The sequence below is a fragment of the Rhipicephalus sanguineus genome, unplaced genomic scaffold, assembly GCF_013339695.2.
Source record: "Rhipicephalus sanguineus isolate Rsan-2018 unplaced genomic scaffold, BIME_Rsan_1.4 Seq691, whole genome shotgun sequence".
Classification (NCBI taxonomy): Eukaryota; Metazoa; Arthropoda; class Arachnida; order Ixodida; family Ixodidae; genus Rhipicephalus; species Rhipicephalus sanguineus.
This window is the reverse complement of record NW_023615777.1, coordinates 392501-520001: the sequence shown is the minus strand read 5'-3', so window position 1 is coordinate 520001 and position 127501 is coordinate 392501. Positions and strand designations below refer to the sequence as shown.

The following is a 127501-nucleotide window of genomic DNA, read 5'->3' as shown; positions in this document are numbered from 1 at the left end:
CAAAGCTTTTGACCGTGTCAGTCATTCACTTCTTCTTATACCTTCCGGAACATGCCAACGTTGGCTCTATTATGCTGGAAGGCGGTAGACTTTGCTGCAGTGACTGTTCAACTCGTCTAATTATTAATGGACACTTGTCAAGGTCGGTATCCATTTGCTCTTCTGCAAAGCAAGGCTGTCCAATGTCCCCACTGCTGTTTGCACTTTATCTTGAACTGTGAGGCCTGAGCACAATACGATCTAATAGTACTCGCGCCTTCACTATATTGCCACGCCCGCTTCTTCTTTTATTTTGATGTGTTCGAGTTTGACCAGCAAGGACGGTTATCAACGCTCGACGCTGGCCGTGAAGCAGTGTTCGAGAAGCTTCACGATTTTAGTAGATCGTTTTGTTAAGATTGCGTGCCGCACGCGAATGTTCCAGCTTTGTCGAGAGATAACGCCGCCACCAGCGATATTGCTGGAAAGTTCCATAGCGCCTGTATAAAAGCCGACGCGCTTGACCGCTTGTCAGTTGATCGACGGTCGACGCTCTGTCCGCCGCTATCAGTGTGTTGCTGTAGATTGACTTACAGTTTCCCGGCCACAAGTTCGGCCAAATAAACAGTTTCATCTCGAACGTGCTGACTGCTGTCTTCGTCGTCACGACCACGTGACATCTGGTGGAGGTGCTGCTTCATGATCCGGACGCCACCGCGGGGCGCTGACCCAAGCCCAAGCCGAGAAGAAGACGACGCTAAGGACAACCCGGATCCTCGAACCAGCCGCCGGCAGAAGGGACTACAACCAGAGTACGGGCTCCTTCCCGAAAACACCAGGCAGCCGAAGACCGTCACATCGACCGCCGAGACGATGACAGACCCCCTGCCACCTACAACGGTAGTGATGCAACAGCCAAGGGAGCCACCGACTTTCCGTGGATCGTCGTTTGAAGACCCGGAGAGCTGGCTGGAGACGTACGAGCGAGTCGCCGCTTCAACCACTGGGACACTGAAGAGAAGCTGCGCCACGTCTACTTCTACTTAGAAGACGCCGCGAAGACGTGGTTCGAAAACCATGAATCGAGCCTTCAATCCTGGGACCTCTTTCGGACGACGTTCCTTAATACCTTCGCGAGCATCGTCCGCAAGGAAAAGGCCGCTGCTTTGCTGGAGACAAGAGCACAGCTACCGAATGAGACGGTCACCATCTACACGGAAGAGATGACGCGACTTTTCCGCCTGGCTGATGCTGCGATGCCTGAGGAAAAAAAGGTCCGCTTCCTTATGCGGGGAGTGAAACAAGACCTCTTTGCAGGATTGGTGCGGAACCCACCGAAAACTGTCATCGAATTCCTAAAGGAGGCTACAACAATTGAAAAATCCCTCGAGATTAGGACGAAGCAATACAACCGCTCAACCCTGTCGACAGGCTACACAGAAGCGCACTCGCTAGGCACCGACGACCTACGGGAAACCATCAGAGCGATAGTGCGGGAGGAGCTGCGCAAGCTGTTGCCTTCAGCGCAGCCTCAAGTGGATTCGATCGCCGACATGGTCCGCGAGGAAATCCAGCAGTCGCTGGGCACCCCCGATGCAGCGCAGCCGCAGCTGCAAGCAATGAACTATGCTGCAGCAGCCCGACGCAACGCCCCACGTCTGACGCCGCGCCGCCGCAGCAGTTCGGCCGCCAGACCGCCGCCGCCACCACCACCAACGCCCTACCGTCCTCCTGTCGCCCGGCGCTATGCCCCGCGCTATGCCCCAAGGAAGACCGACGTTTGGCGCGCCCCTGACAACCGCCCGCTCTGCTACCACTGCGGGGAGGCCGGCCATACCTACCGCCGCTGCCAGTACCGTCAGATGGGGCTACGCGGATTCGCCGTCAACGCGCCGCGCCCCCAGCCAGGCGAACGGCCTCGCGACATCGACGACTTCCTCACCGGAACACAGTGGCAAGAACGACGACCTTCCCGCTCGCCGTCGCCCGGCCGCTACATGTCACCGCACCGCCGGCAGTACACTGGCCCAAACCGGGGCCGGTCGCCTAGCCCGTATCCGGAAAACTAAGGGCAGCAACCGATGGAGGTGCGGTTGCTGCACGACGAAATGCCGAAGATCCTCCGCGGCCGCCGACGACGACAACGCGAGGAGACCTGCAGAACACGACGCGAAGCAGACGAAGTCCTGCCGATGAAACCTCGCGGACCGAAGTAGACCTGACGACGCAACGGGGAAGCAGCGGAACAAACCGACGTAGCCGTGACCCCACGCCACGACCTAACTGCAACGCGAGACGACGAACTAGCGACCTCGACGTTCTTATCGACGGCCACAGCGTCACAGCTCTCGTCGACACCGGAGCCGACTATTCTGTCTTCAGTGGACCGTTCGCCACCAAGCTGAAGAAAGTAAAGACCGCTTGGAGTGGACCCGAAATCCGGACAGCTGGAGGCCACCTGATAACGCCGATTGGTGTCTGCACGGCGAGAGTCACCATCAATAACCGGACTTATCCTGCGAGCTTTGTAATCCTACAAAATTGCTCTAGGGATGTGATACTTGGAATGGACTTCCTAAGTGACCACGGCGCCGTCATCGACCTGAGATCTGAGTCGATAACGCTAACCTCAGACAAAGCGCTCCCGCCCCACGCGACGCCAGGGAACCATGCATTGAATGTGATAGAAGAGCAGGTGACCGTTCCGCCCCGCTCCAGCGTCATTATTTCCGTCGGCACCGAAAAACCTGCGAACCTTGAAGGCGTCATCGAGGGCGATCAGCAACTACTCCTGAACCGTCAAATTTGCGTCGCAAGAGGTATAGCCGAACTGCGTGACGGTAAAGCAAAGGTAGTGCTGACAAACTTCAGCCACGAATATAGGCACCTCAACATTGGTACGACGGTTGCCTACATTGACGAATGTGTAGCCGCCAGCGATGCTTTCGCCCTCTTCGATGCTGCCGAACCTGCTTCGACGAATAGAGGTCCCGAACCGGATTTTGACGTCAACCCGAGCCTTGCGAAGGTCAAACAAGACCAGCTCAAAACCCTGCTCCTGCAATACAAGGACTGTTTCTCGTCGTCATCGCGGGTACGACAAACGCACCTTGTTAAGCACCGCATTATAACAGAAGAAGATTCTCGACCACTCCGTCAGAGCCCCTACAGAGTTTCGACTCGAGAGCGCGACGCGATAAAGAAACAAGTCGACGAGATGCTACGCGACAACATCATCCAGCCGTCCAAGAGTCCGTGGGCGTCACCCGTGGTGTTAGTGAGGAAGAAGGACGGGACACTGCGCTTCTGCGTTGATTATCGGCGCCTGAACAAAATCACGAAGAAGGACGTGTACCCCCTCCCACGGATAGACGACACCCTGGATCGACTTCACAACGCGACGTACTTTTCATCGATGGACCTCAAGACCGGCTATTGGCAGATCGAAGTAGACGAGAGAGACCGAGAAAAGACGGCTTTTATAACACCCGACGGCCTCTTTGAGTTCAAGGTCATGCCTTTCGGTCTTTGCTCGGCACCTGCGACGTTCCAGCGCATCATGGACACTGTACTGGCCGGATTGAAGTGGCAGACGTGCCTTGTGTATTTGGACGACGTCGTCGTGTTTTCCTCGACCTTCGACGAGCATCTCCGGCGGCTCGAGGCAGTACTTCAAGCAATAAAGGCCTCTGGACTGACCCTGAAGCCAGAAAAGTGCCGATTCGCGTACAACGAGCTCTTGTTTCTGGGCCATGTGATCAGCAAGTCTGGAGTGCGCCCAGACCCGCGGAAAACAGCGGCCATCGCCGACTTCGCGCCTCCCACCGACAAGAAGGCCGTGCGCCGATTTCTCGGCTTATGCGCCTATTACAGACGCTTCGTCAAAAACTTTTCACGCATCGCCGAACCACTGACGCTTCTCACGAAGACTAACGTGGAATTCAGGTGGGAAACGGAGCAAGTGCAAGCATTTGAGGAACTTAAACGACGCCTGCAGACGCCACCCATACTTGCGCATTTCGACGATTGCGCCGACACTGAAATACACACCGACGCTAGCAGCGTAGGACTCGGTGCCGTCCTTGTGCAAAAGACTGACGGGCTTGAAAGGGTTATCAGTTATGCTAGCCGGTCACTATCCAAGGCAGAAGCCAACTATTCCACAACAGAAAGGGAATGCCTTGCCATCATCTGGGCTACGTCAAAGTTTCGCCCCTACCTCTATGGCAGGCCCTTCAAAGTTGTCAGTGACCATCACGCCTTATGCTGGCTAGCTAACTTGAAGGACCCTTCAGGTCGTCTCGCACGATGGAGTTTGAGGCTTCAAGAATTCGACATTACCGTCGTGTACAAGTCCGGACGAAAACACTCTGACGCCGACTGCCTCTCTCGTGCCCCCGTCGACGCGCCGCCGCAAGACGACGACGATGACTGCTTCCTCGGAACTATAAGTGCCGACGACTTCGCCGAAAGGCAACGAGCCGACGCGGAACTGGGGGGCCTTATGGAGTACCTCGAGTGCAAGACCGCCGTTGTTCCGAAGGTATTCAAGCGAGGACTGTCGTCGTTTTTCTTACGGAACGGCGTTCTCCTGAAAAAGAACTTCTCGCCACTTCGAACGGACTACCTTCTTGTCGTGCCCTCATCATTGCGACCAGAAGTCCTCCAGGCCCTACACGACGACCCGACGGCTGGACACCTCGGTGTTTCCCGCACCCTCGCCAGAATACAGGAAAAGTACTACTGGCCACGCCTTGCTGCCGACGTCGCCCACTACGTCAAGACTTGCCGAGATTGCCAGCGACGGAAGACACCCGACTAGGCCAGCGGGACTTATGCAGCCAATCGAACCACCTCACCGGCCGTTCCAGCAAATCGGGATGGACCTACTGGGGCCGTTCCCGACGTCGACTTCCGGCAACAAGTGGATCGTCGTAGCGACTGACTACCTCACCCGCTACGCGGAGACGAAGGCCTTGCCCAAAGGCAGTGCCGCCGAGGTAGCAAAGTTCTTCGTTGAGAACATCCTCCTGCGTCATGGCGCCCCAGAGGTCCTCATCACCGACAGAGGTACGGCGTTTACTGCTGACCTAACTCAGGCAATACTGAGATACAGCCAAACAAGCCACCGCCGGACCACAGCGTACCACCCACAGACCAATGGCCTCACCGAGCGGCTAAACAAGACCATCGCCGACATGCTGGCCATGTATGTCGACGTCGAACACAAGACGTGGGATGCCATCCTTCCGTATGTGACCTTCGCATACAACACGGCCATGCAAGAAACGACGCAAATGACGCCGTACAAGCTGGTCTACGGAAGGAGCCCGGCAACAACGCTCGACGCAATGCTACCAACCGCCACCGACGAAGACGATCTCGACGTTGCCGCCTATTTGCAACGCGCCGAAGAAGCTCGACAGCTCGCCCGCCTGCGCATCAAGAACCAGCAGAGGGTCGACAGCCGTCACTATAATCTTCGACGACGCCACATGGAGTACCAACCCGGTGACCGTGTGTGGGTCTGGACGCCGATACGCCGACGTGGGCTCAGTGAAAAACTTCTTCGGCGATACTTCGGCCCATACAAGGTGCTTCGACGTCACGGCGCTCTTGACTACGAGGTCGTCCCGGACGGCATTACGAACTCCCAGCGACGCCGCGCACGACCTGAAGTCGTCCATGTCGTGCGCCTTAAGCCGTTTTTTGCGCGTTAGCGAACCTGAGAACTCTACTTTTTCCTTTGTTATTGTAATTTATTTGTGCATGCACTTGTTTTTTCCTTTGCATGTTCTGTTGCAAGCATCGGGACGATGCTTTTTCAGAGGGGGGCAATGCCACGCCCGCTTCTTCTTTTATTTTGATGTGTTCGAGTTTGACCAGCAAGGACGGTTATCAACGCTCGACGCTGGCCGTGAAGCAGTGTTCGAGAAGCTTCACGATTTTAGTAGATCGTTTTGTTAAGATTGCGTGCCGCACGCGAATGTTCCAGCTTTGTCGAGAGATAACGCCGCCACCAGCGATATTGCTGGAAAGTTCCATAGCGCCTGTATAAAAGCCGACGCGCTTGACCGCTTGTCAGTTGATCGACGGTCGACGCTCTGTCCGCCGCTATCAGTGTGTTGCTGTAGATTGACTTACAGTTTCCCGGCCACAAGTTCGGCCAAATAAACAGTTTCATCTCGAACGTGCTGACTGCTGTCTTCGTCGTCACGACCACGTGACAATATTAGGCAATGAGGTTAAGGTATTATTAGGTTATGCAGGCGACATAGCTTTCTTTTGCTCAGACCAACGAAGTGTGGAGAATGTTGTTCGTACAATAAGTAAATTCGGCATTGTATCAAGTGCTCGTTTAAACTCATCTAAAAAGTTTAGGATTATGGCTTGGATCATGGGGTAGCACGCCGGACAAGTTCGCAGGAATTATTTCGACTCGTATCCCACCAAAGTACCTCGGCGTGCCTCTGCATGCGTGCAGATTCAGCGCACGCTAAAAGAGCGCGTCCCTAAGTTTGGACAGGCCGAGACTTTTGTTCCACATCGCCTTTCCATCTTTGGGAGAGCCGAAGCTTCCAATACATTTTTTAGCAACAAAGTTTTTTTATGTTTTGCAACTTATTCATTGCGTTCGGTCTTACATACAAGCTTTCATCGGATTTTCGCAACGTCTTCGACTTTTGAACCAATGAGACAGAACATCCTGTTCAGACCAGTAAGGATGGGAGAGCTTGGATTAGTTCATTTACATCTATGGCAAACCATTTCACGCTCCTCTCTTTTTTTTTATGCGACAGTTCCCATCCCATAATTCGATCATTCTTGCAGATTACATTCGTTAATGCCTCCCATGACTTCGCCGTTGGGGCTAAAGAATGCCCAACAAACGCTCAACTATGTCTATGAAGACACGTTTCACCTTTGTGTTATACCGATTCCTATGACAGAGAGATCAGCCATGTATTTTTTTTTTTACTATTTGTTGACGCGTCGTCTACCGCGGCCGAGAACGACTTCCATTTTCATGAAAGGCGGTCTCAAAAAGTGTATCTTGAAGAACGGCGCTGCCGACAGGCTGACCGTGGCGATAGTTCTGACCATCCGCGTTGATTGGCGGAAGATCGCAGACGATGTACGAACCACGTTGCACAAACAGTTCGTTCGTTGGATTGTTACTCGAGGTAATCTGACGTTCTCCTACAGCGGGGAGTCAGCGTCGGTACTGCCCGCTTGCTTGGTGGGTACTTCACTGAGCAAACACATTAGTCCCGATATTCCCGGTTGCGACCTTCATGGGAATCCATTGCTCTACGACTATTGGCCACACAAAGAGCTAGGTCTTTTGAAACGCTCCACGAAAAAGACGTCTTTGATGGGCAAGGTGATGAGGATTAGATGCTTGCAGCCTAAACGATTTGAGGACTCCAGCCTCTGTTCGGTTTATTCGTACCTGCTTGACAGGCTCAAAGCGAGGAACCTCTCCTTGGTTTACCAACTGACCCCTCACTGGTCGACGACCTTTGATGACCAGTACTGCGAAAACATTGACATGGTAGCCCTTCTAGCGCGTTTCGACGAGGACGTGCTTGCGATGGCTACGTACAGCGAGATGGTGTCCGAAACAATATACGCCCGGGCGAGCGAGGCGGAAGCCCCGTCTCTCTTCGGCACCACACTCCGGTCAGCCATGACAGTTGCCTCACTGATAATCTGCGCCGGTCTCCTTGTTCCCATAGGCGGTGCTCCTTTACAGGAAAGAGCTCAATCGGTTACCACCTTTCTGTTGGCCATCCTTCTGGTGGTGTCAACTAGAGCACTGCACGGGCCGATTTTCCCGGCCCGGGCCCGGCCCGGCCCGAAAACGCCATGCTCCGGCCCGCCCGAGCCCGGCCCGGTGTTCTTAAATGTGGCCCGTACCCGGCCCGGGCCCGAAAGGTTTGGGCCCGGCCCGGCCCGGCCCGGCCCGACCCGACCCGTTTCAGCTAGTTATGCCTTGAGCATAAAGGAGGCACTGTCTAACCTTCGGTATTTGTGAAGATACCTGCCACACACAAGATATTTTCTAGAGATTGTTTTGGGAACTTCTTTCAGTGTCACGACTTTCACTGGTACTGTGTATACTTTCGGTTAATTACGCCCGTAACACTCTTGTAAAATAATTGCAGGGCAATATAAAATATAATTGGAGTCATAGCTGGCTGTTTCATGTACGCACGCAGTGCTAACCATGCAATCTTATTTTTGCATTTCAAAGAACGTATACAAAATATACCTTCATAAACTGAAAAAAAAAACATGGCAGACATTTGTAGTTTAAGTTTTACATCAATTGCACACGAGCTAGGGCTGTTGAGTAAAAGTAGCAAGTCTGCAAACTTCATCTATTGCACAATGCAATGAAAAAAAAACCGTGCTCTAGCTGCTTCTGGTAGGAATACACCAGGCTGGGCAGCGTTACATAAATTAAAGCTGTCGTGTTGACTCCTCGGCAGGCAACTGCACCAACGTACACAACGTTTTCGTGTTCAAAACAAGAACGTTCTTTGTCCCACCTTCTTCACCGAGTCACCGCTACCGCAGTGCCATAGATCTGTCAAAGCGAGGCACACCCGTTAGAGAGCGAGCCACCGTCCTCGCTGTTCCCCGGAGATGGCTGTCTCGTCGTCTTCGTGTGACCGCCTTCGATCTTTGAAAATGTTACGGCTTAAAGCGAGACCGGACTAAGGGCTTCCAAAACAACTGTCTATTAGAGCGCCGAAGTGAACCAGCCGGCGGCCTCTTTAGCGATCCCCGTCGACGTGACGTGTCGGGTGTCCGGAGCGTGATTATACAGATGCGTAGGAGACCCGGGCCTAATACGGGCCTGGCTCAGGCCCGAGCCCGACGATCACGGGCCCGAGCCCGGCCCGGGCCCGATCCAACAATCCTTTACCCGGCCCGGCCCGACCCGCGGGCCGGGCCGGGCCGGGCCCGGGCTTTCGGGCCGGCCCGGGCCCGTGCAGTGCTCTAGTGTCAACCCCGCTTCCGAATCCGGGAAGGCGGCCCAGAGTGCAGAAATTCGTTTATTTGATTCACGCTCTAGCGATGGTACCTTTGTCTCAGTACTTTTGGTCACTGGTAACGTCACTGGTAACGGTAGGGCGTTCAGCCTGTGCCTGGACACGCTGGAGGAACAAGAAGCCACCATGGACGCAGGTGCTATGGCACCGTGCATTCCGACCGAGGCGGCCACTTACAACAGCCTCGTGGACTCGGACAAACTTACGACGCTGGGGAAGAAACTGCGCGCATCGCTAATCAAGCACTGGGACCAGCTGGTAAAGGACAGCTTGCGCTCTTGCTTCGACTGCGCTACTAAACGCCGATGGCGTTTGCTACGTAAATTTCTTGCCGTCGTCGTTCATGAAGTTCTCCCACGTCACGGCGTTCTACGGGGACTTCGTGCAACGGCCTGTCGGCATGCTACTTCGCAAGTCATTCCTGCTTAAAGACGCTTTCCGGGCCTTCCTGCAGCGGGTGAGAGAAGAGGACTTACTCTTCTCTCCCCAGTGCAGGCAAGAAATGATTTGCACTCGTGTTTTAAATGCGGAGATTGCTTCTGACGTAAAGAAGCCGCTGTTCGAGTTACGCGGCTTTTTCGAGTTCTACGTAGCGCTGCTCTCGGGTACGGTATGCGTCTTGGTTGTCGAACTGTTGCTGGTTTTCCAAGCTCGTATTTCTTCGTCGCAGGCGGCCTTGGCGCTAGGCGTGCAGTGCCACCGATGTTACATATACCTTACAGGCCAAAGCCTTCACTAAAGGCAGCCATTACATGATAATCTCGTGTTCCTAGCTACCCTGCGGTTCTATGATTGGCATACAAATCTATTGTCCTGCCAATTTTAGATTATGCTGCAAAACTTTTTTTCCCTATACAAAGCTAATATTCATAAACTTGAGAAAGTCTAAAGAGCTGTACGGTTCATTTATAACAATCTTAAACGTAGCTCTGTTACTGAGCTTCAAACAGGTGCTGACCTAATCTCTTTATCCAAAAGAAACCGCTCATCACGACTAAAATTGTACCATATATAATTCCAGGGTAATATAACGTTGACAGTAGTGAACGCATTTTTTTCTTCCGGTTATTCAACACGCCGAAGACACGAACTAACGATCACACATGTTCGTCCCCATAATGACTGTTTTAGGTATTGCTTCTTTCCGCGAACAGCCAGAGATTGAAACAATCTTAGCAGCAATATTTTCAAAGCAGAATCATTGTCAGTGTATTCATTATTGCTGGATAACCGAAGAATTGACAGTTGAATTTTTATGTGCTTCTCGCATATATAAATGATGTTATTTTTTTGTATTGATCTGTCGGTCCCATGCAGACTTTGTAACATCTGCATGTGTGCTCGGCCATCTCGTTTCCTTCTGCTCTAACTTCTGCTCCTTCTGCTACAAACCGAGTATTGTAGGTTGCAGTACCAATAAATAAAATAACTAAATATTTCCTGGGCTCGTCAAATCTACTTCAGCCGTCAGACAAGACAATGTTCAGTTACTTGCAAGGTGCCCATATCACGTCTACAGGAATGGTTATGCAAGCATCCCAATTCCTTCTCCCGGGACCACGTATAAGGTGACAGACTGTTTCAATAAGTGATCGACTTCTTGACACGCTAGCTCTCCACACTGCTGATCGTCGTTGACGACGGGTCCGCCCAAGGAACTCCGGCTGCTGTATACTTTCAGAAGACATGGGTATCACACAAACGGCCATCATTTTCCCACAGCCGAACGTGCCCTCATTTCGCTATGACATTTGTGCGACTATCCTGAGAGAGAGAGAAGCAAGGAAAGACAGGGAGGTTAACCAGAGAGGCACTCGGTAAACGGCTTCTACTGCATTCGCAGTAAGCTGCTTAGTAGAAGCGCGTCAGATGAGAATGATATCCCATTCTTAAGGAGTGGCAAAGATGCCTGGCTCACGAACATATCACGTAATTCGTGGATATAAAAAGCTTCTGAAAGCAAACGAGCGCGTTCGTAGTGGTAATAAGACACAATCGTGAACTTATCAAACAGCGGTTCAAAGCCGAAATCCGTATACAATATGCTGACAAGTGATTATCTTTAGCTTGCTTGCTTATCTTATTCGAATGTTCGCGTATGCGGTCGTCCACGCAGCGACCAGTTTGACCAACAAGGCATCGTCCACAGGAGAGCGGTAACTTGTACCTGCTATGATATTTGACAAACAACTTTCTGTGCTTTCTTTCGCAACTGCTTTGTGCATGTGCAGTTTACCAGGGGCGTAGCCAGGGGGGGGGGGGTGGGGGGGGTGCAAAACCCCCGAAATTTTGCAATTTTGCTTGCGTATATATACACACACACATACAAACGCACGCACGAACATACATAAAGTATGGTTGAACCCCCCCCCCCCCCCCCCCCGAAAAAAATTTCTGGCTACGCCCCTGCAGTTTACCCAGTTTGTCCGGCGTATGATGGGTACTTGTATACCCCTTGAAAGAAACAAAACAATTGGGTGTTAGACAGCGCTGTATTTTTTCCCTCCTTCTTTTGTCCTGTTTTTGCGCTGTTCCACCAGGAAGTATGAACCAACCTCGCCAAATACGCCCGATTTCGCAGCTGACACACTCCTCTCCGTGTGATAATACGGATACCTGCTCAGGTTCTGAAACTGCATCTGAAAATAATCGAGCAATGCCCGGATTAAGAAGGACATGTTGCGACCTTATGGAAGATATCATAACAGACCCTGTCTGTGTGATAAGAATGGAGAGACAAGCGAGGCTCGAGAGAGCTTGAGACGATGGAACAGACAGAGAAGACGAGACTCGGCGATGATGCGGTGACTGGAGCGAGAGATGGACTTATCCGAGTCGACGCACCTTAAAGGGACCGACAACCAATTTTTGTGGTGTCATTTTCTTTAACGCTACGGAACGGTAACGTGGAAAACGCCGTGAAACATTTTCAATCAGATTTTTTCCATCCGCGGCGAATATGAAGTCGTAAAGTCAAGTGAAAGCCCATGCTGCAAACAGTGAGCGCGACAGCCGTTCGTGTTCGACCGTGGAGTTTGCTGCGCATGCGTTCACTCCGCGCGCATGCGCCGCGGCTCGGCATGTTTCACTTGCTACCACGAAGGCAGCGCCGCTTCTCACTGTGCAACTCCTTTTACCTCGTAAGCAGCACGAAATAGAGCGGGGATAGATAATAATGTACATACTCTAATATTCAGGACTAATTATGGCGCGCATGACAGCATCAGACTATGTGTTTATACGTACAGCAAAAAGTGATCGACTCCGTATCCAGCTTCAAGGCTCTTCCGCTAGGCTGCGCGACATGCCGGTTTTTGTTAGTCTTATACACGATTTAAAAATATAAATCCTACTCACAACGCGAAAAGGATGCTGGCATCTGTCACTATATTTCACTTTCTTTTCATTTTTACCAGGTTCTAATCAACGTTGTGACCAGTTGTCGGTCCCTTTAAGGGTCAAGTCGACGAAAGGCGGCCGATGCAAAGGACACTCCGCTATCGTATCTCAAGAGAGATACAAAGCCCCGTCTTAAAGGTAAACATTCGGCAGAAGTCTGCCTACCGCACCACGGGAACCTTGCCCCCCCTCTATTGTCAAGGCTTGCGGCAACTGTCGGCAAGAAAGCGCATATAAGCGCCGTGCACCTCGGGCCATCTCACCCCTGAAGAAGAAGCCGGTCAGGCTTCGAACGTCGGGTTATTTAAAATAAACCTTCTGGTTGGAGTTTTCTCTTTTTGCCTCAGTCTTTCACCCAACCAGGCAGACTTCTGCCGAATGTTTACCTTTAATTCATTACGTCGAGATTTTGGCCAAGAGACCATGCAGCTTGCCAAGCGATTCACCAGGATCGTCGAAAGGATAGCGGTGTTCAAGTCCCACTTGGATTTCAACCGTACGTGCAAAGAGAACGGCGTCATCCCGCACAGCCTACGTCTGAAACGCCCAGTTTCTTCATCTGAAGGCATCCAGATCATCAGGAAAACCGAACAACGTCTGCTCACCGCACGCATACGTGAGTGCAACGCGACCATCAAGAAGAAAGAATTGGACCTTTTCTTCGCCCGACGCCAGCTGGAACACCGCATCCCTGATATAATGCCATCTCTGGAGGATTTTGCGAAGAAATCATGCCACCGAGGCCAAGAAACACAAGGTAGCCCAAGACAAGAAGCTGGGCAGCATACTTCGGGACCGGGAATCGGCGACTATTCCCCAAGCACCTTCGTGACAAACCTCTCATCCCGACATCTCTCAACCCCGGAGTTAGCCGCACTAGCCAAGGGACATGGTTTCAACATCTCGGCCATTCCCCTATCTCGAAGATAGTCGCTGCAGTCGAGGACGGGATTCAACACCTTGAAGCCGGCGCCCGTCAAGAGACCCGTCTCAAGGTAATAGGAGTTCTTTCCAAGATACCGGCTCGGCTAAGCAGCAACCTTCCTGACGAAGAGAGGAAGGCTCTCATAGATTTGAAGAAGGACAAGACCATCGTAGTCCTACCGGCCGACAAAGGTAACAGCACGGTCGTCATGGATCGCGCTGACTATGAGAAGAGGGCAGGAGAACTTCTGAACGGGGAGGCTTACTCCAAGATCAAGAAAGATCCGACTCCTCAAACCCAAACCAATCTGAACAGACTTTTATCGCAAATCTTCACCAATCATCCCGATTTCAAAAACCTCTACCCGAAGTTGATTTGCAGAAACGGATCCGCGCCGAGTTTCTACGGCCTCCCAAAGGTCCATAAATCGGGAATTCCTCTTCGACCCATCGTTGACTTCACCCGCTCCCCCCTACGGGCTCTGTCATCCTATCTTCACAGGGTAATCGTGCCTCTGACCGGGAAGACGGACACATACATCCGCCACTCGGGGCATTTCGTAGAACTGGCGTCCAACGTTGTGCTTGAGGAAACCGATCGCATGGTGTCTTTCGACGTGGTTTCCCTTTTCACCAGCGTGCCCGTGCCCCTCGCACTGACTGTGACGCGCCGGGCCCTCGAAGACGACCCCACCCTGATCGACCGAACTCCACTTTCGGTAGACCAAATATGCCAGCTGTTGGAATTTTGCCTCTCAAGCACTTATTTCTCTTTCAACAACGTGTTTTACAGACAGACCAGTGGGACAGCCATGGGGGCCTCGATATCGGCAACAGTGGCAGCTCTCGTAATGGAGGACATCGAAAAGCGAGCGCTTGCCGTGTGTGACCCCAAGCCCAAGTTGTTTGTTCGCTACGTAGATGATTGCTTCTGCGTGGTGAAATCCGGCGAGGCCAACAACCTGCTCGCCCGTTTGAACTCCGTGGATCCCCACATTCAGTTCACAGCGGAAATGGAGATCCATTCAACCCTCCCGTTCCTGGATGTGTTGGTGAGAAGACAACGTCAGAGCCTCTCTTTCTCTGTCTTCAGGAAGCCAACACACACAGGACGCTACCTCCACTTCAGCTCAAATCACCCCACCTGCCACAAGTTCTCCGTTGTACGAAGCCTCGTGAAAAGGGCCGAAAGAATCTGCTCGTCTCCACGACGGCAGAAGGAAGAAAAAGGAAAATAATCCGGGATCTCGGCGACAACGGCTACACAAAGGCGTTCATTCGCAAGGCCCTGCGCAGGAATAAGGGCGGGGGGGTAGAGAGCCTGCGGCGCCGCCTCAGCGACGCGTGTGCCGATTCCCTACATCGCGGGAACCAGCGAAACATTAGCGCGCATTCTGGGAAAGGCGGGGGTCGGCGTGGCACACAAGCCAACCACCACCATCGGCCGTTTTTTCCCCCTTCCCAAAGACCGCGCGCCCGCGGAGAAAGCGCAGGGCGTCGTGTATAGGATCTCGTGTTCAGACTGCCCCGCCGCGTACGTCGGGGAAACAAAGAACTTCCGCGAAAGGATATGCGGCAGCATAAGAACGATCTGCGTCAGCTGAACAGCGAAAGGAGTGCAGTAGCGGAACACTGCGAAAAATGTGACCACCGCATTAGTCCTGACGATGCGGTGATCCTGGAACAGGAAAGCTGTTGGCGCCGGCGGCTTCTCCTCGAGTCGTGGCATATACAGAATACAGCGGAAAACATCAACCGCACCACGGGAACCTTGCCCCCCCTCTATTGTCAAGGCTTGCGGCAACTGTCGGCAAGAAAGCGCATATAAGCGCCGTGCACCTCGGGCCATCTCACCCCTGAAGAAGAAGCCGGTCAGGCTTCGAAACGTCGGGTTATTTAAAATAAACCTTCTGGTTGGAGTTTTCTCTTTTTGCCTTCAAAGCCCCGTCTTGCTTCGGCAATGTACCATCTGGAACTGCCAGCGGAGCCTGCTGCTGAGGCTCCGCTGGCAGTTCATTTTGTAAAGAACGTTTTGATAGTTCAGAGTAATTTTGAATAGTTATGTAAGTTTTCATGTGGTTTTTGTCATCTAGCGTGCTTGCCTTGCGTGTATGTATGGTCATTAATTTTGGAATTACTGAAACTTCTGAGCCTCTTGTTTGCTACAAGGCTCGTTAATGTACTAGGTGCTGTGCTCGAATTTGCCTTCAATATTCTTAGAACTTAATAAAAGCGGCCTCTGTTTCTTTCTCCCTCATTCCGGCAGGCGGAGACCACTCTCTGTAGACAACAGGTGTTGGGATATACAGGCGCTGAACCAGGGTTTTTCCGATGTGGGGTCAGCTTATAGGAAATCTGATATACCTAAAGCTGGCTAAGAGTCGAGCACACCAATACTCAACATATACGTTCAAAAATATATGGGGGAAGCCAGGCACGTAGCCAGGATTTTTTTTCGGGGGGGGGGGGGGGGGGGCCCAAGGCCTAAATATTCGAAAGAAAGTCTTTTCATGGCAAAAAGAAAAAAAATGCCCGGGAACATAAAAGGCTGGACGAATTTCGGGGGGGGGGGGGCCGGGCCCCCCCCTTGCCTACGTGCCTGGGGGAAGCTCAGGACATCCAGACCTCATCTGCATCCGCCCGCGAAGTTACAGGGTCATGCCCTTGTGTGCTAAAACATGGCGGCTATTACGTGTCTAGGCTCTGCAATCACATCCAACACGTGCGCATTACAAATGCACTGACTTCGATACCTCTTTTTGTTAGTCTGAGGCAAAGGTTGCTTTAGCATGGATTTGCACATCCCTTTGTCGCTCAAATGTGCCACTATAGACCCGATGAGCTAATGAATCAATTATGGAAGTTAGCACAGAGGCCAACAAGTAATTCTGCTCTCTCTCCTTCTTTGAAGCCGCTGGCGTACGTATTCTTGTTTTGCCGTGAAGACGTCGATTCGTCAAAGGAAGCCTTACCGCTTCCGGTGGTTCGTGGTTCCTTCTGGGATGGAGACTGTATAGAGAGCAAGGTGGCGGATGGCGTTGGTGCCCGCTAGCAGCCTGTGAGGTGCGGCCACTTCCCGAAAGCCGTTGTAGCCCGCTGCCCCCTGATGTTCCGGTATGTCAAAGCAATGGAAAAAGGAGCGGGAAAGGAAAATAAAGGAATGTGAAAGACAGTAGGTGGGCAAGGAAAGTGCTCACGTTTATTTATAGAGAGTGCTTTGATTCACAATGGAAAAACTCGGCAGATCCCACGCCTTGTGGGAATCGTTTTCATGCGAACCAATCAGTGAGTAGTTGTTTAAGCTGCATTTTTTGTATTTGAGCGAAACGTTACGAGGTGGATCGACGTGTTCTTCTCAGCATAGTAGCTGTGTGCCCATCGTGGCTTTAGCAGGCACGTTGACTACACTGGCGTTTAAAGGGCAACTTATGGTATTATCAAAACGAAGTGCACAATACGGTGCGATGATGTGAATATCATACGTAACTTTTGTTAGCGTATTCCTCCGGGGTCGAGCAACGCTTGAATATAGCTTGCTGAATCTTTAGCAATACAAATTTTATGTTTATTAGACTTCTATAAAGCGGAGCCAACATTGGACCCACAATGGACGTTAACCCGGCATGACGCCTGCATTATGTATATATAGGATAAATATGTAATGTTTATTGCTTTGCTATAAAATTAGATCGCTGCACAGCAAGCACAACTGACATTGCACCAACATTAGACCTCCATAGGGTCTTTTTCGAAAGCAGTTTCAAGACATGGCGTGGCTCTGCGGTAGAATACTTGATTTCCACGCAGAATGAGTGGGTGAGATTCCTGCTGGAATCCTGATTTTTATTCTTTGTATTCGTCAGGGCAACAGTGCCGGTGCCGGTTTTTCTTAAAGCTCTCGCATTTATATTTCCTATGTCTGTTCTCGCGATGGTGGTGTACTGGTTGCGCGGTGGTGGAGACTGGTTGCGCTGGCTTAGAGCGCGCGGTGGAGGCATCAGTATCCCAAGGGATCACGCTGACCTCCTCTGTTCTCGCTGTTCCTGGGAAGATATAAACTGTCAATCACCTGTGGCACATACCCGCTTACCGCGGCCTGTTGTATACGGGTTTGTGCCACATGTGTGTGGAGGAAAGAGTTGGACGATGTACGCGACTGGATTTGTTATTCATGCCATGGCCAGACAGTCATATTCGTCAAACCCTCTTACCCTCCCATGCCACTTTTGGTCTACACCAAGCTAAGGATGCGGTCGCGAGAGCATCCAGGCGTAGGCGGCTAGATAGATACAAGCAAAGCTGCAAGCAAGAAGCAAAATGAGTCGGCGAAGACCTAAACGGCCGCTCGGCCCCCGGTCCAGATGGACGCACAAACAAACTGCTCAGAAATTTAGATGACAAAGCCATACAAATCATTACGAGCAAAATCAATGATGTATGGACTGAAGGACGGGTACTGGATGAATGGCGAACTGCCAATGTAATACTCATCCCCAAACCCGGAAAATCATTCCATGCAGAGAATTTGAGGCCTACCTCCCTTAATTCGTGCCTCGTGAAGGTCGCCGAACATGCCATTCACAATACAATTGCAGAGCACATTCAAGAAAACAGCCTATTCCGCCACAATCTCATAGGCTTCCGAAAATCACTATCAACGCAAGACGCCATGCTCCTCATCAGGAGCGCCGTCATAGACAATAAATCCAGGGACGTAAAAGGCATCCTGGCGCTCGACCTAACCAAGGCCTTCGACACGGTCAGGCACGAACACATCCACAACGAAATCTCCACTTTAGATATCGGGGTAAATTTGTACAACTATGTAAGATCGTTTTCGGCTGACCGAACGGCCACCATAAGCATCGGAGAAATCAGAAGCCGAAAGCACAAGCTAGGCAACATCGGCACCCCGCAAGGGTCAGTGCTTTGGCCGCTTCTTTTCAACATCGCAATGCACGGTCTGTCCAACCAACTCTCGAAAGTCCAGGGGGTAGGACACGCGAATTACGCGGACCATTTGGTATGCGAGCGGCCCACTGGGCACTCTGGAGCAAAACCTACAGCAAGCGCTGGACACCACAGAAGCCTAATTTTTCCTTAAAAATACGGGACTGAAGCTGCTTCCAGCAAATCAGAGCTCCTTCTGAGCAAACACGGCCCCAGGAAGGGACAGCCCCTCAGCTCACTCCCCGTTCACCTACACACCATGGACGGAGGCAGTATCCCCAGGTGTAACACAATCAAGGTCCTAACTCCTGGGTATGCTCATTGGGGCTAACAGCGGTGGCGACGTTGAGGCACTCAAACGCATAGAAAAGAGTGTCCTCAACTTCACCAGGGTCGTATCACGGGTCTCCAGCAGAAGGGACGGCCTGAATGAGGACAACCTCATGAAAGCATTTAACGTCTTTCTCATCAGCCACGTAACGTACGCCGCCCCTTTCCTCAGCTGGAAGACGGAACTCAACAAAATCGATACACTCATTAGAACAGGCTTGAAAAGGGTCCTGAGCCTCCCCCGAAACACTAGTACGGAACGACTCCTCCAATTGCGCCTCCACAATACAGCTACCGAACTCTTTGAGGCACAGCGGCACGCCCAAATTAATCGGCTTTCGCTCTCAAGGGCGGGCAACGAGATCTTGTAAGAAGCCGGCATTCAGCCCCTCATGGCATGCCTCTGGCGTGCCGCCAGAGAAGCCACAACTTTGCAAAAACGCCACGAATGCGATAACGGTTGATCCGATTGCCAGAAACATACACCCAACCGACCATAACGAAGGACGGAGAAAAGTGAGAGCCAAGGCCATACTCGCCAAGATCATGCGCGACGAAACGCAAGTTCTCTTTGTTGACGCTGCAAGATATTGGAATCGAGGCGCCTACGCCGCCTACGCCGCCTACACCACAGAGACGGCGTCACGCCAAACATGCGGTTTTGTGCAGCAACGATGGCGTTACTCGCTAGTGGCCTATTACTACGGCAAATCCGACGGGCAGGCACGGTACGTATACTTAGAGTGTCGTTCAGTTCATACGTTTTCTGTAGCGTGCAAAGGGTTTCGTAAAGCATCGTTGATGCACGGTAACGGAGAGAAATATAACCTCTAACACCACGGAAAATAATGAGGTAGCGAGCATTTCGCACTTTCCATTGTTTGGGCAAGTATTTTGTTCTCATATACATTTCAGTGCAGTTCATGACCTCATCCGGTGAAAGTGGCACGGGTCGTGCGTCCGCACGTCCTATCTGTTCCTATGCTAAAAAAAAAACGGGTTGACCCTCCTGCTGGCGCCATGATGATGATGATGATGATGATGATAGGTGGTTGTTCTTTTTGAAGTGGGTGGCCGCAGATACTGTGGTCTTGAATAGTCTTGAATAGAGTTACTGTATAGGTAGCATATACAGTAACTCTAGTCTTGAATCGCACAGCGCGCCACCTATAGTTCGTGGGCATTGCGAATACGGAGGACGCGCCTCGCGCCAGTGCGACTCGTAAGCCAGACTTACTCGCTCTATCCCGGGTCGGTCATCTTGTCCTTCTGCGGGTTACAGCTCGTGTGTGGGTGGGTGTGTGCGTGCGAGCGAGCGAGCGAGCGAGAGCTTGTTTGCTTACAACCATGCCGGCCTGTCGCTGACAAATAGTGAAACGATTCTACAATAGGTGCCTCGCTTTGTGGGTACACTTATGATTGTCGTTAATAAATACATGACAGCATTTGGCCACATCTGTAATTCGAAATCTGTCTTTAGAATGACTTCATGCTCTATTATTTGTTGTAAATTATACCTAGCTTACTTGTTTCTTCTTGTATGCAGCTTTTCTTCACCGCTGTTTGTACAAGACACGAGGCCCGAGACCCCGCCAGCTTGTGTGGAAGCCAGCGTAGTTTCTTTGACGGGACCTGGAGTGCATTCATGCAGAACTTGAATTTATGTTACTGCCGCGGCAATCAGCTGCACCTTGTGCGGTCACCTTCTGTCGTATTTTGTTCCACATTCTGTTGCGCTTTATTCATTAATAAAGCCCTTTTTACAAGATCATAGATAATTTATTGCTTCTGATAAGTATGATTATGTGTGCGCCATACACTAAACGTCATTTATGAAGTACGTGTTCATCCTCTGCATGTTCAGATTTATTTGTTCAGTATAAGCAAACCGATGTGAATTCTACATGGAAATTGGATATAAGTGGTAGGTAGAAGAAAAGTAAGGACACAAAGAAGCGCTTGTTTGTGTCCTTACTTTTCTTGTCTGCGTCTCTATTTTTGAGCTGTATTTACAATGAGCCCATTGGTGCCCCGCTGGATATAGCTTTTGGTCATTATCGTGTCCAGAGCTGGACTTTCTGTGGATTTGAGCACCTTCAGGATATTATATTATATGCTGAAGGTGCCCAAAATTCACAGAAAGTCCAGCTCTGGACGTGATAATGACCAAAAGCCTCACCATATCCAGCATATGATGTATACTGGACGTTGGGTCATTCCACGGGCGTTTTCTGGACGTCGCGTAAGATTTTTACTGAATTTGCATAAGTTCAAGCACGTCCGAATATCCGGTCTTGACGCCCGATGGGATTAACTCGGTATGTTCAACTCCTTTACGCCATATAGTCCTGCGGACTTCCGTTGGACGTCCCACAGGATTTCTCGCGCATCCGCCGGATGTACGTGATGTCCAGAAAAGCGGTCCGATAGACGTCCCAGAGTTAATTGCCCATTGGGTATCTATCTATCCATAGGCGGAGAGTACGGGGGGGCTGGGGGGTTCGCCCCCCCCCCCCGGACTGCTTCATGGGGGGGGGCAGAGCCCCCCCCCCCCCCCCCCCCCCGGACGCCGGCCCAGGATATTTTTTAAAAGCTTGGCTTAGGTCCCGCTCCACTGACAACGGAGTGTTGGGCGTCATGTCTGGCAGCTGTTTCACAGCGGGCTGTTTATGAGCGCTTCGTTTTCATTTCAGGCTTTTATAATTCGGATCATGGGCCAGTGACAAGTAAAAAATTCCGAGGGAAAATGCTCTTAAACGGATTTGTATGTGCAGAAAACGTTGTCTTGATGACCAAGTGAAGCAAGCTATGACAAGTTAAAAGGTCTTAAACCGCGTAGCGACTGGTTTTCAGAACACAAAACTGTTACTGCATGAGAATACAAAGCAATCCCGACACAGTCAAAAAAAGTAAAAGAAGTGTATTTTCTTAGTTGTCTACCATAGGCGTGCTCAGGGTTCCCCATGAAGGGGCGGGGGGGGGGCGAAGGTTCATCGCAGTGCCCCCACACCCTACTAAGTCGATGTATGGGGCAGATTTTGCGCCCCGCCCCAATCTTAGGTGACTGGGGGGGGGGGCGCCCCCCCTGCCCCCCCTGTGCGCACGTCTATGTTGTCTACAAATGGGTACCCTTCGACATGCCTGCCTATAAAAGTGCCGAGAAAAAATGGTACGCAATTTTTTATTTATCAGAAAAGGGTTTTACTACCAGTTCGGCGACCGAAGAGTAACTCAAATACTCGTCCAGGAAACAACCTTTGGCGGAAAAATTCGTAACCTCAGCTTGGCACAAGGTGTACTGGTAGCAAATAGCACTTTCTACCTTCCGAGAATTATTTTTGGCCATATTAAATTGATTTCACCGGCATAATTAAAGCTTCCTGTGCCACCATTAGCCTACTCTTTCCTGTCTGGTGCATGTTTTAACAAAGTAAAGCATGTCACTAAAAATTTCGGGAGATCCCAAGCATTGTGGGAATCGATTTTATGCAATACAGTCAGCGAGTAGTAGCGTATGCGGCCTTTTTCGCTTTGAGCCAAGCATTACAAGGTGGATAGACGTGTTTGTGTAAATTGAAAAATAAATCTGGAGTCTCCCGCTACAGAACTTCGTAATGATATCGCGGTGTTGGCACCTAAGAGACTAAATTTACATTAAATTATTTTATCTATCTATCTATCTATCTATCTATCTATCTATCTATCTATCTATCTATCTATCTATCTATCTATCTATCTATCTATCTATCTATCTATCTATCTATCTATCTATCTATCTATCTATCTATCTATCTATCTATCTATCTATCTAGCCGCCTACGTCTGGGTGCTCTCATGATCGCCTCGTTAAACTTGGTGTAGACCAAAATTGACATGGGAGGGTAAGAGGATTTGACGAATAGGACTGCCGGGTCATGACATGAATAACGTGAAAATTCTGTCGCGTACGTCGTCAAACCCTTTCCTCCAGACACGTGTGGCACATACCCGTTTACCACGGGCCGCAGTGTACGGGCAGGCCCGTAGCCAGGGGGAGGGGGGCTAGTCCCCCACCCCCGGAAATTTTGGTGAAGTAGTATGTGTTTTTACCAAAAATAGATAATAAAAATATTTTTTTTCTCAAAAGGTCAAGGTTTTCTACAAGTGCCTCCCGCCCCCCCCCCTCGAAAAAAATTCCTGGCTACGGGCCTGGTACGGGTATGCGCCACAGCAGGCCCGTAACTAGGGGGGGGTTGAGGGGGTTCTGACCCCCCCCGAAATTTTTTTGATGCTTTAACTTTTCGGGTGATACTAAAATATTTACACGCCTTCACAGCGACCACCAGCTGCCAAAGTTACACTGCAACTTTCCTGGCATTGCTTCCCTCTTCTTCCTTTCTTCAAACCTACCCTTTTACCAGAACACCTCAGCGCTCCCTCCCCCGCACCTGCCCTATTTGTACAGCTTTGCACTTCGCCCTCGCGTTCCTTCGTCTTTCACCCCGTAGCAGCTCCTTTATTGATTCCAGATGCTTTCCTTGTGCATTGCCGCTGGAGAAGTTATCCGTCTGTGCGGACCGCACGTGTCGGCTTTGGGTTCCTACGAAAAGCGCGTCTCCTTCTGTGAAGGTAAACAGTTCGACAGCAACGGCAACACCAACACGACGTGCGCAAATTTGCCAGGGAACGAAACCCCTAAGCGGCGCATTCCGAGGACGCAGGCTGCAGGGTAAACTTTTCTCAAACTGTAGTCCTCGCCACCGAAACGAATCATCGAAGATGACATCTACTGAAAGACTGGCATATCCGAGCAACTTCGAACAACCTTAACCACACGCAAGGAAATCTACCTCTTCTGTACACAGAAGGTATATGCGCCTCCCTAAAAAGCGCACAAAGCGAGGATACAGCCGGCACACAATCCGGCACCAGCGGTCAACTTTCACAGGAGAGAAAAAACGCCGCCAAGCTGGGCTGCGCGCGGGAGTACAGAGGCTGACGTCACAGCCTACAAAGTGTATTTTTTGGGGGTCACGGCTATTTAATTAGCGCAGCCCAGAGAGAATTATGCAGGCGCCCAGGGAGCCGTCTGTGAAAAGGTGACTTTTTCACAGGAACGGAGCAACACCTCCTTTCTGGACTGTACCACGGGAGTGCAAATGTCTCGGCAGTGCATTCTTGGGGGTTCACGTATATTAAGGGGAGTATGCAGTGCCCATGGAGTCTTCTGTGAAAAGGTCTTTAAGTAGCGTTAATCCAGTTTGCTGCAGCTGGAGTACAATAATGGGCCTGCATGCACACCAGCTGTAGCGGCGTTCAGAAAACACATGCGCCACGCGGGAGCCGGCGCGTTCATCACACTTCTACATTCCAGCCACTGTAAAGTGGATAAGAGAGGAAGAAAACATCACCCGCCGTTCACGCCAGGCAGTCGAAGTAGTCGCAAACGTCTTTTTGGAGCCACTGGCCACTTCTGTGTGCGTGCACAGGATTGCGGCAGCAAAATGAAAAGACACTCTGCAACAACGAAGCAAAGGAGTCTTGCGTCTTACTTCAAGAAAGTTCGAACCGATGAAGCAGACGGAGAAGAACCGCCTCCTTCGAAGGATAAAATTCGCCCTCCTCAGCACTAGTGGAAAGCCAAGCGCGTCCGAACTTCTGTAGCGACTCAGGAGAATGCACCGGTTTATATGAATCACCTGAGAACGAACACAAGCAGGACACCCATGCGCCGCCGGGAAATGATGGTGGCCGCAGTGCAACTCCAAGTGACCTTTGTTCTACAGTCAACGCTGGGCAAAGTGACGCCTTTACCACTGGGCAATGCCCAAGGAAGGTGAGTGGCATGGCACCTACACATTCTGGTTCGCCTCCCCTCACACGTCTCTGATCTCTTCACTGTCTCTGCTTACGTACGGAACGACCTAACCTGCTGCCATTCCCGTCGCAGACTTCGCGCTGGCGACGCTAGAGTGGCAGCTTGTAACACATACATACCGTTTTTGTACCGCGGTTACATTGTGTTACTTCATCAGGAGCCGTTGGTCGCGGTGTCCCCGGCTTTGGTGGTGCTATTGTCCAAACTTATTTCTTGCTTTAACCAGAATTTGAGGTTGACATACCAATTTCTTTATTTGGGTACAAATAATTGAAAAGTGCCATCGAATTATTACAAGTAAGCGATGTACTAGTTTTATTCACGAAAATAAGCCAGTATAAATCTTAAAAAATGGCAGCCGTTCTACACGCAAACCCCCCCCCCCCCCCGAAAAAATTCCTGGGTACGGCCAAAAATACCAATAGGATTTCCTATTGGTCCAATAGGAAATTGCTAATGGTTCTATAGGACATCTATTGGAGCTGTATTGGTTGTATAAGACTTCTATGGGTACCAATAGACACCAATAGCCACCACCTATTGGTGTCTTATTAGACCAATAGAAATTGTATTGGTCAAATAGGGGCTGCCTTTTGGTGTCTTATTGGACCAATAGGAGTTGTATTGGTCAAATCGGTGCTGCCTATCGGTGACTTATTGGGCCAATAGGAGTTGTATTGGTCAAATAAGTACTATTGGTTTCTTAATGTACTAACAGAAGATGTATAAGGCCAACAGGAGTTTATTGTTCAAACAGCTACCGCCTATTGGTAGCTGTTTATAACATCTTATGACTGATTGAGCGCGTCGGACCCGATCCCGATCAGATTTCTTGATCATGATTGGCTATATTATACGCAAGCTGCAGACGGGATTAATTCACTTTTGATAAGTCTGATCCCGATTGAGCTTAATCGTACACCGTGAGACACCGTGTGCAGTTAGCAACTCACGCGACTAAAAGTTATATAAAAAGGCTGCGTGTCGACCACGGCGGTACGGTGTCTCCGTACATGCCGTGCGGTAAACGGGCACTATAGTAAAACACGCTAAAGAAGAACTTGCGAAGGAATCGACAACACAGACACCACAGAATAATAATAAAGAAACCGCCATGAGATCACAACCGGCATAGAACCAGCCAGGTGACAAACAACAACAAAAAAAAAAAGGTGAGACGGTGCGCGGCGTGGCGACGCTGCATGTGTGAACATTTTTTTTTACACGTTCCTTGGTTAATTAAGATAAGCTTTGGATAATATGTAAAGTTTATAACTATTTATGCTAAGCAATATAAGCAGTGCTGTAAAGATACAGGAGAAAGAATTGTGGATCTGCAAACGCGACCGACCGTGCATTTGGCGCGCACGGCCATCCGCGCTCGGCCGATATGAAGACAAGCCCAGCCTGCGGCCAAGCTAAGCCAAAACGTTGTGTCTGTCGCCATAGCGCGCGCTTTGTGTGATCTCGATGCTTCGCGTAAGCCTGCTTGCACGATGTTTGCTTTAGTGTGCTTCCGCGACGATAACGTGAAGACTGTGTTCAGCGTGCACCAGATGGAGACGTTCTGAACCATAAATGTCTTGGATTTCGACCGATTTCGACTCTACAAAGTGGCACCAAGAATAATGGCAAGACGAGCAACAAGGCACATGTGCTCCGATTGTTTGGTGAGTTGAGTGGGCATGGTAGTTACTCCTATTTAGTATTTATTTGATATCACTTTTTTTTGTATTCAAACTTGGGACGAAGCTGAAAGGTCGGGAAAACAAGTCCCTCGTCCTTTGTCTCCGGTATTTGATGACAGCGAGACCAGCGACGCCTCGATTGCAAGTCCACACGCTCTCAGAAGTTGAATGATTGAGCGCATATATTATTGCAGTTTGTTTTTGTGTTTGTCAGTATGCACAAAAAAACGTAGCATAGATTAGAGGTAAAGGACAGGCGCCCTGCTCGTGAGTGTAGTTGGAGTCTCGCAAGCCCTTTGTAAGTATTTACAACGTGCGTGTTAAGCCGAAAACGCGTTTATCGCCTCATAGTAAAACGCTCTAGTCGATGCTGTTTGTGTGTTTTAGTGCGCGCCAATCGGCTTATCATACTTGTTCGACATAATGTCACAAGAACCACAGAAGGCCACATGATAATTCATTATACAAAATGTGCATAGCATATGTGCTGCACTGGTGCGATTTTTTATTTCATATTTTTTTTTATTTTTACATACTGCAGCCCAATTAGGGCTATCGCAGGAGTGGGTTTATTAATGTTGTTGGCTTAATTGCAAACACAGAGCATGCAGCACGTGTGTTATATCCAACTCATTGCAGCCTGACTGCTGTGTTGGGCTTGCAACGATATGGAATCTAGCTGCCTTTACTACTGTCTTACATATTACCGTTGCCTCATCGTGAATCTACCCTAGCTTAATTTATTTCATGCCATCTTTAAGTTGAGATTTAGTGGCATGCTCTAGGTATGATAGTCGCACCAACATCGTGAAAAAGAGCACGTCACAGACAGTAAGTGATTATTGAGTTTGCTGTAATTTAAGGACGAGTTTGCAGTTCATTCTTGGGTACAGCTCAAAAAACACAGGACGCAAGCGTGTAAACGGGATAAGGTGCTGCTTAATTTTAAAAAAAAAATTTGCCCCTTTCTTTTCCTTCCTTTTTTTGCCGCAAAATTTTGCCGATATACTGTTTTCTTCCACGCAATAAGCCACAGTTGGGTGTGTATATTTCACTCAGTTTTTTGCTATGGTTCAGCTCCTGCAACATTGTGACCATGTGCAGTGAATTAAGGTCTAGATAATTTCTCACTGTGCCGCCTACTTTCTATACATTGCTTCGAAGGTAAACTTTAATTAAACATGTGTTACTGTTTTCTGATTTCATGGCTCTGTTTATTTACAGAATCTTTCAGGCACTTCCTCGAGTGCGGATGAGGCAGTCCAGAAGAAATTGACACAAGACATAGTTGCCTTGGCAAAATAGTCGCCCGCAAGGTCGCCAACATCATCAAGGGCCATAAGAAGCACTTGTAGTTTTGATTATGAGAATATATTTGAACATATGCCTCATTCATCCACTGTGATTATCATTGCAGGGGCGCTGCCACAGTGTGGGCCTTCTGCATGACGAAAGACACCCATAAAACACTTGCGCAAGACTAATTCTAATGGGGCTGAGAAGTGGGCAAATACAAAACTAATACAATGCCAGCAGACAAATACAGAACCAATAGGCCAATATAATTCCAATTGGCTAATAGAGAACCAATACACCAATATAGGTCCATTAGGCTGATATAGAACCAATAGACCAATAGCCAAATACAGTTCCAATAGACCTATAGAACCAATAGACCAATGGGTGTCAATAACCCAATAGGCTATTGGTTTTTTATTGGGAATTTTTGCTAGGGACAGGTTTATATCGACCCAAGAACGGCTAGAACAGACATTGGTCATTTAAATGAGACAGCGTTCAGAAGAACCGACATCGGCAGCGTTGACCCGACGAATGGAAAGAATAAGAATTAGGATTCCAGCAGGAATTGAACCCAAACATTCTGCATGGCAATCAGGTATTCTACCATAGAGCCAAGCCAGGTCTATAAACTGGTTTGGAAAAACAGCCTATGCAGGCGTAATGTCGGTGCAACGTCAATTGTGGTTGTGGCGCTGGCTATCTAATTTTACAAAAAAAGCAATAAACGCTACGCATGTACTCCTACGATACAAGCGTCATATCAGATTAACGTTTGTGGTTCCAGTGTTGGCTCTGCTTTTATAGCAGTCTATAAACAGCACATTTGTATTCCTATGATTCAGCAAGCTAGATTGTAGCATTGCTCGACCCCGGTGGAATACATTAATAAAAGTTAGGTGTGATATTGCATTATTGCACCATAAGGTGCACTTAGTTTCGATAATACTGACGTATGCACTCTAACGTGAGCGCGGACGTTACGTCGCACCATAGTTACCCTTTAAACGCCAGTGTTCTCGATGTACCTGGTAAGCCGACGATGTGCACATAGCTACACTTACAAGAACACGTCGATTCGCCTCGTAATGCTTGGCTCAAAGCCATAAAGTACAGCATAGAGTACTCGCTGACTGCTTCGCATGAAACCGATTCCCATAACGCGTGGGATCTGCCGAATTTCTTACTTCATTATGCTGCTTATTGCTGCGGAGAATCACTCTGCTGGAGACACGACCATGTACTTGGACGATTGTTCGGCGTGCCGCATTCCAGGACCAGCGTCAAGAGTATTTTTTTCTTCGCTCGAAACGAATACAACCAAAAGACAAACTGCATGCATTTTGGGCCTATTTTTTTATGCTTTTTATGCAAGGATTGAAGCTGATCTGATTGCAGAATAATTAGATACTTAATTACACGCTAATTACCATTAATTACTGAAACTTACACAAAAAACACATTCCTTCATTTTATTTCTTGGAATGTAACTCTGGGTGCCTAGGAATCATGCCATGCAAATTTGACGCATTTGCAGCCAGTGCATCAAAATTCGTGACTGAACGGTTAGAAGTTTGAAAGTCACGCCCCCTCTGCAACGAACACTTTTCTTGAACGCCTACTTCAGATCAGAAGCGCACGCCACTGCAGCGAAGCGGTGCGCCTCTTGCAGCCGCCGTCCGGATGAGTTTTTAAGCGCGCAGAAATTCGATATTGTGTTCTCGTCGATTTGTGGCAGCACAGTGAGGTCCTCGGACCATTCGGCTCTGGGTGTCGAAGAAAACGGCCGCATTTTCTTGGCCCAAGAGCTCCGCCAACGACTGCTGTTCAACTTCCCCGTGGCCTTTCCTTACGGAGCCGCTAGCAGACGATTCCGCGACGGCGCCCCCCCCACCCCCCAAAAAAATATATATATATATGGCGGACGCGCCCAGTGCTGCCAGAGCACCAGGCATTATGAATATCCCCTATTAGAAATCTGCCTTTAGGATGACTTGACGTTCTGTTATTTTTTGTAAATAATACCTATCTTGCTTCTTTTGTATGCAGCTTTTCTTCACTGCTGTTTGTACAAGACATTGGGCCTGATACCGCGCCAGCTAGTGCGGAAGCCAGCGCTGTTTCTTTGACGAGACCTGGAGTGCACTCATGCAGAACCCTATTTTTGTTGCTGCCGCAGCAATCAGCTGCACCTTGTGCGGTCACCTACTGTCGTATTTTGTGCCACTGCTTTATTAATTAATAAAACCGCTTTTAGAAGATATGGGATAATTAATATTGCTGCTGATAAGCATTATTATTTGTGCGCCATACACTAAACGTCATTTATGAAGTACGTGTTAATCCTCTGCATGTTCAGATTTATTTGTTCAATAATAAACCGATGTGTTGGACATATGTGGTGTGCTGAAGCCACGGAGAAAGAAGTATTTGAGGAGGAGAATCTCTAGACCGCGGCAGCGCACGAGGGCGGCGCGATAGCGTCACGGCGGAATGCGGTTTATGCCGAAGCACGACAGATGACGCTTTCGGCCTGTTGCCATCTTTTACATGCTCTGCTATGGACGCGACGCATAAAAATCGTGATAGCGCCTCGTACATTGCAAAATTTCTAAGATTTTCGTCTGTAACATCAATCGGTAGATATGACAGGTATTTAAGCTGAAGTTACTAATCGATACAAAAGGAGTAACTGCGCTACCTGACACACATGTAACAACCATAGACACACACAGGCGCATTGAGCCGCTGCCGAGATAATAGAGCAAGGGAAATTTGCGAAGCATACCACATTAGGAAGAAGGGAAATGAATGCGTCAGTGAGTCATCGGTGTTCTTACATAGCACAGAAATGAGATTCATCGATGAGCGCTGTTAAGATGACGTCTTATGGTTGACAGGATTTTTGTGATGACACCTTTCGGAAAAGCGCATGCTGAAGTGTACTTATAGGAGGAATGTGTGTAATAAAATTCAGTTGCAAGTCTGCGCCTGTGTGTGTCCATGGTTGTTACGTGTGTGTCAGGTAGCGCAGTTATCCCTTTTGTATTAAGATGCACCAACTCGCCCACCAACAAGTTCTTCTAAATTACTAATCGATACTGCCACACAGCGCTTGAAACGAACTGCTCGTAGTGGCCCCTGAGCAGACGATGTCTTCAGCCGCATGCACGCGCCCCTCCCCTCGCTCGCATGTTGTGCGCGCGCATGCGTAGGTGGCCTTGGGAGGGAAAGTTCCCTTCGCGATTTGCTGGTTTCTTTCTCTTTAGCGTTCTCAGTGGCTTCCGCTCGTTGCGCCGGCGGCGCCGACTCCTCGATGTTTGCGCGCGCTTTTCACGCCGTGACAAAGGAAAGTGCTTTGCAGATTTCGAACAGTGCTTCTTGGGGATGGGGCGGAAATGTGTCGTGCCGAACTGCAGCAGTGGGTACGCGTCCTGTAAGGAGAAGGTAATTACCCTCAAAGTTCCTAGTGACCCAGTGAGGCTGGAAGCGTGGGCTCGCGTTATACCAAGAAAAGACCGACAGCTGACGCCTCGTGACTACGTTTGCGAGAAGCACTTCTCGGACAGTGACACAGACAGGCGACGCTATTACGGCAAACTTGGTGGCGATGTTCTCCTTGACAAACCGAAACGGCCAGTGTTGTTAGGAGACGCCGTGCCTTCAACCTTTCCGCGCGCTGTCCCAGCTACTTGTCTGCCGTTCTCACAAAAAGACAACGTGAAATTTCGACCGCCTGGGGTTTTGTAACGTGCATCTAAATGTAAGCACACGGGCCTTTAGCATTTCGCCTCCATCTAAATGCGGCCGCCGAAACAACCAAAATCTGAATTGATGGGTAAGTGCCATCAGTCGTTGAAATAAATTATACCTAACTCATTGAGTTCACGTTATCAAAAATTAGAGATCTCGCGTTATACAAAATATATCACGCTGGTAATTTTCCAGTATGTGACGCCATTTTTCTCGTTAATTTACCGAAAACACTTGGAGCGCGCTTGAGCTTCGCCTTTAAGAGTAGAACGCGATAGCGTAATCGAGCCCCGTGCGCATCGCCTTCTCAATTGCTAGCCTCACCGACGCCGACACCGGCATTTCTGCGAAACGAGCTCTTTAACGCTGTCGAGTTAAAATTTGGAGCCGGAGATGACGCACAAAAACATCCATTCTGGCGTGAAGCGCGAACGGCGACGAATGGCCTTGAACCGACGAGCTTCGTTGGAGAGCGCGGTGAGAGGGACGCGCGCATTTTTTTCTTCTCCGCTAGCAGACTCTCACGACAGAGGGCGCGTGAGCGCTGTGCCCGATTCCGTGACTTTATTAGGTCGCCCGAGCGAGCGCAGTTTCGCCTCCTCAAGAATTCTTGTTCCGTGGCTGAAGCAGCCATTTAGTTTCCTGGCCCATGACAGTGTATAGTGTGAGTGAGTGAGTGAGTGAGTGAGTGAGTGAGTGAGTGAGTGAGTGAGTGAGTGAGTGAGTGAGTGAGTGAGTGAGTGAGTGAGTGAGTGAGTGAGTGAGTGAGTGAGTGAGTGAGTGAGTGAGTGAGTGAGCGAGCGAGTGAGCGAGTGAGTGAGACAACAGACGCGAGTACTCAACGTCGAAAATTTCTAAATGCCACACTGAGGACATGGGTGGATGAACAGGCATGTTAGTAATTTTGCTTGACTGTTTGGCGACCTGCACGGCGACTGACATAGGAAAAATAAGAGAAAAACAGGAAATAGCTCCCGCGCGAGCTCTTGTCAGACCCTTTGTTATCTAAATTACTATATGGTACTCGTCAGGCTGCCGACCAAACATGCTGCAAAGACAGTTGTAATAGCTTGTTTGTTTTATATTTCTAAACCATTACAACAAAATTCTGAAAACGTCAAAAAAAAGTTAAGCTTGATCTTGTAAAGTCGTGTTTTAGACAACTTTTAGCGTGACATGAGCAGGGCTACATGACGGTCGAATAGCCGTCTACGGCTACAGAATGTCTTGACCAAGACATCTATTAGCCCTCTAAGCTAGCCGTTCACGACGTTCTTTAGGTGAAATAGCTTTTGTGTTTCATGGGATAGATAGATAGAGATAGAAACGGTCAAAGTGCATTTGTTTCGCTGAGAAATGCTTCGCATTTAATGCTTGGTATATTAACGTAACATATATACAACCACAGTAAAAATTAATTACTGCGAAAAACTAGTGCAATAATCAGATATGCTATTCTGTAGTAATTAATTTGATGAATATTAAAGAACCTGAAGTGACCGAATTTGTGTTGATGTTATTGAGAAAAGAGCCCCTTGCATCAGTTGGCACATGAAGTACAGTATTTTGTTTTCTACATATGCCAAGTTTTCTGAAATGCTTAAAGGAGTACTGACACGATTTTGACACATCGTAAAAGGGACGTTTTTCGTTTCCTTGGTGTGCAGTGTTGAAGGGACCGACAACTGCCCAGAATATGAAATGAGTTGACTCCACTGATGTAAAGATTGTCCGTCGCATTGACTTAAACCAACCCTGTTTTTTTTTTTTCGTGAGAGATGGATTTATATTTTTATTTCTTAATTGAAAGTCGCGAAAAATGACCTGTTGCGGCTCTGGCGACAAAAACATGAATGATCCGATGAAGAGGCCACGTGACCGTTGATTGCTGTACGCGGTCGATTTTTTTGTTAGTATTGAAATATTGTTCGTTTCTTTATATTAAAAGGTATTACTCCATAATAATGTACATATAGGCCTGCGTTAGCAGTATGCATTAAAGTGGCGCTGCCTTCGCGTGACGTAATGATCCCATGATCGTCAGCATGTCTTGAGCAACTTTTCAGCGTGCTCATGCAACCGTGAACGCAGCTTCCAGGTCGCTAAGATTTTGGAGCGACATAGTTTTGCTACCTACACCTCGTCTCAGAAATGACGCGCGCTGGTACTCGGCGCGGCCGCGCATATGCGTAGTGACGTTTACGATGACTTGGCTGGCAACCTTGGACGCATGCGCACACAACGCGGTGCAAATCACTGTAACAGCTTATTTTCAAAAGTAGTTGAAAAGATATAAATAAAGGTGGTTAAGCATAGTTACAGGAACTCCTGCGAAATCAGAACAACGATAGCTTTCACAAATCGCGAGAAGGGCTTTCGGCATGGCTATCAGTTCTCAGCGTTGCTGGAGGAAGGGTGCGTCTGTGTTTAGAGCCTTTAAGATCGAAAAATACTGCCTGTAAAATAACTACGTGCTTTTGGGATTAACTACTGCAGCTACAAACACTGCGAAGGGTGAGCTTTCAGTCGCATATCGTAAAAAAATGGGTCGAGAAAAATATCAGTTGTCGGTCCCTTTAACGCTCTCCACACACCTGAGTCGGACAAAACGTATAAATTATTTGACTTAGATTTTAAAGTTTTCGTCGCTGAGCATCAGCAAGCCAGCCCCACCGCAATGGACATTATCGCAACGAGTCAACACAGTTCCACTAAGTTTGCGAACTCTGGGTCCTGCATGCAGCCCAAAACACAGAAATCACTGTCGGGGCCGTGCACCATGAGAGAAGACGTATCTGCCGTTAGTACATTGCGAGTTAGTCTCCCCGTGACGTTACGCTGCCATGACACGTCACTAAGAAGCCGCCTCCTCGATATCGAAACCGAAAGTTTTTTTGTTTTTTTTTAATGTAGCGCTATTAATGCAATCCCAGGCACCGCAATACTCTTTTTAGGGTTCTCGACACCAGTGCTTTTATTTGGAGCAACAGTCAGAAAATATTTAAATTTCGTGTAAGTATTCCTTTAAAGAAGTCCATCGTGTCTTAACGTCATTCTATATGAAGGTATGCCCATTGAACGAGAAGGGCCGCTCTGAAGAATTTATGCAACCATCGTTGCGGAACACCTTAATCGTGCGTAATGGCTAACGGTGACCTCCCCCCCCCCCCCTTCACTTTCACCACCGGCGCCCCTTCATTCTCCTTCGCCCGCCGAAAGACAGACAGCGCGATGTCTCTGCTTGAGAAGCCATCGACGACAGGGCTCGCACGCCGGGGAAGTTATCGCATGCGCTCTTCGTGCGACGGAGATGGGCGGCTCGTTTCATCTCGGCTTCAGCCGCGTTCATCCCCAGCGCTCGCGCGCTTCTACTAACGCATAGCACATACGATGCGGGGTGATGCTATCGATTCGGACTTTATGCGGAACATGACGGCGGCGGCAAGACCCCGCTGAGTGTCCATAATTGCTATCGCAATAAAAGCACTTTGAAATTTGTGATGTCGCTATTCGGTGAGAAATTTCAGTCATAATTCTGACAATGGTTTTCTATCTGTTAATAAACCTATCGTGGTCAAATTAACAACTAATTAACAACTACAATTCTGACAGTATAGTTTATCAGTCTAAGCTAATTTTATCATTTCACTTTAGTGTCCCATTATGGCCATGCATGCATCAAGCAATAATTTATAAACGAATGCACATTGACAAAGTTGTACAAGAACAACCATTTCATTTCATTGTGAATTACAATTGTTCATACATACATGATGGTGCCCTGTGTACAATAACATCACTTTTTTTTATACACAACAACTTCAACTGAGCAGAAGCGATGATACACCATTGTGAGAAAGTGCCGTAAACATACAGACCTTCCAGGCACAGTAAAGGTGCACGGATCAATGCTCTTCGCAACAGCAGCTTGCATGCAGTGTAAGACGGCCGCAACATGCCGGCGACTTACCCGGAAACAAAAACTGTAAGTCACCTCAAGAAGGTCACGTTTGAGAACAGACAAGGAATGCATTTCCAGGCTAGGAATAGCACTCACTGCAGGCACACCACAAATATCTGTTTGGCTCGTGAATCCTTTTTGGAACTTTCCCTATCAAGGGAGCTGAAACATGTCACAGCTGAACGAAATAAGTTTCACCTCCCCTATGCCTTAGACAAAGCTGTGGCTAAGTCTTCTGTACAAAACATGCACACATACATCACCTAGCATGGCAATCGGTTTTCGACATGAAAACGATCGGCAAATGCTCAGCTACACAGGCTCGAAAAAGCAAAAGCATAATTTAGTCACAAAGAAATGCATGTCACAAGTGGTAGATACTTGCAGCAAAGAAAACACACAACTTGGAAAAAGCCAAAAAGTCATTTTAAATTCGGCTACGACGTGGGATATCAAGCTTTACAACACAAGAAAGGTCGTCAGAAATTAATGCTGCGGTACCATGGCTGTACATGACCATGTGACCATGCCTAATCAAGGCAAAAAGTTATTCGGTTCTAGCAAGACTCAGTGCTTCTGAGATCATGCGTCCGGCGGCAATGAGATTACAGAATACGATTGCCCATTTGTGACTCTGGCAATGACACAGAACACCTAGTGTCATTAAAATACGACGAGGGATCAAAAATACCAGGTTGGTGATGACAGAAAACAAGCACAGCAATCACCACGTCCATGTATCTGCTGGCAGTGATTGACAATAAAAATATCCAACAGGCACTGTGCGGAGCACAATAAAAACCTGATCAGGATACCGAAAAATGACACATTGTTAAACACCATATAGAATACAGAACCATAGAAAGACTAGCGAGACAATCTGGTCAACGATAAGCAACGGGGACAGATGAAAATGGCCAACCTAGATTGAGTGAAGACAGTACGAACTGACCCATTACGGCAAGACAGAAGTTTTGTACGGCACCACAAGCACACCTGAAACCAATCTATGTCACATAAATGTTTGCTGAATTTATCTGAATTAAAATTCTAGCATTTTACATGCCACAACCACACCATGAGGCACACTGGGGTTTATTTCGAGTGTCTTGGGGTACCTACCCATTTCTATATGCAGCCTGGGATCGAAAACTTGAGTTCAGTGTTGGTATGCCATGACCCGCCTTGCTGTGCTAGCTTCATGGACAGAGCATTTGGTGACCTGTGCTGTACAAATTGCATAACCACTGGCACTGCCCCTACGTTTACAACCACTGCAAGTGCTCTCTAAAAGAGAGCCAAATGAGGGCACTGCTTGCCGTCACACTGGCTTTGCAAGCTGAATATCACTAAAAACTTTTAAAAACAATAACAGAGTGCTTTAATGCCAACTGCGCTTGTACGACGTACATCGCTCGCTTAATTTTTCACTGTGCACAAGTGATTACCAAATTAATCAAATTAGCTAACATTAGTGAGAAATCGTCAATGCTAAAGCTGCTGAAAAAATCTTGACCTCTTAATTTTATGTCTTAACCTACTGCTATGAAATAGTGCGATAAACATACTTTGGGAGATTGATATTTGTGGTACCACATTTTGCGCTGTGTGGCACCATGATCAAGGCCGACCTTCACATGGGAGCCAACCAGTATTACGAGCACCGTTTCTTCAAGGACCAGTTCCAGAACACCGTGCAGCCTCCACAACCACCTCTAGTTGCACACAATGCAGTCATCTCAAAGCACAGCGGAAATATGCAGGAATGCCCATCTTACGACTACACCTCGGAGCAGTTCAGAGCAAGATGGAGGCCTGAAGGGATGCGCGATTGTTGAACAGAGAATGTCGAAGGGGCCAACAAGAGGATTTGTGTTCATTGGGCCAGTCTTCCTTAGCATCATTTTCATGTATGCCTCACTAACTGTCCCTCAACCTCAACGGTGGAGAGTCGCTGATCTGGTGAAGACAAGTCCTCTTGTCGGAACGATGGCTCGGGCGACATTCAATATTCAACGACCATGCATCACGCAACTTTTACTGCAGGTAGTTTACATCATATTCTGAATCAGCCCACAAAAATGTTAAGACTATTCCAAGAAATTGTAGCTTCATTATAAATAAAGCTAAATGCATTAAAACGACAAATTTTTATTGCAATTTACAAATGCTTTACGGGTATGTTTGGCTTGCACGGTGCCGGGCCAAGGAGTCCCTTACTTAAGGTTAAAACCCGCCACGGCAGCTAAGATGTCCATAAGCTAGACAATGTGGGTTCGGTTGCTGGCCACGGCAGCCACATTTCAATGGGGGCAAATTGCAGAGAGATCTGTGTGCTTGATACTCAGGTGCACATTAAAGACCCCAGGTGGTCAAAAATTAATCCACTACGATGCGTGCCATAATCATATGGTGGTTTTAGCACGTAATGCCGTAGTAACCGTTATTAATTGTTTTAAGCAGTCTATGTCTTCCGAGATAAATTTCTTCCCCGGCAAAAGAAAAAAGAAGACTGCAACATTTTTGACATGCCACCATGCCAAGGACTTCAGTGGTCTCAAGACATTTGGAAGATTGGCCATTCTCCCAATGCAGCTTTTGGTGAGCATCTTGGCAATAAAATTAGAAGCCTTGGCTCTAAGCACACCCAATCTACTAAATGCACGTTTGACTGCATGTTTTTCCCTCACGCCCATTCTTGATTTTGTAAGTCCACTAATTAAATCTGTGCACAACTACTAGTGCGAGCAATGTCCTTTACTGTTTGCATAAAGCCCTCAGTTATCTTTAAATGCTTGGCGCAACATTCGGTTTGGACAGCCGACATCTGACAACGAAGGTGAACATCGAACACTGCAGTAAAATTGGCAGATAACATCTCCAGCGACCAGGGCTGTTATATAGTGTTTTCAGCCAAGAGTGGAAAAAATTGCAGATGTGATGAGCGAGAGAAGCCTTGTGTGCAGGCCACACTAAACTGTGCCAACAGCAAGTTCATAATTTGATATTACCCGCTTCTTTCTTTTTTTTTTCTTTTTTTCCACAGAGTTGAACAGACAGTGGTATCTTAGAAAATACACAGCCATGCCCATAAACATAGTTATATAATTGCAAGGACAAGTGACCTGTGCAGACAGCTGGACTGACCAAAAAGGAAGGACGATGAGTGCTACACAGTGGAGTGGTGTGTTAAGCAAGGAAAAACTCATAGGCCGACCATTTCTCTCGTCTCAAACCAACGTTATACGACGACAAAAGAAGAAAAATATACAAAGTGAGGAATGACAATACACTGCTCAAGTGTGGAGTGCTGATTACAGCCACGACACTTCATGCAATGTCGACATAGTGCAACCGTACAAAGCCTTCCAAAGGCTAGCAGCTGTGGCAGAGCATATGCCAACCTCTACAGCCAGCCTGCACGTCTTGGACTGCCATAACCTGCCTGCTCCTACAGTGGTCATCGCATACGGCCCATCAACATTAGGCACATTTGCACTCGACTGTTTTCATATACAACTGGCAGTTAACGTAAAAGAGATAGTTTGGCGTGCGCATGTTGAGCCATAAACATAATGCTAAAAATCGAAACTATGTGTGCAGCGCTTTGCAAGAAAACAAAAGGCAGCGAAGAAGTCATTTTTCCTGAAGTGCAGCGTACACGTAAACACTTGCCAACTCGCTCAGTTTCCAATCCTAACCAAAAACAACTGCTTAAGGTATACAGAAGTAAATCTTCACACACAATTTGTAGCAGTAGCTGCGAAGACTAGCAAGGTCGTTACAAGACATCATTATGCTGAACAGCTTGAAAACAAGGCAAAGACTTCAAGAACTTGTCTGATGCTGCACAACAAAAGGGCTCTGCAAGCAAACTAGAGGATTACGTTTGGTTTGCACCAGCTTTGTGGCTAAAATATACCGCATTAAAAATATTTTATTCAAGCCTTCTGCCCTGGCATTCCCACAGACACGTCCTCCCCAAAGATGACACTGAACAAGGTGGCCTGGCAAAGAATGAAACCGGTTGATAGTGACACATCAAGGTACCAGCGAAAGTACTGCAATATCAGAATATGCCCAGTAAAACAGATGAATGAAGCATAAATCCTAAACACCTAATAGCGCATTCCAACTGTGGACAGCAAACTGACTGCACAAGCAAGCATCAGTTGTAAAGGAATGGCTACAAGATTTATATCCTTCCGTAGCACAGCAAAAGCGCTGTACCGAGAAATCCTGCATGTAGTTAACTGCTGTCTGTTGAACTTTAGAGCTGTCACTATTATGCCACAAGACATCCATGACATCTGCCATCACTACGAGAGTGACTACTGCACGAAGGGCAGAGCAGTAAAATTGATCATTGCGGAGCAGTGGCATCACGGTATTACTTCGCATGAAAATATGCTCGTCACTCGGAAATCGTTCGTTAAAAACAATTAAACAGCAGAGAAAGCTGCATAGACTCAACCGCTGCAATTTACCGCGAGGTGACCGACTCTAAACAATGCCCAACTGCCACACTCATTTTCAGGGGCGCTGCATACAGACATTTGTGCACGATGATAAAGTTGCTGCTGAGAGTAAAAAGGGAAGCACAGTTCCCACTTCTCTCGCTATCTTTTTTTTGCTTATTTTCTCACCACTGCCCGCGCAACTACATTTTGGCACACGGCTACCGATTCCATGAGCAAGAACGGCCCAGTTTCACCTGAAAGGCAAAGCACTGCATGAAACAGCTATACAAAAGTTTGCAGTTTTGTCAGCAATATGTGCGATGGTAACCATTCATGAACTAATTCAACGAACATGATGTCTGCAGCGCACAGGCAGACACGAACACAGCTCACTCGATGAGTGCATACGACACAAACAGAAGTGAGCAAGCGCAACATTCTCGCTTCTTTGCGATAATGCCAGCTGTCATGACAAGGGGTGCAAAGGTCCGGGGATGTCGGAGGAGACAGTCACAAGAAGCAACCAACAACCTAGGCTCACTCAACCTTTGCAACCGCCATTTCCATCTTTGCTAATCAGAGCAACGGCCCGACTGCTCCAGGCCTAGCCAGGAATGCTCGCCTTCCTTGCCTGGGTGCACACAAGACGGCACATGCTTTCCCTGGATTCCACAGCGCACTGTGATTGCACTTTGTACGAACCGCAATAACAATGCCGACGCCAAAGTTTGACCCGGAGTGTCCCTGAAATTCCTATCGCAATAAAAAGCTGGTCGACACATTGGTGTAATCATACTGAATGGCATAAGGCACAAAGTGCCATAAGTGAGATGCTCATTACCAAAGATTGGTGCCAAGAAAGATGGCCACTGCTGTCACAGTTTCCTTTTCTTACCACTAATGCAGAACAGCCCGACAAAATTTACAGCGAAGGTTGGCGAAAACAGGGCATACTGGAAACACTGCATGACCAGAGCAAGGCCCAGCTGAGTCACAACACGTACGTTGACCGACGCTCCACAAATACAAATTGTAATTGAAAGCGGGGTCTGCTCGACGAGCTCAGTGGTCGGGAAAGGCACTGTTTGTTTTAAGGGGTTGCAAAAATTACTGTCCTTGCAGTCTAATACAACAGCACAGCGCATACCTGCCAAGTTCCAGAGAAGGTTAATAAAAACGCACAACACACGCAATTTAGACAAAGTGATTACTTTTATTGACACTTATCACAGTGAACCTTCCTGTGTACTTGTACCAACCCTCGCAAAGATGTGGTATTTGTAGTCACCATAAATAATGAGCCGGGTAAGAAACTACACTTTCGAGGAAACGCGATCTTCAATGTCATCGTTACATCATGGTGCTGGGAGAAGGCACGATAAGTCTTGGAACGAGGCGCCTTGGCACCAGAGACTTGCCGTGGATAAATGCAGCACTAGGAGGCAGCTAAATGCACGATATTCAAGCGACAGGTTTCGCGCTGTTGCACCAAAGCATGGAGCAACAACGTGGACATAATACAACAAAAAGCAAAAGCAAAATTTTCACTGTTGTCCAATCAAAGACACCTGAACGTCGTTTCACTGAGGGATGTAGTTGAGCCAGTTTAGAATAGCCACAGTAATGCCAAACCCTAGGTTATTATGCACGATGGTGGTGCTACCATCATGATATGCATTAGGCAACGGCTCCGAGTCTCGGATACAATGAACAACTGTGGCAGCACAATTAGGTTAGAGCGAACGTGGAAGTGGCGTAAGCTCTACCACGCTTCTTAAATTTGCACCTTCGCAGGCACGGCGATCAAAAACCTTCGTGTCACACAACTGCCCAAAGTCCTTCCACTCCTTATTGAGCAGATGCCGATGTTCCCAATTTTGAGTCTTTGTTCACCACTGTGGAACCACTGTGGAAATGCTTCAGGCTCGATGGACTGAGCTAAGTGCAGAAGACATTATGAATTGCTTCCGTAAGGCGCCAAGAAATCCACAGCAGAAAGGCTGCCTTGATGAACGCAAGTCCACATGTCGAAACGTTGGCTCCAGCGACATTCAGTGTTCAGCAATTTCTCATCACTCGAAGGCTCTTTGTTTCGCTGAACTGTGCTCTTGCATGGATTCCATAAGGCGAGGTTTGTGGGCCCAGAAGCAATGGGCGAGGCTGTCGCATCTCTCCACAATCTGACATAACACGTCATTGACAAGCAATTCACCAGATCTACCATCCCCTGGAAAGACTTTGTGGGTGCAGAAAACGATGCCGAGACAGCGGACACACTCACTAACAAAGCCATTGCGCACGAAATACGATTAGAAGGAAAAGACTCCCAGAAAAAATGTTGAGGATACTGACCTGCCACCAGCTGCCATGACAGTTTCAATAGCAGCTAGTTACATGGGCTCCATGAAACTGCATTTTGGCAGCAAGGGCCTGAACATATGGCCACACTAAAGAGGCTAAAAAAGCACCGTAGTAGGGTGCACCCTAGAAAAGTAGACAAAAATAGGCTTTCTAAAGAGACAAATGCTGTTCATAACTGACTCTTCACTTTTATCGATAATATTGCAAGTCCACTTAACTACAAACTTCATATTCAAACTCAATAGGCATGACCATCGGGAAAATTGCAAACGAGCTCGACTGCATAAAATATGACTGCATAATGAAATAATGGCTATAGCTAAATAAACTAAATTCCCCTTGAAAGTCCCATAGAGATACATGTGTTGAAAACCTCGTTATAACGATGTAAAATTGACCTATAAATGGATATAAGGAAATAAAATTGTCGCCAAAAGCAAAAGTTTATGTAATCATGCCTACTAAATAACTTGCTGTGGTTTTCAGTGTGTGAAAGCAGCTGCTCACACTAGTGGCCTCCTCCGTGCTTACTACCACAGACCACATCTTCCTCAATAAGTGGGCATAAGTTCATTTCAGACAAAATTTTACTAGCACTCTTTCATTCATTCCCCGTAGAACAGCACATCGGAACCACCTTCCCAGATCAGCAGCTGGCATCCAGGACAACTTGTGCTTCCAGAACAGTTTAGCTGTATACTGAGGCTTGCAAAAAAAAAATACAAAAATGTGTTCCTGTGTTCCCCACCATCTTTTTTAGCAAGCACTTACCATGTTAGATGTAATTTTGTAACCAGTAACATGATGCTTCTATTTTGTATTATATTTCTCCTGTTGCTAATGCCATTTTAACACTCCCCTCTGTAATGCCTTTGGCCTCAGGGGTATCAATAAATACATAAAAATAACTAAATAAGCAGCCTGAGCACTGTCACGTCATTATGCAAACACAAAACTGCAGCATGGACTTCCATGTGACAAGTGAAGACTTACTGCCCGCCAGAAAACGTAGAACATGACAAACTGTAGCAGACCCAAACTTGTCGCTTGAAAATCGTGTGCATCGTCAACAGCCTGAGCGAGCATTCCACGGTGGCCATATGTGGAATTTGCCTAGCCCACAACAAATGCACGCTTACAGCGAATAAGAGATGTAACGAAGGTATTTCCACATTGCATTGAGCCACCTGTCTACAGTATCAATATGTGCCCCTTTGGAATCGCATTCAGACTCAGCTATGTGGCCACACCGACAGTGTCCTTAGTGCATGTAAGAATCCAAAAGCGATTTGCGAAAGACGGCTGATCTGGAACCCTTGGCAGGTACGACACTGACTGCGTTCTCAACAACCAACCTACATCACAGAGGAGAGTGAGAGGGCACCACACACAGCAACTGGGGCCATGAATTCCTTGCTATAATACACACACAACACACTCGCAGGGAGGAAGGTAACAGAGTGAAGGCTTGGAAGCAAAGCACTTTTGCTCACAGCTAGAAAAAAAAAATGCAGGAGTGGCAAGAATTGATCCCTTACTTAAAAAGTAACCGTAACGATATCAAAATAAATGCCATGCCATTGTGAAATATTACCGCAACAGAATCAGGTCATTTCTTCTTTCTTTTCTTTTTTTCTTGCATGTTTGTGGCAAGCTTGAAGTAACATTAAAAATAAGTGGGGGGGGCTAGAAAGAAGATAAGTGTTGCGGCTGTGACTGCTGAACACAAGGCATAAAATATATAAAAGAAATGCAATTCATGCAAGCGACAGCATTGCACGGGAATAAATTCACGCCTCGACTCGAACCACATGCCACGGAGCATCCCTGCCCTCTTCTTTGGCAGTCCACTTGCTTCCCTTCCACAGGAACACCTGGTGCATAAGACGGCAGCAGGTCACCATCCAGTTTCATCTGACACCACTATGCAAGTGGCTTTGGCAACGGTAACAGACAGTGATCCTGCTGTCAAGAGGAGGGGCCATCGACACGTTGCCTTTTGCATTCAGAAGAGACCACAGTCCTTCAGATTGTTCTTGATGATGACGTCAGTCACAGCGTCAAACACAAACTGGATATTGTTGGTGTCGGTAGCACACGTGAAGTGTGTGTAGATCTCCTTGGTGTCCCGGCGCTTGTTCAGTGACTCAAACTTCATTTGTATGTAGGCGGCCGCTTCTTCGTACGTGTTGCTGCCTGCAAAGGCCAAGGAGACATTACCAGACAAGAAAGCTACACTTCAGCGTGACTAAGCAGTGCTAGTGCCAAACAAAGGAAGCCGAAAGCCGTTTTGTTTTCTTAGAAAGTTGGCGCGGTTAAGCGTGGCGGCACCCACGAGCATAGGTCGGCAAACTCACTCATGAGTTGACTCACTCAGACTCAGATCAAGCTGTGCGTCTGAGTCTGGATGAGTCCGTGCAAGTAATATTCTAGTGAGTTTTAGTCCGAGTGAGTCCCGTTGAGAAAAATTTTCGCCGAGTCTGAGTCCGACTGAGTCCGGTAGAAGAAAACTTTCGTGAACCTGAGTCCAAATAAGCCACAAGCGCAAAGTATATTTCTTGAGTGAGTCTGAGCGAGCTCCACATTTTTTACCGACTTATAGTCCTATCTACTCAACTTTAGTATTAGCATCAGCCTTATGTCAGCTCACATTTATATCACGTCTACTTGCATCTACTCATGCATACTTCAGCGCACTAGCGTTCGTACGCCAGCTCAATATTTATCGATCAGAGGCATCAGTTTTGACATCCCCCCCCCCCACTGCAATCTTTTTCACTGGAACTTCTTGATAAAGATATCAAGCATGAGTCATCTCTGTCAATAAAAATGTCATTACTTGATTACAACTCATAACTCCTATTTGAAGGTATGGGATGAAAAGGCATGAAGTAGAGCACCGATTATATGATATATTGATGTTAAAGGGCATTGAAACAATGGTAGCAAAAGCTAATTATGTATACGCTAACAGACTCATGAGATGACTCACTCAGACTGTAGATCGAGCCGTGAGATTGAGTCTGAGAGAGTAAGAGTAGCATTTTGGTGAGCTTGAGTCACAGTGAGTCCAGTTGAGAAAAATTTTAGTGAGTTCGAGTGAGTCCAACTGAGGAAAATTTTGGTGAGTCAGTCTGAGTGAGCCCCAAGAGCAAAATATACTTCATGAGTGGGTCTGAGTGAACTCCACATTTTTTGCCGACCTATGCCCACGAGCGAGTGAATGAAGTTTAAAGGAAGAGGGGGAAGGACACGCCCGCAGCGGCAAGAACGCCAGCTCGAGGGGCACAGGCCCGCCTGCCCTGTCGCCAAGTTGCAAGAACAGTTGTAAACATGAATTTCTAATATTCCAGGTGGTTTAGTGATTGGATTGGATTGGAAAAACTTTATTTTTTGGACTGGAAAAACTATAGCGCTCGTGTGTCTCTTGCTTGTCCTTGTCTTTTGTGCGCGCTAAAAAAGTTTAAATTATGGATCCATACCAACTTGCCCAGTTATCTGTCTTACTGAAACTATATTAGTTTAGCGATCACTTGCCAATTTTCATAGCAACCTACAAGGAACAAGCAACTATATACAGTGGGCCCAAAAAGAGGCAAGCATCAAGAATGTAGCAAAAGACATTTATTCCATGGGCCAGGACATGAAATTTTGATATTGAAGGCTTTAGTGAGGTGGGAAGCCATCTAATCGCTCCTGTGAAATAATGTTATTGGGTACCATTCATGGCACAACAGTTTTTGCTGGGGTGGTAGCCAAATAAGTGTCGCTGGCTTTGACACCAGCCAATGTGACACTTGCAGACCATGGTATCCTTACGAGGGCTCGTCTGCTAACCAACTGAGAAATTGTAGATGAAGAAAGACCAGCCGAAACCTCGCTGCATTTCAAAAAGGAAGCACTTTCATTCTCTGAAAATCTTTGCTTTAAGCGCATCTGACAACTTTTGAACAATTAGCACATGAAAATAATTGTCATTTCAGCTGGCATTTGCACGAAAAAGGCTAAAGCGCAGTGATACAGCAGACAAAGGGCAGTGCCTTATCTTTAGGTTGGCATTTGCATAATTGAAATTGCCGGAATAGGCCTGGAACAGTGCTTGCCTGTGTACTCTGGAAAGCAGATGGTGAGTGGTGACCGGGTGATCTTCTCCTCGAAGAGGTCCTTCTTGTTGAGGAAGAGGATGATGGACGTCTCCACAAACCACTTGTTGTTGCAGATGGAGTCAAACAGCTTCATGCTCTCAATCATCCGGTTCTAGAAGGGAGGAAAGCCACTTGCTGTTTCATTGTGTCATTTCATATGTAAGCACTAGCGCAGGCTTAACTAAACCTTGCTGTAGGAAGAAGAAAGGAAGCAATCAAATGGAACTCCTCTGTTCATCCAATGCTGTCATTGTGCATACATGACCTTTGAAGAGAGCCATCCACCAAAGGCACTGCATAAAATGTGCGGATTCATACAAAGCACAACCACAGGCAGATGCTGGCAGAAGTAAGGACTGCGTAGAACACTTATAACCACCATGATGTGGCAATGTATCTCGGAGGAGCCCAGAACAGCGCTTTCAGGTGCATCCAGTAGGGGCAGGGGAGGGGGGTGAAAATACAGCAAGGTCAGTGCAGCGCCTCCCTTTTAGATGCGAAGTATCTTATGGCGGAGTTCAATCCAGTGGTGGTGGTGGTGTGCGGCGTGACCACCCTTACTGCGCATGCACATACCCTTTCCACTCGCCCTCTCCACTTCCCTTCTCCACTACCCCTCCCCCTCTCCACGTTCTCTCTCCCTCCCCCTCTCCACTCCTCCTCTGAAACGCGGGCTAGACATGCCGAAATTCTCTCCTGCGCAACGCCGCGATGAGCACCAGCGCATGCGCGTCCCCTCCCCCTCTCCTACGCTGCCCCCCTCTCGCACGCCTGCCGACTGCGTTCCCCGCTCGACCTGTGAGAATTAACGGTCAGGCTAGAGGGAAGACAAGACGCGCGTAGCGTTCCTCTTCGCGTTCCACGACGCGAGGTCGGTAGCATGCCCAAAGAATGCCAACGGAACGCGATCGTGCAAGTGCTCCTGCTTCGCATCGCCTCATGGTCCTCTTTAGCAGGAAATGGTGTAATTTTTTTCTAGCAAGCACAGCTGCCATGGCCATGCGACGGCAACTTTTTCTTCCACCAGGTTGAGATATGAAGTGCGTTTTGTCACACTGACCTCTAGGCAACGTGTGTAGACTTGTGTCACTCACAGACGCAAGTCTGTTGCCACCATCCTCATGAGAATTTCAGCATGCATACAAAAACCATCTTAGTACAAAATAACTTTTAACCCTTTAAAGCTCTTTGTACAAATTTGTGTACACAACTTGCTTTTGCTAGCTGTCTCAACTAGTGGCTAAGGAAGAGCAAAGTACATTGAGATTTGGATGAATTGAACCTTCTGCATAATCATTTCGCTGAAGGCACAACCGTGTTCGATGAGTGACATATCACTTTCCATGAGCCACATCAAAAGTATAATTTTTGTTTGCTTGGAATGAATATAACCGAAAACAAAAGAGCACTATATTTCTAGCCTGAGATTTGATTCTATTAATGCAAAAACAGAACATCATTACTTCAAAATAAATAAATATTTAATTACAATAAATTGCTATAAAACACACAAATCAATGTATTATGACATTATTTTTGTTCCAATAGAACAGGGGTCTCAAACTCGCCTCAGCTAGCGGGCCGCAGTCACGAAATTTACTAGTCCCGCAAGGGCCAGGACAGTGATGAAGGCAAAAGCAGGAGAAGGAAGGGGGGGGGGTGTTGCATCTGAAGGAATGTGTTTCCCATATCTCATATATGGATCACTCCTGAAGGAGATTTGATACGGCGTCAGGATTCAAGAAAAACATATCGATACTAATCTCCAGAGTGACTCAAATCAGGACGCTGACTGTGAAATACTGTACAGTCGAAGCCACTTATAACAATCGCACCATATAACGATCTATCGGTTATTACGACCATATTTGAATGCACTTACGATGTTCCTATGCTAACCATTGAAGCTTCGTCTGCATATAGCGAACATTTTTCAAGGCCTCCTACTTTTACAACGAACACTTTAGACACGGTTGCAGTAAAAATATGGCGCATACGAAGCGAAAAAAAAAAAAGTTAAAACAGGCCTTCAAAAGCGTAAGAGGGGCGTGCGCTCGCGCGTGCCTTGCTCCAGTTTAATGCGACTAAGGTATCCCAGATTGGCGAGCACCGCACGCAGATTTCGGACGCTGCGAGCGAGGTCGCTCACTTTCCAGCCGTTTCTTCAGTGGCAGAATGGCAGTGAGGGATAAAAATATAGAAGGCAGCGTGAAGCCTTGCGGTCTGCTTTCGCGCGGTAACCTTTCCTGACACTGTTCTCCACAGCTACGGCTGCCTATGATGAACCAAACAATGCCTTGGAACACAAAGGCATAAATGCACGAAGTGATAACCGTGATAACTTTTCATCGGATAAAGGTTCACTACGTTCCTAAACTCGTCGACACCACAATGTGCAGCAAAAGGTCGTCCGTCTTTTCAAAATGGCAGAGGCCGGTCGATCGGTGATTGCGACTTCCGTGCAATTGCGGCGATGCCTTTGCGGATAAGCATCAGAAAAGAGCGAAGGCGAGGTGGTGGCCGTCGATGAACGTGCCACTATGACTTATAGCCGACAATCTTATTGCAGTCATCTGCAGATATCGGCTTCGCTGCACATGTGGTGTACACTGTGCGAATTGACGGCGGTCCGAGTGCGCCATGCTGCCATTTGGAAGTTCGTCGCTCGGAAGTTCATCGCCACTGCGTCGTGCAAGACCGCTTTAAAGTGCACGTCACTTTGTAGAAACTAAAGTAGCTCGCTGTAGTTCAGCGGCGCGGGCACCGAGAAACGTCGATGCACTGACAGCAAACGTATCCTGCATGTCTGATTAGGCCACAACCCAAGCTCGCCGCGCATTGTTGTGCAGGGCCGCGAGAACATCGCGGAGACGTAGAGTGCGCGTTGCTTGCAAAATGCTCGTCTTTGCCGCGTTGAGCGAACAGGCTACTCGCCGCACCCGTGCACGGTCCGGAGTGAAGCAGGCACGAAGAACATACAAACGTGCACATACAGTATACAGCGAGCGGCCCAGCAGTCACTCCGTGAGCCGAGGAGATGACGCGCTGCACGCAATAGCCAGGGATGATCGGCTCCACGTGCAGGTACCGCGCGTCGGTGAAACAGTGTCAGTTCATTGCTCCTTCCACTAGATGACATTCATATAGCGTTTTTTCCGAAGCGGTTTCAAGAAATAGCGTGGCTCTGGTAGAACACCTGCTTGCCATGCAGACGGCATGGGTTCAATTCTCACTCGAACCCGAAGATTTTTATTATTTATTTTATTTGAATGTTTCTCGATTTTTCGGTCACGGACAAGATGATTTTTCGTTCACAACTAATGACATCGACGCTGGAATTTCTGTGAAACTAGCTCTTTAACACTATTGCGTTAAAAGGAAGAGAAATTAGGCACTGCGCGTCATGACCTTCCGCAAGTGCTTGTGATCATTAAATCAGCCAACGGCCATATCCTTCCCTTTGGTTGACGTAGTTGGGCCTGTCGATGAGCCAATTTGCAAAGAGAAGAGAATGATTTCTAGCTGTCTTTGAAGCATAAGTGTAACTTCCTTGCCACTGGCAGTGCTATATTTGGCTCACATGCTCACAGGAGTCTTAACTACTGATCGGCAGTGTTTACTGACCATGTTCAAAAAGCATTGCAGGGCATCTTTACAGACATGTTTACTGTAGGGGTGTGCGAATATTCGAAATTTCGAATATTTTTCGAATAGTGTTTGCTATTCGATTCAATTCGCGCTGGAATTTTACTATCCGACTTCCCAAAAACAAATCAGTCACTCCGATTGAAAGTGCCCCTTCAGATTTTCAATATGCTTCACCTCATTACACTCTCGTATTGCGGCAAAGCTGCCTTTCAAGCTCCGTTACGGTCGAACATAGCCAAGACAGTCGTCAGATTAGAAGTGGTCCCGAGATTTTCAATATGCTTCACCTCATCACACCCCCACATTGCAGCAAAGCTGCCTTTCAAGCTCCGCTATGGTCGCAAGTGTATTAACTCAAGAAAACGCTGGTTCCAACATGGAGATGAAAGATGTGGCAGAAGTTGGGGCTCAATTAATGCTGTTTTGGACCTGAAATATGGCCAGGAAGTTCGAAAAATCGGACGCCGAAGCTTGTTAGCATCCAAAATTTCAGATGTTCTTATTCTTATATATATCAACATCTACGAGGCAGATTTGGAACTCCGGACTTGAGGGGAGCACACCCTTGTCCGCCACATCATTTGGGCTTCCACAGAAGTTGAAAGAGGAGGAGAGGCTGAGGAAATGTACATAAATACAATTCGGCCTCTACATTGCCTCATTCTTGATAAGACAACTATGAAACACCACCCCACCAGCGTTTCATCAACCTAGCGAAAAGAAACACTTTCATGTTGCTATCTCATAAGAACATACTTAGGAATCCTATCCAACTTTTTTTTTCTGCAATTTCGCTTTGAAGTATGCGAAAAATATTCTAGAAATATTCAAGAAATATCCGAAAAATATTCAATTCGATTCGCACTCACACTTCAATATTCGAATTCACTTCGCACCCAAATTTGTGCTATTCGCACAGCTCTAGTTTACTGCACTTCAAAGCACTCCAGCCACTGGATACGACTTGCCTTTTTTGTTCATTAGCTGCCTTGTCAGTGACACTGTAAGAACACCCACCATTTCCTCGTCCTCAGCCAGTACGAGGTCGTAGCCGCTCAGGGCCACACAGAAGATGATGGCAGTCACTCCTTCAAAGCAGTGGATCCACTTCTTGCGTTCAGACCGCTGGCCTCCTACATCAAACATCCTGAAATATAGGAGAAAGACACGCATCGTCTTTTCATCTTTGTTGTTCGCACTGTTCTATTTGCAAATTTGAAATACAAACGTGGCGGGTGTTTGGTGCTTGTCCTGGCACTCATACTTTTTAAGAATTGTCCAATACGTCGGGCATCTAAATATAGCCACACATACGAGCTTCAAAAGATGTGTGCTAGTGTGTAAGGAACACAACAGTGTAAGGAACACAACAGTGCAAGAGCACTTGGCTTCCCTTGGGTTATGTCAAACTGCAAGATTATACTGAAACTTGCCATGCCTGGCCACGTTATAGGGAAAAGGTGCATAAAAAGGGCCACTGAAACCTGTTTCATGACCCATTTTCAATACCACATTTTCACACACATAACCCACCCTAGCATATAGCCCGCACCCCAACCTTCAGTGAACTCCAGGGTTCTCACGTATAACCAGCGTGCTAATCTGAAAAATGAGGACTAGGTAATTACAGTTCTGCAAACAGTCACCATATCGTTTTTAAAAGTCTAAACAACAGCTGTGAAGGTGTCAGTCCTGTCATCTGATTCAGTCAATCGTCGCTAGTCTCCCTGCTGCCAACCGAAGCTTTGTCGCCGCTCTCAAGACAAAGAAAGTCTTCGGAACCATCTAAGCTGTTGGTTATGCCAAATTTCTTGAAGCTTTTCTTTTGCATACCATGTTGGCTGTGATCGCCTCCCACACACCTACAATCCCCTGGCACAGCTGTCCAATATGCATCCTGACAGTGTGAAAGCATGAAGACCATCTGCCATATACTGGGCATATAGCTACAGTAGAACCCCGCTGATACGTTTTTGAAGGGACCGTAGGAAATAAACATAAGAGACGGGAAACGCAAGAGCCGAAAAACGGGAAAAACGACAAAATATTTAGTGGTACAGAATTTTATTTAAATGCTTACGTGTGAATAAACCGTGCAACGTTGCCTGGTGCTTTTACTCATGTCCAAGCAGCACGAAAAGTTTTTCGAGCACCTGCAGTCTCACATCCTTTTCATAAATCTAGTGCCTCCACGGCCGACACCTGACAAGCGATCACTTACGGCGATACCTTCGCGAGATTGTCGCCGGCTGCGCCGGCGTCTCCGAGCAATACTGTAGGACCATTGGCATAGTGTCGGACCACCGTGGCTTGTAGTAAACGGTCGAATGCCTTGCGACAGTAGAACTACCCCCGAAAGCGGCTCCACCAACTCCTAAATTTCTTCACTGGTGCACACATTGGTGCACTCAGCCACGGTCCAGTCGACGGATAGAAACGCGGAGCTGGGGACGGCGTCATCTACAGAAATGTAATCAACGTATGTGTTTTTTTTAGCACCAACAGCTGTAGGCATGAGAGAACTAAGCACACGCAAGCACGACCAGAGCGGCGAGTCAAACCGCGAACCGCGCGCACAACCACGTGAACTCCAACCAGCTCGAACTCCTCCGTCAAATAAACGTGATGGCAGAAGTAAATGCCAATCTCGAAGGCCTTGCTTTCGCAAGCAACTACGTCATACAGTCAACGTACGATTTTTCAGACTCCCTAGGGACCGCGAAATCGTCCGAAAAAACGAATTCATGCTTTTTATTCCGCTCAAGCGGTCAAATCGCTACAGCCACGTCCGAAATAGCTTTAATGCCTCCCAGTACACTTATCAGGCATTTTGGTGCGCGCCCAGCCTCTTGATACGGTACCTGCCGCGAACCCCCGGCCGCTTAACTACGTGCCAACCGCCACTTGCAAATTTGCGTCTCGCGATGAGCGCCGCTGATACCAGCAAAGCGCAGAACAGATTACAGCTCTCTCGCATGGAGCGTTTGGAAACGATGACGCGGAACGCAAAGACAGTCAGTCATAAGAGTGGACGACTCGCCCGGCTTTCCCCGATGCGTGTGCGCATGTAAACGATGCGCACACACGTCGCCGAATCTCCGCCGATACGCAGCATTTGCTGCCGTGTCAAGCCGATCGTTTCTAGTTGTGTGCACGTCGCCGACTAAGCTGACGCCGTCACTGTACTGTTGCTGTACCGTACGCACGCATTTATCACGAAAGGGTTCGGGATGCCCACTCCATTCCTGACCGCACACGTGAGCGGCAATGGCTAGCTGGTTTCGTCCGTGAAGGCAACGCATCTGTGCGGCGCACTTTGCGGTCTCGCACAAAGAGGCAGCATGAATGGCGGCGCGGCGCGTTTGGGTTCTCGCCTATTAAATGCGTGCAATACGCATGAAACTGCGCTAAGGCACATGCACTGCCGAGCAGTTAACTGAAGATGCTTATCATAAGGGTTATCAGGGATTAAGCCGTGCTGGCGCGTTTGCCACCTGCCGCCATCACGTCTCCTTGCATTTCCGCTGCTTATCCGTAAGACATCGCCACACAACGCCATGATAGCGGCCCCTTTGAATTTCTGGTCTGCTTCGCCCCATAACACTTCGGCATTGCAGCAAAGCTGACTTTCGGACTCTGCTACTGTCGCAAACAGATCGACTCACGAAAGCGCTGGTTCGAACCTACGAGATGATAGATGTGGCAGAGGTGGGGGGCTTCAATTAATGCCTTTCGGACCTGCAATTTGGGCAGAAAGTCCGAAAAATCGGATGCCAAAGAGTTTCACCGTCCGAAATTTCGGACGTTCTTATACATTGACGTCTATGTGGCTGGTGACGGTGCCGCAAAAGCGTCCGAATTTTCGAGCATGTCCGGAAAATCGGGCGTCCGAAAAATCGGCAGTTGACTGTAGACGCCATATTTGCAATACAGATCTCGAAGGCTATGCTTTTGTTATAAGTAAATGCCAATCTCGAAGGCCTTGCTTTCGCGAGCAATTACATCATAGACGCCATGTTTACAATACAGATCTCGAAGGCCATGCTTTTGTTTGCGTCAATCGAAAGTATCTGTCGCTTGCGCCTCTCATGCGGCTAATGTTATGGTCAAACCAGGCCAAGCTGCGTGAAAAGTCACCATGGCTGCTCTCTTCGGTACTCACTCAGTCGGCCCGGAGTGCACTTCGCAACGTATCGCACGGGAACAGTCCCACAGTTATGATGTAACAGTGGGGTTCCCAATACATTGTACCCTATGGGAGCTGTGCTGGGACTGGCAGAAAACGACGTAACAGGCGGCAAAACGCATCAGGAAGGAATGTAACAGCGGGGTTCTACTGTGCTTCATGTGGGCCTTCAATGGCTTAATGAGACGCACGTCAAATAGAGCATGAAAGTCATGTTGCTAGGTACAGTAAAAGCTCGTTAATTCAACCTGCGCTTAACTTGAACAAATTTATGGTCCCCTTCAAGTTTGAACTAATGAGATTTTACTGTACTATGACAAGGTCTGTGCCACCGTCAGCGAGGCAAGCTTTCGCCGTGTGAGTGCAGTGACCTCGCAAGGAGTCCAGCACCAGCACTGACCGGCATGACAACAAGGCACCTGGACTTCTCTCTCACATTGCTTCAATCCAGTCACCGACAATGTCACTGCTCCTCCACGAATTATCTTCCGCCCGCACAATTCCTGCAGGCAATGGTGCACTTGGTAGCGACTTGTACTTGAATACCAAAAATGAGTGCAGATTGGCATGATCAGCCAAGGCACACATCACTGTGCACCACAGCTTGGGGTTTCCACATTCTCTTGTGCTCAAGTGTTCTTTTATTCACATTACTTGCTTCAGCCAACTAACCAAATCAAAACAATGCTACCACGTGAATCTGCTTTGTCGTGCAGAGTGCAAGTGGGGGAATGAAGGAACTGAAGAAAGAGGAGATTTGAACAAGTGGGTTGTCTGCGACCTCCATCGAAGTCTTGATGGTTACCACAGAGCTCTCCTGGCCAAAGGCATGTGCACCACAGCAAAGGGCACTGCTAAAGCGGCTGTCAATTGTGCGCTGACTACTGCTGTTTCAGCATAGGGCCTGTCAAGCTCGACAGTGGCTCCCCAAATGGGCACATGGAGCCCCACAATATTTTTCAATGTTGAGGAGGGACCCTTCATCAGAAACACATTTTTTGGGCAGATTATTGTGAAAGTTTCAAACCTTACTTATTTTTATGTGCCGATTTCAATGTGTAATTATTTTTTAATAAACCATGTAGTTTCTAAACATCAACTATTTATTCTATTGTTAGGGGCAAGATCTTTTTCTGTACTGAGATTTACGAAGAAAATCAACAGATCACAATAACCTTGAGTGAGAACTGTATACAATAAAACAAGAATGGATGTTCTAAACCCATTTTTAACACATGGTATGGTACACTGAACATTGCCAAGTGAGTCAATGTCAAGGCCTCAAAGTAACAGCAGTATGCACCAAGCAACAGGCATAGGTCAGGCATAGGTCACATGGAGACCTGGTCAAAAACTCTCCACAGCTAAGTTTTAACCACAGTACGTTTAAAACAGATATGCACATTAATGAGGTTTTCCTGTAATTTGTTAGTTGCTCAAATATTCCCTCCTTTTACTGAACGTTTGGCCATGGTTGAACATTCTGCAACACTTGAATAGGCAGTTTTCAAATCAAATGCGCACATAATGAAGAAAATATACAAGTTGCATTCAATAATAAATTTACGATTTCCAACTCAACCACCACACTCACTTGAAGTGCAACTCCTTGAAGACAAAATGTGTCTCGACAATGCCCGTTGTCTTGACCCTCGTTCGTAGCACGTCCTGCTGTGTTGGTGTGTAGCTTGGCTGTGAGATGCGGTCCAATGCATTCAGGTAGCTGTGGGAAAGACAGCAATGTTACTGCAGGCCTATCATGGCATCAAGTTGCACAGAGAAACAAAGAACCTTAAAATTTGGATTTGAATATGGAACACAGTAGAATCCTGATAATTCAAACCACACGCCTTGTCCCAGCAAAGCTCAATATACTACAGTAGACTCTCATTAAACGGAACATCAAGGGACCAAGAAAATGTGTTCCATTTAACGGGAGTTCCGTTTACTGAGAGATGACCAGTGGTGTGGAATACAAGTACGAAACCAATAATATCAGAAATAGTAGTTCCATTTAAGCAGCAGTTCCATTTAAGAGATTTCCGTTTACTGAGAGTCTACTGTATTTCATTCCTGTTTTTTCAACCACTGAATGAAGACAAGCAATGCCTGATCTATTCTTGCTAGTTTTTGATGTGTTGGCTGCCACATCACAGATTATTTTGTTCCTTTATCTTGTTCATTTCTTTTCAGATTTCTTCCTTTACTCTTTTTGCTTTTTTTTTAGCAATCAAAGCAACCTTTGGGTGCTTTGGAGCAGCTTGGAGCAGGAAGAGTTTCCATTCGAAGCAAGAAAACCACGGTTCAGAGCAGTGACCGGCAGCTCACATGCTGTTATCATCTGTGAATGCGATTAATACAGGGGTGCAACAGCCGAAATAGGATTTGGAGCACTTTTTGGAGCAGCAAAATGTTGATTTTGGAGCACGAAAATCCAAATCTGGAGCAGGTTGCGAAAAAAAAACCTTGAATTTTTTAGCCGAAATCCCAAATTTGGAGCCGTATAACAAAGAAGGCTTACTTTTAGAAAAGAAAACAAAAATACGTAAAAGCCATTCAACATCAGCTAATTCGTGAACAGTGCACGTGAACACTGCTATTTCAATAAAAGCAGTGTGCTGAGCCACCCCATAGTGCGAACAATTATTAAGTCAGTGCGAACAATGACTAAGTCCACATTAGCATTTGCAGGACCTGTCAAATAATTCGACAGGCACTGGAAATGCTAATGTGGACCTGCGAACCTGGCAACCTGGAAATTTGGGAGATTCGTAAAGCAGGAGCAAGTGGGGGTAGCGAGAAAAGAAAACTGCCATACGCTTTTGTCTACTGTTTCTCAAGGCCACAGAAATGTCATACACAGGAGCTCCAAATGATTGCCAATAATTTTTTAGACGTCAGCAGTCATACTAGTACTCGCAATTACATGGCACGTGCACGAATGAGTAACTAAGAAACAAAATGTGCTGTGTCCCTGACAGCTAGTACTAATAACCCCTTCTAAATCTCACTATGCTTTTCCGCAGGACAACAGTGTAATGCGGCAAAAGTGGCTTAAAAAGCGTTCAGCACGCAAAAAAAACAAGTATCAGGAAATTCGAGAACTACTGTCCTTTTCTATTGCGATAGAAACTAATGGACATTCTAGATGAGTTTTTGCCATCATCTCTCTTATAAAGTCCAAATGGATAACATATCCCTGTGCATAGTATGTTCTACCGTGAGTAAAACGAGTGCATGCAACGAACATGGCTGAAGCAGATATCAAATGAGCCAGCCCATCTCCATCTCCATCAGTGGGCGGCTCGTATATCCTGCTACGTACTGCGATCTCCGTCGCTCGGAGGGCGCATGCGATAACACCACTCCACTCGGGAAGCCTGCCATCGAAGCACAGAGGAAACGCCCCGCCCGTCTTGAACGAGCATGAAAAGATGCGAGAGGGGGCCAGCTTGGGCTGTCACTTGAGCAGCAATTTTTTAACTCTGTTTCTAAGGGCGCGGTCGCGATCGCTGGCGAGCGCGCTATCTAGGCAGCCATCAGCGGGCGGCTCGTTTATCCTGCTACGTACTGCGCTCTCAATGCGAAGACACTGTGCAGAAAGAGCATCTTTCCCTGGAAACGCCGTATTCTCTTACACCAACGTTTCGTAGAGTTACGCGAGATCGGATACAAAAGTTTCTTGCCAGCCTCACTTCGTACAGGATTACAATTCGTTGCTATCGCGTTCATTGCTTCGTCCTTGCGGTGAAACTGACTTTTTTTCTTTTCTTTTGCGGGGGGTTAGGGTTAGGGTCTGCGTGTCTGTATTGGACGACGATGCCCACACTGCAGATGACCAACGCGGCCTCCATTTCTCGCTCAAATTTGCGCAACTGAGAAAATTTTAAGCTGGTCCGGCATTTCGGCGCAGCGTGGTGCAATTTTAACAAATTTCACGGTTTTGGCTCAGCTTGGTGCAAAAATAAGGAATTGTATCAAATTGGCGCAATTGGTGCAGCTGTTGCATCCCTGTTAATATTGTAACAAGATGAAGAGGATGATGAAGAGGACAGAAAAGAAGACGACGTCAATAGACTCGGCGAGATGGGAGCCATCTTGTCAGCCGCTGAATTTATTCTGTGTATAGAGTGTGAATATATTTGTCCTCATAACAATATGACCCACTAAAAACTGCCTCTTTTAAAAAAATACTGGCCCTTACCATTCATCATCAGATCATGCACTGGCCGCATGATTGGCATTAGAATTCACATGAAAGTGACAGTCTTCAGGAACATTAGAGATATACTAAATCATTTTTAGGGGTGTGCGAAAAGCGAAATTTAATCTCAAATCGAATTCAAATCGAATAGTGCCAAATAGTGGCCAAAAATGTCGAATATCGAATACAAGGTATTTCATTGAAAATTGAAAGAACAACAGTAATGCTGTGCTTCATCGTCATGAGTGCTGCAGGCCCGTCTTTGGCTGCCCGTTCACAGGCAGCGTTTTAACTGCACGCTGGAATGATGGGAGTTTCTGAACGAGTGGTGCATTGCGGCAGTGGCAACTGCACAGCGTGAACAAATTTTCCCATGTCAAGACAACCACCAAGGGTTTCGCAGGCCAAATTCGAGACGTTTCATGGCGCTTGCGGCATACGTGACCGAAATACGCAAGAAGTATCGTAAAAACCGGAATATAGGTCGAATTTTTTTTCAAAAGACAGCCCTAAAAAGTGGACCCCCGTCTTATATACCGATCATCGGCAGAAAAACTTCGCAAGTCTGGCCACTATGAGCAATTGAAGTCAACCGCCTCCATCGCCATCGCAATCATCGGCATCGCTTTGTTTACTACCAGCCTTGTGCCATGGGCGGCTTCATTTTGCACTTTGTTGTTGTCTTGCAAATCTATTTGGGCTCTGAGGTGCTTTTTTTCTCGTTCTCGACCAGTAGCCAACGACAGTTCACCGTAGCGTTAAAAAATGTGATCGAATTCGCGACGGCACAGAGAAATCTGGTCTGATGTGTGTGAAAGGTGTGTTGGGATGCTAGCGCACATGAACGCGAGCGGAAGCCGTGAGTCGCAAACCATAACTGAAAGTTTATCTTTGCACGGGTGTTCTCGCTGCTCCAATCACGCCGGATACTGTTTCTTTGTTGCTTCCTGCGATGCCACGGCACGTATGGCTATGATCAGCAGGCAGATCGAGTGCACCACAGAAGCATTCGCTACTGGTGGACGCTGAAGGATCGCATCACGACATCGCAACGATCAGAAGAAAACTTTGTTTCGGTGCCAGAACGCAGCGTATCTAAAGCTGGAGACGAAGGTTGCTCAGTTTAGCCAGGAGCTGCGCTCGCGTCGAGATTGCTACCGGCTTTCTGCCATGTGGAACTTACGTGTAAATATAAATGGCATTTTCCCTGTGCACCATTTGAAATTGCGTTTGTTTCACGGTAAAGGCACCTTCTGATACTTTGGCTGTTCCATGTACTTTTTTTTTTGATTTTCAGTAGTCAGAAGTGGGGCGCTCGACCTATATTCCGGTTTTTACGGCACGTGCCTTTGTTTCGGAAACGAAGTTGTGAAGAGCTTGATAGTTCTCTCGTGTGTTCTTTTTGCTTACGGAAATGGCATAATCTTCTTCAAAATAAACATGTGGTCGCTTTGAACCAGGACATCGGTGAAAGTTTTAATGAGAGGCGTACTGTACAGGTGTTAGCGTTAGTTTTAGCCACCCTACCCGAACTAAGTTGCACCGTCGACCTCTGTCGCGTTTTATATACCGTATTTACTCGCATAATCCTCGCACTTTTTTTCCCAGAAAACCGATGGAAAGTTGGGGGGTGCGAGAATTACGCGGGGAAAATTTTCCGCGAAAACGTAGAGCGCTAGAAAAAAAAACAAAAAAAAAAACGAAGCGGCCGCAAATCGGGGTTCTCCCGCCAGCAACCAACTACAAGCTATGAAAACTGCTAATACAAGACTTACCTTAACAATAAAACTACAGGTTTAACACAAATCAATGTTTATTTGCAGACACTAAAGCCACTAGCAAATAAAGTGTCTCTTGGCCGAACTACTCGGAGTCAGAGTCAAGACTGCCGTCGACGTCGCTCGTAGCGGCGTCATCAGAGTCGTCGCCAGCTTCAGCATCGTCTCCATCGCCATCGTGAACCACGTCGTCTTCCGTCCCGTCCAAGGCGTTGGAAATTCCAGTTTTTTTGAAACTGCGGACTATGATTTCTGGGGAAATCGTGGCCCATGCCTCCATTACCCACGCACAGAGGAGCTCCACTGACGGCTTTTTTATCTTTCCCCCGGGAGTCATGGCATGGTCGCCTTCAGCCATCCATTCGGCATACAGCCTCCGAACATTATCCTTGAACGGTTTGTTCAAGGATACGTCCAGAGGCTGCAGCATCGATGTTAGACCGCCCGGAATGACGGCGAGATCAGTCCGCAGCTCCTTCAGCTTCGTCCGAACGGAGTCGACAAGGTGACCGCGGAAGCTGTCAACGACCAGCAGCGATGGGTAAAGAAGTGCCCCTGGGCGGCGTCCCCAGACAGTCTTTACCCAATCGACCATAAGGTCAGCGGTCATCCAACCATTTTCCTGTACTCGTACATGAATTCCAGGGGGGAACTTGGCCTTCGGGAGGGTCTTCCGTTTAAAAATAACAAACGGTGGCAGCTTCCGCCCATCCGCTGTTACGGCAAGCATGACGGTGCACCTCTGCTTCTCGGCACCTGTTGTCCTTATGTGCACACTCCGCACACCTTTTTGTTCAGCAGTTGTGCTCGAAGGCATGTCGAAGTTGAGCGGCGTCTGATCCGCGTTTCCAATCTGCGAGAGCAGGAAGTTCTTCTCCTCCCGGATCCTAATCACGAATCGATGAAAATCGACGATCTTGTCCTCATACGCCGAGGGTAGCCGCTGACACAAAGTCGTCCGCCTCCGGAGTGACAATCCACTTCGGCGCATAAATCGTGTGGCCCACCCGTTGCTCGCGCGGAAATCTTGCGCCGGGATGCCCTCCTTCCGGGCAATTATGCGCGCCTGGTTTCGGATCAAGTCGATCGAAACGGCACACCCGTCCGCGCGGAGACCCTTGATGTAGTCAAGCAGTGCCGCCTCAACCTGTGGATACTTTCCAGTCTTAGGCCCACGGAAGGCCTTGTGTGTTTTGTTGGTGGCTTTCAGCTCTTCGTGCTGCCGTCGCCAGTAGTGCACACAAAACTCGTCCACGCCGAAGTGCCTGCCGGCGGCCCTGTTGCCGTTTTCGAGTGCATAATCGATGACCTTTAACTTGAAAGCAGCTGTGTAGCTTCCGTATCGGCCCATTGTGTTGCTGCAGAATAGACGCTACTACACATGCGACACGGAAACGGAACACTAACACTAAACACGGCGCTCGGTACGCGAACTTCACTTGTGGCTTGGCTTGGATTGGATTAGGGCTCCGTGCGCTGGTAGTATGCATGATGCGTAAGAGATGGCGCTAGGCTGCCGCGCGCTATCATCATCATTGGCTGGAAGAAGCAGACGACATTTGATGCTGTGATTTTTCGGGGTGCGATAATTACGCGAGGAAAAAAAAAATCGCATTTTTGTTGGACGATGTGGGGGGTGCGAGAATTACGCGAGTGCGAGGATTATGCGAGTAAATACGGTATTTGTCATGTCGAATTATTTGGAACTTCGAATACTAGCTATTCGAAAGTCGAATATTCGCACACCCCTAATAATTTTCCATTTGCATTCAATAAGTTAACAACACCAAAGTGAGAAACTTCACTCGCAGCGAAGTACCATATGAACATACAAAACAAAACGAATCACCTTTTCATTACAGAAAATGGAAACCAAACACTACAGCAAAAAAAATCTGAAACTCGCTCACAAATATTAAAAATGCGATATTAAAGTGAACATAAACTGGTTGTCAAGCTGGTTAGAGTGAATTCTGACAGAAGCACTGCGCAACAAAGACACCACTCCTCACAGATATAGACAGTCACACATACTGGGAAGAAAGGGGGCACAAGTTCAACTTTGTAACATTTATTATTATTACTTTGCAAGCAGCACATGAGTGAGTGCTTATCCCCGACAATGAAGAGCCCGCAAAATGTTGACTTGGTATACCACTGCATTAGATACCGGCGTTGGCACTTTCATGTCTTAAGAACATAACCTTCAATTTCAAAGGTTTTCAAGGGCTTCAAGGAGTTGTACATATCCTGCCAACAAAACGAATCTAAAAATTGCCCGGACATTATAACTGAACACGTAACTGAAACCACGCTTACAGCACTGGCTACAGCCGACCGTCACGGGGGAAGATACAGTGCCATCGCCATGGTGACAGAGCAGATTTTGCTGCGAGTTCACAGAGCTTCTTTTCTTGCTCGACTACTACCCAAGTGCATCACACTTGTTCTTAGTGAAGTGCAAATGGTTCCCAGCGAAGCGCAAATCCATTTTATTATGAAATCTCATGTCAGAAGCAGTTATTTCACACACTGAAGATAGCTGCAAAGTAGCTGCATCACGTCTTTTTTGCATGCCCAAAAGCTGTCTTTGAGTGGTGAAAACAAAGGGAGATTCTTGCCTGCATGCCAACCAGGAAGTTTCTATGGGCTGAAGTTGGGCAAATAACCGGACATTGAAGACAAGCTCACATACTCTAAGAAACTCCATGTAGACCGAGCTTGTCCAGGTTTACACAGAATCTAGGTGTACATCCAGATTCGAGGCAAGCACACAGCCACAGCCAAATCCTGTCTGGTCAACTTTCTGACTAACAAATGGTCTGGAATTGTCAGCCAGCATGTTTTAATTGCGGTTCACCATCTGTACTGCTTTGGCAAGAATGTGCGTTGCAGACTAAAGTTCTAGCAATCTTTTGCTTTTCACATGGCCCACTAACAACCAAGACTGGATCCTAAGCCGACAACACTCACTATGAGGCTGAGTCGTTTAGCTGGTACTCCCGTGAGCGGGCAAAGCAGTGCTGGACCCCTGGGTCCTGCCAGAGGCGCTTCATCAGGGAGGCCAGCTCCGGTGTGATCTCACACTCTTGTGACGACGTCGCTCCTGCCACCGTGAAGAACTGGCGGGCGTCATCCTGCGGCAGCCATGCGTTCCAAACACTGTGCACACACTTTGGGACAACCCAACAATGTCTCGGCCTTCTTAGTATACACGCTTTTAATAAAATCACTCAAGCAGAGAAGCTAGCGCCAACTAGAATACATGCTACAATAAAATGACAACTCATTTGATTCACCAGTTGCGTTTTGCACTCAACAGCAACACAGCAGACATGGGAGACACTGAACTGGAAGGCTCATTCCCACATGCACCCACCACATCCCTATATGGAACCATGGCACACAATCAGGCCTTGTGCTTCAGATGCAGCCTTTGGTCAAATGGTCATCAAGCAGCAGGCGCTAATGTCGAGACGAACTCAGAATGGCTTGACAGAAGAAAACAACTAAAGCAATGCGTGTAAGGACAAAAAGAATGCAAGCCTACATGGATTCTACACGACTTGAGTGGGCAAGCTTGGAAATATAAATAATGGCGGTTCTAGTTACCTTCCTACAACACAAATCATAATGGCCAGAAGCTCAGAAACTTTACATTTCATATTTTAACAATCTCAGCAACCGATAAAGGGAATATAACACTAAAAATTGATAGCTAGAAAAATCAGTTGGTGTACAGAGGCAGACACAAGTGACCGGTGGGGAGTCAAAAGAACGCCCCGACCTTTGAAATTCCTGGTGCGATTACAAAAGATTAAACTGTAGAATTTTACTTGCCATAACTATGATATGAATGAATGAATGAATGAGTCTTTATTTCCTTTGTCAAAAAAGGAGGGGACGGGACTAAAAGCCACACAGGTGGCTTGACAAGGGTCCCGACTCCCTATTACATGGCAGTGCAGTGGACATTCATAAAAATAAGTGCAATTGAACACTTAAAATACAATAGTTAATCAAAGTGAACATTTATACAATAGTTAAAAGAAGTAGTAGCTACACTTTAGCTAACAAAACAACGAATTATTACACACTCGACGCAAACATGAAACTGAATGGATACATATATCGGTACATTGCAAAAATAAGAAACACATCGTTTAACACATCACAAAAAAAAAAATGAAAATAGAGCGTAAGTTCATTCCTGCGTGCTATGTAATTATGTGGTGATCTTGCCCATACAGTAATGCTTGATATCTTTATTATATAATATATGATTACAATATTATATGATTACAAGGCATGTGACCACAGGATAATTTTGGACACCTGGGATTCTTTATCTAAACATTAGGTACATCGCCGTTTTTGGATTCCACTCCCATCAACAACAGCCAGGAACTAAACCCTCTCATTTAACAGTGCTGAACCACAATATCTTGAGAATAGTGCTCAAACTAAAGTAACTAAGCCTATTCAATCTAACCAACTGCACAATGGAAAAAGCAGTGGTGGTCCATCCAGTTTAGGAGTTGGAACAATTTGTGAGCAGGAAAAAGTCTGTTTTGGAGCAGATTTGCAGCAGAAGGAACTCTGTTTTGGAAAAGAACTGGAGCTGAAAAAATATGCTTTGGAGCTGGTTTCGAGCAGGCAAAAAAAAATTTAGTATCACTTGGAGCAGACCACGTCTAAATTTTTTGTGAATATTCTTGTTAGTGTGCATACAGGAAATGCTGCCGAATGTAAACAAGGAGAAAAGGCCAACAATCGGAGAGCTGACATTAATCAAGTTCTTAGCACGAAAGAGTGTCACATGCTGGCTTCACTGCGCTGTACAAGGTGTGTGTTGCAGTGAAGCATAAGTGACAAGGCGAGCATGGCACACATGGTTTCTGTGAATGACAGGTGTCATAACATCATTCCAGAAAGAAAAAAAATCACCCTAACCAGAAAACCAGCAGTTAAAAAAACAAGACGACGATGAAGGAAAGCTCATTGCAAATGAGAACATACTGTTTGCAAGTGTCTGCCCAGACAGTGCATTCCATCATTGCCACAACTCACTATGGACGATGCTCCATCGTACTCAATAATTATTAGCAGCACGAGCACCGAGTGACATTCTTCTTTTTCACCAAAGCACCTTGGGTTGAGCACTTCTTCCGGTTTTCCAAATATTAAGAAGAAGTCTTCTAAAAAATAAAACTGGTACAAAGGGGGCAGGGTCACTGATCAATCCAAGCTCTTTCTTGCTCCGTCACCCAAGCATAAAGGGGAGGGATGGAGGAGATGTCGAAGGGGAAGGAGAGTGCATGTTTTTTTATTTTTACTTTATCTTTTTTTGCTGCATGGAGTGACTATTGTAATAGGAATCGCACCTTAATATGCTAAAAAGGCAGAAGAGCAGGGGAAGATAAAGCCTGAAGGGACAAAAAATTCGAGAACACGGGGTGTCGCTAAAGCCAACGTTAAAGCCAAGCTAAAGACTATCAATGGCATGCTAAACTTTCAACAATGCAGGCACATGGGACGGCACAGAGACTTTGGTTAGGCTGAGTATAATGACAAAAAGTGCATTGCTGGAATGAAGTGAGTAGAAGGTGTCGGTGGCGTTAGCGAAATGCTCCTGCTGTGTTTGGTGCCACGTTAAGAATATGTTTTGGGCTAGAAACTCTCCGCTGCCGTGTAAACGGGTGGAATAGTGAACTTTGCCATAGTTGGCGCAAGCTGCACTTGAATGTGTGCAGCAAGGTATGGGATTGTAGCAATTTGGCGCAATTGGCGCAGCTGGACCACCACTGGAAAAGGCATTAAACCACTAAAGAAGCACTAGCAGTATGCATCCAAGAGTTACAACTTAAAAAGTGGCTCTGACCACTTTTTGGTTACTGGCCACTGCTACGGATGCTGAGAATCGTCAAGCACTTTCCAAGTACAGTCAAACCAGGAGGTAGAAAAATAGGAGGGGATCTCAAAATAGTTTAATAATTTGATGTTCAAGATATGCTTGTCTGAAGCATTGCATCGGGGATCAGATGCCACTTGTACTTTGATCAGATACACTTTGTTTAAAGTGCAAATACTGCAACATGCAGAAAAGCTTCTGACATTTTTTAACTTCTTGAAGCTTTCTGCAGTATACCTGGTACTGCACAACTTATGGGTCAGTCCACCGTTTTTTTTTTTTTTTTGTGAGCCTGACTGCGACAATTCCACGGCAATTCCCGACTAACTAGAAGCTAGCAGTCTTGCTGTAAAACTAAGCGGACATGCTCCGATTCACCAAACCGCTTTGCAGACAATCCCAATGTGGACAAGCCTCCCCCAAGCTGGACTGGACGTGAATGAATACGTCTCAACAAACACAAATAGAAACACGAAATAGAAAGGAGCATGCAAAAAACGGGCTCAGCAGAATTCAACAAATCAAACAAGGAACATATTACTGCAACGATTAATGTTCCAGCTCACCGCTCGACTGGGGTCCTTGAAGTCAATCTTGAGCTGTCCCATGGCACGGATGATGGCCAGCAGGCTCTGGATGGTGTTGCTGTGCACCACGGGCCGGTAGAGCTTGCATTCGTCTGCCGTGTAGCCAGACTCGTGGATTATCCTGAAACACAGCGCCTGCTGTCACTGCCAGCACAGGACATCACTTGGTGGTCTTTCACAGACGTCTGCATAGCTACACGCCGACGGAGGGTGTGCCTCCACAAAAAAGTGTTGCTAAAATGGTCAACCCAACAGAATAAACGCAGCTTCAAGAAATACAGGGGGACTTGAAAAGAGCCTGACAACTCTTGGGACGAGTCTCAGTTGTCTAAACAAAGACCAAACACAAGCCCTGCCCAGAGATAGCAACGATGGATGATGATTAGTGGGGTTTTGTGGTGCAAGGGCCATGGTGGCCAAAGAGCGCCATGTCCTTGCATGTGGTGTTAGCCATGACGAATGATTATGATGACCGGGTGTATTGTGGCTGCATAGAGGCCTAAAATCACGTGCTGTGTGACAGCGTAAAAGATGTGTATTAGCAATGATAGAGCATCATGGTTGCCGGCAAATATAAAACAAGGCCTACAAATGTAATATGTTTGCGAAACTTCTGGCTACGAGACATCCAACAGGGCTTCGAAAAGTCCTCTAGAGGTTCCGAAATTCATGTGAGGGATCCTGACGGACAGAGATGTAGAAGTTTACAGATGTTGAAAATATCAGCTAAGAGGCAGTGCGTGTATTTCCATTGAGATGAAAATTGCTTAGGGTTTCAAGTTTGATCATGTGGAAAATGCAATGCTCAGGGGAAAACACTGCTGCAGGTGAATCTGATAACCATGCCTTAGTGCCAGCACGGCCGGCAGGAGGCCATAATAAAACTTCTTGAGCAAGTTGGTGCGGTTTACTCAACACAATAAAAGTGCTAATTGAGATGCGTGTTAGCCCTCGGTCTGCAAGTGTTATTCCTCATGTGTGTCTCGACTAGTGCCCTAAAATAGAGTTTAGAGATATGTCACTGTGTGTCATTTGCATGGGAGTCACCATAAGGGCAGTCTCCTCAATTGTGTGAACACCTGTTTGAACATTCGAGTTGTAACATCTAACATGGGAGCAACCAACCGAGCAATGTGGCAAGTGCTTGGATTTTCCAGTTGTAGAAATTCAAAGATAGTGTGTTCAATACCCTACACCTGCTTACAAGGAGGATAACTTTTCTTTTTCTTTCTTTTTCAGTGTGGAGGCTGCTGCATGTTTCAAAAAACTTCAGGTGCACACTTCTAAACTCAATGACGTTTACACTAAGCAAAGAAACTGCTGTTCAGCAGAGCTCGCCACGAGACCAGGTTAATGTAAAAGATATACATGCAGTTGTAGCGTACGACAGTGGAAGGAAGTTGATAGTTGCAATAAAACTTCCGAGGTTTTGGTGTCCATGAAGGCCACTTCTCAGGAATGAAAGTAAGCCTTGCAGTGCAGTTTTATGTAGAAGCCACACCTGCGATTTGATATTTGGTGAAGGAAGGAGTACTAGTTTTAAATCTGTCTTTATGTTAAGTAATATGCGCTCCGTATCACACAGGTGCTCTTACGCTAAGGAGGTCTAATGGAACTTTCCCTAAAGGAGTTTGACGGTCTCCCTTGATAGCAAAGCGAGCACCCTCGTTAACGGTACTTTGTACTTATGAAAAAAAAGTGCAAACACAGAATCCCCATGTTCAGCATAATAACGAACTTGAGCAACATTAAAAGTAGTTTCGTAGCACGATTCACACATCACGTGCGTCAGACCCCATGTGGCTATGTATCTGATCTGCCCAGGAACAGTGCAAAATTGCCTCGGGTTTCCTAGGCACCTTCATTTTCATGATAATGCCTGCTACTGCTGTACATGATCCTTTTTATTCCCATGCTTATAAGCTAGCCTGAAGCCACAGCCTCGTACGTACACTGATCAATGCAAACGCGTGGGCTCAAACGAGACAAGTCCCACGTCCCCATGCACAGCTTTGTCCCGCTTTGGCCGGATATTAAGTTGTCCCTCCATTTGATCTGCTGTTCACTTTCTTGGGCATAATGATGTCCAACGCAAGCGAAGTCAATCTGGAGTGATGGGAATAGCCAAAAGTGTTTCGGGGAAGATCTCAAAGCAGAAATTAATGACTTGTAACAGGTGCGCTCAGCTATCTAGCAAGTAGGTAGAACAAGAAAAATGGAATAAAAGCCATATATTGCTTTTATTATACAAAACGCAAATTTAAACATTGACTGGAAGGAATACGTGCTGGCTTGGCAATAGATATTGCCGCATTAAAATGACAACAGGAGTGGGCTAGAATGCTTCTTGGAAAGCAGCATGCAATTAAGCGCCAAAACACACCCACAAAAAGGCGAACAGAATTTGAAATAAACAGCGCAAAAAACGGACGGCGACGGAAAGGAGACACACAGGAGAAGCGCTGTTCTGTTCTTTTTTCTGGATTTATCTTTCCCGCAAGCACTTATAAGTTGCTTTCTTGTCAATAAAAATTCAGTTGGAAGCAGCGCTTGTCTGGTGTGTCTCCTTTCCGTGGCCGTCCGTTTTTTGCGCTGTTTATTTCAAGTATGCACAACGAACTAGCCCAGTCAGCTACTTCGTTACAAACAGAAAATCTGCCATGTTGACAGGGCTTACTTAGCAGAGACGTGGCTTTCAGACCACAGCTGAGCAATTATTTCAAAGTACTTAAGCGCAAAAGACAATACGAAATTACAGAATGAGGTACTTTGATATTGAGTAAGATCCCAATTTAGTCAACTTTGATATAGCAAAATTATTAATATGGTAACATACTTTATTTATTCATATGGTGAGGTTTTTATGACTATGTCCATAGATAACCATATATTTTAATGTCAATATAAAAAGTATATTTATATGCAATTTCAATAAGAAGCCTCACTGTTGCTGCAGCAAAGGAATACTGAGGCAATAAAGTGAAACCACTGTGCACAGCAATGGCGAAATTATTAAACTAACGCATATGCAAACACACCTTCTAAACTGTGTGCTGCATGACAAAGAAGCAGCCATCACACCAACGGACAATTGTGGTAGTACTAAGCGTAAGGCCCTTTCGCTTATTTTGCAAGCAATCTTGAGGTAAAAAGGAAGTTGCCTCACCAAGCAATCTGGGTAGGCGACCAACAGGATGTCGCCACTTGTTTTGGGATACCACCGAGTCAAAAGAAGCCATGCACAACTTGCTGAAGAAATTGACTAGTGAGACATTTTTACTTTAAACAAAAGTGTTTTACGTAGTTGCATTGCTCTTGCAACAACTTCGGACTTGAGCAGCCAACTGAATTTCTGGAATTCCTCCCACTTACCAGCGGTGCATAAAGTCACATGGGTGCTCCGAGATAAAACTATATGTGGCTTGGAGATTTTGGGAACATGGGGCGGAACTGATTGAATGTGCTTTGGAACTGTTCTGGGATCAGGCACAATGCAAGTATGCAGCAGGTTTGGAACAGGAAAAAGTCAATTTCGAAACAATTAAGGGGAGATGCTACTCAAAATAAGCAAGCTGTTTCCAAAATTACATTTCTTGTTTTTACTTGATTTGTCAAGTTTAGTTTCTCTACTTTCATGACAAAAAAAGTAAAGGTTGTATTTAAACTGAAAATAGGTTAAAATCACTTTTAAAGAGCGCAAGGTGGCCATTAAAAACTGAAGAGAGCTCATTGTCTAGAGTCCCCTGGAAAATGTCACCTGGCTGCTTGCCACTGCATTTCGCACGAGGAGTTCACCAATGCCACATGCTCAAAATAACCATGATTCCCAAGCTCTCATGATGGAAGAAATAATTTTGAAAAGTAAATCTTTCCCACATGGATGGGCTTTCATTTTTACCTTTAAAATGCGTTTTTCTCAAGATGCAATTTTTGGAAACTTCTCGAGTTTGGACATCAAGATTTTGGTACTTCTGATGGCATGTCGGGATGAAATTTTTCCCACATATTCTTCAACATATGTAGAGTGCAATTATCTCCTTTAAAACTTGATATAACTTATGTAGTTATTATGAACTTAAAATAAGCAATTAGTGTGGGCTGAACATTTTAAGACTTCTCATATTATAATTTTTCTTGTTCATTAAAATGTCTTATACACACTTTTTAGTAAGTTTTCTGCATTCTATAGTTAATGTGGAGCAATATGAGCCATTAATGCCTCATAAATATAGAAGTTTTGTGACGGAAAAAGTGTGTCCAAAAAAAGCTACATTCTACACATTGTCGTGGTACAAAACTAAAACTATGCAATTTGCTGTAAACCTGCTTACGTATTTGAAATCAGCATAAGAAAGTACGAGAACAGCAAAAATTTCATTGCCCTAGGCTGCAGATTAAAGAAACTTTTTTCAAGTAGCATCTCCCCTTAAAACACATATTATAAAAGGTAAACTCTTTTACTTTAATGGGACTTTATAATTCTGACATTGAACTTTGTGTGCCATTCTACAAAAATAAACAACCATGAACTACTATTATCAAGAAATATGCTGCAAAGTTTCAGTGTGGTTCTATATGCAAGTAAAGGAGAAAACATTTTTGACAGCAAGTGCTTCGGCAACGCACTGGCAACTCGCAGCGACTTCATGACGATTTGTGACTGGTGACCAAGAAAAGCCTGTCAGTCATAGATGTTCATGCTGGCTAGTGTGTCCTACCAGTCACCACTCCGAAATGCCTCACAATTCATGTTATTCACATCTGCCTGCACACCTCATAGGGAAGTTCACAAGCTCTGCGACTCCAGTCCACCAAACAACAATCGACGGACCCAAAACAGTCTCCTTTCTATTGCCGCCACAAAATATGGTCCATGGCAGGGGCGTAGCCAGGGGGGGGGGGGCTGGGGGGGTTCAAACCCCCCCCCGAAATTTTTCAGTTTTTCTTGCGTATATATACACGCGCACATACAAACGCACGCACGAACATACATAAAGTATGGTTGAACCCCCCCCCCCCGAAAAAAATTTCTGGCTACGCCCCTGGTCCATGGTCATTTAGTGCACATTCAATGGAAAGACGCTCTGTAGCATAAAGCAAGGTTTTATTTGCGAGTACCTTCACTAAGCACACGGACAAACCCGTCGCAAGTGGGCACACACCAGCTAGTTGACCAGCCAGTCAGTGAGCATCTGTAGTGCATAATATCTGCACCATGCTTAGAGGGCACCAATTGTCGTTTGTACAGCTGCATTACAAACTTCTGGGCCCGTTTGCTAGCGTATAAGGCGATCAATTCAACAACGGAAACACCCTTCTTGTAACAAGATGCTGAAGGGCGCTTATAAAATTAGCTTTAGCCGTATTACATTACTGTCTCACAAAGAGAGGTCAGCAAAATATATAGCAGCCCCAGTTGAGTTTAATTGAAATATAACTTCTAATTTTCATTTCAAGTAAAAACTATTTCAAGCTAAAAACTATTTACAGAAATAAAGCTTGATATAAAACAAAGTTTGCATGAGAGAGAGAGAAAAAAAACAGGGATGTTAGCCAGCAGGCGACAGATATGATCTGAATGCACAGCTGTATGAAGGAGCCATGCGTTTGGCTCATGTTTAAGCAGCATTGTGAGTGACACACCTGTATGTGCTTTAGAAGTAATAAAACTTTTTGGTGCAGAGGCTGCCCTATCAAAAACTTGAACGCAGTGTGGTCCACGTTTAACAAGATATCAAGCACCACTTTTTCGTTTTCACACACTTCCATTTTTGGTAAGCACAATTTCATATTCATTCCTCCCGTTAGTGCCTCTGTAAAGATGCAATGCACACAAAAGAAAAAAAAAGCTTACTTCATCTGTTTGACAATGGTGCTCTTTCCGGACTCCCCAGCACCTGCAAAGGAAAGGAGACATCAAAACTGAGCAACCACACTGGCTGTACAATGTAAGTAGTGCTGCACTGGACACCCGGTGCCAAACCTTATCGAAGTTTACAACAAAGGCATTCATGTAACATTACTCTCACAATCACAAAGTCACTGCAGCTGCCCATTTCACTGTCACAAAATTTTGGATAATTTACTGGCTCGTGTAATGAGTACATAGCATTCCCTTGTAATCCTGTGATTGCCCTGTTTTTATGCACCTAAGAATGAGTTATGCAACCTAGAACATTTTATGCAAACTCATTTTGTAGATATCACGAATGAAACAAATGAAAATTTAATACTGTGCATGCAATTTTCTCAGTTTTGCCAAAGCCAAGTGCTGCCTTTCTCCAAAACCTTTTCACACAAGTTGGCCACTCCAGTAACAAACGAAGCCACAATTGTCCAACCCGCAATTGTTGCTCATGTGCATGCATCCTCCTTACACTAACTTATTTCTTGCCAACATTCAGCTATACAACGCTGGGGACATAATAAGACCTGCTATTTGGCTAAATGTCCAAATTTAAAGAAATAAGAGGAAGAGCAGTGAACAGGCACATTTAAGAAGTAATAATGCCAGAAAACCAAAATTACAACCAGTCATGAGCTTCCCAGACTGGTTCTTTCCAGAGAGGTTCCCATGACGTTTCCAGAGATGGAAATGTGTGAAGTGCCACTTGAAACATCAAACTGCAATGCAGTGTCATCAAAAACGTTGCAAGCACGTGCACCAAAGCAAAAATTTTTGCCCCCTCTACGACACTGCCTTGCTGCCCTCATTGCACAAGGAAATGGAGAACAGTCCACGCTGGCAGAGGCAGACAGAGATCATCATTGGAACAGAGAAGACGCATCGGCCTAGTTGGGTATCATCAGCATTCGGGCGGACAACAACCGAGGGATGGACTTGCCAAGCAGATGGACTTGAGTCGTGTGATAGCCCATTCCCCTCAAACAAACCCTTGAAGGATGCAATCAAGGCAGCTTCGTGGGACTCGAAACTGCAAGTGCTGTGCTATCACAAATGCTCTGTAGGGACCCTCCATGTGGCCCTTGTATGGAAATGCATTGATTTGTGATTTGGTCTTTTGTTTAAGTACATTTGTGTGCTGTGGCAGTTACAAGGGGAAAGGAGGGCTGGACAAAGATAAGCCTTGGCAGATAAAATGCAGAGAATCTACATGCAAGTTTTGTGGCAATACTTTGATGATAAGGCTTTAATTGGCTCCTGCAGGTTATGTATTCAATGAACTAAAACTGACATATGTGGCAGTCCAAGGGAAGTAGCGGTCATTAAAATGATTCCTCGATATGGCATTACTAACAGGACTTTTGGCAAAAACAAAACCAAGCTCTGCTACAGTACAATTGTTTAAAACATACAAAATGATGATCAAAACTAAATGTACATGAGCTTTCAGTATCCAGGCTTGAGAAACATTCACAAATGCTGCTTGTGAGCTGCCACCACTATAATCTTGTTTTAGTTTTCTTTACACCATGTGCATGCTCTTCAAAGCATGAAATTTTGGTCTGCCATTTCAATTGTACATTTAACCGAACTATTTATGCATGAACATTTAACTGCCATTGTGCATGAACTTTTGTTGAGCAGGAATGCTACCTTGTAGTTTTTGCAATGACTCTATATGAATATAATTGTTAGGCTCCTAGTACATGAACAGTAAAATGCAGGGTTTAATAAATAAATGGCCAAGAGAATTGACAACTGGGCTAGTTAAACCATGAATTAACTGGCCCTTTGTGTCTGAAAGCTACTCTGTGATCTCCAAAACTTGTAGTAATGGAAAGCTTCAAAAGTTCTTCAAAGGTTGAAAAGTTCAAAACATGAACCTGTGTCATAGTCGAAAAACAGAACAGACACTGGTACGCTGCTATACTGTGCTTTCTCAGGAAAATGTTTCAAGAGTGTCCTTGCTCTGCGAAATTACTCCGGTGCTGCTTACACAGCAAGACATGCGCTTGAACTCTGAACTTGCCATTTATGCGACACTGTGTGTGTCCCAGCAGATGGGCAAGGCGGTTGCAACCAGGGTTGCCAGGTTTGGTTACCTTGCGCGTATTTGGCTACTTTTTTAGGCTGGTGGCGTCAGAAAAAACATCTTGGCTACATTTTGGCTAGTTTCGTGTTGCCTCAATTTGAACCAAATTATCAATATCTTGAGACAATGCAGCTGCTGGTGTTCAAGTGTGCATTGTCAAAACAAGGTGATGAAGGTGTGCTTCCAGCTCCCAAAATTGAATTTGGCGCTTGCACTGCACAAAAGAAAATACTCTTGGATAAGTAGCTGGGACTCAGGGGAAAACTATTGCATGGCGCCTCATTTCGCAGACTCCCTACAGCTGAAGGTGACTTAAAACTAATTGGAAGTCAATAGGACAACAGAAAGCGCTCCGCATCCAAGATGCTATGCACTCATCGACATTAGAAATCAGATATCTGACGAAGTGCTCGTGTCGTTTCTTAGGATTACATATGGACTGCTACTCGAGAATATTAATTGCTTGGATTTGTGATCATGCGAGAAACAATTGCAGAAGTGACTACAATTTATGCTTCAATCGCAGCAACCGACCTTGATCACACTCGTGAAGTACTGATTTTTATTGTCCCTGGCACTTCTAGTCCTTTTAAGAAAAGTCAAGCAAGAGGCATGAAGAGAATGTCGTTTCTGCAACAGCGCAAGAAAGTTCATCATCGTGCACAAAATTATGATTTTGAAGGGTTTTTGTTGCACTTATTTACACGTTGAATTCAGTCGCTTGAATAACAACGGCGCATGTGCCTTTTTCACACGTGTGGCTACTTTTGGCTACTTTTACTGCACTTTGCTCAAGTTGGCAACTTTTTGGCTAGTTTTTCTGATTTCTTGGCTATTTTTTGTCTTTTCTTTTCGAGCTGGCAACCCTGGTTGCAACAGGCAACACTGCAGAGCAAATGGTAGTTAAGAGTGGACATTATGGTGAGCTCAATCTATTCACAGGCGACAAGAGCAAATTACTTGCTCATCACCATCAGCGTCATCTAATAATATTCACTGTCGAGTACGTAGCTACTGACCTTTCGAGATACTACATAGCACTGCCCTGTCTGCTCCCGTGACCATTCAAAATTAAAGTGGTAACATAATTATGGATCTTGAGTGTCTGCTGTTTTCTTTGTCCCCGAAAGACTGCAGAAATGACCTCCTGGCAAATGCTCGGTGCAAAGTATGTGGTTTTTGTTGAAACGTAGCAAGTTACAGCTCTTGGCACAGTTTGGCGCAGCCATCGCATCACTGGCAATGTGTGATCAAGAGCACAGTTCTTTTTATGAAGTGTACTTTCCCGGGGTTTGTGTGCCTGCCAGGTCAGATAGTCGAGTGCAGCGCCATGTCTGGGACTCTGCCAACACAGTCCTGCAAATGAAGTGCTATGTGTGTTATGACTGTGCTAGACAAGGAAACATGGCTACGGTGTGCGACGAAACTTGAGAAGGGTTTATTCAGCACTGTCGTGGCTTCTTAATACGGTGAACCCCACCACTGGGGAATGCGCAGATAGACTAGCTTTACGTTGGTGGGAACACTCAATACACACTAGCATTCTTACAATGGGAGTGATAGCGGAGGTGGGGTGCTAGGATTGAAGCATAGCAATACATAGGACTGCATCTAAGCGTGTAATCACGCGAAAATTAGAAATATCTTTAAACATCTCATTCGTTGATGTGTACCTGTAAGAATTTTTGACACCTTTATGCAAATACATTTAGCCAGTAGCACAGATCTTCCAGATCATTGACCAGTTTGAGAGCCCTGTGTGCAAGTTGGTAATCAATTACAAGGCTTTAAATGTGTGCATCCCAGCAGGTTGCAGTGGCACTGCCAGTGAACTTTCTGGTCGCCCCTGTCCATGACACATGGCGTGGGTGAGCGACATCACACAGGCAGCTACAGTTAAAACTCGATCTACCCCAAACCCAGATTTCACAGTTCCCGATCTAATGTAGAAATTTACATTGCCCGGCTGTTAGCTACGGAGTTCAATGCCATCGTCAACCCGAATTAACAAGACTTACTTAGCACCAAACTCAATTTACTAAGTATTTCCTGAAATAACTTAGTAAAACAGCGGCAATTTCCTTGTAATTTTGGCAGGGACGGTTTTTTTTTTCAGCATGCGCTCCAACGCTATCATGTTAAAATAAAACATCTGGAGCCCAAGTTATGGCCGTAACTTTATTTTCATGAGGCTGCGCACCATGCCCATGCACAGAACAATGGACTCAGCAGTTGGTAGCACTCTTACGTACCGGATGGTTGAAGGGGTGGTGATGGTGATTGCTTTGGTTATTCCATGGTTTATGTTACACATAGCACTGATCGTTTCCTCACAACTTTCTCGCTTGGCCTGCTCGCACAACCACTGCATTCGTTCTCCGTGTCTTCGCATATCGGTACATTGTCATAGGTTCACTTGACCATCCACCTGGCCTGCATTGCCCGGTCATGATGCCCCCTATGTCTATGTGACATGTTGCCGGTAAAAACGCCGTGGTAGCTTTTAGGCTTCGCTACATTACAATTTTACGATTTCGAAGGACCAAGAAATCCCTTTCTCAATTTTATGAACTTCCCGATTTAACAAAATAGTCTGAGTGTGGTCATCACTTCATTATATCGAGTTTCAACTGTGACAGCAGTGGTACTGGCTGTACCACTGCTGTTAAAGATAATGTTTTCAACCAAAGTGGGAACAAATGTTGTTTTTAATAGCTGGAACACTTTCTAACTTGTATTTAAATACACGGTAATACAAAGGGAATACACATTCACAATTTAGTGCTACACTTGGGAACTTCCAGTAGGCAGTGTTGATTTCAAGGTTTCTTTCCCACAGCACCGTGAATGGGCCTTTTTGCAATGAAGGCTGCACACCTTGCAATTCGCAACATTTAAAGCAGTGACACTGCGCGCCTATGCAAGACAACTGGCGAACTGAGCGGCTGCAGCGCACTGCTACAGTGAGCATCTGACTCTTGGTGTCCTATCTGCATCAGAACATGCATGTGTGCGGCTGCCATGTACTTCACGCTGGAAGACCATCATCACAGTTACCATATTTAAGCTTATCATTGTCATAGTTTTCGAATGCCAACAAACTTTTTAGCTTTTGCAGATTGTCGGCTTGTCCCTATATACTTCAGAGGTCGGGGGTTCGATACCCTGAACAGTTTGAAGGTTTGAGTCATAAGTCAACAAACTCGCTCATGAGTTGACTCGCTCACTCAGATCAGGCCGTGAGTCTGAGCAAGTCTGGGTGAGCAATATTTTCGTGAGACTGAGTCCAAGTGAGTGAGGCTGTGAAAAATATCAGCAAGTCTGAGTCTGAGTGAGCTTGGTTGAGGAAAATTTTGGCGAGTCTGAGTGAGCCCCGAGTGCAAAATATATTCCTTGACTGAGTGAGTGAGCGCCACATTGTTCGCCAACCCTATCTACTCAACTTCAGCATTAATATCAGCCTTATGTCGGCTCATGTTTGTACTAATGTGTACTCACGCATACCTCAACGCACCGGTGTCACATGCCAGCTGAGTATTTATTGATCACAGGCATGAGTTATGGAGGGGGGGGGGGGTTGTCCCTTGATCTCCACCCCCACAAACTCATCCACGGAAAATCCTTGACAGAAATATGCCGTGTGAGTCATCTCTTTCAATAAAAATGTCCTTACTGGATTGCAATAACTGATAACTAGTATTTGAAGGTATATGAGATCAAAAGGCGCCAAGTAGAGCCCTGATTATGTGAGACATTGGTGTTAAACATTGACACCATGGTCGAAAAAGCTAATTATACGCTAACGGACTCATGAGTCCACTAACTCGGACTTGGATCAAGCCATGAGTGGGTCTGAGCGAGTATGAGTGAGTAATATTTTGGTAAGTCTGAGTCCGTGCGAGTCAGGTTGCGAAAAAGTTTAGCGAGTCTGAGTGAGCCCTAAGGGCAAAATATATTTCATGAGCGAGTGAGTGAGCTCCACATTTTTTGCCGACCTATGGTTCGAGTCCCTGCATACTTGGTTGGCAGTTACGTTGAGGGTTGAATACCCTACGCACATAGTCCAACTTCTAAGCTTCAGAGGCAAAAAAGTTCACATACTCTACATGCTTAGAAGGCCAAGGGTTTGAGCCCCAACAGACTCATACTCCGCAGAGCATGGGTTAGAGCCATTTTCATTATAAACCCCTATGTGTTTCCCATGTATTTCCTATGGAGCCATATGCATTCCTATGGGAAAGGCGCTACGTTACAGACGGATGGCTAAATTTGCTGGGAAGTAAGCTACTAATGCATGAACACCGAAGAATTGTTTCACGGTTCTTTACATGCGCTTCAAGTGTGACGGCACTCCTAGAAATACACCTGGAGTGAAGCCATAAATGATGGCTTGAAAAGAGTGTCTCAGTTTTTAATAAAATATGTGACCAATGATCACTAGTGGGAGAGCGCAGAAAGCGGTGTCATGAAAGCGTCGCTTCACGCAATTAGCAGTACGCTTCGCTGTTCTTGAAATTCCTACAAAGCAAGGTTCAGGCAACTCTGAACTTAGCGTTTTTGCGTTTCACGCCGAGTTCATCTTTCCGAAAGTCACCCATCGCTAAGGTCGCTAAGCTGCGTGAATCGCCCATTGAGGGGCAAAGCTTGCGTGTAAATGTTTCTGGGCACTCCTTGAGCACAGACAATGAGGTGAGAGTCTTCAAGGTGCATGATCGAAGTGTTAGCAGGGGGTCGAACGGCTCATCGTGCGACAAGGCACTGCGCAACGTAAACAGTGCGCCTGGCTACTTGAGCGTGAAAAGGTCCTTGGGAACGGCGAGCGAGAATGAGCGCGTCTGCTGAGGCTTCATCAACCGAATCGGGCAGAGGTGTTAAGCGATCGCAGAGGATGGCGTAGCTGCCGCTACGTGCACGGGTCTTTTGAAATCGGCGGCGTCTCGAGGTGGATACCGCGACGTGACCGGCAACTGAATGCGCCAAGGGGGCAGCCACCGGCACGGTCGCGACCGAGACATTTATTAAAAGGACCGCACTCGAGCATCCCGTGCCCGACGCGGGCAGACATCCGTTTTACGAACCGATGTCCGTGGAGCCGAGGTGTCCCGACATCCCCGCCCATCGCGTGCGAAAGGAAGTTGACCGAAAGCGCCTGTTTACATCGCAGAAACAGGCCGGCCGCTCTGCCTATTGGCGTGGCGTTTATCGCTAGCGCTAAACAGTAAAATCGCTCGAAACTCCCGCCCGCAGCCAGCCGGTCGCTGCGGTGGGAGTGGTTGATTAGGGCTAAGCGCGAGATATCGCTTCTGGTGGCGCATTGGACAGTTGGGTCAGAAAGTGAAGCGGTGCCGACAAGATGCGCGGAGCGCGGAAAGTTGGCAAGGGCGCCGGTCTGCTTACCCAGCAGCAGGAGCTTGACTTCCCTCGCTTGTCTTTCGCCATCGGCTCGAAGGTCTCTGTCGATCTTTTTGGAACGCTCGGCAGCCTCCTTGTCGGCGGCGGTACTCACGGCACAACCCATGTCGACTGCCCGGCAGCTGCGGCTAGGCCTAACCGGCGGTTTCACACCACTCCCACGGTCGTTTCCCTTTCCGGTACAAGTTGGACGCTCGTAGTGAATACGTAGTCGGTTATCGCACGTCAGGAGACATCACAGCCAGCGCATTTAACTGTGCCGAGAAAGAGGCACGAGCTGTGCAAACGGGCATCAACTCCGGCGAATGAAGTTTTCAAACCTGTTGCCGGATGTCGAGGCGCGCACCGGAAGTACGCGCGTCTATTCGATCCGTGCGCTTGATTGTCGACAAAAAGCCCTCGATTGCGCTTGCTTTACCGTGTTTTAATCCTTGTCACCTCTCGTAATGGAGGAGTGATTGAATGCTGTTTCTATATTGCGTGCTAACTCATAATGAACGATGTGATTGCGAAATCGAAACCAACGGCGAACACAGCCGCAACCGGCGGATCGCACTAGCGAGGCACGAAATACGAGTACAAAACATGCAAACGCCATCACGTGCCCCAAAACTAGGCACCAGGAAAACACATACACCACACACAAAGAACTCGTAACATGTGCACTACGAGAGACGCGTCAGTCATGGGTAAAAGAAGGGGGAGGGGGAGGCAAGCATGCGCTTTTTATCATTCAATCAATCAGACAATTACGTCTATTTTCACCAAAAAAAAAAAAAAAGATATTTACAGTTAAGAAAGGTATCCGCGAAAACAGCTGCCACCGCAACTGTCACCGCGCGTACTCTGTCCAAGCGCAGGCATTTTAAATGCGAAGCATTTCTTAGCGAACCAAAGGCTTTTCACAGACGGCTCCCTGGGCGCCGCCATTGTACTCCCTGGGCTGTGCTAAATAGGCGTAACGCCCCCAAAATGCACTGCCGAGGTACTCCCGCGCGCAACCCAGCATGGAGGTGGTTTTTTCTCTCCTGTGAAAAGATCTATACCTGTTTACATGGGCGTCGGCAGGGGTGTGCAAAAGGTGCACTTGCCCCCCCCCCCCCCCCTCAAGCCGCACCAGCACTTGCCCCCCACCCAAGCTACACCAGTGCCCCCCCCCCCCTCTCCCAGCTGCGATGCAATTGCTTGTCGCGCAGGCCATGAAACCCTTTCCACCAGCAAGGCGTTGCTTCGGGCTAGTTGGTAATCCATAATTACAAAATTTATTGCGCGGAACTTCAACACAAGGGACAGAGTCTCGTTTGTGTGTGAGTTGTGTTGTGTTTGTCGTGTTTCTTTGTACCTTGTGTTGAACTTCCGCGCTATAAATTTTGCCTTTGCACCAGTCACGTGTGGCACACCCGCATAACACGGCCCGTGGTATGGGTAGCGCCACAGGTGGTTTACAACCCAGGGCTAGAAGAGACTTTGCAAAACTTAACGCGACAGTGTTAAGGAACCGTGTTGCAGAATTCAGGTGCCGGCGTCGACGGCGTTGACAATGCGCGAGAAATCCCGAGAAAGCACAGAAAAAAAAAAACTAATCCCAAATGCTCATTTTCCTGTGAGCTTGTAGTGTTGAAGCCATCCCGGTGAGAAAAACAAAGGCAGCTTTATTGGGTTCCGAGCAATTTAATGTTAGAGATACGGGGCGTGACTCTGCATTGACTACTGCGCACAAATCTATGGCATAAAGAACGTAGAAGCAAAAATTCGGCAGATCCCACGTACCGTGGGAGTCGATGTTATGCGAAGCATGCGGCGGGTAGGTGACTGTGGCGTAACTTTTTTTACTGAGCGACACGTTACAAAATGACGCTAAAGATTTGTATAAATTTTATACGCACACATATATATGTTGAAGAGCAGCATGTGTGTTATATAACCAATTGTTTACGGTTGGATAATGCTGCCAATGGTAATGTGGGTATTACCAACATCAGAAGCGGTAGGCTGATATGTAGTGCTTATACATGTCCCGAGAACGCACGCACGTTTCACGAACCCGTGTGCATGTGTACAAGAAGTTCTTGACCGTTCTTGAACAAGGGCATCATCCCCGTGATCAGTGAGCACCAGCAGCTGGTCATGACATGTTATAGGATCCGGTCGTGATCGTGGTGACGAGGGGTCCATGTGTAGTGTAGTGATGTGGTATAGCAGAGCGGTTGGAATTCCTGGATGCGTCGGTCATTTCGTCGACAAATTGTTTGTCGACAGAGCCGGCGACATGTCGGAACCTGAAGCCGCCCTTCGAGTTGGTGATGTATGGGCTGTCGAGGCTGGTAGACCTGGATAGTGATACGTAGACCAACATCAGTTGATGGTGTTTGTCATATTCGTAGACTACCTGGGCGTATGTGGCCTACGTAGCCAGTCTACAAAGCGGCTGTCAATCAATCTCAATCAACCCCCCCCCCCCGAAATTTTTCAATTTTGCTTGGGTATATATACGCGCACACATACAAACGCACGCACGAACATACATGAAGTATGGTTGAAGCCCCCCCCCCCCCCGAAAAAATTTCTGGTTACGCCCCTGCTTGATCCTAATTTTCATTCCTTCCATTCGTTGAGTCAATGCTGCCGATGTTGGTTTCCTTAACGCTCTAGCATTTAAGTTACCAATGTCTGTTCTCGCCGTTCCGGGTAGATAGAAACTGTCAATCACCTGTGGCACATACCCGTACACCGTGGACCGGGGTAAACTGGTGTGTGCCACACGTGTCTAGCGCAAAGGGTTTGACGACGTACGCGACATGATTTTAACGTTATTCATGTCATGACCTGGCAATCATATTCGTCAAATCCTCTTACCCTCCCATGCAAATTTTGGGCTACACCAAGTTAAGGAGGCGATAGAGCACCCAGACGTAGGCGGCTAGATAGATAGATAGATAGATAGATAGATAGATAGATAGATAGATAGATAGATAGATAGATAGATAGATAGATAGATAGATAGATAGATAGATAGATAGATAGATAGATAGATAGATAGAAACGCTCAAAGTGCCAGAGGTTCGCTAAGAAATGCTTCGCATTTAAAAATCCGGCAGATCCCACGCACTGTGGGAATCGATGTAATGCGAAACAGCCAGCAAAGAGCTGCATACATCGCCTTGTTTGTCTTTGAGCCAAATGAAATCATTCATGCCATGGCATCTAGTCCACCATATATATCGCATGTTTGCCATGCACGCATGCATGCACAATCTAGTACGCCACGCCAATGAAACGCATATTCTGGTATATACAATGCATGACCTGTCGTTATGTTCATCACGCACTCGTGTCATGCCATACCAATTTTGGTATATATTCAGTTAACAAAACGGCCGGAAGCGCACCAGGACAGTGGCATGTAAATCATACCGTACATGGCATGCATAACATGATTCGCATGTTAAGACCTCTCATTTATGTTCGTCATACAGACACATCGCACAATACCAATTTTGGCGTATATCAAACGAGCGAAATGGCCGCGAGTGCACCATGAGTACAGCATGTAAATCATGCCATACACGACATGCATATCATGTTTTTTTTATGTTACCACCTGTCACTAATGTTCATCATACAGTCACATCGCGCAATACCAATTTTGGCGTACATCAAGCTAGCGAAGCGGCCGCGAATGCATCATGAGCGTGGCATGTAAATCATGACATACATGACATGCATGTCATGGTTTTCATCTTACCAACTGTTATTCATGCTCTTCATACAGTCACATCACGCAAACCAATTTTGGTGTATATCAATCTACTGAAACGGCCGCTAGCGCACCATGAGCGTGGCATGAAAATCATGACATACATGACATGCATGTCATGGTTTTCATCTTACCAATTGTTATTCATGTTCTTCATACAGTCACATCACGCAAACCAATTTTGGTGTATATCAATCTACTGAAACGGCCGCTAGCGCACCATGAGCGTGGCATGGGTGTGTCCAGATAAGATCGAACACGAGGTCCCGGTCACCATTGATATACACCAAAATTGGTATTGCGCGATGTGACTGCATGGAGAACATGAATAACAGTTGGTAAGATGAAAACCATGACATGCATGTCATGTATGTCATGATTTACATGCGGGTGTGTCCAGATAAGATCGAACACGAGGTCCCGGTCACCATTCCCGAATTTGATGAAACTTGCTGTAGGTCTAGGCATTACACCCAGAACAATGGTTTCGAAGTTAGTTTGGCGAAAAAAAATTTGTTTACCTGGAAAAAAATATGCAATTTCGACCGCAAAAAAACACTTTCCCGCCAATTTCGCGATTTCTGAATTTTGAGCGCATCTAGGGAAAAAACGGCGCACTTCTCAGTCACAATATTTGTTCCCCTCAAAGAATAAGTGAAATACGATCTCATGAGTCTATTATTTTCCTTGCTTGTCGAAGCACTTTGAAGAAAAAAAATCACAACTTGGCAAATCGCACAAAATGCCTGTGTTTGAGGAATTTATTGCTGCAAACAAGTTAAACTGAGGATAATAAAAATCGGTACATACTAACTTTGATACTTTCGCTCTCTTTTAAAATAATTTTCGTGGTTTTATGGCGCTTCATTTTACTCGATAACTGGGCTGAAACATAAGTGATTTACCAAAAACGCCGGACTTTGAAAATAATTTTCTCAAAAAGGCCATTTTTAATCTTTTTTTTTAAATCCCCCTGATTGAAGTCAAGGACGTCATCTATAATTCTGCATAAAGAAACGTTGCATTGTTTTGGTTGTTTACGAGTTATAATGCGTCAAATGTGACTAAGTCAGCCTAGCGGCCACGTCGTTCGTTATGTGCTGAAACTCGGATATAAGTTGTTCAAAATACTTGCACGTGACATAATCACAAATCAGCAGCTCCACACCAACAAATGCGCAGCCAGGTGTCATGGTCCAGCAAGCTTTGTCATGCGATCAGCCGCTTGAAAAACCCGCAGCAGCGGCCACTCGATACTGCGGCGCTCTCATTACATGAGTGCCGCTTGATTGTGGTTATGTGGAGGAAGAGACGCTTATTTCTGCAGCCCAGTCGGGAGCACGGTGCCGCTTCGATTGCGGATGAGCTCTGCTTGCGCGCCAGTCTACGCTCAGAGGACGAACGAGAGAAGGAATGCATCACTGTGAAAGTTAAGGCTGTTAAGTGCCAACAAAAGCCATATTATACAACGAAAACTCTGCCGGTAATTTTGTAGTGAGCGCCTCCAGTACAGCGCTCATGTGTTGCTTTCTCTCTTCTGATGTCCTAAAGATAATTAGGTTCACTCTATAGCAATATATGACGCAAAAGCAAGCCATTGACATCTAAAGAAATGTCTCATACGTGCTTCCGATGGTTGAACAACTCAAATTGCAGTTGTTCTTTATCTCGTGCCAGAACACTTGTGTCAGCCGGCTCTGGAAATAAGTGAGTGCAAGTCCATCGCTTCATTAAAGCACCGCTTTCAAAATATTGTATCGTTGTGCGTCCGCAGACATAATATTCAGCGCAAGCCGAGTGTTTATAACGATATTTTGCGGCTGCGGGCATAACAGGAGGGAAAAAAATGTCAGTTTCGCTGCAAGGGAGAAGCAATGAATGCGATAGCAAGAAACTAATACTATAGGAAGTGAAACTCGCCAATGGATACTCTCAGTTTGAACAGCGCTCCAGTTGCAAAGGCGGCCGAAGCAGCGAAGGAAACTAGCGTGCTTCAAGTGTCGAGCTGTGACACTTGATAGTTCGCGCTCATCTTCTGTTTGTTCGTTTAACGGCGTCCCTTGTGCTCGAGTAACTTTCGTACGCTCCGTAACATGAGCGCGGACATCACGGTGAAAGCTCGAAACATCCCTCTTCCCCTCACCATGAGAAAACCGCGCGACCAGACAGCGGAAGGGCAAGGTTCTCCGTGCGCAAATAAACGAAGAAGCGAGCGAGCTCGCCGACGACTTTTAAATCCGCCCGTCGCGCTCCTCGCGCCATCTCGCTGGTAATGAAGAAACGCTTATAAGCACCTGCCGTCTCTGAGTCCTGCCGGCGGTAAAGGGTGTGTATATAACGCTCGCCGTTAGCTACCTGAAGGATCTGCGCTTTCTGGCGTAGTGGTTAGCGCCACGCGCTGCGGAACGAGAGGTCGCTGGTTCGATTCCGCGCTTCGGAAGCATTTTTCAGAATCATTTTTCTTTGGGACTTTAATATATATATATATATATATATATATATATATATATATATTGATGGTACGCGTTTAGCGTTGAGTCCGTGAGGCGTTTAATAAATAAATAGCACAGGTTCAGCGACCAGCAGTCCGAAATGGAGCAAGCACGAGCACCAACAACCGTCCTCGTCTTCGTCTTTCACTGGCGCCCCTGTTTGCGCCCTATCCATTCTACAAATCACTCCCCCGCAGAAAAGGAGCCATCCTGGCGACTTAAGGAACAGGGACGACTGGTGGGTCGTAATGCGGCTTCAGTCGGTCGACGTGAACAATCTCACGGCCACGGCGGCGCCGGTCTGCGGATGGTTGAACGGGCTCGACAACATAGTTGACGGGAGAGGCTTGACTTAGGACGCGGTAGGGGCCTTCATACTTCTGCAGTAGCTTTGTGGAAAGGCCAGGAGCAGAGGAGGGAACGCGAAGCCACACCAATGTTCCAGGTGAATATGACTGGGGAGGCAGGTTTGCGTCATGGAGGTCCTTTTGGCGTGCTTGGTCTTGTGCGGTTAAGGAACGTGCGAGCTGCCTGCATTCCTCGGCGTAGGTGGCGACTTCAGATAGAGTTGTGGACTCTGAAGCGTCCGGGCGGTACAGAAGAATGGTGTCCATAAATGAGGAAGGTTCGCGGCCGTAAAGAAGAAGGAAGGGAGAAAATCCTGTCGTAGACTGAGTAGCGCTATTGTAAGCGTAAGTAACAAAGGGTAGTATGCGGTCCCAGTTGGTGTGGTCAGCGGAGACGTACATGGACAGCATGTCGCCTAGTGTGCGGTTAAAGCGCTCAGTCATTCCGTTGGTTTGCGGATGGTAGGCGCTGGTTGTCCGTGCACAACGTTGCATTCACGGAGGAGGGCTTGTACGGCATCAGAGAGGAACGTGCGTCCGCGGTCGCTGAGTAGCTCGCGAGGCGCGCCGTGGCGAAGAACAAGTTGGTGAAGTATGAATAAGCCGACTTCACGTGATGTGGCCTCTGGCAGCGCGGCAGTCTCAGCATAGCGTGTCAGATGATCGATAGCGACGATCACCCAGCGGTTTCCGTCTGGTGTGTACGGAAGGGGGCCGTACAAATCAATTCCGATGCGATCAAAAGGCCGGGAGGGACAAGGCAACGGCTGGAGCGGTCCAGTGACTATACGTGGGGGGCTCTTCCGGCGCTGACACTTGGAGCATGAACGCACGTATTGGCGGACGAAGCGGTACAATATATATATATATATACGGTGCATGACGGCGGCGACGGCGATGGCAAAATCCAGCCGAGACTGTCCATATAATTGCTGTCGCAATAAAAATACATGCGTGCTGTATTGAAGGCGTGCACAGCGACATTGCAGGCAGAGTTTTCGTTGCATATTATGACATTGCATATTATGTCATTGCATAATATGACATTGCATATTCGTTGCATATTATGAGAACACAGCGATGCATTCCTTCTCTCGTTCGTCCTCTGAGCGTAGTTTGGCGCGCAAGCGGAGCCATCCGCAGTCGAAGCGGCACTCATGTAATGTGAGCGCCCGCAGCATCGAGCGGCCGCTGCTGCGGATTTGGCAAGCGAGTGATCGCATGACAAAGCTTGCTGAACCATGACACCTAGCTGCGCATTTGTTGGTGTGGAGCTGCTGATTTGTGATTATGTCACGTACAAGTATTTTGAACAACTTAAATCCGAGTTTCAGCACATAACGAAAGACGCGGCCGCTAGGCTGACTTGGTCGAATTTGACCCATTATAACTTGTTAGGAACCAAAATAATGCAACGTTTTTGTATGTAGAATGATAGATGACGTCCTTGACTTCAATGCGAGGGATTTAAAAAAATTGAAAATGGCCTTTATGAGAAAACTATTTTTAAACTTCGGCGTTTTTGGTAAATCACTTACGTTTCAGCCCAATTATCGAGTAAAATGGAGCGCCATAAAACCACGAAAATTATTTTAAAAGAGAGCGAAAGTATCAAAGTTAGTATGTACCGATTTTTATTATCCTCAGTTTAACTTGTTTGCAGCAATAAATTCCTCAAACACAGGCATTTTGTGCGATTTGCCAAGTTTGTGATTTTTTTCGTCAAAAGTGCTTCGACAAGCAAGGAAAATAATAGACTCATGAGATCGTATTTCACTTGTTCTTTGAGGGGAACAAATATTGTGACTGAGAAGTGCGCCGTTTTTTCCCTAGATGCGCTCAAAATTCAGAAATCGCGAAATTGGCGGGAAAGTGTTTTTTTTTCGGTCGAAATTTGCATATTTTTTTCCAGGCAAACAAAATTTTTTTTCGCAACACTGACTTCGATACCATTGTTCTGGGTGTAATGCCTAGACCTACAGCAAGTTTCATCAAATTCGGGAATGGTGACCGGGACCTCGTGTTCGATCTTATCTGGACACACCCGCATGTAAATCATGACATACATGACATGCATGTCATGGTTTTCATCTTACCAACTGTTATTCATGTTCTCCATGCAGTCACATCGCGCAATACCAATTTTGGTGTATATCAATCTACTGATACGGCCGCTAGCGCACCATGAGCGTGGCATGTAAATCAGGTAGTACATGACTTGCATGTCATGATTTTCATGTTACAACCTCTCACTTACGGTCGTCATACGGTCGTGTCGCGCAATAATAATTTTGGTGTATATCATGCAAGCGAAACAGCCGTGAATGCACCATGAGCGTGGCATGTAAATCATGACATGGATGTCATGGATGTCATGGTTTTCATGCTACCACCTGTTATTCATGTTGTTCATACAGTCACATTGCACAATACCAATTCTGGTGTATGTCAACCTAGCGAAACGACCGCGAATGCGCCATGAGCGTGGCATGTAAATCATATCGTACATGACATGCATACATGCATATCATGATTTTCGTGTTACCACGTGTTAGTTATGTTCATCATACAGAAATGTCTCGTCATACCAGTTTTCGTATATATCCCTTCATTTAAACGGCCGCGAGCGCCCCGAGACCATGTCATGTAAATCATGCTGCACATGACATGCGCTTCATGATTTGCATGTTAGGACCTGTCATTATGTTCGCAATGAACTCTTGTCACGCCGCACCAATTTTGGTATATATGAAATTAACGGAACGGCCGCAAGAGCCCAAAGGCCGTGGAATGTAAATCATGCTGTTCATGACATGCCTGTCATGATTTTTATGATATGACCTGTCACTTATGTTCGTAATTAGGCCATGTTATGACACACCAATTTTGGTATACATCCGATTAACGAAACGGCCAGGAGAGCACAAAGTCGTAGGCGGCTAGATAGATAGATAGATAGATAGATAGATAGATAGATAGATAGATAGATAGATAGATAGATAGATAGATAGATAGATAGATAGATAGATAGATAGATAGATAGATAGATAGATAGATAGATAGATACGCTCAAAGTCGCAGAAATTCGCTAAGAAATGCTTCGCATTTAAAATAAAATTCGGCAGACCCCACGGGTTGTGGGAATCGGTATCATGCGAAGCAGTCAGCGAGTACTTCTATGTTGTATATTATGGCTTTGAGCCAAGCGTTACGAGGTGGATCGAGGTGTAGTAGCTGTATGCTCATCGTGGGGTTACCACGCACGTCGACAACACTGGCGTTTAAAGGGTAAATTATGAAGGGTGAACTTGTCGGCTTCGGCTAGTTGGTTAAACATATCGTAGGGGGAACAGCGCGAGGACCAGGACAAAAATAGGCACACATATAACCACACGTAGCGCTGTGGTAGCCAATGGCAGCCATTGGTGTCATGCGCTCAAAGCTTTTTACATCGGATTAGTTTTATCATTTTTCGTTTTCCTTCTTTCTTCTGTTGTCTGTTCTTGATTTCTTTGACGTTGGCTGATACGTGGATATGTATTTATTTACGTTGTTCGCCGCAATAAACTTCACTTGCCAGTCAGCGCTACGTGTGGTTGTATGTGTGCCTATTTTTGTCCTGGTCCTCGCGCTGTTCCCCCTACGGTAAATTATGGTGCGACGTAACGCCAGCCCTGACGTCAGAGTACATACGTCAGTATTATCAAAACTGAGTGCACTTTATGGTGCAGTCATGTGACCATCACAAGTAACTTTCGTTAATGTATTCCTCCGCAGTCGAGCAATGCTTCAATATAGCTTGCTGAATCATAGAAATACAAATGTAATGTTTATTAGTCTGCTACAAAAACGCAGCCAACACTGGGACTATAGCGACGTTAATCTGATATGAGGCCTGCATCGTAGGAGTACATATGTAGTGTTTATTGCTTTCTTGTAAAATTAGATAGCCAGCACCACAACCACAATTGACGCTGCGCCGACATTACGCCTGCATGGGCTACTTTTCCAAACCAGTTTATAGACCTGGCGTGGCTTTGCGGTAGAATACCTGATTGCCGCGCAGAATGCTATTAGGTTCGATTCCTGCTCGGATCCCAATTTTATTGTTTCCATTCGCCGGGTCAACGCTGCCAATGTCGGTTTCTCTTAACGCTCTCGCACTTAAATTACCAATGTCTGTTCTCGCCGTTCCTGGGTAGATATAAACTGTCAATCACATGTGGCGCATACCCGTACACCGCGGCCCGTGGTAAACAGGTATACGTACCACACGTGTCTGGAGGAAAGGGTTTGACGACGTACGCGATAGGATTTTCACGTTATTCATGTCATGACCCGACAGTCGTATTCGTCAAATCCTCTTACCCTCCCATGCCTTGTTTTGGTCTACACCAAGTTAAGGAGGCGATCATGAGAGCACATAGGCGTATGAAACCGATTCCCACAACGTGTGGGATCTATATACCGAAATGTCAAGACAATTCATTATCCTCACTAATTCTGCTAATAAGTAACAGATGCAACTAGTGTATCCGTTGTACCCTTGATTTATCACTGACAACTAATCCAGCCTTCTAACCAGACGATCTGTTGAAAGTAGCTGAGATTTGTTCCTTAAAAAAAAAGCACACCAAATAGCATTACTACTAACTAACGGGACCCTTTTTATATTCCTAATATTAAGCGTTTATTTAACAGAATTAAAGAAGCTATTTCATCGCTTATAGCGAAACTCCTATGAGTGGGCCGCCTATCATATGTCAGCCTCCGAGACCTATGTACAAGTGCTCAGTTTCATGTGAACAACTGTGCCATTAGGGATAATACGAGAAAGTTTTGGCGTACGTCTCATAAATCCAGCACGCGACTCGTTCATTGAGCTTGAAAACCAGGACGGTGATCGCATTCCTGACCACCTGTGTGCTACAACATAAAACGACGCGTTTGTTAGAATAATTAGCACTGTTCCTTCTAGTACACAACCTATGACAAGTTGATTTTTCATATCCCGTCTTTATATCGATGCGTCAGTCTTTTTTCGCCTCTGCACAGCACGGGTTCCGTAAATAATACTTATGTGAAACTCAGCTTACGTCATTCGCATAAATTGCACCATATACTTCTGACAAATCATCCTGCGCTGACTGCTTCTTCTTGGACTGCTCGAGGGCATTCGACAAGGTGCGTCATCAGCTGCTACTTCATAAGCTAAGTTTCCTTAACATTCACCGTAACCTTCTTAAGTGGATTTGATTGTTCTAACCGATTACGAGAGAAGGAGAACTTTAAGGGCTCGTTTTTCTTGGTTAGAGGAGGAGAGGTTGAGGAAAGGAAAAGGCGCAACTTCTGCAACCTTAATTGGGAGCACGGCTCAGCGCCAATCACAACATTAATGAGAACTAACAGACTGTTAGTCCTCGATAATCTTAACCGATTAGTTAGTTATATATGTTCGTGTTAATGGTCGTAACTCTTCATTTACCCAAGTACATTTCTGCGTTGCACAGGGGTCCGTCCGTGGACCCCAATTATATTCTGATTTTATAATACTCTTCCTGCCGTTGTTTCCTCAGAAATCTTCCTTATTTCGCGATCATTGTGTAATCTTTCATGAAATTAACTCTCAGTGATACTAACACTCTCCTATCCGACATAGCTACTGTGACCAACTAGTGCAAAATGTGGTTATGGAACTAAATGCCAGAAGATGCAAGGTTATGCGTGTCGCCCGAAACAATAGCAGTCTACCTTCACCTCTTGAACAGCTTTCCATTAGAACCCGCAACTACTGTTATAAATATTTAGATGTTCATGTATCACGTATCCCAAACTGGAACAATACACACTGAAAATTTATTATTAACAAGCTAGGCTAACCACACGCTTGGGTACTAATTACACCGCAAGTTTTCCGCCGCTCTTTCCTCAATTAAACTAGTACTCTACAAAACTTGAAGGCGTCCAATGTTTGAATACGCTGCAGCAGTGCGGGATCCTATGCATGTAAATCACTGCCCTGGAAGTCGTTCAGAAAATCTGAAAGCGAGCCTATAATCTTTGACTAAGGTGCCTGGTGGTGGCACTCGCCCGTCGGCGTTCGTGTGCCTTGGTGTATTCCGTAGTCAAGTTTTGTTTACAACATGCATAATGTGCAATGTTGAAGGCGGCAAGAGAGCTGTAAACATACAGCGTCACGAGACCAGGGGTCCGAACTGTTGAACAACGTAATAAGAACGAACACGTGGTCCTAGTCACCGTTCCCGATTCTGATGAAATTTTCTCTAGACCAAGGCTTTAGTCCCAGAACGATGATTTTGAAGTTAGTTCCGCGAAAAAAAAGTTGTTGCCTCAATAAAATAAAATAAAAATATACACATTCTGGCCGCAAAGAACATTGCCCGCCAAGTTTGCAATTTCTTAACTTTGAGCGAACCTAGCAAAAGAACGGTGCACGTCTGGGTCGCAACATTTATTCCAGTCAAAGAACAAGTGAACCGCAATCTTGTGAGTATATTATTTCTCTTTGCTGTCGAAGCAGTTTTGAAGAAAAACATGGTAAACGGAGCAAAATAACCGTATTTTCCGAATTTATTGCTGCATGCAAGTTCAACTGATGATAATAAAACTCGGCACATATTCACTTTGATATCTGCGCCTTCTTTAAAAAAGACAAAAGACATGGTGATCCCTCCGTTATAGGAATCGGTATAACACGAAAGTAAAACGTGTCCTTACAGAAGTAGTTGACGAGCGTAATCAGAGAAAGCGGTGTGACAGCCAGAAGAGCGTAGGTGATTGGACGCAGTACTTGAGCTAAGGTCGCCATCCCTATAGTGAGCACCACGGCCGGACTAGAGGGAAACGCAACGCGCGTCGTGTCGTAAGCGGGGAACGCGGTGTAAAGGCCCGAACGCACGCAGGCGTTGCAGCGCGTCAACGCGTGATTTTTTGATGCGGCGCCGCGCCCTCTCCATATGGGGAGAGAGGGCGCGCGGCTACGCGAAGCTGCGCGCCCTCCCTCTCCATAGGGAGAGGGCGCGGCGCCGCGTCAAAAAGGCCCGCGTTGGCGCGCTGCAACGCGTACGTGTGTTCGGGCCTTTACTGCCAGGCGAGGCAGGCACACGTTCCAGAGCTATTCTTAATATGTATTATTCTAGTACACTATATTAATATGGATAGATGCTATGAGCGAGGCCGAGGATTGGGCTAAGGTCGCCACTTCGCGGTGTGTTAAGGCGTTCACAACATTCTATTTCTATTGGAAACGCGCTGAATGGGACGGACGCGTAGCAACGACGCGTTCCAGAAGTTAATCGCGGAAGACACGGTCATGATTCATTACTTCACTTTGCCGCTCCCAGAGGGCGACACCACCCCGCCGACCAAGAGCATTGCGAGAGGAAAATGTGGCATATAAAAGGCGCGTTTGTAAAGCCTCCAGAGCATGGAGGAAAGAAAAAAAAAATAGGAGGGAGCACGCATGGAGGAAGGAAAAACAAAGGAGGGAGCATGACGTCACGCGATTGAAGCCCACCGTGTCGGCCCAGCACGTGATCAAAACGTCAGAGCGCGCGGGTAGGTTTTAGTACTACCGGCGGAGTTCCGTTTTGGAACGTCCTCTGTGAGCCGGCCGGTCTGCGCCGAACAAGCGCGCTTCGATTAAAAGCTACCGGGTGCCATACCCGAAATATCGGCAAACCTCATTTCTTGCGTGATCTTGACGCAAAAGGTCACGTGTTGGGCCGACACTGCTGGCTTCAAAGCGACTTGGCTTGCCAAGGCTGGCTGCGTGACGTAATGCTACCTCCTTTCTTTTTCTTTCCTCCATGGGAGCACGCCTAGCGTCCACAAGCCAACCTCCTCTGAAGCCATGAAGCCGCGCTAACCTCCTCTGAAGCCGCTTGCTCCTCGCGTTCGAGGCTCATTTCCCATGATGCTCCTGCTTCATTTCCTTTTTTTGGTGGGCTCATGAACAAAAACAAAAATTGACGCGCGCGCGCGTCTAGCGTCCACAAGCCAACCTCCTCGGACGCCGCTCCTCCCACTCTCACCGCTTGCCTATCACGTGAGGGTGCTCATTTCCCAGCATGCCCCTGTTTCATTTGTTTTGGCTGGGCTTCAAAAATGTCACGTGACGCTCCCTCCTGGTTTTTTTTCCCTCCATGCTCCAGAGTGTGTGAGCGTGGCGCAGTGGATAGCGTGCCCGGCAACTGTTGACGCGGACCGAGAGGTCGTAGGTTAGACTCCCGGTGACAGAACTTTTCAGGAGCGAAGCACCTTGGAGTGTCGGCGTGCATCGTCGTTTGCTGTCGTGACGGTCCATTTGCTTGAGCACAACATAGGGCTGGCGCCACCGCCTCAGCGCTCGCCGTGTGGCGAGAGAGAGCGAAAGGCGCGCGTTGACCATGGAAACGTTCTTTCTGCGACCTGCTGGTCCCAAGAAGCAGGGCTCAGCCAAGCCTCGCCCACCCACGAAGGCAACCTCGCAGCCTCATGCTGATCAGGAGAACGCAAACCTGAGGCTCCTCTTAAGGGCAGTTGCGGACCTGCTGCCTCCTGAGAACCAGCTGCGCTCCATCTGCCTTCAGGCAGGTGGCGTGCACCCTCCTAACAGCCACCATGGCTAACAATCATCTGCAACCAGCAGGGAACCACCGCCGCCGCCGCCCGTGTGTGCTTCAGTGGAACGCTAACTCGTTGCGGCGGCGGCATGCAGACCTCTCCTTGCACCTCTCGCGGAGCGAGTATGACGTGCTCGCTTTGCAGGAGGTGTACGTAGCAACGGCCGACCTGCGACTTCCCGGATACATCGGCTACCATAGCGCCACGTCATGTATCCTCGACTCGTGCCAAGCCGCGCCGTGCATGGTGAGTGCACATCCCCAGGGTCGACCACGATGTGCGGTGTACGTGCGACGTGAACTACCACACGCGAACATTAACGTGGCCGATGTCACTGGGGGTGCCCTCGAGTGTTGTGCTGTGACAGTGCGGTTACGTGGTGTTGATACGACAGTGGCCTCTGTGTATGTGCGTCCGGGACAGCGGTGGAACGCCGCTGATCTGCTACAGCTGACGGCTCGACTCGGACACAACTACCTTCTATGTGGTGACATGAACGCTCATCACACCATGTGGGGGAGTCGCACCTGCTCGTCACGAGGAAGGGATCTGGTGGACGTTATCCATCAACTGGGCCTGCAAGTCCTGAACACCGGGTCCTTCACCTTCGTCCGCAAAACAGGTCGACCCTCGTGCACCGCCATCGACGTCAGCCTGGCTAGCGAGGGAGACCGGTACCACTGGGCAACGCAGCCTGACTGCTGGGGTTCGGACCACCTGCCGATCGTCATCACACCGGCGGGAGGGAAGATCCCAAGGACCAGGCAGTGCAGGACAGTCGATTGGCGAGCTTTCCGGCAGCAGCTCAAAGAGGCCCCGAAGACACAGGACTTCCTGGATCTGGTGGCAGCAGCAGCGCAAGCAGCCACAATCCAGTCCTGGGTGCCCGAGAACCATCCTGTGCCAGACCTCCGCCACCTGAACTTACGGGCTGCCAGACGCAGGGCTGAGAGAAAGTACCTAAAGGCCCAGCGCCCAGATCATCGAACACTTTTCAACCGTGTCGATGCGGTATGCCGGCGACATGCCAACCGTCGCAGACGGCAGAGTTGGCAGGGCATCTGCCACTCTCTTAGCCAGGCGAGAGGTGGCGCAAAAGCATGGCGGCTTCTACGGTCTCTCGTCATCGGACCAATGGCGCGGCAACCCGTACTTGCAGTGGCCATCCGCTTGGGCATCAGTGAGCAAGAACTGGCAGAACGGCTGGCCGATCGCTTCGCGGCACTGCCATTAGCCCGACCTGCGGCCATCACCACCACGCCTACCCCCAAGCCGCCGCAAGGCCACCACCCTGCCTGGACTGCCAGCCAAATTGCAGCTCTGTGCCAGGAGCCCATTTTCGAGCACGAGCTGAATGCTGCTCTGGCCAGAACCAAGCGCCGAAGTGCCCCCGGCGCCGACGGCATCACATACCAGATGCTGCGTAACCTGGACGTGGCTGCACGACAACGCCTGTTGAGGGCTTTCAATGACGTTTGGCAGAGCGGCACCCTACCTGAGGCCTGGCTGACTGCTATGGTGGTGCCCGTCCGGAAACATGGCCGCCCTGGTGCAGCCATTGCATCCTACAGGCCCGTCTCTCTTACCTCTGCTGCCTGCAAGCTCATGGAAGCCATAGCTCTGGCACGCTTGAGTTGGATTGCTGGGGCAACGGAGTTCCTATCAGAGCACAGACAGGCTTCCGGCGCCACCGCTGCACAGCAGACTCAATTGCGGACGTCGTCTCCACCCTGGAGGAGGCTAGGAGCAAGGGCGAGGTGGCCCTCCTTGTACTGCTGGATGTCCAAAGCGCTTTCGACGGCCTGCCACATATGGTCATAGAAAGTGCTCTGGACGCACTCGGCATCACGGGCTTTCTGCGTGCTTTCATCCGTGCCTTCCTAGCCGGACGGACCCTCCGGGTTAGAGTTGGACGAGCGGTCAGCGATCCAAGGCCAGTGACAGCCGGCGTCCCACAAGGTTCTGTCCTGAGCCCCTTTTTGTTCAACTTGGTGCTGGCAGGGCTACCTGGAATGCTACCGGTTGACAAGCGCTACCCCACGCAGTGCTCCTTGTACGCAGACGACGTGGCACTGTGGGTTAGGGGGCCCAGAAGGAACCTCACTGCCATCAGGCGCTCCCTGCAACGCTCCCTGGATGCTGTGACCTCTTTCTTCAGAACGATCGGGCTGATCGTGTCCCCCACGAAGACGGAGGCGCTGCTGGTTCACCCCAGAGTCGCTGCGCGGAGGGCCATCCGAAGGCTTGTGTTGGGAGACCGGCCAATCCCGTGGAGCAAGGCGGTGACGTACCTGGGGCTAAAGATCGATCACCGCCTCACTTGGATACCAGCCGTCAAACTCGCGACCTTCAAGGCCACCAGGGTTCAGACTGCTGTGGGCAAGCTGTTGAGCAGGGGCCAAGGGTGCACCCCGCGACTGGCACTTCAGCTCTACCAGGGGGCTGCAACGGCAGTGCAAACCTACGCACTGCCTCTGGTGCAGCTGGCGCAACACCGCAAGGAGCAGTTGGAGCGGCAACACCGCATGGCGATTCGGCGCTTCATGGGACTCCCGCGCCAGTCGCCCGTGGCTGCTTCATTGGCAGAGGCCCAGACGTGGCCGCTGTCTCTCCTTATGCTGCGACAGGCGCTGAATCATGTGGACCGTCTCCACAGGGCCCCAAGGGGCGATGCCCTGCTACGGAGACTGCGGAGCCGACCAGCTTCACGAATGGGACAAATCTGCACACTCTATGAAGAACTGGTGCCCGCGGCTCCCTGTCCTATCCAGCCCCCTCCACCACACCAGCAGCCTCTGGACGTGCATTTGGAGCTGGGCAACCTCAGCAAAAGGCGAACACCGGTGTGCGAGCTCCACCAGACAGCCGTGGCGAAGCTCCACGACAGGCTGCGGGGGCACCTCCTGGTGTTCACGGACGGGTCAGTCCGGGACAGCCCCCGCTCGGCCGCGGCTGCCTGTGTCATACCAACGACTGGGACGACCATCCGGTGTCGCCTTCCCTTCCACGCCAGCTCCACTGCAGCAGAATTGGCTGGCCTTCACTTGGCAGCTGACTACCTCGCTGCTATGCCACCCCAGCTGCCCGTGGCGATCCTGTGCGACTCCCGGCCAGCCCTACAAGCGCTGCTGCAGCCAGACCAAGCCGGCATTACCGTGGCGTTACTGCACGCCAAGCTAACCGCCATCAAAACTAGCGGTGTGCGTCTGTCCCTTCACTGGCTTCCCTCGCACGTTGGGATAGCCGGTAACGAGGAGGCCGACGCCGCCGCTAAGGCAGCACACCACGGCGACACCCCAGTCACCAAGGCGATAGCCCTGTCGGACTACTCCCGGCAACGACTGCGGCAGCTGCTTCCAGCGGCCCACCCTGACACGCGCGTGGCAAGCGGCAAACCACCGCCACCCCTACCAGAGACCGGCCTGGAGAGACGCGAGCGGTGGCTACTGCTTCGCCTGCGGACCGGCAGTGCTTGGCCTGCGGCACGCATGTTTTCCAAGGGTCGCTGCTCATCGCCTGCGTGCCGCAGATGCGGTGACGACGAAACTTTGGACCATATAATTTGCGCCTGCCCTGCCCTGGCCGCTGAACGACGCTTGATGGTGCGCCGCTATCGCCTGCTCGGGCTCCCTGCCACAACGGTGGAGGACTTTCTCTTTCCTGCACGTTCAAAGCTGCAAGCCCTGCGAGCCTTCCTCGAGTTTGCGGCTTCTGCGGACCTCGCCACCTTATAGACGAGCCCTTTGGCTTCGTGCTCCCGCCTTCGTGGACAAGACACACTTGCCACGCTAATCACTCCTTCTATCTTCCTTTCTTCTATCATCTTTACTTCCCCTTCCCCATTCCTAAGGGCGCTGAGCCGTGCCCCCGCGACGGGAGGCAGAAAATAGCGCCCCTTTTCATTTCTTTCACGAATCACTCTCTCTCTCTGCGATGAACGCTGAACTACCAGCTCGCAAGGAACGAGAACGCGCCCTCGCCCGCGATAGACAACGCCGACGCAGGCAGCGCCTGCTAGCGAATTTGTTGATTGAAAAAACCGACTGCTCGCGCTGCACAACCGTTCTCCTTAAAGTCCCTGAAAAATAACTAAAGTAGCGCCAACTGCGTCCCTTCGCCTCTGCCTCCTCTCCTAGAAGCTGCATCAGCGCCTCTAGTGTGTCCTCTGGGAAACTACGAATTTTACCTGCTGTAGTGAAAACACCTTCTTTCTGCTGTTGTACCGGTGATTGCTGCCACTGGCACAACAGGTCGGCATCCCGAAGCATCCAGAACCACCGTACGAACTGACTCAAGCGCGGTCGACCGCGCACCGTGCACCGATCAAGTAAGCAACCGAGACGTGGACAAACAAGATGGCGTTCGTACGACCTTCTGAAAAACTAGTGCGCCACTCTTAAAAACTAGCCATTTCTTAGCGCCACCGAGTTTTCAGTGGCGCTGCCATCAGGAGCGAGCACTTTTGCCTACTAAAACATTATGTACCGTACAATTTTATACTGTCGGACACCGTGAAAAGACGCCACTTGCTTCTGTACACATTACATTGCCGTATTTATCGCTATTAGGAGCTGGCTCGCCAGTTTTAAGCTGGGGCGAAGTCCCTCGCTGTAACCTGCATCCATCCATTCAACGCGTTGTGGAACGCGAAGAGGAACGCTACGCGCGTCGAGTCTTCCCTCTAGCGTGGACATTAATTCTCAGAGGGCGAGCGTGGAACGCGGTCGACAGCCAGGCGAGCGTCGGACAGCTATATTTAAGGCCACCTTGTCGTGCGCGTCTCGAGCGCAGTTTTCAATTGAGAGAACATTAGGAGCAATACGTCTGGAAGTGTCGACAATGGAGATTCAGACGCTCTTACATATTTCTTGTATATATACTTCATCAATGTGTATATAATTGTAAATTGGGTACATGGTTCATCAAAATTATAAATTAATAAAACATTGTGTATATATGTATGTATAACAACGTGTGTCACGTCTTCATATGGTGGTAGAGGACTTGTACGGAAGATTGACGGGTTTTCCTGATCTTTTCCGAGCCAGCTCCTCAATCACCATTCACTTCGTGGATATGGCGTGATTTTTTTAATACTCCTTATTTCGCGAACTTTTCCCACTGCGTCACTTAAAACCGCAGCGCACTCGAGGGCGCTAGCGGAATAGACATGCTCTGCGAGCATCGCAGCTCAACTAACTTCATCTGCAATCTACAACGCGCACGAGAGAGGAGGTGCCTCCACACTGACACGAATGGCGCTACTTTAGTTATTTTTCAGGGACTTTAGTTCTCCTTCCACCTCGTATATATAGGCACTGGATCTTGACCTACAATACAGTGCCGGTGGGAGATTTCTCTTGTGCGTAGTTGCACAATAAAGATTCGCAGCGTGCACGTTAACTAAAAGCGGACTGAGGGTTTCTGTGTCTAATTTCTCTTCTGTCTCTCGTTGCCCATTGGCAGTGATTTTGCTGTGGGAAACACCGGCGCACACTGCATGCTTCGCCCCTCCACAGGTTTCACGTTAGTGGAACTGAAACACCCTTCCCTACGTGCTTCGCCCCTCCCCAATTTTTTCTTTGCCATCTGATCGTGTGCATGTTTTTCATGTCGTTTCCGTGACGGAAATACGTCATTGAAATCTTGGTGAACCCCGGCATAAAACACTTTCATGTTAAAAAAATATTCGTTAATCTGCGCGCGCCGTTATGCTTCAATATTGTGCTGAAACGTATGCGCGCTGTTTACCAAAAACGCCGAACTTTAGAAATATTTCTCTAAAAAATGCCATTCTTAATTTTTAAAAAATCTCTGACTGAAGAAGTGTTTTCTACCATTCTGCATACAGAAACATTGCATATTCCAGCTTCAAGGCTCTTCCGCTAGGTTGCGCGACATACCGGATTTTTCGTGACTATTAAACGCGATTTGAAAATATAAATCCTACTCAGATCACGAAAAGGATGCTTGAATCTGTCGCTATATTTCACTGTCTTTTTCATTTCCATTAGGATATAATGACACGTTCTGGCCAGTTGTCGGTCCCTTTAATGCTACGTTTTGTAGTTGCAGCCCGTACCAATGCATGCAATCGAAAAAGGCAATGATAAAGCTTGAACATTACGCGAGGTGGGAATAAATGACGGCATCTAAATAGCCCAGAAAGGGCAGCAGACAATTTTTGACAGCAAGGTATATGTGTGAGTTCCACATGTGAATTGACAGAAAAACAGCACCAGAATTTTGTGTTCCTGTACCAGATCGACACAAGACAGATTTGTTTATTTTTGCAGCGGGAACAACGACTTTTGCCTTCTGCACATTGATTTGTACTGTTACATAAGGAGCACTCGAAAATTTTGGACAGCACATTATTGACGTGTAAAAATATGCCTGATTCGTTATCAGAATAAATTAACAAAAAGGCTAGTGTCGTTTGTGCATAAAACTAAATCTGTACGCTGGTCAATAAAAGGTAAGTCATTCAAGTATGCATTCAATAAAAAGGTCTATATGCTTCCCTTGGGCACGCCACTTAGTAATTGGCGAAAGGATGACGGGGAACCATGAATAACCACGCACTGTTGTCGGTCGGAGAGATACGTGGCTTCAAACGTGAGTGAACGACGCCACGTATGTCATATTGTTCTACCATAGTTTTCTTAAATGTGTGCCATTATAGAGTGAGCCAAGTGCTTTCCTGTGACCAATGAAAATTCCAAGAGCTTCCGTTTTCATGTTTTTGAGTATGATTTCTTTTTGCACCAGGAGCGCAGACTCAGTAAACGTGCCCTTTGTGAAACCGTGCTGACATTATAAGATGTAATTTCGTGCTTCAACAAGAAGCTATGTAGTCGACATAAAATAATATTTTCAAGACCCTTAGACAATATGGGCAAAACAGATATTGGTCGGTAGTTCCCAACGTTGGTCCTGTCTCCACCCCCCCCCCTGTCTTTGAATATAACAGACACATTGGCTCGTTTCATTTGATTAGGTAAATTTCTTGAACTAATCGCGAGATCGAAGATCTATGGACCAAGCATGGACAGATAACGTCGATCACATATCTTACGTGTGCTATTTCTATGCTATTGATGTCAGTAGCTTTACTATTTTTTAATGGGTGAAGGTTTTGCGTACCTCGGAACGTGTTGGCTGCGGTAATGCCGTTTCCCGAACATTGCATTTTCAAGTTTCAAGCACAGCTGATTGTTGCTGACTCATAATATTCGCTGAAACGTTTTTATAGAGCCCTCCCTGACAATGATTTGTTATTATTGACAACTTCGCGCATTTCGTTAGCCACTGAGCTTGTTGCCAGTACGTAATTATTTTTTTCCCATAAGACCAGGCGGACAATTGATCCTGCCTGGAAAAAGTTCTCATTTTGAGCTTTCTTCAGCAGAACATTTAAACGGGCCTGCAGGTTTTTAAAGGTCGTCACAGTATATTGACGTCTCGTGTCCTTAAAAATGACTCATGTATTTAATGGTTTTCTTTGATCATACGTTTCAGTTCCGGACTAATCCAAGGCTTCCGGGATAATGATTTCATCGCAAAGCGGCCTGCTGCAGCAGTCACTGGAGAGTTTATGAATGCATCGCACGAGGCTTCTCCAGTACATAGTTTTGCCAAGAACAGATTCCCAGTCAGCAGGGTTGCCGTCGGGTAGATTTGAAAAGGAGACATAACTGAAGCTAGAAGTAGCAAAAATATCCATGTCAGCTAACTTTATCGCCAAATTTGTGGCCAAGTACAACGAACACGGTATTATGTCCACAGTTGTTATAATTACACAATAAATATGACTTTGAATACGCAGAAACATAGAAATAAGAGCATAATGTTCTCCCTTTTGCTTGGCCTTCGAGAAGCAGGCGAGTTGCGAAATTTTATTTATTTATTTATTTATTTATTTATTTATTTATTTATTTATTTTTGTTTGTTTCTTTACCACAAGGCTAAGAGCCTTACAGAGGAGAGGGGACAAAACACAAACAGAAAAGTAACAGAATACAGCGAGTACAAAAGAACAAACAACTTCCAGCAGATTGGTACTTCAGCAACGGTGGTTACTGTCTCACGAAACAGTGATTATCACCACTTGATCGGTAAGGAAGATGATTCCACTCGCTTGCTGTGAGCAGTAGAAAAACCGGGTTTTACGAGATGTAATACCGTTATAACGATAACCAACGTAATTGCGCATATAATGCGGTGATAAAATAAAAGTGTCGTGGAGGACGCTACGGTGGTATATTCTATGAAGTAAGGTCAAGCGGCAAAATTCTCGATGCGCTTTTAGAGACGGGGGGGGGGGGGGGGGGGGGGGGGGGGGGGGGGGGGGGGGGGCTGTTATGTTAGCAGTGTGATTTTAATTAGAATGACTTACTGTCACTTACTGTCTTAGACTTACTGTCACTTCCGTGTGTAACGGTAAACGCATAGCTGACTTTTGTTCCACAGTTATGCCCGATGTCCAAATAACCCCGGATGGCATATGCAAACTGATAAAATGCCTTAAAATAGCTTCATCAGCAGGCTACGACAACATTAATAGTAAGTTCCTTAAAAATACCATCGCAGTCTCTAGTAAAATACTTTGCCTGATATTCAACCAATCCTTGCAAGATTCGGTCGTTCCCAACGATTGGGAAATAGGCAAAATTGTCCCAATTTTTAAATTTGGAAAAAAAGAACTTGCCACCAATTACAGACCTATTTCCGTTACTAGTATTCCATCGAAACTGCTCGAACACATAATCGCTTCCAATTTAATGGCACATCTCGAATCGGTTAATTTTTTCTACCCACAACAGCATGGTTTTCGCAAGAACCGTTCCTGTGAAACTGAATTGGCAGAATTTACGCACGATTTACTTCATTATATGGACAAGCTCCTTCAGATAGATGCAATATTTCTGGATTTCTCCAAAGCATTCGACCGGGTACTTCATACACATTTACTCACTAAGCTCGCTTCATTAGGTATTGGTCAAAACTTAATTCGTTGGCTGGAACACTTTCTGAAAGGTCGCGTTCAATTCACTACCGCCAATAACAGAAACTCTCGATTCACTAGCGTAACGTCAGGCGTTGCTCAAGGTGCAGGTTTATCCCCATTGCTGTTTCTAATCTATATCAATGACCTTCCCGCTAACATAAAATCAAAACTACGCCTTTTCGCTGATGATTGCGTTCTTTATAACCCTATTCACAACTCAGATGACATCATTGTTCTGCAACAAGATTTAGACATTATCGCTACATGGTGTAAAGAGTGGTCTATTCCATTAAACTTATCGAAATGTAAACTAATCTCATTCTCGCGAAAACGCACTACGATTAAGCATACATACCACACTAATTCGTCTCCCATCAGCTCAGCCGAAAATTACAAGTACTTAGGAGTGTACCTAACACCATCATTATCATGGGTATCCCATATCCAAACAATCTGTTCTCAGGCATCACGTACACTTGGTTACTTGCGTCGCAATCTGAAATCTGCATCTGCTGACATCAAGAAGCTGGCATACCTAACATATGTGCGACCGAACCTCGAGTACGCGTCATCCATTTGGCACCCATCGCAATCGTATCTTGCAGATGAAATCGAAGCAGTGCAAAACCGCGCAGCGCGTTTTATATCATCCCAATACTCACCATACATTAGTATAACTGCTTTGAAATGCACCCTATCACTTCCAGCCCTTGAATCACGTCGCATAATTGCTCGTCTGTGCCTGCTCCATTGCTTCTTTTATCAGTCACCCACAAGACATACGCTTCTTATTCCACCTGTCCGAACATCATCGAGATTGGCTCACACATGTCCCATTGCACACATAAGTGGTCGCACAGCGGCGATGAATAAATCCTTTTTCCCACACGCAATAACTTTGTGGAACACGCTACCTAACGCCATTGCTACCTGTTCAGATCGAGAAAAATTTCGCGAAACACTAACCTGCCATTTTGTCCAACAACAGGCGCCTACCATAGCATGTTGAATTGTCTTGTGTACACAATGCTACATTTGTTTCTCTTTTCATTTTTTGTTACCAATTACAGTTATTTTACTTTTGCGAGACCTGTGTATCTCCTATATTTTCTAATATGCGCCTACCAAAGGATGTTGTATTTTTCCTTGTGTACGTACCCGATACTACATTTGTTTGTTCTCTTTATTTTGTTTGATTCGATTTCTTACCAATTATTGTATTATACTGTTTAGAAACCTGTGTATGCCCCCCCTTATGTAATGCCTTCGGGCCCTTAAGGTGTAATAAGTGAAATGAAACGAAATGAAATGAAATGAATATTATATTCTTCTTATTTATATTACATGATATATGAACATTTAAATATTCATAACAAGTGACGGGTTCCAAAGCAACGCTGTTCAAAAGCTGAATAGGCAGACTGTTAGTTTTTCGGGCGACGCGAATAACCTTGCATTTTCTGAAATTGAATTCCATAAACCATACCTTGCACCAGGTAGCGCAGCAACTATATCGGATTGGCTAGTATAAGTTCAGTATACCTTTATATAGCTATGCATAATTTTGGAACATTACAGCCAACAAATCAGTGGGAACATTAAACGTTGAAGCAGTTTTTCTTTGAAACTGCAGACCGAACTTGATTACTAGATTTACCATATAACATACCAGGGGTGCTATGCAGGATGGCTCGAGTTGGGCGAAACTCTGAATCTTTCCGAGCTCTGGCGTACCCCCTTTTGAACGAGTTAACAGTACGAAAAGGTCAAACTCATCTCTCAGCGCGCGCTGCAACCAATGGAACGCGGCGTCACGTCAAAGGCGGTCGACAAAGTTGGGTGGTGTCTTCAAACCAGAGGCATCTTCTTTCATTCGTTTGTCGTTCCACTGAGTGCAGAAGTGCACCCATGCATATAAAGTCTGAGAAACTTTGACTAACAATATTTTTTAGAGGACGTGCTGTTTAAATTCTTTTTCGAGTGTTTAATGCCTGCACTAAGTATCCTTTAGAGTAATTAGCACCCTGGCTGCTTCTGAGATTAGCTTCAGCCGAGCGCTTCACAATACCGCGGCCGGAACTATTCGCCGAGGCCACGTGTGTAATCATCATGGTCGCCCTATATAATATGTACATTCTAGCGCGTTGCTAGGCCGGTGCGCGCCCTCTTCGTCTTCTTATTCATAATCTGCTCGCTCCCCGAGCACGTGCACCCGGTGCTAATTGGGTGGGCGGTATACATAGCTTTTTAAGTCAGGATGCATGCTATGACCAAGCTAATTAAGCTAAGTCATGTTAAGACCGAGCTAATTAAGCCACACCTTACTAAGACCATGCTAATGAAGCCGTGTAAAGCTAAGACCGAGCTAATTAAGACCATGTTAATTAACACGGCTCGTATTAGGGGACACTAATTAAAACCGAGCTAATTAAGACCTTACTCACAAAGACCAACTAATTAGAAACATGATAATAAAGATTATGTTACTTAGACCCGCACTAATCAAGACCTTGGTAATTAAAGCTGAATAATAATGTTGACCTAATTAAATATTTACCAGTTAAGACAAACTATTCAATATCATATCATGTTAATCAAGACCCAGGTAATTAATACCGTCAAAATTGATACCGAACTGACGTGGTCTTCACTCCGAAGCAGACCGAGGATACTGAGTAACGAGCCGCGTGAAAAGCTGGAGGAAGCTATAGGTGATCACAAGCTGCTCCGATGGTTTCAGCCTTGCACAAGTAGTGGAAAATGACGAAATTATTTTATATGCAAATAGGCGACTGCTTAGCATCCACCGCATGAAACGCTTGGCAGGGACAACGGCACTGTGACAGTCCCGAGTTGAACTGGGGCCTTTTCAGAATCAACGAATTTGTACCCGAGTTCGCGCGTCAGTCAGTTTGGTTGACAGACGCCCGCGGCGAAGATCGGGTCCGCGCACCGCGCTTGCTCTTGCCGAGGAGCAGTGCCCACGCCGCAACGCCAGCGAGCGGCACGATTAATCCATGAGCTTAATCGCACAGAATGCACACACGCACGAAGAACTAAAGGTTATATCATCACGTGGCTACGATGTCTCGTATTCAATTTCACTGCGCTCACGACGTACCACTCACAGCCGTGAAGCAAACGCCCCTAGTGGCATTTGCGGCGAGAAATGTACTTGTTTGTGGGGACATTGTTTCTGCCGATTCGTTACTGCAGAAAAATCTTCAGACGAGTAATGTAAGCAACAGAAACCTGCCCATTTATTTGTCTCTAATATTCGATAGAAGCGAAACGATAGAAGCGAAAAAGCACGAGAGTGCTGCCTGTGCGCACTTGTTGCTTTCGAGTGTGGAAATTTCCATGCTGCAGGTGGAACGAAAGAACTTGCCGGGAAAAGACAAACGCCCACGAACACGCCTGTGGGAGGCGCGATGATGAGTTGGCAAAAATATAGAGCGACAATGATGCTGACGTCGCTGCACTGTTGAAATGTTCACTGAGTGGCGGCGCTGATGCGTTCGCATGCGGTGTTCCTTTGACAACCGCCGCAAACGCCGCACATGCATTTGTGACGCCATGCTCGTTTTTGTAGCTGTTTTTATCAACGCTGCTAACGCGCGCTCCGCACTACCTTCCTATCATGACCGCCGTAGTGCGAGCTCAGAACAAACTCGTGTTCCCGAAAATCTCGGCCGATCCTGCATATACAGCTTTATTTTGGTGCAGATCTTCGCTTTGTGTCAAGTTCGCACGAGAACACGCACTGTCATCGTCTGTCATCATCTGACATCAGAACAGATAGTGGGCTATGTGAACAGCGCGCTAGCCATGCATTTGCCAACAGGCGCGCAACTTTGTAACTGAGCGCCATGCGTTGCGTGGGGGGGGGGGGGGATTCTGTGCGCACCAGCCTTCTGCTGAGGCGATTACAAGCGCGCACCTCGCCTGACGCGACAGAAAAGGTTGAAAAGAGTGGGTGGTCGTTAGGCTTGCTTGCTCTTTTACCTGCAAATGATAAGAAAATTGGCTACTAAATGCGCCAAAGCAGAAGTTAAAAGTAGCCAAAAAGTAGCCATCGCGCCAACCCGAAATTTTGGTCGCCATGGTCGGGTCCTAAATTCGACGCCAAGTAGCCACCAACGGCAACCCTGCCAGTCAGTATCTTCAATTCTGGATCCGAGTATATCCAGTGATGACTGCGTTATAGCCTGGCAGACAAACTCTGGGTTACAAGCAACCTTCTTTGTTTTTGCAGAACTTATTTGGGTCATGAATATCGGGCAGTAATCACTTGTATCGCAGATGCATGATTGTACTTCGGTGACACGTGCATCTATGTTAGTGATTAAAAGGTCTGAAATATCTGAACTTGTAGCCGATGCTCGAATGGGCGTATAGTAAAAATATTAACGAAACCGCACGAAGTTATCTCATTTGAGAGATCATCCGAGGATTTGTTTGGCGGGGAAAAGTTCGAAATCGCCTCCAATAACAAAGGCGGTACCTGTTATAGGCGATGCATATTCCAAAAGTGAACAAATAAAACCTAAAAACTTTACGTTATCTGCTGATGGAGGGTGATAAATTACTGAAAAAGAGCAACATCGCACTGCAAGCTCAGATGTTCACAATCCGGTGTGAGTGCGGTGAATTCATTTAATATCGTGCAATTTTCTGTATTGCGAACATATACAGCCAGACCTCCGCCACGTCGGTCTGTTCTTTTAAAGGGACAGTGAAGTGAATCAATGAATCGGTTTAGATCGATAAATTGTACTCTGAAAACTCCAATGTCGTTAATTTCATCATCGTAGGTTTATTATTAGAGGAGAAAATCAAGGTCAAAGTTTCATTTTTTATATTTCGCGCCGCACCCGAGCGTGACGTCGCGGATTTCAAAGTGTATTTTTCGTATTTTGGAGACATTGGCGCAATGAAACTTGAGACATTGCTGAAACTCGGTATCTTAAGTCTCTGGCCCTCAGAGGACAATGTACTTTATTTTTCTTGATTAAGAACAACGTAGGAACTACACTCTAAAAAAAAGGGGGTATGTGTGTCTCTTTTCGGAGAGTTCTGACTTGCCACGTATACGACTTTCTTTAAAGAGGCACGGTGACTCTCTTGGTGGGTCAGAGTCGGCGCACCGTGGGAGAGTACCCTGACCCTCCAGGAAGAGCTTGGGTTCCCTATATAAATAGCTCGCCGTTGTTATGCTAAACAGACGGAGGCGCGTGGCCGAGTTGTTTAAGGCAGCGCGCTGCGGAGCGAGGGATCGAAGGTTCGAATCTCGGTGGTGCGCTTCGGTAATTTTTCTTCTGATTTATTTTTCTTTGTGGCTTTTATTTATATATACATACATATACATATCCGGGACATGACGGCGTCAACAGACGGCGACGGCCAAAACAAGCCGAGAGTGTCCATATAATTGCTATCGCAATAACAAAAGCGGCTGCAGCTGCAGGGCTTCTTGAACTGCTGAGCGAAGGTGGTTACGTCATCTTCGATGTGCCGAGTCACCGGCGCCATCAGTTCTGTCAGTTAAAGCATGGCCTTTGCAATCAGTTCCACCAACGCGCGCAGCCGGAACTAGTTACGGAGGCCACGATTGGAGATACGACAGTGCTGCGCGGCTCCACCAAAACTACCGACTATGACGTAGTTCCGGTTCATTTCCACGCCCACACTTTCGGTGCGTTTGCGTGGACGAAGCAAGACGAGCTTTTCTATCGCCTATTTTAAAGCTCCTGCTGCCAACAACAGCGAAAAAAGTTACGCCATCGTCGACAATAATAATGGGGGGACTAGTGTTACTAGACTAGTCTGGTGGCCACTAGGGTAGCTGTTTGGGCTTGTTGGTTTGGCATGACACAGGTTGAAAGCGCAAAAAAGACGAAGACAGAGAAGAGGCTTGACACACACGAGCGCTCGTGTGTGTTAAGCCTCTTCTCTGTCTTCGTCTTTTTTGCGCTTTCAACCTGTGTCATACTCTGGTGGCTTGTACCACCCGTTTGACGAGCTGCAGACGACGATGCAGCTGCAGACTGGACACCCACTGCCACTCCCTGCAGGAGCAAGTGCAACAATGTGGCCAAACAAGAGCCCGAAACTCCGCCATATCCCCCACCTTCGGGGGATCGTTTGTCCTGTCGGGGAAAAGGTCCCCGTCTCCTCCGAGGAGTCATGGGCGGGTCGCGCCTACTCACTAATCCGTGACGACGTGGTCACGTGATCCGCAATCCCCCCGTGTCCTCCGCCGATTTCTCCCTCGTGTGAATACCCCTTAAGGTGCTTCGCCCCTAAAACGTTTTTTTATGTGGAGCAAGCTGTTGGGAGAAGTTTATAAGGGACAAGTACGGAACTTCTTTTGCTTGTATATAGGGCTACTTGATTTATCTGAAACGGGCCAGCTAGAAGTTATATTGCCACGCGTCTTATTTTTTTATGAGTTGAAGCTTCAGTTGATCGACGGTCGACGCTCTGTTCGCCGCTATCAGTGCATACCGTGTGTATTGCTATAAATTAACTTTCCGTTTCCCGGCCACAAGTTCGGCCAAATAAAGTTTCATCTTGAAAACGCCGACTGCTGTCTTCGTCGACGTCACGACCACGTGATAATATAGACTAGGTGCTATGTAGTTAACATGTCGCTATTCTGTGGTTATATAGTTAACATGTTGGAAATCGTTATTATTTTATATCCCAAATGTTATTTTGTAATCGCAGTAATAAATGTAATATAATAAATTTATACCTGTAACTTATCATCGCAAGACCGATCACAGAGCCCCAAAGCGGGGAAACGTTCTTCAAAGTTCCAGCCCTCCACTGCGCGAAGTCTCGTTGCATAGAATCCCTATGAAGACACATTGCCCCGCCACGGTGGTCTAGTGGTTATGGCGCTCGACTGCTGACCCGAAGGTCGCGGGATCGAATCCCGGCCGCGGCGGCTTCATTTTCGACGGATGCGAAAATGTTTGAGGCCCGTGTACTTAGATTTAGGTTAAAGAACCCCAGGTGGTCGAAATTTCCGGGGCCCTCCACTACGGCGTCCCTCATAATCATAATGAGAGACGTGAGTTGGGCTATATATAGTAGGTGCGTATTAACTGCAGACATGACCTGAATAGCGCGATAAAAACCACAGACAAGGTAGAGACGAACCGTTTGGCTAGCTGTGGCACGTGTGGGTTGCGCAAGCATGAAACGTGTTAAAGTTAGTGACGTTTTGGGGGGCGTGCTTGAGTGATTTTTTTTTGCGTGTTGCACATCCTCCTGCGCAGCTTGTGGTTTCCTGTTTTTCTGTCAATAAATGCTCAGTTGAAGTTTGCGCTCCGTCCTCTCTGTCGTCTCTATACCTTGTCTGTGGTTTTTATTGCGCTATTCAGTCATGTCTGCACTCATAATCATATCGTGGTTTTGGGACGTTTAATCCCAGATATTATTATTACTATAAAGACACATCTTTTTCCATGGTTCCGTCACGGTTCCCAGTGGTCATGTGACGAGAGATGGACATGCACAGCCTGCTTTGTGTGCCCACATTGTTAACGTCGGAGCTTTCGTCTTGTTCCGCTATATCAGGGGTCTCAAGCTCACCTCAGCTAACGGGCCGCATTCACGAAAATTTACTCACGCAGGGGGCAGGACAGTGATGAAGGTACGAGCGAGGGGGGGGGGAGGTTAGGGGAGCGGGGTTAGGTTGTACAAAAGTAAGTTAACCTTGCCATTTGAAAGAAGACCTTTCCCATTACTCATATGGGTCATTTCTGAAGGGGACTTGGCGGCAGGATTCCAACAACATATCGATACCTATCCCCAAAGCAACTAAAATCTGGACGCCGCTTCTTAATATAGAGTTTTGTTTCACGGTTATGTATCAACACATGGTGACCGCAGGGGGTGCCTCACAAAAAAAAAAAAGATGCTTTAAAACATGACATGCATGTGTAGCTCAAGAACGCAGTTATAAAGAAAAAAAAATGGGACAAAGATAGTCATGTGCGGGCCGTGGGCCGCTAGGGAGAGGTCCGCGGGCCGCGTGTTTCAGACCCCTGCGCTATATAGTGCGACAGCTACATGACACTGCCGCAACAGCGTTGGAATGTGCAGAAATAGCACATGTCCATTAAACAAGGCGTGGGGCAAAGTATATTCGTTTGACAAAAAAAGACAATTACGAATTCCACGCCAGGTGATGTCCCCTTAACTCGAACCATATTGCCACGCCCACTTCTTGTATTCGGGTTTGACCAGCAAAGACGGTTATCAACACTTGACACTGGCCGCGAAGCAGTGTTCGAGAAGCTTCGCCATTGTAGTAGATCGTTTTGTTAAGATTGCGCGCCGCACGCGAATGTTCCCGCTTTGTCGAGAGATAAGGCCGCCACCAGCGATATTGCTGGAAAGTTTGATAGCGCCTGTATGTAAGCCGACGCGCTTGACCGCTTGTCAGTTGATCGACGGTCGACGCTCTGTTCGCCGCTATCCGTGTATTGCTGTAGTTGACTTTCTGTTTTCCGGCCACAAGTTCGGCAAAATAAAGAGTTTCATCTCTGACGTACTGACTGCTGTCTTCGTCGACGTCACGACCACGTGACAATACGCATTCAATGAGTAAGCGTCGAGAAGCTTATTGGCGCCTTTATTACTAAGCTGGAACGAACCCCGAAAATAGATGAAATCACTTTGTTCACTTCCTGCCAGTCGTACCCGCATAGTCGACTGGCCACCTTCTACCGGTACGACATCGTTAGGGAGGCATGGTACGATGGAAACCGTGCATAACGTATACACTGCTGAAAACTGCAATGAGAAGCCCTCAAAGACGAGTTTTGCAGATGATATTGGAGAGTGGCACGACGTTCGGGAACGAGAGAAATGAAGGGATGAGCTCAGCGCTTAAAGTCAGGGGGGGGGGGCTCCAAATTTCTAGGTGGGGCTCGGCCCCCCCTCGGCAGGTCAACTGTAGCACTGCGGCACCCATTTGACAAGCACTGGAGTTGATATTTTTTTGTGCAGTAGTGCTTTGTGGAAGTGAATTATAGCTCTCTAATCTTTTGAATAATGATTGAATCGCAATTATTCGGTCCATGGGCCATCATCAAAAGAAAGAAAGAAAGAAAGAAAGAAAGAAGGAAAGAAAGAAAGAAAGAAAGAAAGAAAGAAAGAAAGAAAGAAAGAAAGAAAGAAAGAAGGAAAGAAAGAAAGAAAGAAAGAAACAGGTTTCATCGTACTGCTGGATGCAATTGCCCGAGACGCTGCACACCATGGGTCACCACCATGTTCGACTAGAGGTGTGCGCCGCCGCGCCGCGCCGCCGCGCCGCCTGTTTTTGGTCACACCGCTCGCGCCGTCGCCGAAGTCCCAAGAGAGATCACGGCGCCGCCGCCGCCGCGCAATAATTGCGGCGCGCCGCCGTTAGTCTTTTCTTTTAACGCGCATGGGGAATCTGGAAATAAAATACAGCACTTCGCCGGAGGAGCTCTTCTTGATGTGTCCATGTAATGAACAGTCCATTTCAGCGGACACTGAATAGCGGGAGCTCGGCGAGAAGCGCGCCCCCTGTTTCCGGTTCTTGTTCTGCAGCGCCATCATGACATCATGAAGCTTTCGAACACTCTCGACACAAATGATAGGGACGGAATGCGCTTCAATGCAACGAACGAAGCCCTCAGAGATCCCATTTTCAGTGCACTTGTCTTTTGATCCTGTTAGCCATCTATTTAGGTTTAATGCGGCTGCTCGTCTAACGTAGCTGTAAGGTCGGTACGCATTCCCTGCATAGTTCTCAAACATTTGGAACACATTCATATGCAAATTCAGACGTGAAAGGGTCCTGTTTCTGTGCATTTCGTCCACTCTCTTACGCTAGGAATGTGCTGGCGGGTTCGGTGCGGCGATGTGGTCAAGAGCGAGGTGACATCACGGCTCACCGCTTTTTCGAATCACTGAACGCGCTCTGCCGAAATGGACTGTGGACACCTCCTTTGGATGAACGCATCGAGAATAGCTCCCCAGAAGTTGTAGAATCTTTTTCTTCTCCAGAAATATCACGAGTATTGCCTGACCTTAACGCTGCCGCGTCCTCCAGCCTTAAAGGGCGACGACCCAATTCGCTGGATAGCATATTCTTGGAGTCTTGAACCTAGTACATTGTGCATAAATAAATAAAATAGATAAGTAATATATATATATATCTCAGTGCGTTAGTACACTTTTTCTTTCATTCTTACTTGAGTAAATCGACGAATAAATACAGAAGTAAAGAAAATGGCAAACTTAGAATATAGCTGAGCTAGTTGGTAGGTATCAGGGCTGGGCAGAGATACTCGGAAAAGTATTCCGGAATACAGATATCGAAATACATGGACTGGAAGCCTAAAATACAGATACTAAGATACATTTGCCTTTAACGTAACGGGATATTTCGGAGATACTTTCGCAATAAGACGAAAAAAGTATTCCGGAATACAGATACAGATACTGGAAAACTTTTTTTCATTTCAAAGATGCTCATACTCTGCAAAGACATTTATAAGTGCAGCATAATGTAGTAAGTAAAGTTGCAGCGCATTGATACTTTCAGTTCATTTATTTATTTATTATCAGCTCCATTTATCAGTGCCATCGAGACAATAAACAGGGGGGGGGGATTACAAAGTACATAATTAGTAATACTGACACAATTACACATATCTACTGCAATAAAAAATACACTGTTTCACAGCAAGAGTAACAAGCATTAGACACCGAAATCGACATACTTGGTGACAACAAAATGAGCTATGCTAGAAATAGCACAGTTTAAGCAAATCACTCGAATCACCAGTGAACACCAGTGAATTGAAAAAAAGTGCACATTTATTTTGCACACAAGATCTGCGTTACTGAGAAGGTTGCTGTGTGAGCATCTCAAATAGGCTGTCTTCTAGACAGTGTCGGTTTGGCCTCAGCACAAGACTTGCGAAAGAAGAAAAGTATCTTCGTGTTATAGTGAAGAAATACCACCTTCATAGCCGGGCAGCCCTGCAGCGTGGCGATATCTCTTCTCGGGTCATCTAGATACCGAAACACTTCCGCCCTCACGTGGGTTGTTCTGACCGTCCAGAAGGCGAAGTCGGTCCCCATCTTCGGAATCCTCAGACGTCTGGCCCGCTCATATAGGCCGGCCATAATTACCTACGCGCAATGGAACCCAATACGTCAAAACTGCACGATTGAAACATTGGCTTCCTAAAATCGCGTTCTTTGGTGGTAAGAGGGTGTAAGCCCTCCCAAGTCGCTCCTGCCAGCTTTCTAAACAGATGTGGAAACGGACAGCTGCTCCGAGCCCGAAAGCACTCGTCGCCTGGGCCGAAAGGGTCACTCTTCGATAAAGCTGTCACAACCACCGACGCTACAAGCACCCATTTCAGCAAGCTGCAACAGGCGAAGTCGGCTCCGGCGGTGGGAGAGCCTGGTACCACAAAAGGCCGTTTCACGCTAGTGGTCAATTAAGAAAGCACCCCGACACGCAGGTGGCTGAAAGCGCGACAAAGATAGCCATCTTGTAGTCACTTCCGCCGCGACAATGGTAACTGCTTTTCGAAGTGCCGCCGCTTTGAGAACTGAGCGCACGCGAAGCATTGCAAAGCCTCTGGTCCAAGGCGGTATCCACGCGGGGGGTCACGAAGAATCGCTTGCCACCCGAAAAAAATTAGGCGTGCTGCACTGGCCTTGAGAGACAATGACTTTGTCGGCAGAGGCCGACAACACTGCCTCCGCGATTCTGCTGCCTGTGGCGTCGCGTGCTTTACCACATGGGCCATTCTGTGCATGAGGGGAAACCATCGCCGCCCTTTCTGTCGGCGACTGGCGGCGCGCCTTTTCTTGTCTTGGCACAGAAACAAACAAAAAACCCCTCATTCCCGCCTTGGAAACACGCCTCAGCTCATTTCCGACAAAACAAATGTAACGAGATGCTCGTGTCCTGCATAGTATCGCGATACAAACGATGCATCGTAAATGTATTTCACTACTGAGATACAAATACATTTTTCAAATGTATCTCGATACAGAAATACAGATACTCAAATGTATCTCTGAAATACTATCGCGATACTCTTGTATCGCGATACTGCCCACCTCAGGTAGGTATTCATGTTAAGAAGACATGACGTGGAAACACGGACATAAGAGAAAAGTCGAGAGAGTGAACAGCTATCTCTCACGTAGACCACTACTCGCACTTGACTGATAGTGTCGTGTTCCAGGGCTTCCGGGTATGAAGACGCCGACAGTATTCAAACTTGCTTTATTCGCATGCCAGCAACATAGCGATAACCAAGAGTGCCGAAGGAAAAGTGCCCCCGCCCCACCGCGCGCCAAGCGCTTTTATTCACATCGTGGGCGAGGGTGTTGCGATATGGGCCGCGTGACAGAGTATCGCACAAGCACACGTGTACAGATATGCGACATCCCCCCACACTTATTTGGATCCCCAAGCATTGTCCAAAAAGTTCACGGCACAAAGCGATCAGGTGGGCGACGCTGTCTCTGCGGGTAGCGACGTTCGCTAGGAGCGTTTGAAGTGTCCGCCGGTTCACTTTGTGCGGTGGGCGAGCTGTCGACGTCATGTGATGAGTCGCAGGCCGGGACCTGTGCGGGAACTTCTTGCTGCCTTTCACTGAAGGGTAGTTCGAACTCCGTGGCGATGCCGGTGTTATCGTTGCGGATGTGATTTTGGTGACGCACCCACTGGAACACACCACGCGGAGTCACTACACTTAACCGATATGACACTGGTCCCGTACGGGCAAGAACTGTTGCACACAGCCACTTTGGTCCCGATCGGAAATTGCGCACACGAACGGCATCACCAACAGCGATGACGTTGTCACGACACGGGTGACGCCTTGTCTGGTCGAACTGGCGCTGGCGCACTCTGTTCTCGACCGCTGGTCGTATGAGGTCTAGTCTGGTCCGCAGGCGTCTCCCCAGGAGCAAAGTGGAAGGGGCCTCCCCTGTCGTAGCATGAGGCGTATTACGATACGTCAGAAGGAAGTCGGCTAACTCCTCACTGGCGCTCCTCGGACTGGTCTTGCGGAGCGCTGACTTCAAAGTCTGAACAAAACGTTCAGCCAGTCCGTTGCTACTTGGGTGATACGGTGCGGTTCTTACGTGCCGAATGCCCCTGTGCTTGAGGTAGGCTTGGAACTCTGCAGAAATGAACTGGCTTCCGTTGTCGGACACGAGTGTTTCTGGAAATCCAAATCTGCAGAAAAGTTCATGAATGCAAGCAATGGTTGCCTCTGATGTAGTGGTTGTCATGGGACATACTTCTGGCCACTTGGAATGGGCGTCGACTACTACTAAGTAGGATATACCTTTTACTGGACCTGCAAAGTCCATGTGTAGGCGTTGCCAAGGACGCGTCGGCCAGGACCATGGATGGAGCGGCGCTTTCACTGGCAAACTGCGTGTCTCTGCGCATGCGTGACAAGAGCCGACACATCTCTCTATGTCCTGATCGATATTTGGCCACACACATAGCTTCTTGCAAGCTCTTTGGTGCGCACCACTCCCGGATGCCCCTCATGTAATTCATCTAGGACAAATTTACGGAATTTTTCTGGTACCACCACACGCATTCCCAGCATGACACAACCTTGATATAAAGAAAGCTCTAGTTCACTGCAGAAAAAAGGTTTCAGGTTCGCAGATACGTTAGCAGGCCAGCCTGACAAGATGTACTGCACTACTTGACGGAACACTGGATCCCGTGCAGTTTCCTCTGCGATCTGTTTACTGCAGACGGGCATGCTGTCTAAACGCAAAACCAGAAAATTTTCTGTTGCCCCGTCTGTTCCCGGTTGCTGGGGAAGGCGCGATAAGCAATCAGCGTCCACGTTCTGCGCTGAAGGGCGATACTGCAAAGAAAAAGAATATGCAGAAAGCGTGACTGCCCAGCGTTGCAGTCTGGCAGCTGCGATGGCAGGAATGCCTGTTTTGGGGCCAAAGATCGTCTCAAGTGGCTTGTGATCCGTGAGCAACACAAACTTCCGTCCGTAAACGTAGTAATGGAACTTCTTGACTCCAAAAACAAGCGCTAATGCTTCTTTCTCCAATTGACTGTAACCTTGTTAACGTTCGTGAAGCATAGGCTATTGGATGAACTTGGCCTTGAAAAACGTGTGACAAAACTGCGCCTATTCCGTAGGAAGAAGCATCGCATGACAACTGCAATGGCAAACTGGGATCATAGTGAATCAGAATAGGCTTTGACGACAGCAGTTTTTTACTTGCGCAAACGCACTTTGACAAGCGGCGTTCCATTGCCAAGGTTCGTCCTTACTCAAGAGCTTGTTCAAAGGAAAGAGTATGGATGAGAGATTCGGAACAAACTTTCCATAGTAATTTATGAGTCCTAACACTGACTGCAGCTGCTGTTTGTCTGTTGGAGCTGGTGCATTTGCAATTGCGACCAACTTTTCATCCGTCGGGCGAACACCGTCTTTTGTGATGACGTGACCCAAGTACTGCAGTTCATTGCGAAAAAAATCGCATTTCGAAGGTTTGACGCGAAATCCGCGTTCTGATAGCCGCTTCAGCACAGCTTCCAGGTTGAGCAAGTGTTCTGCTTCTGTGTGGCCCGTGATCAGTATGTCATCGAGATAACAAGTTACGCCGTTTAGTCCTTTCAGCGCATTATCCATAATACGCTGAAATATTGCGGGAGCCGATGAAATGCCAAACGGTAGGCGGTTGACCAGAAACAGACCCTTGTGCGTATTCAGCGTAAGGTATTCTTTGGATTCGTCGTCCATTTCGACCTGCTGATACGCTCTACTTAGGTCAATCTTTGAAAAATGTTGTCCGCCTGCCAGCGCGGCAAATAGCTCGTCCGCTTTCGGTAGCGGATACCTTTCGATGTCCAGTATCGGGTTTAGCGTGACTTTGTAATCACCGCACAGTCTGACTGAACCATCGCGTTTAACAACTGGCACGACCGGCGTTGCGTACGGGCTTGTGGTCACGGGTGTAATAATCCCTAGCTCTTGCAGCTTCGACAATTCCTGCTCGACAGCAGTTTTTAGAGCGAAAGGCACGCTTCTTGCTTTGAAAAATCTTGGCTTCGCGTCACCCCTTAAGAAAAGAGTAGCCTTTTCTCCCTTTACTGTGCCGAGTTCGTCCTTGAACAGGTCCTGATAGCGGTTTAGCAAGGACTCTAGTTTAGGCGATCTCTCAGAGCCATTTGTGTTTCCCACCTGCATGTGGTGAAGACCTTGTATTTGCGTCCAGTCCAGCTTGAGGTGTTGTAGCCAACTGCGCCCCAGCAGCGGCTGGCCGTCCTGGCGGAGCACGTACAAAGGCAACTGTTGGCGCTGCGCGTTGTACTGGACTGCAACAAATGCTACTCCGCAGGGCTTCACGGGTTCATTTGTATAGGTTCTCAAGGTGAGACTTGTCCTGCGCAAATGAGCTCTGGGAAAAAGAGAACGGAACTGTGAGACAGACATAACGGATACAGCAGCCCCTGTATCGAGTTCCATATTCACTGGTACGCCGTCAATAGCGACCTCGACCATGATTGGTTTTTGTCTTGCGTCTGCAGCAGGTTTTACACTCTTCAAATTGGTGCGTGGCAGTGACAAGGTACTAACATGCCGTTTATTTTTACTTTTCGATTCTTTTAGCTCTTTGCTCCGGCAAGCACTCTTGATGTGGCCCTTTTTGTTGCAATGAAAACATTTGGCATTCGCATACGGACAAGAGCTGGCGGTGTGTTTCACCGATCCGCAGCGATAACAAGAGGTAGAAGCTTCCCCAGTGCTTTAACTTTGTGCACTTGAAATTCCTGCTGTGCTGTTGAGCGCGTAGCAGATGCGCTTTGAATCGCAGCTTCAATGGCTATCGCACGATCAACTGCTGTCTGAAACTTTAACTGATGTCTTCTGCAAATAAACTTCGTTGTATGTCAGCCCGAAGCAAACCACAAACAAATCTGTCCCTTAACGCTTGATCAAGAAAAGTACCGAACTCACAAGTTTGCGCGAGTCTACGCAGCTCTGCGGCATACTGAGTCTCTTGCGGCAGTTGTGAGCGGCGATGAAATGTGGCTCTTTCGCCGATAATGGACAGTTTAGGAACAAAGTGGTTTCGCAGTAAGCTTAGAAGTTCTTCAAAAGACTTCTTAGCGGGAGTCTCAGGAGACGTTAACGACTTCAACAATGCGTATGTCTTCGGTCCTACTAGGCTTATCAAGGTATCAGCCTTCTGGTCCTCCGAGACTTTGTTAGCACGCAAAAATGCTTGGAGGCGTTCTTCATAACTAGCCCAATCTGCTGAAGATTCATCGAAGGGTTCTACTTGCCCCAAGTGCGCCGACATCGTTTCGCTGACTTGTCTTCTTGTGGCAGTCCACCAGGGTCCCAAGAACTTCGTCGCCAAGAACTATGTCGTGTTCCAGGGCTTCCGGGTATGAAGACGCCGACAGTATTCAAACATGCTTTATTCGCATGCCAGCAACATAGCGATAACCAAGAGTGCCGAAGGAAAAGTGCCCCCGCCCCACCGCGCGCCAAGCGCTTTTATTCACATCGTGGGCGAGGGTGTTGCGATATGGGCCGCGTGACAGAGTATCGCACAAGCACACGTGTACAGATATGCGACAGATAGGCATGGCCTCTTACGTGAGAATGCACAGATAAATATTTGTGTTTACCTTCGGTTCCGCCGCTGTGTGATTTTTCAGTTGTTAGCGGCGTTTCTGGTGTCTTGACTACTATCATGTGTCCGTGTTTGCACGCCCTGTTTTTATAGAGAGCCCCTAACAGCCTCTGAAAATACAACGAAAAACAAAAACAACGAGCGCGTTATTCTCTCTTGGCGTTTCTTGTCTTTTGGTGCACTTCGTGATGCCAGAACAGTGATTCACGTGAGATCATCGGGCTACATACTCTCGACTGCTCCATATACGAGAAATAACAGCTGTGAATTGCCTCCCATACTGCTTTGCTATGCAGCCGCCCACCCGATCTTGCTTCTCTCGCACGACTATCGTGCGCGATTAACTGATTAAGCTCCATTTTGTGCGTTTGCGACCGCGAAGCAGAGAGAACAGACTGTAGCCGACAAGCGCCAAATCATGATAGGTTCAACGCTTAGTGCTGACATTGTACGCGTGCTTTATGAAGAAATAAGTGGCGAGGAGATGTCTCCTGTAAGAAGGGTATTGAAGGCGAGAACGAAACCAATGGAAAATGCGCCGGATTATATGATTCTTCCAACGGACGCACTCTTTACAGCGGAGACGATGCAGCTTTCCAGGAAAAAGGCGAGCCCGCTTCGACGATTTTTTTTATATATATTCTTTTTTATTGCGTTAGCAACTGTGTGGACACTCATGACAGGTTTTCACCGTCGCTGTCATGTTCCGCATAAACTCTAAATCGATAACACAGCTCCGCGCATTGTATGTTCTACCCGCAAATAAAAGCTCGCGAGCGTTGGCAACGAAGATGGCTAAATCAGACATGAAACAAGCTGGCCATCTCCGTCACACGGAATAACATCAACCCGCGTGCGAGACCTGCCGTCGATTGCTCCTCAAGCAGAAGGAAACGCCCGCCCGTCATTTGCTGGGCGCAGGAGCAGGAAGGGATGTCTGGGGAGAGGGACTGCGTAACTCGAGCAGCAACTGTGAACTTTGGGCGCGGTCGAGAGCGCTGACACGCGCGCTGTTTCGGCAGACATCGCACAGCAAACGGGTCGTATACCTTCTACGCGCTGTGAGCGCTGTGGTCTCACTGCTTCGCGCTCGGACCACTGATACAACGAACCGACCGAAAACCGATTCTCTCCCGGGAGCAGCCGTATTGCCATGCACCAGCGTTTTGCAGAGTTAAGTGAGATCGCAGCAAAAAGAGTTAGCTGCTAGCCCTCGTTCATGCAACATTACGGCGTGTACTTATCGCATTCACTGCTCTGCCCTCCCCCATCAACCCCCCCCCCCCCCCCGCGCGCCGCGCCGCCGCCGGTCCGGTGAACCCCGCGCCGTACACGCGCCGCCGCCGGAGGTGGAAACACCGGCGCGCCGCCGCCGGCGATTTGGGGTCCGGCGCACATGTCTATGTTCGACTGAGCTTCTTGGTACAACGCACTTTTCAACGAGGCACCTGTGCGTGAGGCTACCTGTTCGTCAGTCACTGGAGGTTCACCTTCCTCTCCTTAGATCAACAGTCAATCTTCACTCGTTTAGTTGTGTATTACCAGTCTGTTGCAATGCGAAAGACGCATGTATTTTGCCTACTTTTTTAGGCAAGTACGTGTAAAAGATGAATGATCCCTCAGTCATAGGAATCGGTGTAAACCGAAAGTTAAACTTGTCGTCACAAAAGTAGTTGATTGTTTATAGTGCATTGGTATATGAGAGCTTGTATAATATCTATTGTTGTTATAGGTTTCAAAACAGGAGAAAGTGCCTCAGATCAGGCTGGCCGATGTTTCGATAGGGGACCTATCTTTGTCAAAGGCGCCTTGTCATCCCTGGCGTGTTAGTTTTAAGGGGTTAGTGATGACGTCATGTCCACGGTGGCGCGTCTGTTGCTGGTGGTAATTTCTGCCTGGAAAGAGAGAAACTCGAAAGCAGAGGAGTGTAGCCCTTGCCACATTTCAAGAGAGTTTGCAAACACGTTCGGGTCTGCCATGTCAGAGTTAAAGGTAGCTGCAAAGAAAGAAGAAAAAAAAAGGGGGCGGGGGGGTACAACCATGCGAGAGGGCGAGTGCAGCCATCACAAAGAGCTGCAGAAGGTGGTGAGGAAGGAAACTACAGGCGGAGAGAAAAACCGGGCGGCTTACGTTTAAATGTCCGCCAAGGAGCTGCAGAAGGTGGTGGGGAAGGCAGCTACAAACGAAAAAAAAAAGGTACTCGGGCGGCGTACGTTTAAAATTCCGCCTGCCTACTTTAAGTGATATTGAAAGGGTTGCCTGACAAGCAAGCTCCTGCTTAATGGGTGAAGTAATTGGCTGGCATATGCATCCAGTGTCGTCGGTGGCTTCCAAAAATTGGGCGCCCGTCAACTAAGAGGGGAAAAAAAGAAAAAAAAAGGTGAAAGGAACGAGGGCCGGCCGGGGGGGAACAATCGGAATAAGACTCGTAGAACTTCCTGAGAAGGCGAGGGCTGTGACAATGCTGGCCAGAAGCGGCCTTTGGAGCGCGGAAAGGGGGAAGGAAACCGTGGTTCGGATTCACTAGAAAATGAAAACATCTTAAGAGTATAATATCTACACGTATGTGCACATTTATACATGCAAGGTTAAGGATATTAAAAAAGAATATTGATAGTGTATTATGGGAGCTGGTCGGGATTTTATTTTGCGAATAGGTTAAGGTTTTTGAAAGCTGAGCGTACTTCATGTCTCTTAATATTATAGGACTCATGCTATGGCTTTTAATGATTCCAAATTACCACGAGCTAGATTTATTCCTGATGGGTGTAGGGATTGAAATTTGTGTATCAAATACTATTCCATGTATTTCCTCTCACGTGGTGACCGGAAGTTTGTTTGTAGAATGTAAAGTTTGGCTTGATCGAAATTGTGGTCTTGTTGATTGAAGTGGCTGGCTACTGCTTTTGGTAAGTTGTGCTTTGTGTCTGCGCGGTGGCCGTTCAGTCTTACATGAATTGGTTGTCCAGTTTCGCCTATGTACTGTTTTTTACAGGTGGCACACTCAGTGCAGTAGATCAGGTTGTTTGAGGTGCACGTGAAGTTCGATGTTACCTTGTGAAGGTAATCGGATGCTGTGCTTCTTACGTTGGTGGCTGGCTGTATATGTTTGCATGTAGAACATCTTCGACGCCCACAGGGTCCAGACGTTGGTGTAGTTATTGTTGCGAGTTTTGCATGTACGAGCATATCTTTAAAATTGGCGTTGCGTCTGTAGGCAACCTTAGGCGGTTCGGGGAAGATTTTTTTAAGTTGCTGGTTGGTTGTTAGAATCGGATAGTATTTTGCGAGGATGTTGTTTATGTTCGGAAGTGCGTTGGAAAATTTTGTAGTGAGAAGAGGCGTTGTTGTTGTTGTGGTTTTAGGGCGTGGTTTGAGTGTCTCAGTGCGATCTAGTTTTAGTGCGTCAGTGTAAGCCTTTTGAAGGAACGCGTTTGGATGGCTTCTGTTTGCTAGTGTTTCTTTTAGGGTAGTAAGTCTGTTTACGTAATCCTGATCCTCTACGCATATGCGACGTAACCTTGTTGCTTGGCTCCTGAAAATGCCCTGTTTGCAAGGTTTTGGGTGATGGCTAGTATAATCTAGGTATTGTTGCTTGTCAAATGGTTTTTTATACAGCGTTGTCTTTAATATACCATTCTCGAGATATATGGTTGTGTCAAGAAAGTTGATGCACTCAGCTGAGGTCTCGGACGTGAACTTTATCGTTGGATGAAAGGAGTTTAGGAATGATGTAAATTTAGCTAGATTGTCCCTGCCGTGACCCCATATTATAAGTATGTCATCAATGTACCGAAGGTATGTGTGGGGTTTGTCTGCGCAGCGAGCCAGGAAGTCTTTTTCCAGAATTCCCATGAATTGTTTGCATAAGTGGGTGCGAATAGGGTGCCCATGCTTGTTCCTTGTATTTGAAGGTAGTAATTTTCTTCAAATTCAAAATAGTTGTGTGATAGTACTAGTTCGAGTAATGATAAATATACTTCAGTAGAATGCTGTACATAATGTTGATTTAAAGTTTGCTTTATTGAGGTTAGGCCCTATGGGATCGGGATATTCGTGTATAAAGCGGTAACGTCTAGTGTGACGAGGATGGCGTTTTGTGGTAGTGTGCCTTTGCTATTAATCTCTTCTATTATTCGCAGTAGGTGTGGGGTGTCCTGTACAAATGACGGGAATGTCTTCGGAATGTCCCCGAGAAAGTGGTTAAGGAATTCGGAGAGGCTCTCGGTTGGGGTGTTGTTATTTGATACTATTGGGCGCCCTGGAATATTGGCAGTGTATAATTCGGTGGATGGTACTTTGTGAATTTTGGGGAGGAGGTAAAACCGCCCTGCTGCTTTGTTGTTTGGTTTCAGAAACTTGAATTCTGATGGAGTTATTAATTCATCAGCAAGGAGGGATCTAAGTGTGTTAGTGATTGTGAGTGTGTATTGTTCTGTTGGATCGTTGTCTAGTTTGCGGTAGTGTTCTGGGTTATTGAGTTGTCTGTAAGCCTCGTGCTTGTACTTCTGTGTTGGCCAAATGACTATGCTTCCTCCCTTATCGGCTTCCCTGATGATAATGTCTTCGCGCGACTTGAGGTTAGAGATGATGCGACTCTCCGAATAAGTCATGTTCCTAGGCTTTTTAGATGATTTCGATTGATTAATGATTTCTGTAGTGATACCTTTAAGATATAAGTCGAGTTCAATTGCCTGTTCTGGTTCGGGAGTCCAAGTAGACTGAGCCCTGAGCGTTGTAGTACCTGTGTCTGCTCCATCGTTATCTGCAAAAAAGTGTCTAATGCGCATTCTTCGTGAAAATTCTGTGAGGTCTCTGTGTAGTTCGAATTCATCTATTGTGTTGTTGGTTGGACAAAAGTTTAGGCCCTTGCTAAGGACCTTGTTTCCTCTAGACTTAATGTACTTGAAATGTCTACAACATTGGACTGCTCTATTTGTGTGATGTTAGCTGTGCTTGGTATTTCTCTGTTTGTACTGTCAGTTGTTAGCGGGACTAGGGTGGTTGTTCGGGAGGGTGTTCCTTGATTGGAAATCATTTTCTTATTCTGCTTTTGCCTCAATTTTTTATTCTGTTTTTCTTTATATTGTTCTAGGTCTCTTTTCTCTTCGGTTGTTAGAATTATGTTCTCGAGTTTTTGGGAAAATTCTTCAATTTGCTCTATGCAGTGGCTCTTGAGTATATTTAAGAGAGAGAATGAAGCGTTGTCTAGTGCTGTTTGCCAGTTATCTTGATATTGGGTGGAGAGAGTACCTAACGCGGGTGTCGCTTTCAGTTTTAGTCCTTTGGGAATTGTGTTGTTCTTTATGCAATGCTTGTACGTGTTGAGGTGGCAGGTGTAGTTGGTGAGTTTTTGGGTTAGTTTTCTAGCTTGTAAAAATTCAATGCGGCGTGTCTGGGGAGTAGTGATTTCAAGGGTTTGTCACTTGTTTGTCTTAGTGCGGGTGGACCGGCGTGTGTCCGCGCGTTATGGCAGACCCGAACGTGTTTGCAAACTCTCTTGAAATGTGGCAAGGGCTACACTCCTCTGCTTTCGAGTTTCTCTCTTTCCAGGCAGAAATTACCACCAGCAACAGACGCGCCACCGTGGACATGACGTCATCACTAACCCCTTAAAACTAACACGCCAGGGATGACAAGGCGCCTTTGACAAAGATAGGTCCCCTATCGAAACGTCGGCCAGCCCGATCTGAGGCACTTTCTCCTGTTTTGAAACCTATAACGTGTATCCATCCGTCGGCTCCCTTCTTGATCTATTGTTGTTTGGCAGATATAGCACCGCTTGATGTGGACGCACCCACGTTAACGCCTAGTGGCACGTCTCCGTACCGAGGACTAACGCCCATGATCATGATTTAACCCTTGCGGTAGCTGAAGTTGTCAAGATATACCTGGACACCACATATGACGAATCCCGCGCAAAGATGGCATCAACAAACACATAGTAAACACTTGTACTCGATATGCACTCCTTCAAAGCGTCGTGAAACGTGAAGACAACGCGACGAGCGTCGTGTCTTTCGTGGGAGGCCGCTCTTCGGGCCACTGGCTCGGACGACCAGCTGACGCTGGTGAACCGAGCCTGCCTAGAGATGTCGGCCAGGGGGCTCCCGGACGTCTAGGAGCCCAACCACACTCACTTTGAATATTTCAAATAAAGTTGTATCCATCCATCCATCCCTGTAGCCGGGCCGTTAATTCTCACAGGGCCAGCGGGGAACGCAGTGCGACAGCCAGGGCCCGGCCAGCATCTGAGAGCTATTTTTCGATATGAATGGATGCTGTGAGCGAGGCTTTACGAGGCTTGGTCTAAAGCCGCCACCTCATGGTGTGTGAAAGCGTTGACGAAATTACACTTCTCCTATTGCAAACGCGGCGAATGGCATGTTCGTAGTAACGGCGCGTTACCGGAGCTAATTGCGGCGGCAAGAAAGTTTTAGATGCGAAGTATCTTAAGGCGGAGCTCAATCCGGTGGTGGTGGTGTGCGGCGTGACCACCCTTACTGCGCATGCGCATACCCTCTCCACACACCTCCTCTGCACTCACCCTCTCCCCTCCCCTCTCCACTTTCCCTCTCCCCTCCCCCTTTCCACTCTTCCTCTGAAACGCGGGCTAGACATGCCGAAATTCTCTCCTGCGCAACGCCGCGATGAGCTCGAGCGCAT

General features: G+C 47.3%; 1 protein-coding gene and 1 long non-coding RNA gene across 2 annotated transcripts; one reads left to right on the top strand and one right to left on the bottom strand.

Annotated features, from left to right (window-relative positions):
* The first annotated feature begins 25938 nt into the window (after positions 1–25938).
* Positions 25939–27584, top strand: LOC125756769 (uncharacterized). Its single transcript, XR_007414731.1, has 2 exons — positions 25939–26171; positions 27414–27584. It is a non-coding gene; the product is annotated as an uncharacterized LOC125756769 (long non-coding RNA).
* A 7373-nt stretch (positions 27585–34957) lies between these two features.
* LOC119378109 (guanine nucleotide-binding protein G(i) subunit alpha) lies at positions 34958–80244 on the bottom strand. The gene is made up of 8 exons (XM_037647355.2): positions 79877–80244; positions 72337–72379; positions 66462–66603; positions 62958–63121; positions 55597–55725; positions 50834–50963; positions 46127–46280; positions 34958–44219 (listed from the first exon to the last, which is right to left on the bottom strand). The coding sequence occupies exons 1-8, from the start codon at positions 79995–79997 to the stop codon at positions 44029–44031; spliced, it is 1074 nt and encodes a 357-aa protein (XP_037503283.1). The 5' UTR covers positions 79998–80244; the 3' UTR covers positions 34958–44028.
* Between the last annotated feature and the right edge of the window lie 47257 nt (positions 80245–127501).

Excerpts from the sequence above, each read along its gene's own strand:
- LOC119378109 (XM_037647355.2), bottom strand. The coding sequence starts at position 79,997 with ATGGGTTGTGCCGTGAGTACCGCCGCCGACAAGGAGGCTGCCGAGCGT. Across the intron at positions 66,604-72,336 it reads ACCATTGTCAAACAGATGAA|GATAATCCACGAGTCTGGCT; the intron begins GTAAGCTTTTTT and ends GCTGTGTTTCAG. Across the intron at positions 44,220-46,126 it reads CTGCTTTCCAGAGTACACAG|GCAGCAACACGTACGAAGAA; the intron begins GCAAGCACTGTT and ends TGGCCTTTGCAG.